Raw genomic sequence first — 140,137 nt, 5'->3', positions numbered from 1 at the left:
GATGGTCCCCGGGGCACTCTCCGCATTCAAAACCTCTAGTGCTCTGTGATTGGCTGGGGAAAGGAAAATCCTGATGACGCTTGAGCTGTCATCAGGGTTTACCTTTCCTCAGCCAATCACAAAGCACTAGAGGTGATGAATAGGGAAACTTATCCCCATTTAACCTCTAGTGCCCAGGGATCCCACACTGACAGGAGGATTCCCACGGCTGTGCAGCTGTGGGAATCGTTCTGTCATTGTGGGATAACCTGTAAAAAAATAAAAGTTAGTTACACAAATCACACACATTCAATAAATTACTTTAACATTAATCTTTTCTTTTTTTAACACATTTTTTACACACAAATTGTGTCCAATCCCGTGTTTTTCGGGTTGGTTCTATCGGAATTCGAACAGCCATATTCGGGTCGAATATAAGGACAACCTGAATTCTAACACCAACACTACCTCTAACATTATATGTAATGTTTTTTTATGAATATATTGGGTGTGCTCAATAATGGTGCCTGAAAAGTCCCACATAGATCTTCTTGCCCACCGTACACTTACACAGTATAGGATTGATTTTGCTTCCGGTTGGCACTAAATCTCATTCACTCATGCTCATAATCAGGGTCATTTGTACCCAATCTTTTGCATGCACACTGCAAGAGCAGATGTTGGATTTTGATTGTGAACCCCAAATTTTTTGATATCCCAAGAAGCTGTACGAGTATTAACAAAATAAATTTCTATGCTTAGTTGATCAGTATCAGTTATCATGTATATATAAACAGAATTTATATATATTTATATTGCATACTACGAAGCACTGTACATTAAATAGGGGTTGCATTTACAAATACCTGTATCTAGATACGACTCTCAACTACGGATAGGGCTCATAGCATTCTTGTCTTGCCGCACTAGGGTACCAGGTTTGAATCCTGAGCAGGACACTAGTTACATGGAGTTTGTATGTTCTTCCTATGTTTGCATGGATTTCCTCCCAATAGCATATTGGTAAGTTAATCGGCTTTCTCCCAAACTAGTCTCAGCCTAAGTTAGGGACAATGACTACAGTGGGAATTTTAGATTTTGAAGGACAATTAGTGTCATTACTATAGACTCTGTAAAGTGCTGGGTAATACGTTGGTGTTTCAAACTTTCTTTCAATGTAGTTGCTATATGGTCAGGGGCAAAAGACCTAGCTAGGACCAGGTGAGTCATTTTCACAAATTTAAAGGTTCTACCACCATTGCTGGACCGATCTAGTGCTCCCTGGGCTACCTAAAGTAGGTAGAAGAATTAGGAGAAGAACTGCTACACACCGGGTCCATGCTATCATCTATCCAACAAAAGGCCAAAAAAAGACACTCTATGTGGTTCTCTGCATGAGATCTCACATTCTCTCTTAGATGAGAAGAGATTTGACAGTTGACTTGATCACATACATAGCACTCCATAGGAAGATGATAATGGAAGACTTGCGGTGCGGTGATTGCACATGACATACTGAAGCTGGGGGGTTCCTGCACTGATAGAAGTCTATTGTGGGGGACACAAATAAAGTATCAGTGCACAAAGGGCCGGCAGAAACTGAAAGGGTCATTCAGACATGGAAGGGTCAGACACTTTTTTGTCTTTCTGTTTGGAATGAGGTTCCCATAAAAATTTTGGTATGAGGTCCTGAGATTTCAAACTATGCCTGTGCACACAGAGCTGTGAGAGTAGGAGTGTTGGCAATGTTAACCATTATACTGAAGTTGACAGAATGTTGAGCAATCTTACACATGTTCTGACAAATGATGAATAATTTATCCTCGCTGGGTGCTTTATACGGGACACAAGTCAAAGGCTGCTTTAAGGACACACATGCCGAACTCTGAAAAATGTAGTGCACATCTCTCCTACAAATGTTACCCTTACATAACCAGCAATCCACCGGCACAGACACACTTTGCATTCCCTGGGCAAATAAATTTTTAAATTTGTGAAGAAGAAAGTGCAGAGTCGTTATGTGTTTACACTGAAAAGAAAACGCTTAATTGGTGAATTAAAAAAAATCAAAAATAGGGCACAGATAATGGAATGTGCACATCTGTTATCTTTCTCTTTTTTTTATGTCTGGTTATCCTTCTGATTTCTTTTCTGGATCTATTGTTAAAGCAGAACTAAACTTTAATAACAAAATATTGCATGCAGGCAGCACTTTTTTGCAGAACAGACATGCCATCTTCCTTCTGGAATTAAATAAACGTAACCGCCTGTTCGCAGTCTGTTGAATGTACATTACAAATTGCACTGTCTATACCATCGTCTAGACCTGATGAAGAAGACCAGTACAAAGAATGTACAAAGATTAGTTTTGTTCTGCTTTCGGCCTACTTTACATGCATTTTCAGATGCAGCATTTTTTTTTTAAGTATTGATAACAAGGCCATTTTGAGTATCAGAGAAGAGGGGCAAGAGACAAAAGACTTTTTTAAAATTGCCAACAATGTTTGATCCTTTCTGGACACAACCCGCCCACTCTCCCATTGCAGGCTTAGACCTACGACGGGAGAGTGGGCAGGTTCTGGCATCATGATGTCACTCTGGGGGAAGTTTTTTCCCCTTTGAGTGACACCCGGCTCCCTGCGCCTGCACGGTCTGGAGTCCGTGCATTTAGTGGTCCGTGAGCTCCAAAAGGTTGGAGACCACTGCACTAGCACATTACATTTGTTAGCACTGCAGGTCTTCCCGGCGCCGCTGCTCCCAATTGCAGGCACAGGCGCTGGGCCCTATCTTTCAGGTAACCCCACTACCTGTGTTCTATGCCTGTGTTTCCTTCATGCTGAGACTTGCTCTGGTGTTTGAGCTGGCATGGGTGTGTCTCTCCTAATCTATGAGGTAACACATACACGCCCCCTTTTTTCTACAGCCTATGGCTGGATCTCTGCAGGTATTTAAAGGCACCTCCTACTACAGGAAGTTGCCTGAGCAATCTCTAGGTTTACCCTGTGTAACTCCCAGTGCTAAGGTGTTTTCTCTGTTTTGCATTACTGTGTACCGGACCTTGTTTCTTACCCTTGGACTTGGCCTGGGGTTGGCTCTGGAGTGGCACATGGCAGCTACCCTGCGGCCCAAGCCTATCCTCACCATCAGAGGCTCTAGTGAAGACCTGGTAGCAGCTTAGTTACGCACCTCTAGAGCATACCCAGTCAGTGGCACAGTGGGTCCACACCCACATATGCATAACAACATTGAATAAACATTCTACAGAAGAGTGTTTTGGGGCATTTAAATGTTGGAAAGCAGTCCGAAATATGCCTTAATCTAATAAGAAGGATCTCACTTCTGTTTCCTGGGACTCGTATTCTGCTCTCTTGGCCCCTATGGCTGCCCATCATTGTCCTAATGACTACTGAAAGAGATGTCCTGTCTACCACTCCTACCTACCCAAGAAAAGGTGTAAGAAGGGAATAAGGGCATCTAAATGTACCTGCTGCCTGCTGCCATTTCTAAAATTAGTGCAATTAGTGCAAGTTTGGGTTTACTTTTCGAAAAGTGTTTCTGAACCAGGGTTCCTCCAGAGGATGGTAGGAGTTCCTTGAGCAATGAGCAGTTTGTGACTCTCAGGTCAGTTTACCTGACACCAATATTCTTTTTGGCTATCTGTAAGAGTGACATGCTTCCCAGGGGCCACCACACTAATGTACTGTGAGCTGTGGAAATAATAATTATAGAAGAGGTTCCCTGAAGACAAGGAAGTTATGTCCCCCTATGTTAATATTGTTGAGAAAGGGTTTCGGAACATTGACTAAAAGTCTCTAAGGTAAAAGAAAGCGGTGTTCTCTAGAATATTGCCATGTATAATGCAGAAAAAGGGGGTGGGTATGTCAGAAACAAATGGCACATATAGATTAGTTATGAGACAGACACTACAGAGTGAAAGGGAAACAGGAGGGGGAAAGGGGTTTATGAGAGGTGATGCTGGTGAAAATCTGTGTGTGTGCTTCATTTTACCGAACTTGAGCTTCTGCTCATGGTACGTCTCCCAGAGGCTTCCATTACCGGGTATTCTTTATGTTCAGCTGTTGATTTCCCCAGACATCTTCCAGCTCCACAGCTTTCTTTTCAATTTTGCTTTATATTTTAGCCTCTGCCCACTATGATGATCACATGATAGAAATGAAAAAGACTGTATGACAGTTTTATTGGGATTTTTTCTGTCTTTTAGTCTGAGGAAGTGGCTCCACCAAACGTGTAATTGGCTGAAACTACAAATATTTAAATATTGGTCTGGAATGCATCTATATATTGAATAATATGAGATTGTTTGATGTATAATGGACATTAGGGTAACTTATTAACATAGAGTAAAGGATGACGTTTTCAAATATAATTGGATACATCCCTTTTTTTTCTTTTTGGTGTGTTATACAGCCCCATTTGACTGTTGTGATGGTTATGGAGATAATTAGGAAATAGCAAGCTTTATTTCGAAAAATGAAGAACTATAGAACTAAAATGTGAAGTTCATAAATAAACCATATATTTCAGATAAATGCTTGAAGAAAGTTACTAACAATATTTTAAATGGTATCCCAAGGGTAGATTTTGGGACTATTAGTTTTTATTTATAAATAACTGAGGATTTTAGCGATATCCAGGCTTGGAAAGATTTAATAAATGACGCCCAAAGACTCGGTTCAGACTGGCGGCAGGAACACGCATTCCCATGCAGTTCTCAGCCACCCCCCATGCTGCTCTACTTCTAACAAGACAAAAAGAACTTCCACAGGTCCAATTTGCAAAAAAAAAAAAACTCAGACGTAATGGGGTTATAAGTACAGTTAAGGAAAAGCGACAACAATCCCTTTTTATATACATATAGACATATATAGACAGATTGATAGATAAGCAGATAGACTTAATGGAGTAAATATGAAATATTAATATTCAATACTTGAGCAATTGAATACTGTTTACTGTGAGCTAGTACTTTGCCTCTAGGAGCCAGTGCTAGCCTGTGGTGCTAAAGACAAGGGTAAAAATGAATGTGTGCATCCATGGTCCCAATATAAAATCTAAGTTACCAATTTCACTCAAACACCTAACCATACTGGAAAAATAACTCTTCATACTTCCACAGCTTACCCATCATTGAATACTCAAGCAAACCTTAGAATTTTCAAATAAGAAATGTAAAATTGTTTCCTTTCAAGAATAATGCTAGTTGATTGGCTATCTTTGGTTTAAATTCTTTTTGAGTGAATGACACAGAACCAGATGTTAGTTTGGAAAGGCAAAGTGAGGTCAGTAAACCTAATCTGTGTAATTGTTCTAAATTAGTGGCTAGGGAGTAATAAAGCAATTGGATTAACATGACAGCCAAATAACTAGGTTTTTTAAAATAGGAGCAATGCCAGCTTCCAAATTTGCATGGATGGGAAAGTATCTGGTTCACTTAACCAATGTTCTTGCCGGTTGCACATACTTATTTTCTTTGTGAATTTTCTGTTGGACCAAAAGTGAAAATAAGATATCTTGTGTAGGATGTCATGAATTGAAGCTTACACAAGCCATATGGAATTGTCACCTATTCTAATTTTTCAATTCTAAATGAGTGATAGGAAACAAACATCAGGTGAAATAGAGAACCTATGAGGAAAGCACTTATTTACTTTAAAGGAGATTTTGCAAAGCACTAAATATTTGAAAAGAAAAATGTAAAAAATAAAAAAGTTCTAAAAAAAGGGGGTGATGTCACTGGGGCCTTTTTTACACTCCTGTGCACTTCTGGAGTGTCTTCTGGGTCCTCACCTTTCTCAAATGTCTCTGTAGTGAGACTCAGTAACATCACCTGTACCTACAGAAAGTAGCTGGAAGGGAAAGTCATTTTCACATTTTTCTTTAAATGAGGTAGACATCAAGGCTGTGCAGTGGGTGTGGGTAGTAAAGTCCCAAAGCAGATCACCTAACTTGCATCCCCACTGTAGTCCACCCAACATGCCAATACTACTTGAAGACTGTGGAGTCCTGGTCCATACATTATAGAGTTTTACGATGCTAAGTAGTGTTGTACAGACATTTTGGTTTCATTACCTTTTCAATAATTCAAAATGAAAAACTTTGTTTCTACTAAGTTGGGGCCCTGTTGGGACCCCCTATGACCATGGTGGACGAAGAGGGATTTGGTGTAGCTGCCCCTTTTACTATGTTGTTAATATGCCCCTGCATTCAACATTGGAATGAAATTTGCCTTGAAATTGCCTGTTATGAATGCTGAATCAAACAATCGTGTTTTTCTAAAATTAATCCCAGGGTAATTAACTGCCTTAATTAGCAAGTGAAAGCTAAATTAATTTTATGCAACAGCATTACATTTCTCAGAGAACAATGGGCACAAAAATGTTAACTATTCTCTAAACACAGTTCACTGGTGCCATAAATGTATGTAAATGCAAACCAAAGAATGTATTGTATATTTGCATAGTTATAAATATTAGGTACCAGTACCCTCACTTACCTTTCCGAATGTCAGGGACTGTCGGGCACTGATCCCCTTGCTGCGTTCTGTGATCCCCCCCCCCCCCACCAACATCTACTTTATTATTGTGGGATATGAAGGGGGCAACCATGGCGTGCAGCGTGGGTCAGGGGCTACAAGCTTCAGCAAATCATGCCAAGTACTGAGTGGGTCACACAGTAGCAAAGTCTCTTTGCTTTTAAAGAGTCTGATAGCTTCCCCCACCACCAGAAGGTTAGAGATAAAGTTACCCTTTTACAGATTGAGTTTTTTTTCTTTTTGGGTAGTGACATGGTCATTTAAATTTAATGATTTGTTCTGTGCTTTTCAGTACAGTTGGCTGGTCCCTTCAAAAACACCTTCAGAAATAATAAGTCAATTAAAAAAAAGTTATATCTCCACTGATATAATTTCGGTTGCATTACAGGTGCTCTTTAAAGGTAACTCAACCTGCCCACGAGAGATTTGTGAGTGGCACGGCATTTATTTTGTTCCAAATTGTAAGTGGATTAGTGAAGAGAGTCAGTGGGATGCTGGATAGCTAGAGAGGCCTATGACAGAAGAAGCATTAGAACAGATGGTGATTGTGAAAAGCTGGAAATAAATGATGTCTTGCATGTGTCATATTATTTGTATGTATTAAGGGAAAAATGAAGTTAATGAAGTATAAACTATCTTTTTGTTAGAACAAGAAAATATGTAATTAATTCAGAAAACTTTATGAGTAAAAAGGTATAAAAAAAAGGTGCAAAGCTTACAGTCAAAGCGGGTTATAAATTTAAGAATTGCTACCTATATGTGCCTGTCAGGATTAGGCTGTTGTCTCTTTCAGGTTGTTCAGTACACAGTAAAGGGAAGGCAGCGTGTTTCTGTTTTTGTAACAAATGTCAAAGTAGATTTCATCCCATCCATTAAAATTTAATACAGGCTTTACCACATTAAAGCTAACTTTCAAGAGGAAGGCTTTCTTTTTACTCAGCCGTCCTATCCTCGACCACAGTCCATTTATAATTTTATTTGTTAAAATCATAAATCTAAGCATTTATTACCATGCAAAAACTCAAAATCTATGTCTTTGGAAGGTTTTAGGGTCAGATGGATGGACCAGTGATAAAGAAAAGACAGATACATGGATGTTGACTAGGGAGTTCTTTTCTCCTCTGTCACCACCCCTATTGCTGTTCTCTTACCACACGCTGTTAAACTTACGTCTTCTGCACTAACGGGGGCATCTCTCCTGCGCATGTGGGCAGTTTTGACTCTGGGTGTGCCTGCGCTCCCAAGCCTAATCAGTTTCACCCAATCAGCCGGCCAATCAGGAAATATCCTCTTAATCATTCCTGGCGTTCATGCAACATGTCTAAACTAGTGCCAACCCCCCTAGCTTTGATCAGTTAATTCCTATACACCTGTTCCCTAAATAAGTGTTTCCCCTGTCCAGCTTCTGTGTTAACCCCTTGTTGCCCAGTCTTTTGTTTCCAGCCTTTTCCTTTGTGCTTTACCAGTGTTCCTCCCTATCTGTGGTTGTTCCTGTGTCACCTGTGTTCCCAGTGTCCTCATTGGCCCCTGTGTCACTGGGGTCTGTTTCCTGGATCTCTGGTATTTGTCTCCTGGCTTGTGACCTGATCTCTATAGTTGCTGCCTGCCTTGACCCTGGCTGTCCTTGACAATTCTTCTGCCTAGTGATTTGGTATTGTGTCACCCTGGTGTGGCCAACTAGGAGACTACCAGCACAACATCCTCACCACTAGAGGCTCTGGGGACGACCTGGTTACTGCTTAGACTCTGCACCTTGGCCCTTCTCAGGGCCCACACCACCTCCGTGCAAGCTGTAGCGTCTCCTAGTGGCCCTGTCTCCCAAAGCATAACACCTGCAAAGATGCAAGCTGTCTGTTCCTTCATTTTGGAAGCAGGATTTGAGTTTGGGTTAGTGCACAGTTAAGTTTATTAATGTCAGTGTTCCCCTATTAAAAAATAAAGTGTCCATTTTTTATTTTGCACATTTGGTATTACTAGAATGTGTTAGACATTTAAATTCTGTTTGTACATGCAGACTCTGTTCTAATATTATGATTATTTCTCCTGTCCATGCTCAAACATCTCTGGACAATGTTGAACTCATGACCATAGGGAAAATGACAATAGCCAATACACCAGAAAGGATCAATGTGCAGAATCCTATCATTTTGGGTATAAGTGGAAGGATTGGGCATTTCTACTAGGTAATATGCACCCATTCATGACTTTAGACTCTTGCTGTTTACTGGATAGCATGGACCCCTTATTTCTGCGGAAACCCCTTCTAAAGCAACCCATAAGGAACATGTAAGTGCCTATCCACTTCTTTTCACCAGGGGGATACCATTCCAAAATCTTGTGGGCAGGCTTGTTTTTTTAAGGGGAGAGGGGGAAACATTTTGGACAGTTTTGTAAAATAAAAAATCATCAAAGCGCTGTGTTAAAAATACATTCTCTGCACACTTCATAGGCCTAAAGACACAGATGAAGGGTAACATTACCTTTATGAAACCAGGGACTCTTAGGTGAAAAAAAAAATTGGAGAACATTGGTGAACAAAGTATATTCCCTTTTATAAAGGACAAGTACAGGAGAGCTTCTGGGACATTTTCTGGTGTAAAACAATGCTGGAAGCTGCTTTTTAAAAATTGAATGTGGATTGGGAGATGGGCAAAAATATGGCTGAATGACAGCCGAATTAGCCAGTTAATGATTTATAAATATAATATATTGGCTGCCAGGCAGTAAAGATCTTGATTAACAGCTTGGTCTAGAGCCCACCCTAGCCTGCAAATGGACAACGAAGGAGCAACAGCTTCCTGATTTCTTGTTACCATGTACTCAGAGCTCTCTTATCGATCTAAGAGTGTTGTTCCTTCCTCTTCCAGTTTGAATAATAGTATTGAGAAAAATAGAAATTAGGGGTAAAATATTAGTAGGGTAGTGGAGAAGAAGAGAGAAAATACAGACAAAAATAGCATAAGATTAAATTTAAATAAATTTAATATATGTATATATATATATATATATATATATGTATATATATATATATATATATATATATATATATATATACTGGTAGTCCCTGAGTAAAGGACATCTGACATATGGACGACTCCTAGATACAAATTGGGCTTCCCAACTCGTTTGTGTGCAGGATGGAGGCTTGATAGGGGGAAGGAGGGCGGTTCGCATGACTTTTGCAACCTCTTGTAACTCTTTATGCTGTAACTCCACGCTGCCTAATAATATGTTTAGGCAAACATCTGTCCTAATTGTATTTATTAAGATAATGTACCTGTTCCAACTTACATACGAATTCAACTCAGGAACAAAACTACAGTCCCTATCCCGTATGTAACGTGGGGACTACCACTATATGTATATATATATATATATATATATATATATATATATATACAGTATAAAAATTACCCTTCTATGCAATCTAATGAGATCTCATATTTATCTAAATTCTAAAGTTTTCTGAACACCTCTTACTTCCTTTTCCCCTCTACCATCTTTAGTTTGGGCAAATCTTTAGCTCCAATTTAATATTAAATAACAATTTAAGTAACATCATATATGGAATGAAGCTCATCTATATCCACAATTGAATGAAGCAGAATAAATACAAAAGTATCTCTCTATTATGTGTACTATCATAATAACCCTGTGCCAAATGCGGGGTTTTTACAGCAGTAGCTTTCATAGCTGCAGTATTTCAATAGCAACTACCTGCTGTCATTTTGACAGCTGAGTATTGCCAGAAAATACAAGGGAATATTTGATAGTAGTTCAGAAGTCCAGGGAATTCTATACACATCCTGGTTACTTCGATGAAGGTTTTTTTTTTAAGTGTGTAGCACAACTGGCCAAAGGTGAAGGTTAAGATATATAGGGAAATTCCTTTAAAATTTCGTTGACACCAAAACTGCAGAGGAACTAAAAATAAACAAACCTAGGAAGTTGGAAAACCCAGGAGACCTGTACTTGTTTAAACTGATTTGTTCATCTCAACTAATTTTGAAGAAAAAGCATGTTGCCGACCTGTAGGGTAGCCTAGGGAAGGGCACACTTGTACCAGAGATCTTTTATAATGTTCTACAGGTTGGGCTTTTTCCAAGACACAAAATCCATCCAAATCCTTCAATATGAAACGTGTTTTATGAATATTCAAGGCCGCCGTCTTCTTACAGAACACACGTAGAGATAGAAAGCTTTCACGGCTTAAATGTTCAATCTCTAAGGATGTTTTTTGCAGTTTTAATGGAGGGAGTTTTCAGAAAGGCTGATTAATAAAATATGACCATTCATAATTTAGTCTCGAGTTTAAAAGCGAGAATACAGAGCCGATTGGATAGAAATTCATAGCTCCTGTCACTTGTGATTTTCCTGGGCCATTTTACAGCTTGAAACTGTACCAGACACGTTGCTGTTCATGTGAATGGATTTCCCTGTCTTCTATTCAAGAGCAATAATGGGCTAGCTGCTATGAGGTCGGAAATGTAAAAACTGAACAGAGGTAAATGAATGAATGAATAGCACCAGTCTGTGAGGATAAAAAATTCCTGATAATAAAAGAGAGACTGTAGTGTATTTTCAGTAAGTCTGGAAAAGGGTAATTTGGATTAGGTATGAACAGTTATATATGCAAAGACTGGGATGGGGAAAAGGGGGGGGGGGGATATATATTTCTTCTCTTGCCAGTACAAATACTATACCTTGGCCTAAAGCACTTGTCCTTCGTGAAGCAACTCAGAAATCACTTTACTAGAGCCAAATTCCATGTGATCAAATGTCGTGAGCTACAAAGGAAATCAATGATGAAAAAAAATCAAAGGAAGCAAAATTAGGAATCATTTGTGATGACACCATAACATTTTATCTATTAATAAATTCAGGTGATGTTTGTTCAACTTTGCATACCAGCAATTTCTTGTTTATATTATATATTTATATTTTAAAGTACTTTTTAGTGTTATTTTGGTTTTGTGTTATTGACAATTAGGAATGAGCGAGAATGCCTCTGACATTTTTGCGAAAATTTCCCCGAACTTCCAATGGGTCCGCAAAAATGCAGGTGCAGGTTCCCACGTTCCCTGGGTTGATAAGTACGGCCCGGGCAGCGTGGGAACCTTCGGTCACAGCTGAACTCCAGATGAACTCTTAATAGAGTTTCTCCATTGAGAGTTCATCTGAGTTCAGTTCCTATGGTCACCGGGCAGATAAGTACAGCTCGGGGAGTGTGGGAACTTGCACTCACAGCTAATTGGAGAAACGGACCTGTTAGTTCAGACGGACTCTCAATGGAGTTTCTCCATTGAGAGTTCATCTGAGTTCGGCGAGAACATGACCTCATGGCGAATCGCAAGGCCGTTCTCGCTTACATGTTCTTTGTACAGTAGAAAAAATTATTTGAAATAGGAGTCAGTGAAAAGACATATACATTGGTAGTTCAGTGAGAAGAATGCCCCATCACACTGGTGGTTCACTTGGAAAATAACCCATGTTCAAAATACTAAAATGTTTACTGGCTGCTTATCTGTGACATGAGAGATAAGGTTTGACTGGTCTCAGGTGTTTCTATGTGACATTGGTGTTGTGCCAGTACACAGCATCAGGTAGGAGATCAATTCACTGCTGGTTAAAGCTAAGGGAACTTTTTAAAGGATGCTAGGTTTCCATAAAAATGTCTGTAAAAGGCTACTTTAGATTTACAGCATCTCCACTCCATCTTCTACCGATATTACCACTAGATGGGTGCAACAGTGCCTTCAGAATCTCACCGGCACTCTTTGATTTACTGCTTTAATTTTTAAATCATGTCTTTCATTTTTAAATCATATCTTCAAGGTTGCTAGTAATTAAAAAAAATACAGCACCCAGCCTACACTCCGGGTTCTTGCTTTGGCAAGTGTGTTGCCTTCTTGCCTTTGTTGAGCCACAATTGGACACCTTTTCGATAAATGGGAGCCTGGACGGTTGCAGTCCGGAGAAGCAGATTTGTATAGATTCTGAAGCTTGTGGTTCTCGGGTTGGTTTAGAATATAGTGCTGCCATGCATGGTGGTGCTAGGTAGGGCAATACATTTTGGAGCCATATCCAAAGTTTTGCACAGGGTCACTTGGTAGGTGACCATTGGTGATCATTGTCGCTGGAGCAGAAAGTGATGGGAAATCTATAGTTTGTCACTGGAACAGGGTGTGGAAGAAATCAATGAATGAGGAGGAATAAGACACTCATTACAGTCACAGATATCTAGGACAGTCAAAGAGAGGATTTTGATGCTAAAGGTTTAGTTGCTTCCCTCTCATCCAATAAAAAGATTTGGCATTAGATATACTTTAATGATCTCTCCGTTTTATTAGTGCTTGGGAGCTTGGCTAGGTACTGTACAGTTGACATAAATACAGTATCATGGGAAACTTATGTCATATATTTATGCCATCAGCAATCTCTTGTAACTATTTCTAGATCCAATATTTCTCACTGACTATTAATCAATATGTAGGACAGGGGTGAAGGTTCTACCTTCAGAAATTCTCCAGCTGCCAGATGAGCTGGGACAAAAAGGCCACATAAAGCCATATATAGGAAACACTGGTTTCAAGGTTACACAGTCCTATAAATCATGTAAGGATTATGTCTACAAAGGACAGGAAACAACATAGGGTCTTGGTGAAATTTTTTTTTTAAGTGCACTTATCCTGTAAGGCGGAGGAGGCTACAGCATAATGCAGGCTGTGAGGAGAAACAAGAAAGCTCTACAACCAGATTATTTTTGTAATCACAAACTTCGTATTTTATGTTCACATAAGGTAATGCTGTTCATGCTGTGTACAAAAACACATCAGATACTGTTTATTCTGCCTTTTCACTTTTTTAATTACTGTGTCACATGGTCAAAATCCGAATTTAGTCAAACTTTTATAACACTTAAAGCGTTCCTAAACTCAAAAATGTTTACATACTACATCACCCGATCTCGTGCCTGGGTTGGGTGTCGTAAGATGAAGAAACAGAAAGAAGAGGGGAAGATGGCCCTGCCCGGTGTGCTGGCTCTGGGACGGATGACGGTATGATGTGGGACCCAATGCAGGACACCCCTGGAGCAATCGGACTGCCCTGCAGGATTGAAGGTGAGTGTATTATTTTTTTTTTGGCAGTTTTCAGTTTTGTTCCTTTTTAAGTTAAACTCTTTTTATGGGGGCAAAAAAAGAATAATCTCCAGGATGATTATATGCATAGGGAGTATTTGCAACATCATTGGACCATTTTCATTTAATTGCTCATTGATGTACATATGAATTTTGTAGTTTGAAATTTGAAATGCAGTTTTATTCTTAAGAGCATACTGCATATTAAAACTACATGCTGGCAAATTAGGCTTTTGTTTTTATTGATTTTAACATGATAGATCATGTTAAATATAGTTACATAGTTACATAGGAAGTCAAGTTGAAAAAAGACATATTTCCATCAAGTTCAACCACTAAGTAAATAAAGATTTACCAGATAAAAACTCTATAAATGTAGTTGATCCAGAGGAAGGCAACAAAAATCCCTGGTTCAATTTGCTCCAACAGGGAAAAAAATTCCCTCCTAATCCCCTGAGACAATCTGATTTTCCCTGGATCAACAATCTCTGTTATCTTTATACCAAGGTTTATTCTCTGTTTCTTAAAAACCATCCAGCTTTTTCTTAAAGCAATCTATAGAACTTACTGAAACTACTTCCTGAGGGAGCCGATTCCACATTTTCACAGACCTTACAGTGAAGAATCCCTTCCTTATCCTTTTTCCTCCAGACGCAAAGAGTGCCCTCTTGTCATTTGTAATAATCCTAAAATGTATAACTGGGAAGAGAGTTCTCTATATGGACCACTCATATATTTAAAATATTTAAATATGTTAAAATAAAGGAATGTTTTTATCTAACTTTTTGGACATGAATTTGACAATTTCACTTAGGTACCATTAAAGTTTAAGTCACTTTTGTATATATTTAGTTTCAGTTGTTGGGGATGTGGTATTAGTGACCCTGTGCATTTTTTAGTATTTTAGCAAACATCAATACAGATTCTTACCCTCTTCTGTTTTGAAGATAGTGAGGCCATTGCAGTAACATACATGCAGTAACATACAAAATTTTAAGTCTGTTAGAGGACAATGAAAAGAAAACACCTGCATGTTGACTTACCTGTAGAGGTATAATGTCTTTGGCCCTGTATATTACCAGGAATGCAGGCATCAATGGTAAAAATCTAAGAACAAGGCTGGGAGAACCTATTATTCTACTACAAGCACCTGTGCAGAAGTCTGGAGAAAATAGTAGGCAAAAAATATGATCACGAAAAATCAAGAAGAATGCCACTAGTGCTGCCATAGAGGCCAAAGATTAAAATAAAAAAGTACTTATAAGGCGCACACAAAAGTACACACATACTTTTTTATCTGTATCTTTATTAAAAGCTTCTTTCCTTCTTTATCTTCATCTTTATTAAAAGCCTAGACAGAACTAAATACACACCCTGGAATTTGTTGGTGGAAATTGTTTAAATTTCTGCAATGTCCTAATAATATTTCATTCCAGAGTCAAATTAATTTTTCACCAAGCTCTTGTAATAATGATGGAAGAGTCAGACCACTGCGTTAAGTCTTTTCCATCACATCCTAAAAATTCCCAGTGGTTTAAAGTTTGGACTTCATGGGCCTGATTTAGTAAAGCTCTCCAAAGCTAGAGAGTATACACTTTCATTAGTGAAGCTGGGTGATCCAGAAAACCTGAAATGGATTTCCTTAAAGTCATTTGCTTTTAGTTAGCAATTGTTCCCAATCCTGGACCAGATCCATTCCAGGTTTGCTGGATCACCGAACTTCACTGATGAAAGTGCATCCTCACCAGCCATGGAGACCTTTATTAAATCAAGCTCCAGGTGTGAAAATGATGTCTCATATTCTTGAAACACTCTTTTACAATCTGAGCCTAATGTATGCTGGTATTTTGTATTGGTCCCACTAAAATCCCCCAAAAATCAGCAGATTCATGTAGATGTTACAAGTGGTTGAATTTATATGTTTTCCATTTCTGAATCTTCCTTTGTGTTTACCTTCAGCTATGCATTATCTCTCAGTATTCTTTGGCATGTATTTACCTTATCTTAAATTTTCTTCATCATATGTTCGGTTTAAATTGAACAGATTTGTTGCTGTGAAAAAAAAAATACATTTTTTTCAGCAAAGCATTCACTTTTCTTAAAATACATCTTCTACGTTTTGCAAAATAATGAATATTACAGGAAAAAAAAAAAACTTTTTCTTAAACTCCCCTTCTCTTTAGATTTATAGATATATATGTAGACTTCTCAAAATATACGGCATCCAAAGAAAGAGGACACACAAAATATGCACAAATAATCTCTAGTGACTTTTTTTAGCATTTGATTATCATGTTTTCTAGGTCATGTTAATAATTTATGAGACATTCCAGTGAAAACAAGAGGTATAGCTTGTCATTTGCAGACATCTGGTCTTTTGAAAGAGAGAAGGCCCAACACAAATTGTACTAGTTGGGGAGAATACTTGAAAAATACAAAGCTAGCTTGGATCATTTTTCCAATGACCCATGGAATAGGGCCTCATCATGTTCTTAAAATGAGATGGCATAATTTTTTAGTGTGGGTAAAAAGTTATTCTGTGAAGCTAAAGAAAAAAAATGGAATGCAATTTGGCTTAATATGAGAGCAGTAGGGGATAATGGAAAAAAGAATACGGTAGATATTGATGTGTGATGTATGCTTGGTATATTTTTCTACATGATCCTGATTTAATACAGCTTTCCAAGGCTGGAGAGTGTACACTTTCATCCGTGAAGCTGGGTTATCCAGCAAACCAAGAATGGATCTGGTCCAGGATTCAAAACATTTGCTAGCAAATAGCAAATGATTTTAAGAATTCCATTCCAGGTTTTCTGGATCACCCAGCTTCACTGATGAAAGTGTATCCTCTCAAACCTTGGAGAGTTTTAATAAATCAGGCCCTATATATGTGCATGCACAGATGGGATACAGGGCACATCCTGGTTTCCACTGTGGTTGCACTAAATGGGCATTCTTAAGCCAATCAAGATGGCTGAAGATTGCAACGAAGAAAAGATAAATGAAGAAGAAAGCGCTTAAGTCGGAACAGGGACAGGTGAATGTAAAAAAAGGGCCTAGTTTTTGATTTAATGCTAGCTAGCTTTAGCAGTAAGTGTTTTTTAAACCTTAGCTAACCCTAGGGGTAAACGCTTACCCCTTAATAGGAGTGCCGAAAAATCCAGGGGGCTTTTAAATTCTTGTTTAAATGTAGTGTGTAAAAAAAAAGACACTTACCTTTATAGGGGAGAAGCCATTGATCCCTCTGAGATCCTAGTCCAGTAGGTCTCGCGATCTGGCCCATCAGCGGACTGGACACTGGGTGCTCCCATCTTCTTCCTTCTTCATCCTTCTTCTTCTATCACCAAATCTCGGGTGGTGTGCCCTTCTGCAAATTTAAAAAAGTGCACATTTCACTGGGCATGCATTAGATCGAGCACTTTTTCTTACATTCCAGGAAAGTCCCTTCTGCGTATGCCCAATATTAGACATGCTTAGAAGGAGCAGCCTACAGCCTCCTGGGATATGTGACGTATGTATGCCAGGAGGTTGCAGATTTCCCATTCATTCTTTACTGTTGACCTCATACTGACACTTCATTTGTTAGGGATAGGTGATACCTAGGGTGAAATGAGGGGCTCTTAGTAAAAAAACATACCGCCCACCAAGAGCAATACATGCTTTGCAAATGACAGCTAGAAGCAATTGGTTACATTAAAGAGGAACTAAACTCAAAATCCCCCAAAACACAAAAAATCCACTCACCTTCAATCCCGCAGGGCAGTCCGATCCATCCGGGAGTCTCTTCTATCAGGTCCCGTGTCGTCCCGACATCCGTCTTCGGCCCGATACTCCGGGCACAACCATCTTCGGCTTCTTCTTCCTACCTCTTCCTCACCCAACCCAGGCGAGAAATTGGGTGAGGTAGGTTGGGAAAAACTTGACGATCTCACTGCGCAGGCTTGAGATCTGCAAGTTCTTTTCCTTTTCAGGAAAAGGCTCCTTCTGCGCCCGAGCATCTCAGGCATGCACAGAAAGAACACCCAAGAGCCTCCCAGGATGCACCCAGCCTCCCAGGAATTCCGGGAAGCTTTGCGTTCCAATTCATTCTCAATCACCTAAGCGATCGAGAATGAAAAAAAAGGGTGTTGCACTTAAAAGAAACAAAAACAGAATTTTTACTTTACATTAAAACGTTGTCTACCCTTTTATGTAAAGTGAAAATTCTGAGTTTAGGTACGGTTTAAACTGGACATGTTCTTGTAATGTTGAAGATGTCTTGTACCCTTCCAGGCCACTTCATCAGCTCAGCTGATAAAGCCGCTCTGAAGGCTGCAACATCTTCAACATTGCAAGAACAAGTTCAGTTAAATGTGAGTCCCTACTACTAAGTATACAATGACCTGGATACGAGAACCTTCAGGGACATATTGACATGAAATATTATTGTCTCAATCCATTGTTTCTCAACCTTTAAATTTCGGGAGAACCCTTGAACTAACTGTCTTCAGGAAACCCCTGCTATGATTACTATAGCCACAGCTCACAGTAAATTAGTGTGGTGGTCAATGAGAAGAATGCCCCTGGTATTGCTGGCCAATGGGAAGAATGTCCCTCTTACAGATAGTTAGTGTCAGTGGTAACTGACCTGAGAGAGGCAAATTGCTCATTGCTCAAAGGAACCCCTAGCAACCTCTGGAGGAACTTTAGGGTTCTTTGGAAACCTGGTTGAGAAACATTGCATTACCTATATACACTCACATAAAGTTCTAGCATTTACAAGCAACTTGAAAAATCTAATATACAATACAGGCCATTGCTCATCCCTTCCATCTTGAATGGATAAGATTGTGTAATGCTTGTTGGCATACAGACAAATACAATCACACAATACATCTAAAGAAATAAACAAAGTCCTATTAAAGCACCTGCAGATACACAAGCCAAGAGGCACAGTTATATGTATAAAACTGGATCGTTGTTTGCAACATGTAAATTACATTGAATTGCCTCTAATTGACAGAGACAAACATTGTGGCAATTAGTTGGATTTATTGAATTCAATAGGAATGTCAAGCTGATCATTACCTTGCAATGTCTAAGCACAGCAATTGGGTTTTCTTTGAATACATCTGTAAACATTCCATCTAAAATGGCTTTCAATTGCAGGTGTGCAGCCGCTAAATACAGACAAGATAGATCTCTAGAAAAAGTGTACAGTTTGCTCATTACAAGAAGAAAAATATATTTTTTTCAGACTTATTTAAGAGGCAAACATCAATGTCTGGCAATCTTAAACTGCAACAACCAATAGGAGTTCACTTTGCACTTATCTGGCTAAGTGAAATTGGATTGGTTGGCATGACATGAAAAGGCTAATATGTTTTATTGGAATTTTAGAATTAGAATAATTGGATGCAAGACTGTAAGATGTTTGGAAGAATGAAACTGTGATTACTAAAGTATGTATTAAAGAGGTACACCTTAACTATTATTATGTCAAATGTCCTAATTCAGTAAAGAGTTCTTCATAATTCATAAACCCAAATTCCAGACAGATATAATACGCTATTAAGGCAGATGTACAGTATTAAATACTATGAAATGTAATTTTCTTTTGAAACTACTGTAATTTTTATTTGCAACCAACATATAGTAACCCTACAGCACCAATTAGATTGAGAGAGGGAACTGGTACACAATGAACCAATTAGCTGTACTGCATGAAAATGTACTAATAGCTAATATTCCTAATAGCTAATATATAACAAATACCCTATAACAACCCCAAGAGTACACTATAAATATATATATATAAATATATATATATATATATATATATATTTAAATATATGCTCAAGTTCAAACCAGATTATTTATTTTAAATGCAAATGCCATTAGAAGAAGAATCTTGGTTTATACTCAGGTGTGACCTAGTGGAAAGTCATGGAGCTGTATTTGTATCTGTTATGATAGATCAGAGCTGTCAAAGACAATCTGTTTGTAACAATTCACATGAGCACACAGCACCATTTTATTACCATTACAAAAAGTGATTTAAAGGCAAATGTCCCAACTTTCACCCGTAAAAAGAGGAAAAGACAAACAGAGCAAGCCTGTGTGGTTTTAATTTTCTTAGCCCTTTTTAAAATAAATATTTTAAAAATAACATAACATTGATGTATACATTTACATTAATTTTTTTGGCATTTTGATTATGCTTTGAAAATAAGCAGTGACAATCACATTTTTTGCTATGGGTTTATACTTGAGTATTAATGTATAGTATTTTTTTTTCATGTCATTTACCTTTAAAAGTTCCTCTTGTATAGACATCTAAAAATGCTGAGACTGTTGCTGGGAGAAAAGATGTTAGAAGGCCCAGCAGACTCAGAGCTCCCATTCCAGGTTCACCAAAAAAATATTCCCCTACTCTTCTTCCCTGACACCTACAAAAAAGTTATTTAGAGAGGAGAGAAGCTTGGCCAAAATAAATCAGGGCAATGGCATGCTAGTAACGAGGGATCCTTGAAGTAAACATTTAAAATATTAGATTTTTCTATAATTTTATCTGAATTTTTTTAAGGTGATAGCATGGTTTTATAAAAGATCCACCTGGGCCTATTACCTAAAAGACTGGGTTCAGACCTGTGGCGGGAACAAGAACGACTTCACTCACTCCGCTGATCTTGCACATTTGCCAACAGATGGCACTGAGCAGTACTGGACTACTCACTGCTGCCCCCACTCATTCTATGGTGGATTGCTGTGGGTGACACGATATACATAGTAGCGGTCCATTGGCACAAGGAAGTGGCAATGGGACCGCAACCTCACCACCAGTCTTAATATAGCCAAGCTATAAATAAGGAAATAACCCAGGACATATAGCATGAAAACTTTTTCTACATATTGCATTTTTTTACTTTGTGGTTTTAATAATCATGTAAAAGGATCAGTATATTCCACTATTCACCCAGACAGAGCTATTAAATCTCCTGCAAAAGGTCCAATTATCGGTATTTCTCTGCATAAGTAGGACTTACTTGCTCATGTTGTGAGCTGTATAATGACAGTAACCTCCAGAAAATATATTCAGATGAATCTATCAGCTTGAAATCTGTTTCAATTTCCTTAGTAGCTGGAAAATAATTGCTGTTTTGGTTAGCTTTTTAAGGTCGGGTTCATTTTTCTTAGTGTCTCTTTTGCTCTTCCTTTTGTGAATCTTGACATTTTATTACTTGAATGATGATCTTGGCCTCTGCTTTACATTTTAATTTATAAGGATTTCCATCTAGTTGCAATATTTTCGTATTTAAAGGTAACCTGCCTGTTGACTTAGGTAAAAGTGGCCTCTAGCTCACTAGTTGTGTAACTTTATGATTGAATGATTTTAGCAAACTTCATTAAAGTCAGTATTCGATGCTGTTTTCAATAAAGCTCATTGAAGCACAACATTACGAAGTTGTGAGGTCAACTTTACTTCCTATTAATCAGTTTATCATTTGAAGCTTGTCAAGCTTGAAGCTTCTTTTTCAAAATAAGCATTTAGCCTAATTACCAAATTTGGCAATGTACATCTGTTTAATATTGCAATTGTCAAACACATTTATCATACAAAAGTGTTGGGCTCTTTACTGAGCTCTTGATGTGCTTATTTTTTATTAAAATTAGGTAGTATTCCATTCCATATTGAAATTAAAAAAAAATGTATAGGTTTTTCAAGATTCTTTAGTTTTAGCTTTTCTGTCCAGACCTATTCAAGTTCTTAAACCATTCACATAAAAATCTTGGAAAGCATTTTTTTCATTTGTCAAACTAGACAAGGTTCACAACTAATGCTGTATTTTTAATTTGAGTATTTAAATGAAAATTGAGAGTTCTCATCGTGTTACCATATAAAACAACTTCCATTGTGTCAGTTTCAATCTCATGCCAGGCTAAATTTACTTGTATCCAATTAGTATCCAATGGTGCCCAGCCAGTCATCTTCACTTCACTATTGCACTTTAGTCATTTTTACATCAAAAGCTGTTCATTTCAAGGGTTCACCAAGTCCACAGTTTTTACATACAATACGTACTGGGGTGCCCATTTCTATTAGAATCAGTATCTTTTAATTTCTTGATTCTTCAAATGAAAATTTTTAGATGATGCATTTATTTCAAGTGCTGCATTCCATGTTTGACCCAAGACTCCCAATTTATTTGAATGAATTTTAACTTTACCTGAAAGCTAAAGCATTTTGGAAAATAAGAAAATAGTATATATTTCACATTGTACACATGCTTATTGATGCTAAGAGGACAGTCATTATTAAATGGGCCCTGTCTTTACATTAAAAAAATTAAATAGACTAATCCTGTATTAACTTTCCCAATCCATTGTAATATTATCCTTATTAATAAAAATACGCGTTATTGATAAAGCACCAACATATAATGAAGCACTTTACAATAAATAGGGGTTGTAAAAGACAGACTGATATAGAATAAAGTCACACAGAAGGAGGAGAGGACCCGGCCCAGCAGAGCTTACAATCTAAGAGGAGGGGAAGTAGTATACAATAGGAGGGAGAATATGGAGTGGTGGGTAAGAAGTGAGGGTTTAATAGACAGAAAAGATGGGTAGGCAAGACAGAAGCAGACGGGTTGGTGAGTTTGAAAAAATGGGTTTTAAATGCTCTTTTAAATGAGCAGAAAGTAGAGGCAAGCCGATAAGGACGAGAAAGACCAATCCAGAGAGTTGGGGCAACTCTAGAAAAGTCTTGGAGCCGTGCATGTAATGAGGTTATGAGTGAGGAAGTCAGTAGTAAGTTATTGGAGGAGCCCAGACAGCAGCTAGGGGGCTATTTTTCTATCAGGGCAGAAAAATAAAATGGGTCAAGAACTGTAGAGGTATTTGAAGACAAAGCACAAGGGGAAATGGAAGACAATGAAGAGAACTACAAAGAGATGCAGCAGAAAAGGAGCAGTGGGAAGGATGTATGAGTCTGGCTGCAGCATTCATAATAGATTGTAGAGGCGAGAGTCGGGATAATGAAATACCAGAGAGAAGGATGTTACAGTCCAGACAGGAGTGTATTAAATGTTCCCTTACAGGGCACCAAGTACAACTGATATCTAGCAATTTTGGATGTGTCCTTTAGTGGGCACTTGGGTATTCCCAGTGGCTGCAATGTAATGTAGCACCCAGCAAGAAAAAACATGGCGCCCAAGTAGGACATGCTAGTTGACACCTGGAAGTGTTGGATATCCTCAGATCCTGATGCCACTGTTTACAAACCAAGGTCAGGTTACACTCCAACGCAGTATTGATCGACAAAACCACCAATAATAGCTGCAAGGAATTTTTAGAAGCTGCAAATTTGTTATTTATTCTGGGAGCCATGAGATAAAAACTACAAGCAACTGGATTTTGACACTGATAACAAATGTATCAAACCTAAAAGTAGTATTTACTCAGTTATTCGTCTGAAATTCTAGAAAAATTAAATATCTATATATTTTAATATGACGTGTTTAATGTATGATAAACCTAACAAAATCTAATATTTTATAAAACAGATATTAGGGGGGATTATCACTCAAGCAAGTACGCAGAATAGTTTATAAAGTGTATTATTCTCTTTATTTGCTCCAAAATCATTTTTTGTCTTACTTTCTTCAGCAAACTCAAACAAAACTTGAAGGTAGCTTACACCAGCTTGTGTCAAAGTGCGAAGTTTTTTGAGTCCAGGAATAATTCGACAGTCTATAGAATAAGCAAGCAGTTTTCAGGATAAAGAAAACCCAGCTCCTCAGCGGAGCTCACATCCAGATTTGTCTGTAGCCTACCTGCTGATATTCCACTATAAAGACTATGGCCCTGATTTATAATATTCTCTAAGGCTGGATACAATACTTTGACCAGTGAAGCTGGGTAATCCAGCAAACCTGTAATAGATCTGGTCCAGGATTTAGAACATTTGCTAGCAAATAGCAAATGATTATAGGAAATCCATTCCAGGTTTTCTAGATCACCCAGCTTCACTGAAGAAAGTGTATTCTCTCCAGCCTTGGAGAGCTTTAGTAAATCAGGGCCCTAGACTCATCTGACACCTGTGCTACGTGTGCCCCATTCCATAGCCCTGAAACAAATTAAACAACAGCAACCCCTTCCTTATGATTCTGAACTCCTTCCTAGAATACACCCTGTTTTTAAAGAGGTCCTAGTCTATATCAAAAGGAATTTTATCTCCCCGCCAGGACCCATCCCTGCTGTCTGGGACACTGGGCACAAAAGCCTGTCTCTCGCCAAAGCTGCAGGAAATAACCCTAATACTTGTTAAGGAAACAGTGGTCTCTCTTTACAGGTCAGAGAAGTCTCCCTGCCAGTTGGAACGCTCAATAGGGGACATACCAGACATCTGCAGATACAGAAGAATTGTTTATCTCTGCTGCAAGGGACAGGCTTTTCTATCAGGTTGTGGTTGCTTTTGAAGAACATAATTGAACAATTTTCACACCTTACTGTATTCATCAATTTAAAGAATGCAGTTATATAAGAGTAACACTATTAACACTAGAGCAATTCAGGCTTCCTGTCTATGTAAACTCCACATCCCATGACTTCTTACATTGTGAGTTATAGATGTGGGTTTTTATCCTTGTAGTCTCAGCTCACCAGCAAAACAATGGGGTGGCTACAAATAATGGCATTCTAAATGGAGCATGAATTGTAGCCACATGCATTTGAGACATATAACTCTGCAAAGGATGATAGGGATGAATGGGGACTAATTCAACACATATTTTAAAAACAACAACAAGGAATGTATTAAAAAAATAGATGCATTTTTTTATCTTTTTTTCACATCAAACTTTAAGACATTTGTGACGTGTGTAGATATTTTTCATTGATATAAGTGGACTCTCTAATTTTTCAATCATTGAACCAGGCCTGCTTTAGCCCCAATAATCTGAAAACTTGAAACATTTTTTTTCATACACTTAACCAAGGGCTGTCTGGTCTGTAAGGTGCTGGGTGCAGTGAAATGATGTAATGGAGGTAATGGGCTTCTAGTATTTGCAAGCAGCTGACAGGTATTCATGTATTGTTGATGTGCACTCTATAAGTTGGAAATAGAATAGAAGATAAAAATCAAACAAGAAACCGAGGACATTGACTTCATATCTGACATTGTACTCGCATACAGAGGAGAGCATTCTGTCATTCACAGCTAACTGGCTAACAATAGATTAGGCATTGACAAAATCATTCAGCATTGTTCCCATAAATTTGTTCTACAGATGCTCAGCCCTGTTTCTTTCCTACTGTAACATTGTCCAAATTAAACAACCTAATTAAAGTCATTTTGAGGAAGCTGTCTGCTGCTAGAGAACTTTTATGAAGGACAAACAATGTGCTCTGGATAAAATAAAACCTTTTACAAAAAATGTGCACTTTGGCTTTTTAATTTCTCCTCTGCAGTCTAGAATGGGAAGATGTCATTTCCAATGTCTGAATGGCAATTGTTGCTAAAGTATATGTGGCTTTAAGTTTGATGTTGCCTGTGAAGGCTCATATGGCCTGATTTATTAAAGTTCTCCAAGGCTGGAAAGGATGCACTTTCTTCAGTGAAGCTGAGTGATCTAGCAAACATGGAATGGATCTGGGTTCAGGATTGAAAACATTTCGTAACAAAAAGCAAGTTACTTTTAAGAAAACCATTCCAAGTTTGGTGGATCACCCAGCTTAACTGAAGGAAGGGTATCCTCTCCAGTCTTGGAGAGCTTTAATAAATCAGGCCCATAATCTGTGAAAACCCATTGCATTCATAGGACAAATTGCAGAAGTCCCCCAGCCCCGGGCAGTTAGCCAACAAAGTACACTTTACCAAAAAGTCCTCCTAATAATTTAATAAGATCTTTGTTTTCAAGTACCTGATAAAGCTGAACTCCAGCTTCCAATACTTTGCTATGTAGAGGGGCATCGACATACACTAGACTATGTAAAGCAATGAATTACCTGAGATTGAATTTACAAAAAGGTTACTCCAGTTTACTCCCATTTTTGAGGAAAGGTGCAGCAACATTCAAGTCTCAATTTTGCTGCTGGAGACTATAGAACCCTGACTCTCTATGCTGCGGAACAGAGGACGAGAGCTGTTTGCAGTCCTGTCCCATGGAAGCAACAATGCTACTCCACTGAACAAATCATATGAGGGAGTATTGTCTCCCATCCAGAAATAAACACTGGCAGTGAAACTTTAAAACATTCAGTCACTACATCACAGAACTGGTAAACTGAAGCATGCTAAAGTTTTGTTCTTGGGTTTGAGAAGCTTAATGAATCTTAACCCAATTAAAGGTTAAAGCTGAACTCTAAGCGTTTAATAAATTCATAGACGAGATATATATAGCAGCCAGCAGATTTGTATTTATCCATTCAGTCCTGAGATGTAGTATTTCAAAATTAGAATACTGGATACATTGGATAATTTTTTTTCCCTTTTACATAAATGTTTAAAACTTAAAGTGCACATTTTAGGCATGAAGAATACTAAACCCTTCCCCGTCAATGAAAATGTTAAAATATAATTATTAAGCTCGGCGTTATGTATTTTAGAAAGTGGTATGAAAATGTTGCTGTGCTGGTGTATTTATAACAGCATATAAAGAAATATATAGATATGTAAAGTGCAGATTCCAGAATACAGAACTGGTTTCTTCTGATTACTGTCCTTTCCATATTGCACTTCACCTTGTAATGAAGACATCTACTACCGAAAACTTTTACTTATTTACACCCTCTTCTGCTCTAGAATGATATATGTAAAGAAGGTGCTGCTTATTTATCAATTTTATCAAAGATTCATCCAACTCTTACCCAATCTTTTTTTGAAAGTTAAATAAATATTATTTTAAAAGTGATAGGATTTATCAAGCAAGTACTAATAACTATTATTTATTTATATAGCACCAACATATTACACAGCACCTTGTAAGTCCATAGTCATATCACTAGCTGTCCCTCAAATGGGCTCACAACCTAATGTCACTACCATAGTCATATGTCAATAACACAGTCTAAGGCAAATCTCTGCTAAACGTCCTGGGCAGTAACCCTGAGCCTAGTTTAGGGTAAAAAACTTGCTGAAAGTGTTTAACCCGAACTAGGCTCGCGGTAGCTAAAAATAGAATCAAGCGTTGCCCACCTGGTGCCGCTGGCATCCTCCAGTGTGCTGTCATTGTATCCCATCCTCCGGCAGAGTTCTCCAGCATCGATGCCTGTCTCCAGCGTCTTGGTCAGATCCCCATCTTCTTCTTCTCTCGGCGTTCGCGTATGCATCCCTCGGCGATTCCTGATGCCGTTGGTACGTTGGTGCGCGCGCTCGTCGACATGACGGGAATTTCAAATGTTTTGTATTGGATTCAACACACACTCCTGTATCCAATCAAATACAAAATAATACAAAATAAAAAAAAAGTAATTGAATTTTTATTTTGTAGACCTGTAACTTACGGAAATATGTCCAAACAAGGGTCTAGTAGATATCCAGAATATAATAAAGTTTGAAACACACAATCATGTAAAAAAAAAAGGGTATACCCGAATTCGAACAGCCATATTCGGGTCGAATATAGGGACAACCCGAATTCGAACATCAACACTAATGCCTACATCAGTTGGTTGGACGTCCAATTCCAAAACCATGGAAGCATGCATCTCCCAAACCATGGGCATTCATGTGGAGTTGACCCATTTGTTTTTCATTACAACAGCCTTAAATCTTTGAGAATGCCAAATGATTTTTGGAACTCCAAAAGAGAGTTTGTGTATCTGGACTCATGATTGGTGTTTCAGTTCATCCAATATAAGGAATGTTCTTCTAATCCTCTCCCTGAAAACTCTGCATCCCTATGTCATTCTCATTAGTTAGGAAGAGCTCTATAAATCTATTCATGAAATTGACAAATTGGTATTTCACAGTCGGTGAATTCCCTGGTACAATGATTAATCGTCACTCGCTGCACTTTTATATGAAGCAGGATTATAATTCATTATTTACTAATTCCAAACCAGTCCTGGAATGCAGAACTGAAGAACTGGCATGGTATGCAGAAGAAGCTGACAGCTGTCCTACAAACCTGAAAAGTAACTTTCTAATATAATGCATAACAGCAGTATTATATATACAAATTTCAGTAAAAAAATCAACAAAAATAAAGCTTCACATTATGTAGATATAAAATATAAATACATGTAGCTTTGTAATCATTTTTTGTTTTTATTATAGTCTACCCACTAGGGTTTTCTGTTTTTGCTCAATTATCTTTGCATTGCTTCATAGAGGTAAGTGAAAATCCATTCCATTGGAATCAGGTTCCTTAGTAGCTCCACCAAGCAAATTTTTGATTGGTCTGTTTAATATTAAACTGGTAAAAATTGGTCCAATTGACAAATTCCGAGTCGTATAGTGTGGGTTCCTCCCTCAGGAAACCTCCAGTGAAATTCATTAGCCATTCTTATATAAAGGAAAATCTAAGGTAACATTGACCATAACATTTTTTAGGTTATAAATTATGAGCACATATTGGAATGATAACAACACTTCATTTTAAGAGAGGAAATTTTCCAATGCTGGGGCCTTCTTGCTATGACTGTTACATGGTGGTAATATTGTCATCAAAGAAAAAAGAATGGAAAAAAAGAAATCTCAAAACAACTGTATGCAAAATATACTCCCATGGGCAGTAAGATTAAAAAGCTGTGGCTTACGTCTAATGTTAAAAAAATCCATAAAGACCAATAAAAAGGCATAAAAATATAAAAATAAAGGATCACTTTCATCATTTTAAAGCTGCCAAGAATAAAACAAGAGCAGTAAAAAGGGAAATTGAAATGAGGAAAATTCTAGAGGAATGACAGGATGCAAATTAAAAACTCCCCAAATATTCTTTAAATATTTAGGGCCATTTCAGATCCACAGTGAGCTGCAGAGTTTTTAACCATGGTCCTATCCACTCTCATTAAAGGTAATAGATGCAGATTGGAATCCTTTTATTTTAGATGAAGGGCACACAGCTGTGGCAGTTTGGGACATAGTTCCCTAAAGCAGAAAAAAAAGTTCCCAAAAAGTCTGCACTGCAGCCATGTGCAAATCTGGTTACCTGTGGTGTTGTTTGAACACATCAAACTAGGCCAACTGTGTAATTTTACACAGGGTTGTCAAATGGCTGAGCACATGCCCCCCCCCCTGAAGCATGTGCAGGAAAAGTATTTTCTACTTTGTTCAGTGTAAGCTTTGTGCTGTCTTTTGGACATACAGTATAGGGCCTGATTTATGAAAGCTCTCAAGGACTGGAAAGCATACACTTTCATCAGTGAAGCTAGGTAATCCAGCAACCCTGGAATGGATTTCATGGAAGTCATTTGCTATTTGCTAGCCTCCCTAGCGGTCTAATTCCATCCAAATTTTCATGCAAAAAGCCTTAAATTTTTTTGCATGGAAATGTATTTTACCGAAATATGTCCAATATTTAATAAATTTAATAATAAACTTTAAATAAAAAAACACAAAAATCTGTTAAAAAAATAGTTAAACATGTAAGTGTACAGTAGCATATAAATGTATATATAATAGAAATATATATATATATATATATATATATATATATATATATTATATGAACATTTCTTTGTATTGGACTCAGTACTGCTATTTTGTATTGAATCAATGCAAAATTTTTTGAATTTCCCATCCGCACCGACGCATGCACCAACGTCACCGGGAAACCCCGGAGAACGTCTCTGCATTGCGTGGCTGGAGGTCGAGGAGGAAGGACGTGTCCCCAGGATGACGGGGGACGACAACGAAGCAAAGTAAGTGGGTTTTTTTAGTTTAAAGTTACCCTGATTGTGACTCGGGATTACCACTATTTGAAGGTAAAATCCACACCGAGTCACAGTCCAGGTTAGCAAATGTTTTGAATCCTGGAACAGATCCATTCCAGGCTTTCTGGATCACCTAGCTTCACTGATGAAAGTGAAGTTATTGGAGAGCTTCAATAAATTAGGCCCATAGTGGGAGACATTAACAAATTAATAATTTCACTTATTGACTGGCAACACTAAGGAACTTTTTTCTTTTCATTCTTTTCACTAAAGTACTTGGTGAAATAATCAGTAAGTGGGCAGTGCAGACATGCCAATTATGGGACAGGTGTCACTTTCGATGCCCAGCTCCATCACCAACTTCCCAGAAGATGGCGATGCTCTTCGGCCATTGGATGGCCACTGATAATGTAACATTTGCACATGCACATGATTGTCTCCGATTGCCTCCGTACACAATGCCAAGCTCTACATTGCATGGTACATACATTGTACAGCATAGAGCTAAAACAAGAAGCCACCAGGAGACTGGGCTTTGAGTTTTGGACAGTTCCAAGTCTCTTTTGGTATTTAGCTCTACCTCCTGGTGACTTTTTGTTTTCTGAGTTTAGGTCTTCTTTAATCAATTATTTTTACCTATGTTTTAATTATTATACTAATTTCTTTAATTCTAACTAAATAAACAGCAGCCTTCACCAGTCTCCAGCAGCCTCCACCAGTTGCTGAGTTTAGAAAACAACAGTAAATGATTAACAATATGCAGCATATTTCATGCAGCAAAAATATTTAATGTACAGCGCTGCATAATATGTTGACGCTTTATAAATCCTGTGTATTATTATTATTATTATTATTAATAATAATAATAATAATAATAATAATAAAAACTGCTTAGTGGAACTGTCTCATCTAAAGAGGTATAGTTGGGTAGTGATTGGTCCTATTAACCTATTAAATTTGTATACAGCATAACTGATCTGTATAAACTGCACAACCAAGCTGCCACTGTCACATAATTCCTCTGGGTCGCTTTCCTTGAAAAATTGCAAGTTTGACATTCCTACTGTGCCTTTATTTGTATATATTGTAGATGTTATTGTTACAGATTTCTTATTGCCTTTTGTACAGTGTGGAGGAGGATTGTGATACTATGTAAATAAATAATAGCAATATAAACAACAAAATAAAATGAATAATAATATTGCAATTTTGCTTTTTCCAGGCTCCATAGATCTGCTTTTCCGCCAAGCTGCAGCCCCGATGGATTAGCAGACGAAGCCATGTAAGGGCCATGTTAGTGTGAATCTTTGCTAAGTGCATATCCTCATGTATTATTCACAGTCACATGACAATTCTGTCTCAATCTTCATACTCTCAGCCTGACTCTGCCTGTGAAAAGGGCTCAAAATCCCACCAACACATAATCATAATATACTGCATTGCAGGGCCATGTTCATACAAGTGTAACATACTGCTTTGCAGTGCAAAAGAACAAAAAGTAAAGTAAAGCTTTATATGGTGGCCATAAGTGTGTGAATACAATCCATGTTTTCACACAAATTTTTGCAGGTTTCAAAGTGTATGTAAATCCTAACAAACAACTCAACCTATTTGCTTCAGTCTTCTCTGTTAAACATGGCCAGGTTAATTATACAGGTTGGATCCATTTTAAGATATTCTCTGTAAAACAACTAAAAGACTTTTGGTATATCTGATTGATAAATGCAATGTTCTTGGTCTTTGGCACTCTTAGGCTTAGTTAAATTTTTGTCGTTGGAAAGGATCTTTCATGGTCCTTTCCAACGACAAAAGAAAGACTGAAAGATGCATGAACAAGTGCGTTACATACAGCGCCGTTCTGCTTTTGAGAGGGGAAGAATGAGTGAACGGCACTCCGCTGTGCTTTATCCCCTTCACTTGCATACGGTCATTCGTTGTTTGTGGACCCTCCAGGATGGATCCATGAACAATATTGTACTGTACACACATTAGATTCTCATTAGATACCAGCCCAACATGATAATAGGATGAGAATCATCTGACGTGTGAATGTAGCCTTAGTCTTGGTCATCTTGCTTATGAAAGGATTTAGGTAATGCCAGCACATTGCCAGTGTAATACCCACTCAGTTGTGATTGACATTTATCATTTTCTAGTGCAATTCCAGCATTTCCAGTGCAAATCACGCTGCACATGAACCAGTTTAAGCTCCCCTTTCATACCTACCCCTAATTGCTCCTGTATGTGTAGATAATATGCATTCATTATCACCTAATACAAAAACAACAGAGCAAGCTATTTCTGGTCATGTAAAAACAATTCTTCATTCACACTAAGAGAACAGCAATACGGTGAACAATGCTGCAGTTTCTGAGCCATGGCATTCGTGTATAAAGGGGCAGCCTCTCCAGTAACTCTTTATTATCCAGAAGAAACTGGCCCCATGGAAGTTTTGTGCAGCACATAGGACACAATGGCACTAAATGACACAGTCTGAAACCCAGGAGGTTTGAGATGGTCTGTGGACCCTGTTGAAGACTGTGCTACTGCGGACAGGAAAGGTGCCTGCTGTAATGCTCATAAAAGTGTGGCACATAGGAAGGGAATGGAAGAAATTAGAAATTAGAGTAACAAAGTTTTCTGCATAGCCAACCAAGGCCAATGCCTGGAGGGACAATTAGAAAATCCCAAATATGACTGCACCACTAAATATACACACATTTTGTGACACCAAGGCAGGATTGGTGGTGAAAGGGAGATATATTTGCCCAAGATCCCTCTCCGATGTGAAGTAGCAGGTGAAAGACTCTCACCTGTGCGGTAATTAATGAAGAAGCACTGATGGTGGGGATATAACATAGAGCCAGGAGCTCAGTCAGTTCAGCTCTGTTTGGAGAAACAGACAGCGGTCTGTGTGAGAGAGCTGTGTTTGGAGACACAGACAGGGTTCTGTGTGAGAGAGCTCTGTTTGGAGACACAGACAGGGGTCTGTGTGAGAAAGCTCTGTTTGGAGACACAGACAGGTGGACTGTGTGAGTGAGCTCTGCTTGGAGACACAGACAGGGGTTCTGAGTGAGGGAGCTCTGTTGGAGACACAGACAGGTGGACTGTGTGAGTGAGCTCTGCTTGGAGAGACACAGACAGGGGAGCTGTGTGAGGAGCTCTGCTTGGAGACTCAGAAAGATGGTCTGGGTGAGTGAGCTGAAGTCAGTCTGTGTGAGTGAGCTCAAAAGTGAGTAGAAGGTTGCTGAGAGCTTGGTTTTGAGCTGACAGGGAGAAGCACTCCAGCTGATAGACAGGGACGTCTTGATGTTTAGTAAGTGCCGGACAGGCAAGGTTTTCTTTTGCTGTTTTTGTTATTTTATCTGCAACCTTCAATAAACCTGGCTGCAAGCCAGCTTAAGGCTGATACCTCGGTGTGTGATCTGAGTTGGATGAACCAGACAAGCGTCCTTTGACCCCAGCAAAGGCGATCCTGAGCGTAACCCCTCACAATATATACAATAAAAATACATTAATACAGTTGTAAAAATAATTCCAAAGTGAAAATGCACAGAACATGCCACATAATAAAATGCCAATGAAAAAACAAACCTCAAACCTACCCATTTACAAGTCTATAATTTGGCAAAGTACTCCAACTCTTGATAATCTCACCATGAGGTTTGGAGTAATCTGATTACTAAACTTTACATTGGACATGTGTAATAATGTTGATAAATTTAAAATTGTGCACTTGAAGAGAGGAGAACTAGAGGAGTCAAAAACTGAGAATGATTTGGTTATTTTGGAAGATTAAAGATTTATTAATAGCATACAATAACAAGCTGCAGTTTCAATAGCTAGCAAATTTCTGGTATTTTCTTGTATTAAAGAGGTATAGACTATGGAGAGAGGGAGAGACATAATCCTGCTCTTTACATGTTGGGGCAAATAAAAGCATTCTTTATAATGTTTTTTTTTTTTTTTTAACTTCCTCTGAATCAGCATTTGGTTTACAGTTTTGTATATAGGTTTTCCAGTATTGTTTTTTTAGGGTTTTTCAGTATAGGATTTTACATATGCAGATTTTTATTTTATCTGTTGGTCAGTTGAACATGATCGACTTGTATCTTCTATTACCCATGTATACATGTAATATTTATAATAGGCCAGCAGAATGGTGCCACCTTGTTTGAAACTGAACTAGCCCAATTGGTGCAATGCAATTGGTTGAGATGTACTCCATGCATATTAAGATTGTTGCCAAGTCATTACAATGTAAACATTGACCTGTCAATAGCATTACAGTGATACTATGGCTAGCCATAGACAGGGTGGGCAGTCATAGGACCACAATGAACTACAGATCTGTAGTAGGACCATTACATGAACATGCAAAACGGTAATCGTATTACACACTATTACTATTACATAGTATTTATATAGCACCTACATATTATGCAGCGCTGTACAGTCCATAGTCATGTCACTAGCTAACCCTCAAAAAGGATCACAATCTAATGTTCCTACCATACCCATATGTCATTAATACAGTATAGGGTCAATTTTTGGGGAAGCTAATTAACCTAAATGAATGTTTTTGTAATGTGGGAGGAAAACCCACACACACACGGGGAGAAACTGAAAACATCATGCAGATAGTGTCCTGGATTCGAACCAGGGCCTATAGTGCCGCAAAGGCCAGAGTGTTAACCACTGAGCCACCATGCCACCCATTATTAACTATCAAAAAATTATTAAACTAACTTTTTTTTTAAGTCAGGGAAATAAATATTGCATATTACTATTTCATATTTGCATTTGCAACTCTCAGATCCTTTCCAAAAACTTGGAATTAGGGCGGGCTTTTTATCTAGATATATAATATGTTGTGTGAGATGCAAGGTGTAAGATGTAAGGTACATAAGAAAGGAGATCAATTGGTTTAATACTAATTCAACTTAATCAGTTTGAATTCTTTCAAGGTGCCTCCAAAGAAAAGGTGTGCAAAGTCATATGATTTGTTGTAGAAAGCAAATAAAGAAACTTTTAAGTTATATTAAGGATGAGTACAAAAAGAGGGATTTTTGTGCAAAAAAATGAATACATTTACTGTCTGGATCAAGAAAAACACACTTCTATACACACACACATATATATATTTAACTGCTACATTTAGAAAAAAAGTTAATTCCAAGAAAAATTTTCCACTAAATGCGCAATGGTCAGTCTATAAAGAATATTTTATAGGAATTAATCATGGCTCCCTACACGTTTCGCCTTTGGGCTTCTTCAGGGGACAGTTAACAATGAAAGTGCAGGTGTTTGGCGAGGCCTGAGATAGGTTGTAGCACTTGTTAAGATAGTTTAAGAATATAGTTTATTGCAGATTGAAAGAAGCTATAGCGTGAGTAGAAAAGCCATCCTGATTCAGAGATACATCTCTCTAATCATCAGTGAGCATGAGCTTTACGGATCGAAAAAGTCCTGTATGACTGCAGGGAGTGTATCAATCCACAACTTTGCACCACCATGATATTGCTGCTCCTAGTTGCATGTTTAGCTCAGGAACAATATTACAACTACTATTAGACTATCCCGAACTAAAATTTAAATTGAACTTATTTTTACACCATTCAGGAGACTCCCCGCCAAAGATGGGTCCTCATCTAGGCCCTTAATATTTACTTATGGTCAGATTAAAAAACTCAGTGAGTAGGTAAGTTTTTTCTTCTGTGCATTTAACTTCCTCATGACAGGGGAAGAACCTATGGGTCTTACCTTGAGTCCTCGTATTTCCAAAAATTTACCCCCGCATCCCTAGAAAACAACACCACATACAGTTTTGGATAAAAATCGGTCAGAATGGCCTCTTTGTTAAGTACAAACAACGTCTTAATAACCACATTAATACAACATTATTAACTTTCAATGTTCATGAACTCTTTTACAACCTCTAACACTCCCCTACATGGTCAAGGTCCATGAAATACCATATAACACCAACTTCCATTCTTATAGAAAATCACTCCTTTCTGTTTGATAAGGCCCCCAGCCCTCATACACCCACTTTTGGTTCAACTCCAAATTTACCTTAGACTTCTCCATAGGTTAACTTAACCTCAATACACCTATACCTCGGAACACCAATCCTTCGATGGGTTCCCTTACCCAATGAATGTATTTTTCCTCCCTGCCTTCCCCGCCCCTATACCCATTTGCACCATCCACTTCATATTTTAAACCATCATTAGCCCGGTTGGATAGATAACCTTTCCTCACACCTTCCAGCTACAGCTGGAACCCTCTTTCCCCACCTGCCACCTTGAACACCACTGACTGATACCCTTACTCCGCCCCCCACCAATCAGACCAAACCAACCACTCCTACCCTATCAACGCTTAACCCTACGCTCTCTGCAACTCACTTTTCCCCCTGTCATGCAGCCCATCCACCTATTGCTTTACTTCTTTTTGCTCGGGGCTTACTTGATGCATTATCAATCATATCCAAGCTTTCATGGTTGGTAGTTTTAAGAAACCTTTTAGTAATGACCTCTGATACATCATCTGTATGTGGGCGCCAATAAGGAGGGTATGGTGGATGTGTTTCTAAATCTTCAACTTACCAACAAAAAGTTGTTGAACTGGTGAACTACAGCTATACTTGTAACACTTACCTGCTCCTCAGTAAAGCACAGGCATCTCTCCCCTGTGCATGGGGGCAGTTCTGATGCTGGGCGTGCCTCTGTTTCCAAGCTTTATCAACTCCGTCCATGCTGATGGCCAATCAGAAAATAGCCTCTTAACCAGCCCTGGCTATTTAGCTAGCTCTCAGACTCCACTTTGTGTTCGTGCAACAAGTCGTGTCTCCTTTGTGTCTCTAATGTGCGAGCCCTTAATTCTGTGAACTCGTTCCTGAACACCTGCTGCTTAATCCGGTGTTTCCTGTGTCCAGCTCTTGTGTTAACCCCTCGTTGTCCAGTTTGTTGGTTCCCAGACATTTTCCCTATGCTGTTCCTGTCTGCCTGTGGATATCTCTGATTCTCCTGTGCCTCCTGCTGTTTCCAGTGTCTCTAGTGTTCCCTGTGCCCACAGTGGCTCCTGTGTCATTGCTGTCTGTCTCCTGGATCCCTGGCTATTGGCCCCTGGCATGTGACCTGACCTCTCTTGCTTGCTGTCTGTCTCGACCCCGGCTTTCCTTTACTATCCTCCTGCCTGGTGATTTGGTACTGTGCTTGCCCACCCGGGTGTGCCCAAGGACTGCCACCTGCCCGTTAACCAGCAGCGCAACATCCTCACTATCAGAGGCTCTGGAGAAAACCTGGTTACGGCTTAGGCTCTGCGCCTTGGCCCTTCTCAGGGCTCACAACATCTCCATACGCCCCCCTAGTGGTCCTGTCTCTCTGTGTGTGACAATACCTGCTTTAACCTCCCTAGCGGTAACCCCGAGTGGGACTCGGGGTAGGTAAACCTATGGGAAGTAATAGTAAATACAGCCATACCTGATCCGCCAGCATCCTGCGTCGTCCATCACCGCAATCACTGTCTTTTTTCTTCTTCCTCTGGCGTCTTTTCCACACGATGAGTCACCGGGGGAGTTCCAGGTGATGTTGGTGCGTGTGTACGTTGCCGGTGGGGCAGGGCGGGAAATTCAAAATCTATTTGTATTGCATTCAATTAAAAAAAAATAACTGTATTGAGTGCAATGCATTGAATTTATATGTGTAAAAGCAGTACCTTGTATTTCATGAACATTTATTTTACAGTATAATAAAATAGTATAATAATTAAAATTTTAAAAACATAATATATATATTTATTTAACTTTATTTTTACATGATTTTGTGTTTCAAACTTTAATATAATAAATTTTCATAAAAAACAATGTACCGGTTTAGAAATGAACCGCTTAAAAAGTAGAGATAAAAGCAGATATAAAGTCCTCCCTGCTTGTATGTGTCTTTTTTAATTTTGACAAGAGGAAAATATTATCACACCAACAGAATGACACACAGATAACATATAGCAAGTCTCAGTAAAATGATTCATATTGATAATGAAAATCATGAATGTTGATGCCAGTTCGTATGGCTCGTGGTATGGAACATATCATCTCTTAACACATCCAGCCAACATACTGATACCGTGCATCTATAAAAAGCTCTTGGTGACATCACAGATAGACTGGCTTCAGTTCTGGATAATTTGCAGCTTTTCCTAGCTGTCATATATATCATTTGGTATACTCATTGGATACTATGTCATGCTTGTTATATTGTGTCACAATATAAATGAGCCTGAGAAGCACAATTCCAAAAAAAACATGATCATTCCATATTTTAAAGGCTACAAAGGAAAAGCTGTCTAAGTTAATTTGCTTTAGTGCAAAAACAAATGTCATCCAAATGTAAAAGTATGTGACAAACCCAACTAATGCAATCTCATATCAGCTATAAAATGGTGGAGCCCTTTAAATAGTGATTTCAATATTTTTGGATCTGTAGCAATCATTAAAATTATACTGGGCAATTCTGCCATGAAAGTTTTTTTTAAGGTACTGCTTCTGGAACGTGAAATGAGGTTGTTATGTGATGTGGCTGGTAACATTGTCACTTATCCATCCCCAGGTGCCAAGTCTTCCCAGATATGGCGGGCTGGAGCAGGACTGCCATCAGACATTTATAAGCCCCATACTAGGTTCACTTCCTGGGCTTTGCTTCCCATGTCTAAAAGTCCTAGTATTGCAAAAGTCAAACTCTTCTTATTAGAGCCCGGTTCTCCCCATCCTGAATGCAGCCACCTTGGACTGGAGGCTCCACTGTCAGTGCCGAAACTTTTTGATTTTTTTTTAACTTCATTTTTTAAAAATTTTTATGTATAAACATTTTAAGTATTTACATCATTTATTTTTCTATCTCTATTCTCCGTGATGATCTAAATTCTTCAATGCCAATATACTTCTCTTATTGCCTGCTAGCAGTAGAGCTGAAAATGCAGTGCCAATTTTTTTTATATCAATTCCCATCTTCTGTCTAACCTATACTACTCTCATTTATTGAGATTATTTATTGAAATTATTATTGGGGAAGGATTAACCAAAAAATGCCAGTGCCAACTAAGATGTTTTTCTTTGCTTTGTAATGATTTCATCTTTTAAAATAGAGAGAGAAGAGGGAGAACTCCCAATGGAAAAAAATTAAGCTTTTTTCATCTTTGCAGCTGTTTCTAAAACCAAAAAAAAAACTTTATACATATATAATTTGAAGAAACTAACTTGTGATAAGTTACGTCTTGGATGAACTGCTTTATTGACACCCAGCCACCCACAGAAAACAAGAAAACTGACAAAATGGGACAAACGTTATATTTTATAAATTAGTTTGTTCTCCTTGAACTACTTGTGAGTTTTTTATATATATTATAGATTGATAGATAGATAGATAGATAGATAGATAGATAGATAGATAGATAGATAGATTTACTATACTGCATATTTGTAATTTTAATATCAAAGACAGTGAAATAAAACTTGTTCAGTCATTGCTTACAATACATTTCCTTTTATTAAGAACAAAATTATGATACATACTAGGTCTATAGAAATGAAACACAGGGCATACAATGTGTGTTTCTCAGACTGACGCTTTATATAAAATTTAGGAAAATCTGTAACGGTACAGAATATCATCTTTCATATGTCTTATGAGGATGAAACATGCATCACTTACAACACGGTAGAATCTGGACAAGCTTTCCATAGTGTGTGACATTACTGAAAGTGTTTTTTCCTGGGTGATATATACCAAAATGCGGCAAGCTTGCACAACGCAGAAACCAAAACAACCAATCAGATCCCTGCTTTAATGTATTTAGCTGGACTTTAAAAATATCTAGGCATCAAAAATATTTGGCCATAAAAATAGCATTCTAATTCTAATAAATTCTATGCTGTCATTTGCTATTTTTTAAAGTGCAAATCAGCAATAATCTATAGGTTCCCAATGAATTCTTATGGAATAAAAAAAAAATATATATTGTAAGTTTATTGTAGGATGTAGGTAGAGCTAAAAAACCTTAAAAGCTTAAAAAAACAAATAGGAAAATAGATAGTAAACTAAAAAATACATTTTACCGGGATGTTTTAAATCTTACTCATTTTATCCATATCTATGGATTTATTGGAGAGATTTTCCATCACTTTCTGTTCTGCCTGACACCCATCAAGTTGGCAAGAAGAGTGGAGAATATTTCAAACTTCCTGTTTTGATATGTAAATTGAAAAATTGAAAACTAAATTAAAAAATGAGCATAGCAAAAAAGAGTTTGGAGGGTCTAAGTCTTCCACAGTTTATAGAAAACTAATAAAAAATGATCTTAGAGGAGAGTTGGGCTTGAAGATGAAGCTAAATATTTAAATGTGAGCTGCCAAAGCATTTGTATTTTTCTACATTTGGTCCTAAAGTTTAGGTGTTAGATATCTCTCAGTACAGGGCCATAGCTGGAGGACCTTCTTTCTTGGCCCTGATTTTTTAAAGGTCTCCAAGGCTGGAGAGAATACATTTTCATCAGTAAAGCTGCGTGATCCAGCAAACCTGGAATGGATTTCCTAAATGTTATTGACTATTTGTTAGCAAATGTTTTAAATTCTGGACCAGATTCTTGGTTTTCCTGGATCACCCAGATTCACTAATGAAAGTATATCAACTCCAACCTTAGGGAGCTTTAATAAATCAGGCCCATTATTGTCATCTAGCCTGTTCTTTCCCAGCCTGACCATCCCTGGCCCGCAGCTTTCGTACATTGGATTTAAGTTCTTTCAACCATAGTGGATAAACTTTAGATGTAAGTAGGCATTTTTACATTTACATTATTGTTCTTAAGAGCCAACCTACTGCTTGCATCAGGACTGAGGGCCCTAGAAGAAAGTACTAAAGAAGCATGTTGGGATATATTCAGGATGTTACTGCACAACACCCTGCCGGCCCATCATGCCAGTCATTTTTTGTAGATGGAAAGAAAGCGGGTAATTTTTGAAAAATGTCTTGATTAATCCATTGATCTAGGAAAGGATACCAGTTAGGAAGATATAACAGCTAGGTAGCTATACATAGCTGGGCAGATATAACAGACACAAATAATGCAGATCTTTTTAATAATATGCCATCAAATGTGTTATTTTTTTAATATAAGTAGTGTTAGAGGTATCAGCCTCATACGGTCCCTGTAGAGCAGGATAGGAGTGTGAGAAAAAAAAGCAATACACCGCACCAATCATGTGATGACAAAATGCAGGCTAAGTGACAGAGAAGTAAGTTTATCACGGTGTTGCTTCTCCTTTCACTCTCCAGTCTCTGGCTGGGACAGATCTAAGATGACCTGGGCTAAGGTTGGGGGTTTAGAAGACCTAGGTTTAAAAGTAGATTAAATAACCCTGACCATCATTCTACTAGCAGAAAGTAGAGAAAATCTCCAGATAGAAGGTGAAGGCTCAAAAAGCTGGGTTTGGTGTTCACTCTTTTGTTTAGAGTTATTAACGTTTGCCTTGTTATTTTTGACTTGAGTTCTACTTTAAAAATAAATGTATCATGCCCTATTTCCCCATTTGTTCTCATCAAAATGGACATATAGACCACAGGTGAGGAAATTACTGTTGGCTGCCCTGTGAAATTCCCTCCTCGATCTTCTCTCCAGCCAATACCAAGCCAACTCTAAAAAGCCTACACAGACCATGGAGCCATTTATTTGGCTTTGGATAAGAAAGTTCAGCTACAGTAAATTATTACAGAAATATTACCCTCAAATGTTTTTGAAAACCTCTTATTTACTGCAAGTTGACTATGTGCAACATTATTTTAAACCCGCGAACCCCTAACTGACCAATCACAGCTCACTGGTAATGAGCAATTATCCTTCTTGCACTGTGCAAATTTACCTCTATTGGCACTTCAAACTACATCAGTCAATGGGATGTACAATCATGAATGACAGCAGGAGGACTTGATATCAAACAGAACAGAAGGTACAGAAAGAAGAATGTGAAGAAGGGACCAGTAATGGAGCATGAACCAATTTTATCAGACCAAACCAACACAGGCCATACAGATGTCATGTGATCAGGGAATAAATGTGGAACTAAGCAGCATGCCTTTGAAAAACATTCCAAATCTAGTGAAGTCATCATCAGACAAAAAAGGAAAAACATTAAAGGTGTAGAAAGAAAGTAATAAATTACATGTCTTGGGATGATAAAGGGACAGTCCACCAGGAAATAATAATGATGATATGGGTGGATAGTGGTGGGCTAAATAGCTCAATGGCTTTTTGTATCTCCTAAGGAGTCGATCTTCATTAACTATTCCCAGGCTTATATCAAATGTATTCATTCTGGTGTGGAAAATTCTACAAACAAGGTGAGGTGCCACACATTGGCCACAGTTGGCCATAGTCAAACTCTTCTGGAGTTCCAGGGAGATATTAAAAGCTTCAAGGCCATTCAACCTGCCAATATCTATCCCCCAATGAAATTTCAGTTTGGAGTGGACAGACCTTTTATTGAAAACTAGTGCACAGGTAGAAAAACTGTTAAGATTCGATAACCCTTTTAAAATATTTTGCCTTGTGCTAGCTTTGGCAGCACTTATACTAAAATGTGTTGACTTTTTTAAATTTGGCTACAAAAATGACACATGAATGGTTCTTATGAGCTACACCTTTGATTTCCTGTGCAGTAGCTTTCATGAACAATCCCAAGTTATATCTTGTAGCATCCAGACGACTCTTCCTCTCTGGAGTGACAAAAACGCAAATAGCGTGAAAAGCCAGTGCTCACGCATTGCTCCATCCCGAAGCTTCTATATTAAACTCTGCCTTCTGATGGCGTCTTTCACGGAGATGGTGGACCCTTCAAGGAATTGCAAGACCCATTGCCGGTCGCTGCATTTTGAGCAGACCACTGAAGAAAGAAAAGAAAGAAGAGGGAAGGGAGAAAGCAAAAGGAGGGAGGGAAGAAGTAGGGAAGGAAACATGCAAAGGAAAGTAAGGAAGGCGGTAAGGAAATAAGGAAGAAGAGAAGTATGGGGGGTGGAAAGGAGAGAAGACAGAATTTGATGGTGGAAAGAAGAAACCATGAAGGGACATAAAAAGAAAGTAATTAATGAGGGAATAGGTTGTAGGGGGGGGGGGGGGGTGGAAGAATGAAGGAAACACAGGGAGGGAAGGTATGAAGTCACGTAAGAAAGCATGGAAGAAAAGATGTGGGGTGGAATGAAGAAGGAAATAAAGGATAGCCAATGAGGGAGAGGAAAATTGTGGAAGCATGTTAGAAAACAAGAAAGGAAAGCATGGAGAGAAAGAAGAAAGGGGAATGGAGGGAGTCATGGGAAAAAAATAATGGGGGAAGAAATTAAAGTGGAAAAGAGGGATGAGGGGAAAAAAGAACCGGAAGAATCAGAAGGGAGGGTGGAAAATAGGAAGGGAAGCAGGGGAGACAAGAAAGTAGGAAGGAAGTGGATAAAATGAAAGGATGGGAAGAGGGAAGACAGAAAAGAAAAATACACATATTAGTAAATTTACAAGTACCAAATTCCTAAATAGCAAATCTTACATCCTACTTTCCCAAAAAACAAAATCAGTAAACTCCTATTGTCATCCAGAAAATACTACAGCTGTGATAAACTATGAATGTGCAGACAATTTACCTAATCTAAATGATAGAGTTTGTACCATGTCAGATAGAAAGAAGGCCCCTGGGCCAACCTCTGGCCAGACTTTCTGTGGTGTGACACCTCCCTCACATCCATATTTCCGGTGATGGAGCAATCATTTCTATTTAAACAATCATGAGTGTACATAAAGCAATACATTAAACAGGCGTCATTGCTGTCTATCAATCTATTCTGAAAAGGCCACATCTGCTCCCATGACATTAAAGCATCTGTCAATAAGATTATTCATCTGCCAGTCAATCCTCCACAATAGCTCCAATGGTAATAGAAAGTGCTTGCTATTTACTTTGGTGTGCTTGCATCTCCAGAGGACATTTGCTTTATTTATTGTGTTGATGTCCTATCTATAATCTTCAGGTGTGAGGATTACCTTAAACTATATCACTAAAGCATCTGTCTTATCCTATGTAAAGGGAATATGTAGTCTACCAATATATATATCATATATATATTGGATAAATACATGGGGCAGATTCATGTAAATAATCTTAACAATGTATGGTACTGTATAATAACTTTGTATAGACTGTAATAATATATGTACTTACTGGAGGCTATATTGCCTTGGTATATACACAAGCTCTGTTTCACTGTGCTTTACTGCTACTTCTCACAATGCGGATCTTGAAGGTCTATTCATATGCACCCAATGCTTACCCAAAATGTACACTTTTTTTTACATTATATTGAGTAAAAGTTGGCTCACACGTTTTATAATAGGATCCAATGTAAAAAATGTGTATGTTAAGATTAGGGTAATCTTAGGTGAAAACATTTATAAATAGACCCCTATGAGTCAGCTGTCTCAGTAAAAGAACTCTCTGTGTATCAGATATCTAAACAGCTGTTAAGCAGTTCATTAAAGTAGCTAATCTTTCCTGTCTCTAGTGGCTAATCTACAAATCTCTACATTTAGTACAATAGCAAAAATAAGGCAAACATTTACAAATATGTGCAAAACACAATTTATCACTTTATTTCACATGTTTTTATTGCATAGCTAGTGGGATTTTTAATAGCTTTCTATAATGAACAGTTCAGTGTGAATTGCAAAAAGTACTAATCTAGAAATTGAGGAGTCCACAGATGAAAATAATCTCTAAAGCAACCTTTCTAGAGATTTTTTCAAACTTCAAAACTGTTTGACCCTTGAAATTTTGGTTAGGTCTCAGGAAATCCTTATTTGGGGGCAGTGTAAAAAAGGCTAGACGAAAGTTTGCCCCTTACAATGGTGTCTAGAATGCCACCCTTATGGAAAACTTTAAAGAGCATTATTGCCATGGAGTTGGTCCTTTTACATGGCTTTGGTTTCAGAACTATGCAGTCATTATCAAATATGAAGACAATCAGTTATAGCTCAAAGAATCCTTAGCAAACTCTGGAGGAACCCTGATTGAGAAAGGCTGCTATAGAGTCTTTAGGAGTAATCTCCAATGCAACCCCGATAATGTGGGCTTTCTTGGTGGGGGTCATAGCTACGTGCCTGCTAGAATAGCCCACATTTGGGGGTCCCACATCAACTCCTACAGTCAAGGGGTCCACAGTGTCATCCAGCCCAATTTTTCAATCAATCAATCAATCAATCAATCATAGCCACTGCAGCTAAAGTCTCTGAGCAGTGCTGCACAGGAAAGGGAAGTCCTATTTCATCGTCATAGTAGAGAAATCAAGAAGACTGAAGGGACTGAAGCTAAACAAAGGATCCTCAACCCCTCTGGAACCCAAGAAAGGTTAAAGTGCAATACAAACTGGACATGCCTCAGTCCTTCCTGCCCATGGCTGGTATTGCTGGGCGTTGGGGCAATTTCTGGCCATTAGAAAAAATCCAAATCATGTAGAAAGTGATGTGAACACCCAAAGAGGACCCATGGAAAGAGACGACTCATGGTTGCAGACTAATTTTCAGGATAGCTGGCTAGAAATTTAGGTAAGTGCATTTGACTATAGCGCCATCATCTATTTAGAATTCGGGAGCGGGTTTGAGTTTTGTTTCACATTAGTTCTTTACATCCTTAAAAAAACTCAAAATACAATTAAATATGTTTCTACTTAAACCAGAACAGTACAGGATGGGTTTCTATGGGTAAACATATGTCACTTGCTCCTAGAACCATTTTACTGAATATTTTTGTAAATGATGTACAAAAATGATAAATAAATATATATTTATTCAGGTAATATGAAACATTACACTTATATTCACTGTCAGAGAACATAAATACATGATAATTGCACATTATGGCTCTTTTGAAAATACAATTAAAAAATATTTGGGAAGAAATCTCTTTGTTAGCAGTGGTTCCCCATGGTGAACACAGGGCCTCTGCCTCTCTCTCTAAACATAGTCTAACAATAAAACAAAACTGTAAGCAGCATCTGCAACAGAATGATAAATACTGTATATGAATATTTGTAAGTGTTACAAGCTAAATCTTTAGAGGAATGGTGCAGTCGACATGACTGCCAAGCTGTGAGTTGAGATATTTACCATACAGTGACAGTCGGCAGTCATCCTCTACTTGTTCTCAATGCTAGAATAGCTCTGAGATCTCTCGAGACCTGGGACAAGCTTTTAGTTATACCTCCACTTCAAGACCTTTCCATTCAACAGTCTTAGAGTGCAGGAATCCAAGATGCCAAGAGCTATGTTATTGTACTTGTCTTTATAAGACAGTAGACTTGGAGATAGCACATTGTATAGTATAACAAGCATGTTCAATTATGGGGGCTGCCCATGTGGAAATAATCAAAACATATAGAAAAGGAAACCAATGTTGAATGCAAAGCAGTCTGGCTAAAAAAGAAAGTTTCAATGTCAATGTTATGTTAGTATGATGTGAATTATAATTACATTGCAAGCACTATCTGTAAAAAGCATTGTTATTTCAACTTAACATGCCATGCATTCATATTATATTTGATATTGCTACTGAATGTTTTACACATTCCTACAATATTTTGTGCAGGAGTGTATTGTGGACATAGTTAGCAAAGGACTCCTGTGCAAGAACAGTTTTCGCCCCACATGCTATGAATGTCCATGTACAAACACTTGTTCTTTGTATGTAAAACATGAAGGTGAAGAGCCATTTCTGATGTCCTGAGCTCACTCATAGCCAAATATATGCAACTGGGTTCAGCCACCAAAACCCCTTTACTTCCTGTTGAAGTTGGGATTAACCAAGCAAAATCTTTCTGTATGTCAAAATACCAATTTGGCAGAAGTAATTAAGATTCTTGATGTATGACACCACTTTCAAATTAAAAGCATGATAAGAACAACATAAAGAATACCTTTTGCTGCCTACTTGCCCTTGAAGTGAGTGGTATCCCAGTCTTAATATCCGTATTAGAATGTAAGCGCTCCTCTCTGAGCCACAGTTTATGGATATAGCCCTCTAAATCCCACAGGGCTTTTGGACAGTCTACACAAATGTACACACCCGTATTCTGGAGTTGACATATTTAAAGGACCCACATTACAGATAGAGAGAAAGAGATGTGTGTTTCTAGCCAGGATAGGGAAAATTTTGTCTAGTCTTTGGATGTCAAGGTTAATCTATGTGAATTATCTGACCTTACATGATATAATTTGCACCGGTCTCCATACTATATAGTTCACCAGGAAATGAACACAAAATTGTTTGATTTTTGTTTAGAAGTGTATTCTGGATCATCTATATTTAAACACTGCTCATTGTATAGTGAGAGATAAATTCCTGATAGTGATCAGTGAAAAATATTTTACCTCCTGGATTAATTCACAAGGCAGAAAATAATTTGCGTGTGACCTCTGTAACATTCACATCACCAAAAAGTTTCCAAAAATTTCAGAAATTAGGTTCATCATCTACTTTTGATTTTGCTAGAACAGAGACCTAGGGGTTTGGGAAAAAGAGCAACTATATATGGATGAACTAAAAGTTAGTGTTTACTGTAAATTTGAGAGCCGCTTCTTCATCATTAATCTGAGAAACACAGAAATCTGATGGGAAGACACTCTTAGAATGGACTGTAGTGTCTTCTCGTGAGATTTTGCCTGCTATGCCAGAAGGGCATTGGTCATCTTTGTCTAGGCACTGCAGGTAGAAGATGGATATAGTTTTTCCCAGAAGGACAGTGAAGTCATACCCAGAATTACAGAAGATAGTGAGGTATTTTCCAAAATGTTTTATTTTCGTGTTTGTTTTTTGTTTTTTTTAGCAGGAATAGACAATTTTGGAAAAGAGAGAAAGGGGTCCAAGAAATTTTTTTTTTTAAGTAATATGGATAAATATAAAGTTATGCCTTTAGGGGTAAAAATACCCAAGCACTATGCAGTCCAGAGGAGATATAAGGTAAATCATAGGCTTAAAATACCAATTTGCAATTCCAATTAGCATCCTATAACACCAACAAAAAGACATATTGAATATGCAGTTCTGCTTGGTGTCCTTTTAGAAATTATATCCCAGAAATAGAGAAGGGCAGTTAAATTAAAAGGGCGATCCAAAATACCCAAGAAAAGGCCAATAAACTAAATACCTTAAGAAGAGGCAACTCTGAGGAGTTATGGTATTGTATACAAATATATATTTAAACAGTCCATTTAGAAAATTCAGTGGTTCAATTTTACATTTAAGATCTCCACCAAACACATGAGGTCCCCTCTTAAGAATAGAAGTATAGGAGGTTTATTCACCAGGAAACAAAATATAAAGGGTTACTTACATTTCTAAAAATACATAGTAGAATGTTGATCCAGGAATTAATCCGATTGCCATTAGGGATCAGGAAGGAATTTTTTCCCTGTTGAAGTAAATTGGACCATGCTTTATAATGGTTTTTTGCCTTTTGCTGGATGAGTTAGGGCTTCTGAGATAGCACGTTTTTTTTTATCCTGAGGTTAATTGCTATGGATACACGACTTTCTTTTTCAAGCAGATAGAAGGGCAAAATACAAACAACCTGAATGCAAATCAATAACTACTTAATGCCACTCCACTCACAGCTACATTCTTTAAAAAGGTTGCAAAACACCTTTATAATACTCATTTATAGACAGTCGCCTGACCACAAACCCTGAGCACTGTGCCTACCTTGGCAGGTGGTGGAAGGGGACTATCACAAAACTGGTATTTAATATCGATGAAAGTTATGAAAAAAAAAACATAGCCAAAGTGCAGCAAGAAGGAACATTTGGGGTGGTAAAGTTGGAACTTCCCCTAGTACAATGCATCAAAGAAACCGTCCAGGTGACGACAATGCTAAAGCACTATCCATTTGCATGGAGTTATTATTTGTTGTCGAAGCATAATAGGAATTTGGCATGATCAACAGGGAACTGGCAAAATGCACAAGTAATTGCTATATAACAGCAAATGCTATAAAACGATAATTTACATTGGAAGATTAAGTGGTTATAAAATAAGCACATTAAGAACAAAAACAAGTTTGGTAATTAACTGTAAACACATTATAAGTAGGGCCAAAAAAGTGACTCTCTCCATAAAATAACAGTATGGTGCTAAACACATAGATGTCAATATGGGTGTTGTTCCTATGTGTGCACAAAATGTGGAGTATGGTTGTGGGAATTCATTTATATCCAGTAAAACTAGCACTTGTTAGGTTTTAAACTGATGTTGGATAAAAAGACATGGATGTCAATCAGCCATCCAATTCATCCACAATGGCATCCAATAAGGTTGACATATGAGTTTTATGAAACTATGTCATTTGGGTGCAACCTGGAATGTAAAATGGCCTTCCCAAAAAATGGCCCATCAGTGCTGTCCCATTGGAAATCTACTGTCCTGATTTCGGTACAACTCAACAACAACATTTGGCTTACACATAAATTACCTTAATTCACAGAAGCCCAATGGAAAATGTAGGAGGGTTTAATGGAACCACTTGTTATGCCTTATGTGAGCAGAGCACAGGTTCACTTTGAAGTTACATGGCATTAATTGCACTGTGGAACTTTCTCTTCTAACTTTGAAACTAATTTACTTTTAATAATAACAACTAATTTTTTAGACGAAAAAAGTTTAAAAAATCTCATGTCCAAAAATAACTAGGGTGTGTATGTTATATTGCTTGGAGACACTTTTCCTAACTAAAATGTACTTCTAATTAGAAGGCAGTGATTCATGCTTAGACACCCTAGGTTTTGCTTTCAACAATACAAAGCTGAAATGTGTGGAGTCTAGTTAAAGTATTGTCAACATACTGTATAATTAATTTTTTGTGAATTTACAGTTCCTTTTTGTGGCTTTACTTTACTTAAATGATTATCTGCCTATGTTACTGTGAGTGAAATGAAAATCAAATCAGTGTTTCCGCCATCTCCAGCCTAATGTTTTTGTACATTTGGGGTGCAATGAGATGGATGAGGGTTCTGTTTTCTGCCAGGTCTATTTGGAGGTTCAAAGTCCATAGTCGAAAGTAATGAATAAAAAAAGTTCCAATCCCTTTTAATCATAAAGGATATTTTAGTGAAGGATTAGCCAAACCCGACACATTTCAGGCTAACCCCTTTCTTCAGGCTAATTCTTGTGTGTAAACAGAAAGTAATATGAAAAGATAACACTTATTGTCATATAGGAACCAAGGCTGATTAGCATTTGTAAAATGTCCACATGGACCTGAAACACAAAGATTGGGGGTGCTAAAAGTTCTACAAATCTATTTGTGGCCACCCAAGCACACAAATGACAAGCTGAGCTGGGCTCACATGCTCTCATGCCATGCTAAGGTGGACTGAAACTGCTAAAAGTGAAGGACTTTGGTAGTGGCAGTGGAAATAGAGATTCCCCCTCAAAAAGTATTAAATTGTATTTGACTTCACCCATCCAAATCTTTGTAAGCACTTCTATAGATCACACAAAAAGTTAAGCTGTGCAGAGATAACATTTTGTGCATAATTTCCAACAACGATGGTTTGGTTCTTCTTCCTCTGTAAAGCTAAAAGGCTGTGAGCTTCTGTAAGCCTAATAATAAGTACTAACAACTACAAAAGGTAACAGAAAAGAAAAGTATGTAAATGGGTGAGGAATGCTTCTTTATTTAATTAAAAATATGTTGTTGCCATCACACTTGGGCTCCATGATGTCCTAATGTCCATGGAGACTGGCCTACCCCACTACATTTCTAGCTCTAGGGCTGATACTAATCAAAACGCCCATTCTTTAAGTTATGTGTTGTCCACTTCTGAAACAGATGTCATACAGTATGTTTCCCCAAGGTAAGGTTAAACTTATTTAATCGAAAGAGAATGACGTTTTCCACAGTCGAAAACCCCATATAAAAATGTTGTCATTCTTACCTCTACAAGTGGGTGCCAGTGAGCGATGGGCTTCCTGGGATACGACAGCATTTCGTTCCAATGCTCTCGGCCTAGGCTCTCTGCATCGTTGCCAACTTGACATACCCCGATGACCTCATTGTGACCTACACTGTGAAAATGTTACATAATGTTTTTTCTGTATGCAGTACAAGGAGACATCTTTAAATAAATATGCCAATGACCATATCCCCAATATATTAAAATAAGGATTTTCATTAACAATGTTACTGTTAGTTATGAATTTATAAACATTGTCTTGTTAATAGCTTGTTTAAAGCTAAACTCCAGGCAGATACCAAAAAACAACATGTTGGTATTTAAAAGTTTTTCTGGAGTGTAGCTTAAAGTATTGGCCCTAAACAAATATATGTCTTGGTGACATATATCTTCTGTTATTGCTTGAAGAGCAGAGTTTTGAGAGAAAAAGAGAGTTTTGGCATGGTAAAAGTAGGCTCGACTAGTACTCATACGTAAAAACTGGTTCAATATTTTTGGGAAATCGGAAACCTTTTCATTTGCCCAATTTTAACAAAACATTGTAGCATAGTGAAAAGTGGGAGGACAAATTAGAGAGTGATTGGCAGCATTAACTCAATTTCACCTGGAATGGGGATTAAAAAACCTGGAGGAGGTCACCAATGACAAGCTGAGCTGGGCTCACATGTCTCAGCTATGCTAAGGTGGACTGAAACTGCTAAAAGTGAAGGACTTTGGCGGTGGCAGTGGGAATAGAGAGTCCCCTTAGTCCAAAGGTAATTTATTTCCTGCATATTTGGATTTCCAGGTCCAGGGTCTATTGGAAGGAATGGGTGGGCCAAACACTCTATCTCTTTCAAAGATCATGATAAAGAAGATGGTGTGTATTGGAGCCCGAGGCCATGTGGCTCAGGCAGAAAGACTGTGTGAGGTTTGTATGTGGGGGGAGCCAAGGTCTTCAAAAAATTCAGGAGGACCATTAGCTCTGGAGAGATTGAGCCAGAGAGTGCCAGGAGGCTACATATACTTTAATTACATGATGACACTGATCTCATGCAAGCGAGGGCCATGGATTTTACTTTTTTATTCCTATGATTGGAATGAATAAAAGTGGACAGAGGGCCCTGAAATATGAATATGACTCTCAAGTATACCTATATACAAGCAGTCTATTTGATGCCAATCCCTTACAACATATAGCAATAGAATGGTAACATTGTTTGTATTTTACATGCCTCTTACATTATCAGGCTGTGTACTGCAACCTTAACATTATCCTTGGCCCAACCAAAGAAACAAACATGAACAAGCTGACTATACATAAAAAACAGCCTTCACATTCTTGACTTCCATTGAGTAGGCACCGGTAATTGCACTGAATTCATTGTAATATCTCACCGGTCATAATCCATCACTGCTATTAACAAGCTGATCTGATCAATATTTTCTGGCGGCACATCAAACACTATGGCTTCATTATACACTGGGTTTAATGTGTTCCTTTTCGTTGATGTTTTCCTTTTCTTCAGTCTCCTTCCATCACACATTATCGACACCTTTACATAAGGATCTGTAAAGGAAAGACATAAATATTCGTATACTGTATGACCGGCCAATGAAGAATACAAATAAGATGTTGATGGAGGGATCAGGAGACAGGACAACTACATGTTTGTGAATCACATCATTTGTTGTAGTCCCAAATAATGGCCAATTAACATAGCACACATTCAGAAGTGACTTGTTAGCAAGGAAAGTGGAATTATGGGCAATGTAGCCATATATGAACACATAGGACTCCATAATGGCTAAATAGAAACAGTTCATCAAAACATGGTAATAAAAACTAGGTATTTTCTAAAGTGAAAGAGTCATCATGTTATTCTTAGCACTTTGGTATTTTAAGTAAGATGAAGTAATAACTTATGGCTAGGTCAGTGGAACGTATCTGCACTAGTTGTCACCATACCTTTCATTTAGGTCTTGGGAAGGCTGACTTCCCTCACAACATGGCTTATCACAAAAATGTGTGGAGGATTTTGGCATCACAAACACAAAGTGAAGACATCACCATGGCTAATTTAATCAAAATCTCCAAGACTGGAGAAGATAGACTAGCAAGTGAGAACCTGGATATCTGACAAACCTGAAATGGATTTGGTCCAGAATTGAAAACCCTTGCCAACTTTAAGCAAATGATTTTAAAGAAGTCCATTCTTCGTTGACAGTTTGGAAGTAGGTGAATGACACCTTTAATGGGCAGTCACCAAAGGTTCCATGTGCAAGAGCAATTTATTGTGCATTATCATTCATGCCACATACAACCCTGTAGAAACCTTATTCAATGTGGATAGAATAGATAGATGAAATAGATAGAAAGTAAATTATTTACAGATTATGTGCAGGAATGAAACAATATGGCTAATTTAATTATTTAAAGCAATGTTTCTCAACCTTAACATGGGGTACCACCTTGAAATAACTTTCAGGCCTTCAGGGAACCTCTCTACAATTGTTATATCCACAGCACAGTACATTAGTGTGGTGGTCAATTGGAAGAATTCCTCTTACACTGCTGGCCAGTGGGAACACTGCCACGCTTACAGATAGCCAAAAAGATCATTGGAATCTGTTAAACTGAACATAGAGTCACAAACTGCTCATTGCTTAAGAAACAATACCCCATGCCTTTCTTCAACAGTGGAGGGTCTCTTCATCCCCAATCTATCCCACAAATGGAGGGGGCTTATACTTGAATCTGTAAACTCACCTACTGATGTAATTTCATGTCGGTCATGATTAGCAATGTCCAACAATGTAAATTTGCCAAATTTAGAGTGCTAAATGACAGAACTTGTCTGCAGCTACATAAATACTGCAAAATATTTCTCATCTTTAGTTACTGCTGTGGATTTTGCAGTGTAGTCTACTTTGTATGTGAGTTATTTGAAGAATTTAAGTCTTATTTATCAATGCATAAAAATGTAATTTTCTAAATGAAAATTGAAGATCCAAAGCAAATTGCCCTTGAAAACACATTTTAATGCTTTATTTAAAAAGTTAATTTTTCATTTGAGATATGACCCTTCAGTGATTTTTAAGACAAAGCTATGATTGGGGCTTTGAAAATTGACTTGAAAAGTTGGCAGCCACAGAATTCAATGTAAATTTGGTTTATTGGATAAACTTGGATTGAATTGAATCTGGGCAAATTCACTCCTTCCCCACCAATAATTCATTGTGGTTGCATTTTTTACTGGTTCTATACTGCAAATGACTCATTAAATGATAATATGTGCAATAAAATAAAGTGTTCCTCTAAGCTTCCTTTGGTTACTTCAAAGCCAAACCAATATTCAAGCTCAAATGGCAGTTAAAATCCTTTTAGTATTTTGAAAAAAAAGTCTGTTTCACTTTTAGAAGTTCAGTCTCAGGGAGCTTATAACCTGAAGTGACAGGTATATTTTATTGTTCATAAATTACTGGTTGTTTCTAAGAAAAAGATCAGCGACTGGCATTTCATCCTTTACTGAAAGTGCAAGTTCACCTTTAGAGCAATTTCTGTCTGTAACAAACATGCTGTCTGTTCTCAGGTTTTCTTAGCAATATTTAATCACTGTTTTCTACTAATGATTCTATACTTCAGAGTTTTGCTGGTTGGCATACATACACAGTGCCTCCATTGTCCCTATATATTGTTGTTAAAATGTGGATGTAAATTCCATATCTGCTGTATAATCTACCTTTTTAACTGAAAAACACTTGGTAAACCTGCCATAAAGGTTATTTTTAAGGAACTTCTTGTTATAGTGTGACCAATAGGGACTTGTGCTACCAACAGAGACTACAAGGCGCTATTTCAACACATTAGACAGTCATGGTTGTCATCGCCCTGTAAAACAACATACAGTTATCCTACTGTAGGGTAGTTGAAGGAGCAGCAGATGAAACAAAGAATGCCCCTAAAAATGTAATTAGTAAAAAAAGCTTGGTTTATACTTAAGTGAAACCTAGCGGCAAGTCCTGGAACTGCATTTGTCTGCATTCACACTTATCTTCAATGCCGCAGATCAGTTTATCCCTCGCGCGTCGTCCCGGTATCAGAGGGTACTCCTCTCTTCTTCCAGGTTCCTCTTGCGTCACCCAAATACGTTCTGCACAGGCGCGAGATCGGGTGACGTAGATTGGAAAAAAACCTGCACAGTGAGATCGGCAGATTTTTTTCCGATTCATGAATGGGCTCCTTCTGCACATGCCCGAGATGCAGAAGGAGCAGCCAAGAGCCTCCCAGGATGCGTAATGTAGGTACCCCGGGAGGCTCTGCACTCCCATTCATTTAAACAAAAGTTTTACTTTAATCTCCCTAGTGGTTCCTTTCTTTCCGGTTTTATATGTCTAAAAGCGTACATTGTTTTTCACGAAAATTTATTTTACAGTATAATATAATTGTATGAGTATAATAAAGTTTTAAACACAAAATCATGTAAAAATAATAAATTAAATAAATAATATATATATATATATATATATATATATATATATATATTTATTTATTTATATCTATATATATTTATTTATTTATTTTTGAATAAATATCATACTCATACTATTTTATTATTCTGTAAAATAAATGTTCATAAAATACAATGTACTGCTTTTACACATACAATACAAATGGATTTTGAATTTCCCGCCCCGCCACGCTAAATCACACGCAGGGTTACTGCTAGGGAGGTTAAATAAAAGGGTTGTCTACCCTTTTATGGAAAGTAAAAATTTTGAGTTTAGGTATGCTTTAACAGATCAGAGCTGTTGAAGACAAGTTATTTGTAAAACTCTACGTGAGTGCAATCTACTGGTGGGACAAAAAGATCATTTAACAGCAAGGTGACCCATCATACCAACTCAAATGTACAAAATTTTTTACCCTGTATAAAGGAGGGAAAAACTGACAACTGAGCGTGATGTTATTCTTTTTCTTTTTAAATAAATATTTTAAAAAACCACACCGTTGATGTAGCTATCATATTTTATTGCCATTTCTATTGATTACTGTTTTAAGTGTTAGTAATAATTGCTTCATTTTGTGCTCTAGGTTCATACTTAAGTCAGTGGGGTTTTCCTGGTAAAAGTAGGCCCATTGGTTTATCTTTGAGTACATACAGTATTTTATTTTTTTTAAAAATACATAGCAATTGTTATAGCAAACAAAATATCATACATTTTTTGACATGTCTCCAATAGAGCTCTTTTTATTGGGCCATTGTGATTACTTACCAGATGCCCCAGTGATATCCATGGCCTTAAGGTTTCTAGCCTTTATGATGGTGATGGTAAGTCTTCCCGCAGTAGGGAGGTAGCACAACGAGAACATTAAATCTCCAAGGTCAACATTATCCTGCCGAACAAAAAATATTTGACATTATTATAAAATAAAAAGCTCAAAGTTATTAAAACCCTTTTTTTATTTCTCATTTATGCCCAGAAGTGGCCTAAAAATGTAGACACAATTGCATAACAATAACATATTGCTATCAAAAGAAGTAACTAAAGAAATGCACTCAGCAGCTCATTTCTAAACATAATCATTCATTGCTGCCCTGAAAGGTTTAATCATCTGTAGACTGTGAGTCATACTATACATAAAAAGTGACTGCTCAGAATCATAAATGGCAATTCACTGTATTATCCCTATATCATTTCTATTGCTCCTATATCATGCAAACAGGCAGGTAGATAGGTCATTTGAATGTAATCATTTGAATCATTTGTGATATTTAATTTGTAGTCAAACACAACCAGTAGGGTAAAAAACATAAGGCTGAACTCTAGATAAATGGCTGAATTGCCATTGGTAATAAATATACCTGCTAAAGAATTTGTATTTCTACCCAGTCTTGAGATTTACCCGGATTTGTCACACAGAAAAGCCTTGTCTGGCAGAGCAGGAGTCTTGATATTTCTTTACTACAGTTAAGTTATATTTACAAATCCTGTTCATTTTGTAGTTTTGTACATGCATTTCAGTGCATGCTTAGCCAGCCTAGTGAAAGGAGAAAACTGATGAGCCCATCTGTCTTTCACTCCATTCTCCTTCTCCTCCAGCATACTCGCACTGCAGGACATCTAATGATCTCCTTTTACTGCTTCTTTCTCTCCTAGTTGTCTTGTACAAGGACTACAAGAGGCTGATAACTGTTGGTATAAATGTCCCATAAATTGGAACTATACTAAAATAAAAAAAAATTACCCTTACATCCGCAGAGCCCACGATTATGCGTCATCCTGGAATCCACTATCGTCCTGGCGTGGAGGAAGCGTCTCTTTCTCTGTCTTCTTTCTTCTTCTGGCTACGTCACCCAATCTCCCACTGTACAGACACGAGATCTGGTGATGTGGCCTGCTCCAAATGGGAGAAGAAAAAGAGCCAATCTCACGGCGCATGCTTGAGATTGGCATTTTTTCCAATTACTTGAAGGAGCCCATTCAGCGTATGCCCGATCTTGAAGAATGAGTAGTCGGGAGCCTCCTGGGATGCGTGACGTAGACATCCCATGAGGCTCTGTGCTCCCATTCTGGGACAAAAGGGTAGGGCTTCACTCTTTTTTAAAAAACAGGTTTAAAAAATTACCCTACAATAAAAGGTTGTCTACCCTTTTATGAAAAGTAAAAATTTTGGCGATAGATCTGCTTTAAATTTCCTTCTACTTTAAAAGCCAACTACTCTAACAACTACCTTAATTTTCAAGTCGCCTATGCTACCCTGTCTAGTGCATTAAAGCTTTTCCAGAGAAAATATCATCACCACATGTATGCAACAGGCCCATTCATTCTCTCTTGGTGGCATCCAATGGTCCAGAAGAATAACTGATAGAATAAATATTGCATGCACATTAAAAGAGCTCATTTTTGCTAGAAAAGCTGTGGGGCATATGGTGGCGATCAAGGAGGATATAAAAGTATTTGAGCTGGTGGATCCACTCGGGAGTTGATAGGGAAATCAATTGAAGAACAAATTGTTCATAGCCTGGCTATAAGTATGTTAAAAATGGAGCATGAACCTTCTAGAATGGCATTTCCCCAGGCATGCGCTACTGGGGACTCACACAGAGAGGGAGCATGTTAAAGATAAGAATCTTTTTTGCTCCCTCCTTCAACATACACTGAACTGAGATTCTGGGCCTGCAATTTTAAAATCATTTTTTAATTCCATTCATCTTTATTGAAAATTGGAAGCATGTTTCCAAGGTGCCATATCCAGCAGAGCCAGACTTCTCCCATGACCGGTTTCATCCACTTTACAGGGAAAGAGTGTGAAAAAGGTCAAGGAGCAGTGGGAAAATCCCATAAAAAAGAACCTTAAATGTACAAAACAATTAATTATAAAACCCATTTGTATTTTTAAAAAAACAAGTATGGCTTACCCATAGAAACAATTGGACCATGATATGCATGCAAAATGAAAACTGTTGAAAAGGCTGAGCAGCCCTAAGACTGCAAGATTGAGGAGCTGGTGGGCTGCACTCAGGGGGAGGGAGAAAATACGGTAGGTAAAATTGCAAACTGTCCGTCATCTGGCTATAAGATCCCTTGGATCTGGTGTGCACTGAAATGCTTTAAAATGAACTGATATAAGGAAACTCATATATTATTCAATTCAATTATATATTGTACATGCTGATTACCCTAAATCCTATAAGTATGGCATACTCTTCATAACAATGAGTGTTGTTTTACTTTCAAATAAACTGAGTTTTGATCCTTTATGCATTTTACCCCATAAACAGATAATGTTAATAATGTTTCCACATCGCTCAAGATTTTCATAGACATGCATGGGGTGCCATCGATAGAACGAACACTAGATCTACTACATCTCTAGAAAGCCTTGCACATACTGCGCTTTGAAGTTAATCCCTGTGTGCTTTTGTGTAAATATTAAAATATAACCTGACAGTGCAGAATGCATTATTTCTGTTTATGCAATGTAGAATTTACATGAAAGATGCCAATCCTGCATGCTTGTCTTGGAGCACCGGGGGAGTCCAACCTAATAACCAAAGCACTGCTGTGACAAGCCACACAGAATTCATGAAGAATTCAAAATTTGTATTTTTTAAATCAGGTGTCTTCTTATCAGTTCGTTCTGTATTCATCTGTAAAGCTACAAGTAAAGGTGGATTAAACATTAGATTTAATAAAAAAAAGCAATAAGTATGAGGCTAATCTATTAAAAATAGAGGATTTACCATCAATAATTGATTAAATATTGATCAAGAACTCAGCTTCGATTGATATGCAGCAGGGAGTGCTTCCTAACAACTGACAATCAATGAGAGCCTTTCCTGCAGTTTATACTATTAACATAGAGATGCCAGTTATCAATATCAATGTTGAAGAGATCTCCAAATGCTGGTGGTTTGTATGGATTGCTATTTGCTGCTTATTGGCCCTGCTGATTGATTTTTGCTACAGAAGGCATTTTGTAATTTAAAGTGGACCTAAAATAAAAGATTTACCTTACATACAAAAAGTGTGGACAGCCCTTTTATTAAAGTTAAAAATTATGTTCTTTTTTGGGGGAGGTGGTTTAAAACCGTTTTTTATTAAAAAAAGTCCTCCTGACTGGCTGCGGTCGATCCGTCCTTACTACTACACCCCAACGGAAACACTTTTTGTAGAATAATGTGTATTTCTAGGGGAATCCAAATGGTCTGGAACATTGAATAGAAACAAGAGCTGTGCTTATTGGTAGAAGAACACATACTGATCCTATGTCAAATATTGAGAATCCTTGAAAACATAATTGATATCTAAAGGAGAGGAAACTAGATCTCAATACAAATAATTAAGTTTATATCAGATATGCCTATGTTTTGGAAATCCACCACTATAAGGGTCGCCCCTGCGCTCTCTTGAACGATTCTCCATTACCCCCAGGATCATAATTTCACTAACAGTCAGATTTGAAAACATTAATATTATCCAGTCAGGTTTCCATAAAGCATTCTAAGAACTTCAACTGCTGTCACTTACTGAGTGTTCTGGGACTAACTTTCAGCAGACACCAATTGTTGGTCTCCTAAATCCCCTGAGGAAGCCCTTATTGGCGAAACGTGTCGGGATTGAGACATTTTCAGCTGACATCCTTGATTTGTAACTATTCATTCTCAGTTTGATACAGAAATCTAGCATAGCAGCACTGTGTTAGTGAAGGACCTAGCGCAGTGGAATTATGTTTAGTTTTTAGTTAATTACAAGATTACCTAATAAATTAATTATTTCTTTTACATAATTGATACATTGCCTGTAAAAGCCTCTGTTTGCTTTATTGACCCTACATACACATTACAGAATTACACTCAGCACAGAGAACAAGGAAAGTGCTACTGTGCTACTTAGTGTAGAAAAAGGAAGAATTAAATCCAGCTTGTATACCAAAAAAGTAGTAATATGCAAATGTTGTCCCTATAGAAAATGTAACTGAAATAGCAAAATTTATAGTTACTGATTTCTTTCCGTAAATATTATTTTTGCAAGAGAGCGAGAAAGCTGGGCCAGGTCTATACTGTAAGAGTGGAATCAGGAAAGTAGGGAGAATGGGTGATAGAAAAAAAGCAGGGTAGCTCCTTAGGTTTTAAGATTGACATGGCTGTATATAAGATCACATGGAACCATTTGAGAATGCTCCTTCCTTTAAAACCCAGGCAGATATAAACAAAACATTTTAGAAACAAAAGAAAAAAAAACATAGGAAAGTATCTCTGTTTTTATTACGAATCATTAAATGAATTTATTTTAAATGCAAGCTTTATAAATATCTGGAATTGATTTGGTCAGCCTGTTCCAATCTATGTGCAGCGGAGCTAAAAATGAAGGCAGAACCAGCACAGTGGTATCAATAAAAATGGTGATATGGGGAAAATGCAGTGATAAGAGATATGAGCTGATCAGCTTTACAATTCAACTCTGAAAAGATTAGAAAAGTGCTGAATAGAGTTGAGGTCAGGATTCTTTACAGACAACTTTGTAATCGGTTTATGTGGCTATGGTCATACTGGAACAGAAAGGCTTTTCTCAACTGGTTGCCACAAGGTTTGAAGCACATAATTGTATAAAATATCTGTGCCAGTTGTAGCATTAACAAACCCTTTCACTGGAAGTAACTGATTTCAATTATTTGAAGGCATCTCCACATCTTCTCATATAGTTCATATATTATGAGGGCAGACCTAAAATATCAATTCGATTTGCAAGCAATCATCCAAGCCCTTGTACACTGTAGTTGTCAGTATATTTCAATGGAAAGGTATGCTCACTTTGTAACATCTATGTCATCTTTACATGTAGGACCAGCTTAAGTACAAAGGATTGGACACCATTCATTGCAATGTAAAGGTCCCTCTGAGTTCTACATTCTCATTTCTGGTGGAACATTCATTGTGCTAGCCTAAAATGACACAAAGTATTGCACAGCATACAGCATGCTGAAAAGAAATGTAAAATTCCCATCCAAATAAATAAGGCAATAACATTGAAATGAAAGGGGAAAAAACAGCAATTTTGTAAAATAATTTCCAAACCCAAATCCCTGCTGTAAACAGAATATTTCTCATCAAAGATTTCATCCAGGGAACTTCAAAGAAAGTGTTTACTTGTATTTCCTCAGTGCTGACCTGCTGGGAAGGGACATCTGCACTTTCAGTCTCCTGTCTGGCATTGCTGATGATTTTAATACATTTCTCCAAGAGAAGTGACTGATGAAATGATGCACGCCATTATTGGCTCACATTATCATCTTCTAAATGCATCACTTCTAGTCCTCTTCATGTCATACGGAATTCATTTAATTTTAAATAGCCTAAATAGGAAGCTGGCATTGGGCCAATGTATTGCATTGAAATGTTCATCTGGAAGAATATTCTCCAGGTTTCACTTTAGTGCAATGGGCTTCTTTCTGTCTGCTGCCACAATGGTATCAGTCTAGTATGGTATGGCCAGTTCTTCTTTTAGCTATCAATGCCGACATTGTCAATGTAGACCTTTAGGTAACTTAACAAGTATGTATGAACACATTCCTGACATATCACAATATACAGGAACAGAATATGTTCTCCAAAATGGCTCTATCTTCTATCTAAAGAAGTCCTTAAACACTTGTCAAAACTTTTGTAATATGTACTTATTTAATGCCATTTAAATAGATAACCCTTATCAGATTTTATTTGTTATTGGCGTACCATTTGAGAGATTTTCCTATACTTCTGCAGCAAAATATGTGAGGATCTTTCCCCCAAAGTGAGGTCAGACCCCTTGCAGAAAGTCATTATTGGAAATTGTGTCCCCATTGGAAGAGTTCTACTGTTCTATTTGAGGTGGCAACTCACTTTTAGTCCTGGTGGTAGCAGCGAATGGGACAAATATAGAAGGTTAATTTACCAAGGAAGGTTAATTTACCAAACAATGGGCCTGATTTATGAAAGCTCTCCAAGGCCGAAAAGGATATACTTTCTTCAATGAAGCTGAGTGATCCAGAAAATCTGGAATGAATCTGGTCCAGGATTAAAAACATTTGGTAACAAGCAAATGATTTTAAGGAAATTACCTTCAGGTTTGCTGGATCACCTAGCTTCACTGATGAACATGTATCCTCACCAGCCTTGGGGAGCTTTAATAAATCAGCCTCAATGAATCTAACCCTCTATCTTCAAAAAAAGGTTCTATCCCTTCACCCTCAATAAAAGAGTTCTAACCCTTCATGCTAAAAAAAAAAACGAAATGCCTTTAGACATACCTTAGAAATAGAAAAAAATTGAAAAAAAACTATGTGAGATGCAGCAAGAAGTCTAAAATATAAACTTCAAACAACAAGGCTGCATACAATGTCATCCATTATTCCTCAAATCTCCACCTCATGGTTCCTCCATCTCATTTGGCCCTTCTTATCAGAGCTGGGTCATAGAGTCAAAGAACCCTATAGTGGGTGTGTGGTATCTGTTAGATCACTCCTGTATCATGAACACCTCAAGATAAATAGTTTGCAAATCACAGACACAAGTGGATAGTGCACAACAGTGATAGGAGAACTGAAGCTATCTGTATGCCGTTACAGGCTTTTTTGCACCTTTAAGGATCTGAACCTCTGAATCTGTATAAGGTAATATTAGTTAAACCTCCACCTGTTCTATCAATGTAATTATTGATTTAATTGCGGTCAATATATTCATGGGAGAGTGTAGCTAATGGCACCAATATTCTGTATCTCTGTTTCCATATCATTCATCAGGCATCTAGTACATCTTTCTCATTCTGAGAAGGAGAGGATCTGTCTCGTTCTGAAGAGAAGAGGAGCCTGAGAAGTACAATCACATCATTAGGAACATAGCCTGCAAAGGTTACATATAATGATGAAGTATGTGTGATATAGGGATGAGACTGCTTATTTTAAATTGAAGACATTTCTACACTCAAGCTGGTGTCTGTGTATCATTCTTTCAGTTATCTATGTCATTAGCCGCTGTAGTTGAGACTTTTATGAGTTGTTTTAAATGAAACAATAAAATAAAGTATTTATAAAACTCACATGTCTAAAGGAACTACTTCTAATAAAAGAATTGGATAGAGTCAGCAGTGAATTGAACTGTACAGATTGCATATTACCCCAACTTTATCTGGTGATCATCACTGATTATGCTATTGGTCTAAAGTTTGAAAACTGGATTACAGAAACCACTTGTCACAGAACTCTGGCGTCATAGTGGACCCTGGATTTCCTAAAAGTCATTTGCTATTTGTTAGCAAATTATTTCAATCCTGGACCAGATCTAATCCAGGTTTGCTGGATCACCCAGCTTCACTGATAAAAGTGTCTTCTCTCCGGCCTTGGAGAGCTTTAATAAATCAGGGCGTAAGACACCAACTCTCAGCTTTAGCAGTTCGCCCAACAAGCGGTGACGGACTTTGGGAGTTAGCGCCCAGGTTGCAGCCCTCACACAAGACAGAATTGGCTATAGCTGACTCTGGCTGAGCTGAAGCATAATACAGAATCACAGGGTAGTCAAACAGGTGGAAGTCAAGACAGGCAGTAATCAGGGGTGGTCAGAACAGAGCCTGGGTCAGACAGAGAACATGCAGTACCAGTACATGAAGCCACGTCATAGTCAAGGATAAACAGGGTAGCTAGGATCAGGAACTGGAGACACACTGGAGCCTAGAGAGTGGAGAATGGAATCTCCTTACTCAGGCCACTTCCCATAGCCTATAATTTTCTCATATAGAGGAGAATATGTCACTATGCAGATCCTGTGACAAGTTGCTACTGATACCTATCACCAGAGGGAGTGCTACTGCCGAGGCATCTCAGATGATGTTTCCACCTCCACCAATAGACTGAGTGTGTCATCATCAAGTAGACTGTTTGCTAGAAGTCACATGGTACGGGGCCAGAGGAAGGCACAAACAGAAAACTAGAGGATTATTGGACAAGGTCAAGCTGCAGTGGGATTCAAGGTATAAGGAGTTAATGGGAGCACAGATCCCCTAGACTTTTGGGGACCTGTGACACCACTTATCTTTTCCATATTTTCCCTAGCACATGCTGCATACCTTTCCCAGATTACATCTCTTACGCGTTTCACGCTTTCAAAGAGTTTTTGCAAAAATCTTTGTAATAGTGAAACATGAAGGGTTGTAAACTATGCTGTTTAATAAACTAAGAAAAACCAGCAAGATGAACCAGACCAACACCTGCTCAGAGCGGATGAGCTTTATGGTTCGGTATTTCACAAGAATATATAGGAAAACAGGTATGAACATCACAGCCAAAAGTAGGCTTGTGTTAAAATCTTTTTTCAGTAGTTTGGTCTGTAGTTCTCATTTATACTTACTTTGTAATGGAATCTAAGAAAGCAAAATTATGTATAAGCTGTACAGCAGATTCTTGTTAAAATTCTGTTTATCCCCATATTACACTCCTGGGGGAACCACAAGGGTCCTACTCTAGGCATGCCTTCCTCATTTGACAATGGATAGGCTAGGGGACTCTAGCAGTGTACTGGAGTGGCAGATAGTGATAGGAAGTTAAGTTGTAGCACTGTATGGTCCCTATTGTTTCAAATCATCATTACTTTGCTGTATTAGAAGTCAGTGCAGTTTTACTTTAATCACAAGATGAAGATCATTAATTGTAAACAATTCAGGCAATTGCAAACCTTCGAGCATGCACAATCCTCCCCTCTATACAACATGCTGAGAGTATAATTATGATGAAAACATCTCTTGATTTACAAGCAAACCAAAACATTCTAATTTTTCCTGTAAACATGAAAACAATCGCTGAAGGTGATGCCACTCAAAGAGTGTTTTTTTAATCTAAATTAAAGCTTCTAATTGTTAAAAATTGTAAGAGATCACCTGATTTGTCTGTAAGTACAAAGTAATGTATTTGGGAGGTCAGTACCTAGTAGGCCTTCGTAACCAGACGAGGGTATTATAGTTAAATTGCAAAGGATGCAGAAAGGCAGACAATTGATAAAATTTCAAAAGCTTTAGTATGGGTAACAGGAATGATTGAGGACTGGTCTAAGCATGCAGGGATGCTGTATGTATTGTTACTGAACATCTTAGTATATTGGATTTTTTTCTAATCCAATGTTTCTTAACCAGGGCTCTCTGGAATCCTAAGGTTCGTCCAGAGGTTGCTAAGGGTTCCTTGACTTACAAGCAGTTTGCGCCCGTCAGGTTAGATTTAGTGGCACCAATAATCTTTTTGTCTATCTGTAATGGTGGTATTCTAACCATTGGCCAGCAATGTAAGAAGCTTTAATCCCAAAGACCATTGTGCTAATATATTGTGAGCTGTGGATATTGTAATTATAGGAGGGGTTCCCCGAAGTCCTGAAAGTTGTTTCAAAGGTTATTCCATGTTAAAAAGGCGACAAAGGTTGTTTTAGTCTTTGTGGAAGAAGATTTCAAAGAATACCTATTGAAGTTTTACTCAAAGGTCATGTATTTGGACATGCAATTTGTTCTGCTTCCATGTCCAACCACCCACACATGTTAATGATGACATTGACGTATTAGCTTCCTTTTTCCTGAATCATTGCATCCAATGTGTATTCTTCTCTTTTTCTATAAATTTAGGTAGTACCAATCATGCTATGGGATAGATTTGTATGCAACGGAGATCCCTTCCTGGACAGAACCCCCAAACACCCATGCAAATAATTCACAAAAATACCATAAGAATGGAGTTGATAACTAGGTCACAATGAGAACTGACATACCGCATGTTTGAAATGGATATTTTCTAAATTTTAATAGAAAACAAATAGATACATAGACTGATGTATCTGGCACAGATACTTGCAAAGCTCTTATTTCAGCACATGTTCAAATAAATCTCTATATTTCCTTGCAACCTCATCTTGGTTTCTAACCCGAATTTAAACCATATACTCCAAAACCAAACCATAAACCCAGGTTGGTGCTTTATTTATAAAACAGGGAATCATACATTCCTTTAAATATTTACTTGTGGAAATCTTTTTTTTTTAAATAGAGCCCTTAGAGTTGATCCCCAAACCGAACCAATAACTAAAACCTAAACTATAGTAATGTGCAGCATTGAGAGATATTATGTTAGCATTTAAATCTATTTATTAGTGTTAGTGATTGGATTTGCAACCATTCTTCACTACTACCAGTTAAAAGGAACTCTGCCCTACTTACCTTTACAATGGAATCATAGCCCGATGCTTACATTAGAAACCATTGGCTAAAAACCCATTATTATAGTATGTAGTGTGCAACAATTGCCTGCTGTGTATAGGTATTAGGCTCACAGTTGTAGTTTAGCTTGCCGACTAAGCTGTTGGACTGAAATATTCATCTATCTATCTATCTATCTATCTATCTATCTATCTATCTATCTATCTATCTTCTTCCTTGAATAACTGTAGACTAATATACCCGTGGAGTCTCAGATTACCTGCTACATTTCCAGTGTCTGGCTGCTATCCAGCTGCTCTGATACAAGGGGGATGTTAGCTCCAGGGACCTGATATTGTTCATAATTAATTTTCAGCTGCCAGGAAACTGTAAGGATTTTCTCTTTTGCACATGCATTAACAAGTTATTGGGAGATCTGTGTCAGCTTCAATGTTTGAGGACTAAAACAAATATGAAGAAAAAATTAAATATCTTGTAATAAATTAAAAATTTGGCCACATTTCTTTTTACTTCTAGGTTACACATTTGTGTCTTATATCAGAGTTCCCCCAGTTCTTTTCTTAGTAAGGGTAGGGTTATGTGGCATGCCATTTATTTAGATATTAGTATTACTATTTTAGATATTGGTGTTCAAGTCTTTGCCTTCGACGCTTGTTTGTAAAAATGATTGGAAGCATTGGAAAACCAGTGAATTATATCTTATTGAGAAGTTACCAGTTTTGTCTAATGCTGCACTTGCCTTGCTGGGCTTGCTAATTTGCTAAGTACAGTATGTCTCATTCTGTAAAAATATTTTTTATTAGATCATGTCTAGTAGTAGTTATTCACATTCAACTGGACTTATTCTTGTAATTTTAAATAACCAAAAATTCACGAGGCAGTCTGGAGGGCTTTCATTACAGGAGCAAGTCCAGTTGAATGTGATTAGGTACTATTAGCTATAGCAAAATTTCTCCACAGGGTTCCTCCAGAGATTGCTAGGAGTTTCTTGATCAATTTGTGACCCTCTGGTCAGTTTAACTAACACCAATGATCTTTTTGGCTATTTGTAAGGATGGCAGCCATCCCAATGGCCAGCAACGTAAAAGGAATTCTTCCAATTGACCACCACACAAATGTACTGTGAGCTGTGGATATAGTGATTATAGCAAGGGTTCCCTGAAGACCTGAAAGTTATTTTAAGGGGTCCTCTCATGTAAAAAAGGTCAAGAAACACTAAGCAATACAATGACTTGGATAAATGAGAACCTTCACGAACATTCAACAGGTCCAGAGGTGGCAGAGATGGGATTCTTCTCCTCCTAAATCTTTCTATAAATCAGACAAACAGCTGACTGTTTCAGAAGACAAAACAAAAACAAAAAGAGGTGGGTAAATTGTACATTTAATGCACTTTATTCATATTACTTACCTACAGAAGCCTCAACTGTGTAGACATCCAAATGCCCTAAAGCTGCTGCTGTGCTTTAATATCTTCCAGCCACCCCAGCAGATTTGTCTTTTCATAGTCTTTTCCTTCACTCTATTCCTTAGCAGTTATATCAATTGTTATGCATGAAGCTAAGGGGCAAAGCAGCTAGGCCAATACAGAGACTAGTTGGACACTCCTAGAAGAGAAGAAGGCTTGGACATGCAAGAAACTAGACAGGACGGAGAAACAGGAACACTAGGGAGTACAACGGCTTGCATGGAGGCGCAGAGTCTAAGCAGTAACCAGGTTTTCTCCAAAGCCTCTGATGGTGAGGATGTTGCGCCGCTGGTTAATGCCAAGTTGCGGTCCTTGGGCACACCAAGGTGGGCAAAACACAGTACTAAATCACAAAGCAGAAAGATAGTCGAGGAAAGCTGGGGTCAAGGCAGGTAGCAAGCAAGAGAGGTCAGGTCACACACCAGGGGTCACTTGCCAGGGATCCAGGAGACAGACACTAATGCCATTGCAGGCACAGGGAACACAGGAGACACTGGAAGCAATAGGAGACACAGGTGACTCAGGGATATCCACAGGGAACCAACAGACTAGACAACGAGGAGTTAACGCAGGAGCTGGACAGAGGAAACACTGAATTAAGCACCAGATGAACAGGAACTAGCTCACAGATCTAGGGGCTCGGCACAATGGAGATATGTTGCACGAACATAGAGTGTATTGTGTGAGCTTTGTTAAATAGCAAGGGCTGGTCAAGAGGCTATTTTCTGATTAAGCAGCTGATTGGACGGAATTGATAAAGATTGGAAACAGAGGCACGCAAGGCGTCAGAACTGCCCGCATGCGCAGGAGAGAGATGCCTGTGCTTTAGTGAGAAAGAGGTCAGTGTGACAACCTGTAACTAGGGAAAAGAGTCCTCTGAAGTAGTCAAAATTACTTGTAAGTTTCAAAGCACATTACAAGTCAACAACACAAGGTTCATGTTGCAAGCAACGAATAAAACATTTTATCTGTGGTTTTACCTAAAAAATTTTGAGCTGATGATGTGTTCTCTCCAAGTGCTGTTTCGATTTTGGAACATCCATCATTTGGTTTACTTTTTTTTTTTTTACCAAAGGTAACTTTACCCAGTGGTGGAACTGCTCCTGACAACCACTAGCCAATGGTTATTCTGTCCTATGTATACCCTTAAAGGTTTACATTGGCAACTATAGACAGTGAGCCTGGTAATAAATGTGGTAGTTTCCAAAGTAAACATTAATTTAGATTCCTTGTTCTGATTTGGAATTTTTGTCTCAGTTAGGTTGAAGGAATCAGACGCCGAATTAAGGTATATTCAACCAACACTTCTCTGGCATAAAAAAAATTGTCTTTAAACTCCTAATTGCACAGATCTTGGATTTGCCCTATAATTTGTGTAAAAGAAAATAGTGCTAGAAGAAGCCATATTACATGAATAGGCATGACTTGGTTTTGTTGATTTCATTCCACTTTTCAATGCAATCTTCCTAGTTTCCTTACAAAGCATTTATAAGCTCATCTTATCCTCTCTATACATCAAAAGATCTATGGTCAGCACAATTCTGGCTAATCAGCTTAGGATAAATTGGAAAGCTAAGTGAATTTCCCCTTTCATTTACTTTTAATAAGATTCTATGTCTAGAAATAACAATAGTGTGCCAATCTGCAGGGAAAGGAAATATTGACTATAATTCCATTTTAACATTTTTTATCATATGTTAAATTGGAGGTATTGGGATTTTGGACAAGTTTACTTTAAATCAACACTTATCTTTTGTACGGGCCATTGCATGAAAAACAATTCGGTGGAAAATATTACACTGATCACGTTTTCTGTGGCCTCTTGCTGGATACAGACTGGGTGTGTAATTAACATGTACAGTTATTATGCAGACCTGTCATCAGGTAAATTATAGGTGTGGAAACAGAACATTAGATGTAATAGGAATGGAAAACTGAAAAGCAGATCTGAAACTATTATAAATTCTTGATCAGACTGGGGATAGAAAAAAACAAAACTTGTTTATGCAGCTCTACATCAGACCCCAACCCTTCTGAGATCTGAACAGCTGCGTTTTATGGAGATAGACTTCAGCAGGAGACAATGGTTACCTCTAATTTTCTCACGTACACAGAGGTGGATGGTGCCTATTGTAAGCACTAATAAATATCGAAAGGCACGTCTTTCAGACTATGATCCCCCAATTGTACGTTGATTATTAAGATATAATGGTTTGAAAATCAACGGTATTGTAATGCTAACTATAATTGATTGAAATTTGGTCAACCGATGACTTCATTGTACGTAATATTTGTTATGCTGCAATTCTACTGTATTTAATATGTTTTGTTGTGTATTTTTTCCCTTTGTAAAATTAAAAAATATATTTTTAAATATTGAAAGGCAAAAAAATAAAAATAAAGGAGATATAAACTCAATCACTAAATAGCCATATACTGTAAGCTTTAACATGGTAATGTCATTCCAGAAGAAATTTTCAATAATTCTGCATTAATTCAGTATTAAATCTGCATCTTATTTACCTCCTGGTATAGGGTGTCAACATTCTCTCCTTGTCTCTAAATTGTTCTCTTGCTTTGTTAACCGCTGTCAAAGGCTTCTGATGGGGATTACAATTGGCCATTATGATACACACTTCAAAGGTGTTGCACCATTAGATATTCCACAAGGGAAAACTTCATGCAGGCATTCGTAGAGTGCGTGGATATGGAACACGGTTGCAAAAAGACTGCTGGAAATCAGCAGAACTGATATGTGTTAAAAAAAAATTAAAACAAATAAAATAAAATTAAAAAAAAATGTTTAATTAAGGTCTAGTTCAGGCATGGGCAAACTATGGCCCGTTGGGCTCTTCAATCCGGCCCTTCAAATATTGGTACAAAAATTGTCCACTGGCTAAAAAGGGTGACCAACAACATAAAAATGGTGACCAATAACACTGTTCCCATTGAAATGGAATGTAATTTAAATGTATGTTTTTTTCTTTAGTTAACAGCTTTTACATGTAGTTTATATAAGTTCATACAAACACTCTCCATTCATCTGATACTGGCCCGGCCCAACTCTCAAATTTTAAAACCTATTGTGGCCCCTGAGCCAACAAGTTTGTCCACCCCTGGTCTAGTTGGAAATTTCATATTAAAGAAGCTCAAGTTTAAGTTTACCATCACAGACTTATAAGGTCACTTTAATTAAAACGCATTTATTAAATTTTAGTTAATGATGAAGATTTCAGCAATCAGACAGATCCTTTGTTTTTTTTTACATTTTTTCAAGCCCACATTGTAGCAAAATAAAAGTTAGAAATGTTAGTAGAGGAGAGGAACCTGTACAAGTGTGTAAGACTTAAGGTAAGGCTGGGCATCGTCTTTACGCCAATTACCTACCATAATGGGTTATGGTAGAAAACCAGATCAATTGGAGGAATGCCATACAAACATAAAGACTTGAACATGATCAGCTTCACGATACAGTGACACAGTAACACAGTGGCAATCGAAGTGATGAGCTCAGGGGTACACTAATCATTAACCAAAGCTACTAACCAATTAGTCATTGTGGTATGGTAAACGATGGGATTACTATGACTGAATGAATTCCCACGTGCATGCATGGGAGTAACGTCATTCCAAGAAGATCCAAGAAATAATGATATGTATCGATAAAGCAATGGTCCTCCAGAATTCAGGATCTTTAAATGATGGAGGATTTAACAATTGTATTGGATTGCTTTTTTTCCCTCTGTGGAATATTAATCCTCCCCTTCCATGTACCTTAATTAATTTGTTTTATTAAAACCATAGTTTATTAATTAAAACGGCCCTTCTAGGTTATTCTATTCTCCACAAATACTATCAGGGGTTTCCATTCCACTCCGTAAAAGATCCCTGCTCTCCTTCCCTTTCATTCTCTCCTTATTAGTTTCTTTTTTCTTTACTTCCTGTTTTCTTCAATCCACAACCCAAAATTGAACACACAAATCTATATTTTCAGCTATTTTTTCCAAGATTTTTTTCAACAACTGGACTCCCACTACCCCTTTGATTTTATAATTGATAATGCAGTTTGTTCGTTCAATAATCTCCTATGCTCCTAGATATTGTTCAATAATTGTTTTATTTAATTGTTTAGTCCTGAGTATATTGCCTATTGTTATCTTTTGTTTTGTGAGCTCTTAAATTTAAAATAAAATTCAATCAAGTAGGTACATTTGTTTTATTCCAGAAGGGACATTGTCTGCAATAAAATACCTGCCTGATCACATTTTTTTACAATCTGTTCCATGTATTGGATCCTTCATGTCCTGTGACAAGTAAAATAAAACTTACTCAGTAATATGCAAATACAACAATTGCAAATTATTCTAGTTAGAGATCCACAGGAACCCTGTTGTATTTACAAGCACCACAAAAAAAATTGAGTTCATTTTTCAGTTCATGGCAGCACGGCCACTCCTAACTGCTGTCATTAGCTCTTTGGATCAATGGAATAATTCCCCAATTTATAGGACCTGCCAGCAATTACCTGGCTTCCAGCTTCCGTCCCTACTCCTAAGGGGCACTCCGTAGCTAAACAATGTGCTGTATATCATTACCACAAGATCATTAGGCATTCCGGACTGGGTAGCTCATATTGTGAAGCCACAATGTTATAAGTAAACAATCATTCTGTACTTGGATAGGAAACTGGGACTCTATGTTCTTTGATGTTTCTTACACTTTATTTCTGCCATGTTTTGAAAAAGTAGGTCAAGAATATGTTCAAAACAATTAGCATTTTACAGTTATTTTCATTTTAAGGTAAAGTCCAGTCTTTACTAACAACCAATGCTAAGTTCAGATGGCATTTGACAACCATGTGGTTAACTGTTCCTGAGACGCTCAACATTAAAGTGGAAGTAAACCAAAAAAAAAACCCCACTCACCTTTACTTCAGCTGATCTGTTGATCGCTCCAGAGGTTTCCTGGATCGGGTCCCATGTCGTCCTTTATTCCACCTTTGCCCCGTTGCTGGGGAAATGGGCGCTTCCATCTTCTTTTCTCTTCTTCCACCTTTTGCCAGGTGACATAGCCTGCGGCAGAGTGTGCCAATATCTCCCCATTGAAGAAAAAGCTCCTTCTGTGATGTAGGTATCTTAGGAAGTTTTGCGCTCCGTTTCTGCCTTTATTGCTGCAGCGATAAAGACAGAAGGGGAGGGGCCACACCCTCTTTTTTTTTTTACCTTACATAGGGTCGTCCACCTTCTTATGTAAAGTAAAAATTCAGGTTTTAGGTCTGCTTTAACTGTGTCTGGTCACAGTAAAGAAGTATTGACATGCACTCAATACCATTTGTTGAGACTCTGGTAAGCAGTTGTGGTTTGGTTGTGGTTCTCTTGCCAAATTTTACAAAGGTTCATGGTTGATCTGCTTACCTTTAGAACACTTTTAATCAACTAATGTGGTTGGAAAGCATCCCTGTTCAAGTACACAAATGGGATTCTTCAGCAAAAAAAACTCAACTCCATTGTCATCATATTATTAGCAAAATGGTTTTCGGCCATTCTTATTAATTTCAGCAATATTCAAGACTTTGGGAGGTTCAGTCCTGGTTGAGAGGTGAACCACAGTGGAACCAACTTGAGCACACATTTAAAGGTTTATCCTAAGCCTTCTAGGTTGTTTTACATTTATGTATATTGGTTGTGTTCTTGGCTCCTTTTTTTTATTATCTTCTTATTGGGACAGCCTACACCCCTGACATTCTGCTTACAAACACTCAAACACCAAGATAGGTAGAACAACCACATGATACTTTCACTGGAATATGTACCCATTTATTGCCAAAATGGTCTCAGAACTACAGGGTTAGTGGGATTGGTCTCTGTAACCTTACAGCTCCTACTGAAGCACAAGGATGAATACACTTTAGAAAAACCTATTTCAACATATGAAAATCCAAGAGAGCCTGTATCGTACCTACAAAAATGGTTTTCTTGAAGATCAATGGAGGTATGGGTTTCCCCAAAATTTGAGCCTACAATAATACCACAATTAATCCATCAACATTTTAAAGGCATTGGAAGGTTTTATCATTAATTCTGCACTTTGACACCTTCCAGAATTCAACTCACTAAACATAAATGGAAGCACTTGGCACTCTTTATGAAAATATTCTTATTTTTATGGTGTCTTTACTTTTTAGGTATCCATCCACATAAGAGGAATCAATTCTGTATTTTTTATGTGGTTGCCCCTCTTTTATATGTTTCTGCTGAGCAGATGTGATCCAATGAGATCCCTTGTTGTTACTGGTGGAGAGGGTTGGCACACACAAATCTAATTTGTAGGACCATGCATAATAGTTGGTGGCTAGTCACTTGATTAATGCAGTGGCAGAGGTCACAAGGTATTTACCAAATCAAGGAGGCTTAGGGAACCAACATTCAAGAAGAGATTTCCAATCACTCACCTGACCCCCACTTTAGCCCATATATTATGGATACCTCTGCGATAATCACGTTGAAAAAAGTAAACCCCCATACATTCCATATAAAAAATTCTTGCAGCATGTGTGTTTCTTCTTTTTTCTGTTTCAGCGGTTACTTTGATTCCTACTAAAATGCTTGTAAAGTCTAATCTGCTAATGAAGTGTTTGAGACATTCTGAGCAGAAAGGAAGACAGAGACACCTCTTGACAGGAGTGACGAGTGAATGGCAGACATTTATAAAGGCGGCATGTGCTTGGGGGCCCAAGTGTGAGTGGATGGAAACTCTCTTGTCAATTACAGAGACTTACGGGCTCCCAACATGTCACTTCACTACAGCTGCATTCTTTATTTAATAGATGCACATCCATGACTGAATTTAAAGACTTTTAGCCAGTCAGACTGCATTTATCCATTAACAGAAAATGAGTGACACTTTGTTACAACCTTGAAGTCGGGCTCTTCTATCGCCTGAAATAATAGACTAAAATAGTATTTCCCAAACATAAAACTGGACTCCAGGCTAATGTAAAAATACAATGCATTCAGTTATCTGTTCAATGGTATAGATATCTAAATCTGACTTGGTTGTAAGGTTGGCATCATTGCACTAAAAATGGCATCCTTTCAATAGCGGCCAGTGTCTTCCAAACTACCAATACAAATGAATACACTTATGTATGGCACATGTGTGTTTGTGGCACATAATGGGCCTGATTTATTAAATCTCTCCAGGACTGGAGAAGATAGACTATCATAGGAGAACCTGGGTGATCCAGCAAACCTTAAACGGATCTGGTCCAGGATTGGAAACATTTGCCAACTAATAGCAATAGAAATCCAGGTTCTCCTGTGATAGTCTATTTAATGTACAGCGCTGCGTAATATGTTGGTGCTATATAAATCCTGTTTATTATTATTATTAATAATAATAATAATAATAATATTAGTCTACCTTCTCCAGTCTTTGGAGCTTTAATAAATCATGCAATGTATAAGAGGAAACAAAAAGAAGGGAGTCTTTGTCAGATTGCCCCCTATTTGCAAAGTGTAAACATGGCACAGAATCTGCTGCCCTCGTCTTCTAGGGGGCATTTTAAAGGCAGTTCAAACTGTACTTAAAACATACAATGGAACATTTTTGTTTTTACTAATTTACACATTTATGTTATGAATATTTAATGCTATTGGATCTCTTTGTACAAGTTCTTAGGTCTTTGAAGAATCTCTTTTTCAGCTTTTGTATTACAAGCAGACACCTATCCCCTACCCCACACATTCATCTTCCACACATTTTTCGTAGAAATGGAAGCACTGTCATGGCCCATTTTTGTTACTGCACCATTGTAATGCATGTAGTACATTGTTGAAATGCAGTGTGATAACGCAATACACTTTATCAATGCACTTGTGTTGCAGTACAGCAAAATGTGTGACCATGCACTACTAAACATCCCGTATGTGGTTTTTTTGGTTTGGTCTGGTGAATTCGGCAGCCAGTTTAAACTCAAATTATTGAGCTGCCTTAGCAAAATGCAGAAAAATGCAGTCAAGGGGTAATTTAATCTGTCAATGGAGCAAAACAGTGTCCACGGGCCCTAAAACAGTGGTTTTCAAACTGTAGACTCATGGGTTGGATGCTGCCTATATTTTTAACTGGCTCTTGGGGCACCATTACTGTGACTGACACTAACCATGGGGCACTTTTTCTTCCGCCATCATCAAGGATAGGTCACTATTCTTTCTACTAATACCAACAATAGGGTAATTTTTCGTTTTACTTTCACCAAAGATTGGGACATTATTCACTTTCCACTAACCACAGTAGGAATGAGAGGCCCATTTCCATGGAATCACTGAATCACTTTTACAGTAGAATGTATACTTCCACACTAATGTGGACTTTCTATACATATGCATTTTTCATTCCCTGTGGCCTTTAATTCACCAGACTCAGCAAACGTCTACATTTAGTTTCTATCAGTTCCATCTAACAAATGAGTATTCTCAGGTGTCATTTTAAACGCCGATTTATTTAGTCAAGGACGTCACTCATGATTTCCTGTGCAATTACCACAAAGATGAGGATTTGTCTAAGACAGGTAAAAATCTCTGGGCTTCAGGTCAACATGGATTTTCATTACAGGATACCATAAATAATGCTGGATCTACTTTTGTGGACAATAATACATTTTATTGGTCAGAAACTATGTGTTGTGTTTTTTTAATAACTTCAAGAACTTTTTTTTTTTTTTACAGTGAGTGAGTACTATAGTTATTTCTTTTTAAATGGGTAGTAGGAGATTCTAATGTACTCCTTTACTCATTCTTGAAGTGAATAGATAACTGTTTACCCCCTTAATCCTATTTGAAGCACTTGATGTAGGGAAAAAGCCCTGCTTAGCGAAAATGATGCATCTGTTGTTATGTATTTAAAAGAGCATCTTTTTATTTCTTAAAAGAGCATCTCTTGGAAAAAGGAAGAACAGAACCCTGGCTTTCTCTTTCACAGAAAACACGAGCTCTGTGAATACATGGTAGGACACAGAATTAACTTCATCACCCAGGGACTGGTGCCCTTTTGCCTGATAGGATGATACATTTCTTCCAATCATAGAAGCAGTTGTTTTCTGCTTTCTTAAGGTTGGAAGAATGCAGGAAAATGACACCAGGACATAAAGAGGGTGACAGTTCAGAGATGGGGAGGTAGCAAATATATCCTTTTAAATAGAAGACAGTGAGTGACAGGTGAATAAAAAGTGAATGGGTTTGATTGTTTTAGTAAAAAGTAACAATAGATGATATTTAGAGGGCTTACTAAGGGAAAATGGTGATAAAAATGGGTGTGAAGATTACGATACATTCATTAGCAGCAAAGCAATAAGCCTCACGTTGTATGTGTGAATGACGGAGTATAGGATAATTTTAGATGTCAGGTGCTAACAACCTTCCCAAGTCGTGACAAAGAAGAGTGAATTTTTCTCTGTGCAGCAGATTCTAAGTTATCACCTTCTTTCTGTATCTCAATCTTGAAGAACCTATTCTGCTACTTCTTTCACTAAAATTTGCAGTCTGTTCAATGAATTTGTGTGGAGAGAAACCCCTAATGTGATCAATGCATAAAGATCATTTTTAATTTTACTGCAAAATACTAGTGGGAAGTTCCTTCTGACTGATAGTGACTGGTTACTGGAGTATGTGCATTACTTTTTGTCATACATACCCAAGGTGGTGATGTCAGACACGTAACAGCTAACAGTTGTCCAGACCAATGAAATGTTCCCTTGTTGCTCCCTCTCCGATGGATATATATCAACATTCTGGGCCAGCAAGAGGGGATCCCCAAAGTGCTTCCCAACTATTATTGCCATTGTGTCTAAGTCTTTGGAACCTACTTTTGGCATTAACATTATTTCAGGGTCATGGAGTTGGTGCTGGAGTCGATACCTTTTTATAGACTCAAGGTACACAATAATTGCATAATAATCTGACTTCCAAGCTGTAAGGAGCAATTACAATATAAACAATAGCCAAGGATCAGATTTCAGTCTACTTCAATAACGCTTGTAAAAAATTGAAAACAATTAAAATGACTCCTTTCCTCTGATGGCCTTAACATCTTCTTTCCAAGTAGATTTCTGTGGAGAGTCGGGAGAGTCTAAGAGAGTGTTCTTGTAAGATTTAGGCTGCTCTGCATTAGGCAGGGATCCTATTGAAAGGGCAGTGGCATTATCATTACCATCCCCTGAGAGTATCAGAAAAAGATGGTGGTAAGGTAAGTATAACGCAGCACAAAAAAAGTTATATTGCAATGCAAGGAGAATGCTAATAGGAAGAAAGAGCAGGGCCACAGCCCCCAGGCTCTCCAAATCATAGGTGAGTGAAACAGAGGGCTTTGGTGTAGAGACAGCCTGGAGAATGGGTACAGGGTAGGCTGGAATCTCTGTAAGGAGCATCAGTGGCAAGTCGGGGTCGAGACAGGCTGCTGGTGAGAAACAAAGTCCATACAGTCCGATGTCAGGGCAAGCGGTAAGCATTAATCAAAGTGGAGATGGTTTGAGGTTAGGACAAGCAAAAGGCAAGAAGCAAGGTCAAGGTCAGGTATCAGGCAGAGCATAGCTGAGTAAAGTCGCAAGTAGTACTCTGAGGATCTAGCAATCAGAGCCTAGAGCTACAGAGACATAAAATGGACTACCAGCTGATACTTGGACAGGATCATGACCAGAAACTTATGTCCTCAATGGATGCAGGAGATGCTCTAAAATCACCTTCAGCTGTGCTGGGGATGCTGAAATGGACAGAGTGCAGCTGGCTAAAGGGAGGCTAGGGATGCCACAAGCTGCTAAACAGAGAAGCTGGAGCCAGGGTGGTAACAAATAGATAAAAATCCTTTAAAACCTAAACAAGTTCTCAAACAGTATATGCGCACTATTCAGTGGTTTGCCCAACGTTCAGCGGTACAACCCACATTTTAAAGCCTGCTGAAATAATATTGTTTATGTACTTTCATCATGGACAACTTGCTACCTCCACTAATGCCCCTGTGCTTTTTATTTACATTATTATATAATAAACAAAATTGGTGCTATAAAAATCTGGAGGTCTGCTTTAAAGATCCACAGAACTAAAACACACACTAAAAATAGGAATCTTTAGCAGGCATCTGCAGTGAAGTGTCTTCAGGTATTATGGTGATATATTTGCTAAATTATTCTGGCCAGCCTATAGTGCTGGGGCCATGATCACTTTTTCTTAGTTACTGTCAAATGCTCATCCCATATAAGCGGGTTAATTTTTCACATGCCTGAGAGGATGCAGCCCTGCAATCGATTACACGATAGAAAGAACTCAGCTTCATATTTGCCATCGGGCCTTGTAGAGCTTTGGAGGCTCCTCCAGCAGTAAAACAGCAGGGATCTTATCATTCTTATTCAGAATTCATATTTGAAAAACCCTGAAAGTCAGTTGCTAGGGTAACCATGTAAATAAGTAACATTATCGGTCACCGTGCACTCCCTAGGAGGCAGAATGGCACTGTCAATATAAAATGATATGCTAGGAGGGCCAAGTCAACAACAGGTGCAACATTTAAGTCCAAGGTTTTATAAGAGTGTTAGATAATTAAACATCCTTCCAATGTTCTTTAAATGAGGACTTCAGAGAAAAAAAGCTAAATTTAGCAAAAAAAAAACCTTGTGAAAAGCTATTTGCCTACATTTGCTTTTTGATTTCTCTATATAATGTTCATTATAATGCAGTCCAAAAAGGTTAGTCGATTTAAAAGGTATGTAATGCACAAACATGAGAATGGAAAGAACCTTCAGATCATCTTTTTGCTCTCATGTTCCTTTCCAAGAAAGTCAACTGTATATTAGCATGTAATCTTTTCCAAAATTAGAGGTCAGATGTCCCTATTGGATGACGGAGCTTTAAACGCACCTTATTCTTTTGTTTATGTAAATTCATTACAGAGTATTGTACTACCCTATAGCATATCTTCCAACTCTCACGAGATGAGCAACAGGGACACTTTTTGAAGGTAAAAAACTTCCCCGTGTTATGAAGGTCATGACAATAATACTCAATTACGGACTTTTTTCAACCTTTTACCCTTGAGGAAGCCTTGAAAAAATGTGGAGGTCTAGAGCTCTGGAGCCGCATGCAGCTCTTAAGTCTCTGTGTTGTAGCTCCCCTCCCTATTTACCGCGGCCGGCGGTAACACTTCAGCCGCGGGGGTAAATAGGGAATATTCCCTCTCCTCCGTATGCATTGCAGAGGAGAGGGATTTCCCTTCAGGGGCGTACATGGTTGGGGGCAAAGCCATTAGGACAGGACTCGAGAGAGAGTTCCGTCTAGTGTGCTCCTGTCTACCCCTGAAATGGCCTAGTGGCCAAAAATTTTTGCTGACCTCTGGTCTAGAGGAACATCTGCTAAAGCCAATCTATTAAAAGTCATTGGGGAAAAAGCCTGTTTACCTGATAGCCAGTGGAAAGAACAACCCTTCTCCTTCACTGGATGCCAAAATATGATCATTCTAGACAGCTAAAAACATCATTAGTTTCATGCAGCTGGCTGTACCAAGGGAGTTACCCCCAGAACTATGCAAGCATAACCAAACAGAAGGTTAATCAGCAACGTTTTGAGGAACCCCTTGCAACCTCTGGAGGAACCCTGGATGAGAATGGTAGCCCAATTAATGCTCAAGAATTGGATAAACAGATAAGGGTGGGATTTGTTCCAGTTAGTGCCAGAACAACTTTGATATACTGATCTGGGACATTAGAAATTACCAGAGTTTAGTAAATGTTGAAGGGATAAACTACCAGACTCTTTCATAAGGGACTTTCACTTGATTTTCTGGGTGTGTACCCTGTGTACCCTTTAGCCACTGGAGGAAAGAGTGTGAATACAAAAAAGATGCACAGGAACATGTAAAGCTCCCAAGTGGGAATGAGTTCAATCTCTCAATGGGTTTGACTCCACTAATGGGTTGATTTCAAGTTTGCCATTTCCATTGAAATTGTGGCTGCTGTGTAATTCGACATCAGTATGCCATGTGTGCATCTGTTTGTGTTAGACTCAAACCTGGTTCACTAAACCCAGAATGTTTGTCAAAACCCAAAATTAAATGAAAATGAGAATTTACCACCATTGATCTCAGTTGGACAAAGTCAATATGGCAGACTGATCCCACTTTTAGGGTGTCCAAGTCCATCAAGTTCAACCATATCAAGCAATTTCCATAATAGCAATGCACTTCTTACAGCAAACAGACCTTATAATAGAGAAAGGGTGCTTGAAATGACAACCATGGTGAATATGTTGATGATCACTATGTTACCTTGAGAAAGGAACCCTGCTGGGTCCAGAAATGTTGTCTTTTCAACAGCGCATTTATAATAAAGCAAAAAACCAAAAACTCTGCCTAAAATGTAGGCATTATATAAACACTAAAATGTGTTTTGGAGTGCTGGTGACTTTGTGTTATTATTCCAAAACATGTATCAGTCCTACCTAGGACTACAATAACACATAAAGGATAAGATTAAATACAGCAAAGCAACATAATTTAATGCCACATACCATACAAGTGGCATATTTTTTTTTCCTAGAAAGAACATAAAATCCATGCATACCACATGCCATCCACTAGAACAGTTCTTAATAACAAATACCCAAAACTGCATGGAAAGAGAGCCTAAATCCATATGGAATAGTCACTTTGATTTGCAAAAATCACACTTTCACACTCGTTTTGTAACAAATTCCCAGCATTTGTCACCATGCAGGTTATACAAGTGATGTCCTTAACACATAATGACAATTCATCTATGTGCAAAAAAAAAAAAAAAAATTCCTTGTCCAGTATTTTATCTTACAAATCGGCTTCTAAATTTAAAATTACTGCATGTCTCTTTGTAGGGTAACATGACTGATGTATTAAATATAGCATACCAATCACAGGGAACTATTTATAAGTTATATCAGTGCATCTTTTATTTTTCAGTGACACGGAGACGATCTTAACCTTTGGTCGTCATAGAAACACCCACTGGTGATGCTCAGATGTGACATTCCTGCGGGGATCCCTATGGTGGATTTGTCAATATCAAATATTGAAGCTATAAATTCTACTTCACTAGCTGTCATCTTGTTCCTGAATCACTTTCAGTTTTTTTTTCCTTTAAGAAAGGTTAAGCCAACCACATAAAAATATCCTAAAAGGAATAGAGTACCTTAATAAATGCTTTATCCAATGCACATGGAAGACAATGGGTTTTGTTTACATATCTGCACCCTACTAAAAAACTGATGCTAATAAATTCTGGACTCCATCAATTTGTAATCTTAATGACAAATGCAGAAGCAGAACACTCACTAAGCATATTTCACCATTCCTACATCCTAGAAATGATAATATGCCTTAAATTAAGTTGTCATGTGACCTTTGCACCTATGTGAGCTTGTTGGACGTTCCATTGGCCCTATGTGGCTATATCCATATTTACTTCCTAGGGGTGAGTTCTACAAGTTCATGAGATTTTGTGCCTGATTAGCCAAAAGACATCAGGTACCAATGTTGGAGGAGAAGCAATGGCCCATCAAAAAGGGTTGGGGTCTGAGATTTTGCAGGGCTCTCAAGTTCCCCAACACAAAACATGAGTCTGGCTTTTAGGGCAGAGGCAAAGTCATTTCGGACACAGACCTTCACTGAGCCCGATATATATAGTTCTGTATTGTAATAACACATGTAACATTCAATGCTGCTTTGCCGTGCCATGGGGTGGTATTGAAAAGCAACCCAACACACCTCAAATGCAAAACGTATTTTCTAACATGTCTTCACACATGACAACTCTTGCTATTGCACTGTCCTGTGCATAACAAGAGTTATGTGTGCTTTTGGTTACATTAGAGTGCATTAGAAGCCCATTACACTTAACTGGATTGCCTTAACACAATGGAAACTAATGCACAATGTAAAAAATTTAAAATGTTTTGGTATTTTGTACAATTAACAACACCCTTCAGTGTAAACACAAGAATGCAAACAATTGGCCATGTACTGTAAAATGAACATAAATATATATATATATTCTTTCAGGTATTCAACCTTTTGCACTTGCCATTATTGGTTTTTGTGTTTGCCTAGCCATACAGTGGTCTCCAGGACAAATGGGGAAAAAATCAAGCTGGCTTTAAACACACTTTAAAATTCCAAAGCAAATTTCAATACAATTTAAACCTAGAACCAATATCTTACTTTGCCATCAGGAATTTTTCTTTGACTCTTAAGTTCAAGGGTGTATATTGAGGAAAAAGTAACTCTGGAGCTGTATAATAGGCTCCCCCACAGAGTCATATCTTACTTTATCAGTGCCAGCCTACTTCCCCAGTGCAGCCTAAAGACTCCCCGCAACAAAATAATTCTAGGTCCAGGGTAAAGGGCAGTGCCTACTTCCTTCTACAGTGTAGTTTGGGGGCCTTGGTGGCCTATTGCCAGGCTTGAGCACTTGCACATAAGGGTGGTGTTTGCAAGGTCATTATTTTGGGCAATTGAGGATCACATGGGGAGGCAGACTGGCACTGTAAAAGTAGTATGTGTCATTGTGGGAGGCATGCAAAACAATGGTGTTACTGTTACTATATTTTTAAGACGTTCTAGAGCAAAATCAACATAGTTCTTTCTATAAATAGTTGTACGGAATGTGGCCAAGGATAAGTTTTCTGTTTTTAAACTTTAGGAATGCAAACAGAATGAAAACATCACCTATAAACAAGATCAAAGACCCGCAGGACTAAAATTTTAAAGCTTTTATATGAAAGGAAAATTGCCTGAAGGTCACTTCCTTCTGAGAGTTTTCAAAAGCCTCGGCAAATTCCCAGGCTACAAACAGAACAACATTAAAAACCACAGGAATAGAGAATGAGAGTGGTGGAGGAGAGAGTGAAATTGTGAGAGAGTTGAGGAATAAAACAGAGGCAGGATATGGAAGTGAGAGATAAGGATAGAGTGAAAATGAGATAGAGAGAAAAAGAGAGAGAGAGAGAGAGAGAGAAAGAAAGAGGGAGAGAGAGGAAGGAAGAGAAATAAAAAGACAGAAAGAGAGAGAGAGAGAGAGAGAGAGAGAGAGAGAGAGAGAGAAAGAAAGAAAGAAAGAAAGAAAGAAAGAAAGAAAGAAAGAAAGAAAGAAAGAAAGAAAGAAAGAAAGAAAGAAAGAAAGAAAGAGAAAAAAAGAAAGATTACCAGCTTGGAAGAAGTAAGAGAGAGAAGTAAGAGAGATGGGAGAGAGAACAAGGGAAAGAAAGAATATTCAAAAGAGGGAGAGGTAAAAGGTATCTACTAAATATTCTACCCGTACCCCACACATAATATTACCTGTACCTGACTACTGGGAGGGTTTTATATCTCATAAAAATTTCTTTGCCTGTTTGTAAGCCAGCTGTGTCCTGTGTTTCTATGGCCATCTGTTTTCCATATGCTTTTCACCTGGGCACAGATGTTTTTTTTTGCATGAAACTGAACATCAAACATCCAACAGTTTGAGTATTTGCCTTTTTTGGCCCATCCCAGGAGATTTCTTCTTCCTATCATGGCACAAAGCATAAAATGTGGGCAGATCAATTAAAGAGAAGAGTAATCCTCTTAGACAGGTTTCAACAGATGAAATGCCCCTATTTTTGGAATATTTTTGGCTTATATACAGTTTAAAGAGTTAAGTGGGCATTTATATATTTCCTAGTATCTACCTTTAAGTGTTAAGGCTTCATTTTTTTGTCTTCCTTTAGCACAGGGTGTGGGGGCTAGGTGGCCTTAGGGCCCTCTGTCCGAGCTTGACCAAGGCTCTGCAAAAAGGATTGCTGGAGAGGACAAGAGTGGTCCTCAATAGTTTAAAGCAAACTGGACAATAGGAAGAAGCCACTGTAGATGGGACCTGCTGATGGAGTCTGATAGAAATTATATTTCAGGTGCCCTTGTGAGTTTAATTCTGAACTGGATCTGTGAGGGTAGCCTACAGAGGAAAGAGTTTCTTCTAGATCAGTGGTCCTCAACCTTTTGGTGCTCGCGAACCACTAAGTCTACCGACTTTGGACTCGGGAGCCATGTGTCACCTAAAGGGGAAGAAACCTCCCCCAGAGTGATGTCATGATGCCAAAACCCTCCATCTCCAGAGACACAACCTGCCCACCGCCCTTAGCCTGCGAGCTGTACGGGAGATATGGTCTGAAGCTCTGGCCAGTGCGCCCCCCAAGCGGGTTCTTTCTCCTGACCCCACTGGGGGGTGTACCGGGGATAGCAGTGGATCACTGCTGTTCCCTGTGCTCTCGCGGCCCAGTGGTCAGACAGCCGTGGACTGGGGGTTGGGGACCCCTTTTTTTAGATCAATGCTTATCAACCAGGGTTCTGTGAAACCCTATGGTTCCTTTAGAGGTTTTAAGTGGTTCCCTAAGCAATAAGCAATTTGTGACTCTCTGTTCAGTTTAACTGACACCAATGTGTCATGGTGCCACAGGGCAGGGGTGGTGGACCCTCTGTGTCCACAGCCCAATTGTCTGAGGCATGCATGGGGTGAGGAGTCTAACCAACAGCCCAGTCTTCCCTATAGCCTCTAGAGGTGAGGCTGTTATGCTGCGGGTTGTTGCCAGGTTGTGGCCTCTGAGCACGCAGAGGCTGGTGACTGCTGACAGACAGAAATAAAGTGTGGTGCCGGAACAAGAGACAGGAGTGTGGTCAGACAAGCCAGAGGTCGGGGTATGTGGCAAACAGAAGTAGCTGTGATTCGGGAAAAAGTCAGGGGAGGCGACGATCAAGGGTGGTCAAGAGTAAAGCCGGGGTCGGTACACAGAAGAATCAGAAACATGAGGACACAGGGAACTGATCATTTATTTCTACCTATGAATACCAATGTTAACCAGACTGGGAACCCAAGAAAATTCTTGCTTTGCTCTGTTCTACTTTAAATACAAAATCCACCAGGTTCCCCTTCATTCATACCTGCACTAACACACACAGTATAATGACCTTCCTTTTGGTGACGTTTCTCAGCAGCACTACAGATACTTGATCTAAAAAAATCTATTTCATGCAGGAAGTCACCCAAAGACACATGACAAGACAAAGACTAAATGCCGAGCAAGAAAGCTAAACTCCCTGTATAGTCAAGCTTTTTATTTTAATCAACAGAAAACAAAAATATTTTCAAACTTGTGATCCATGTCTCTGCAAGTACCTTGGTGCCCAGCACTTTTTACATTTTTCACCCTGTGGTGAAGCAAGTGGTTGAAAAAATATATTGTTCCAGCGGTTAGAAAAATGAATGCAATCAGGAGCCATGGGAAGCCTGGCTCATCTCCAGTTACCAAGCATTTCTCATCTCAAAGATGTGCATCATTTGTTCGCCGGTGCAGATGACAGTGGGAGCCCAGACCTGTATCAGCACCTTGTCCAAGCACGATTCATCAGCATGGAAGACACACCTCTACTTCTTGCTGCCTACCCCCACTCCAAAATAAAGCTGTTAGCATCAAATCTCTGGTTCAAAGGGATTTGTCCAATTGTTTACACTCCTAAAAGCCGGAGTGAGTGATCGGAAAACGGAGTTCAAGGAAGCTACAGGAAATGAATTTCATTCTATGAAGATCCCCTGGTGATGTTTGGAACAGCTTGAGTATCAGCTGACAAAACATTTAAGGAAAACATCAATTCTGTTTTCTAATAGCAGTGCACCTTGTGTCAATACCATGAAATGGACTTTATATAGTAATAAAGGTACCAAAATAAAAAAGACAGCATTTACACACATACAAGGAATGTTATGCCTTATTTCTGTCCAAATTTGTTAACTCTGACCTAGGGACACCCAGATATTTAAATTTGTGATGTTTAGTTATAATGTATATATTGCGCGAACATGCCAATAGTTCAGTTTCTAAATCATTTGTGGTTTTCTTAATTGGCAGCAGTAGAAGAATGTCTATGACCATTGTATCCAGAAACCCCTATGAGTGTAAACAGAGCAAACACTGGCACGTTCCCATCCCTTGTCTGCAGCAACATTACTTTAATATTACTGTGGTAGACAGGGCATGTTTTCCTAAAATCCTCCTATACACTGGTGCCTGTTTTGCCACTTTGCAGACAGACAGCTTGGCAGCAACAACTTTTTGCTCAGGAACCGAACACAGTAAAATGTTAGCAGAATAGACCATTTGGATTTCATGGCTTTTTAGATGGCTACAGTTTAGCTTTCAGGAAATGAAGTAATGTTATTAATGCTTAAATTGATTAGGTTTAGTGCTTAGGATTTTTGCCACCCTGGTTTCTAATCCCACATGACACATTAGCTGTATGGAGATAGAATAGGTTTTCTGCCAAAAGCATACTGGTGGTAAATTGGTCTCCATCAGAATTGCCCCTAGTGTGTATCTTTAATGTAGAGCTTTGAGTGTATGCTCCTTTTGTGGACAGGATTTATGCGAAATAAGTTTTCATCAAAAATCATAAAATTACTTACTAGTTTATATAATATAATTATGCAAATGTGAGGAAATTGTATGAATTAATTTCCATATTACACTTGACAAAGGCTGGATAATATGGTAAACCATTTTTGGTGTGTCGGTAGAACTCAATCATGCTGTTTTTCCATACTGATATTAACCCATATGTGTTACAATATTATATCGATACTTTTATATGAAAAACTCTCAAAATATAATCCACAAAACAGGAGTCTTCCACATGTCTCACCCTAGAAAATCAGCTCTGTCTCTATCAAACGGTACTATAACAAGACATTTCAGAAAAGGGCTTCCAATATACCCAGCTCTTGTTTTTTTTATGCAAGATAGGCAAAAAGATATTGTAATACCTAAGAAGTCCTTTTGGCATTACCCAAAATACTCTAAGCATATCTAAGTACAAAATCAACAATTTAATGTATTGCATGTTGGAAATCCTAAATCAGGAGTAGCTATAATAGTTTTCTTTTTCAGGATATGAACATTTTCAACACATTAGGAAAATTTCCACTGAATTTGTCAGGAATGCAGTTTTCTTAACACTTCTTGTGGGATGGAAAGACAGCACAAACATTTTCGTTTGTGTTGTGTAAACTACTAGTCCCATCAATTCACCAACAGAGATTACTAAGGGCAGATGTGTCACAACCATGGTTCCTTCCACAGGCTGGAAGAGTGGAATGGAGAAATTAGTGTAGCAACCCAGGGCCTGGAAGTGTTATCTGCAGTAATACCAAATGAAAATAAGGTAAGCAAAGTCTGAAAAAGAGGAGTTTGTTAATACCCTAAAAAAATCTTCCTGGGTAGTAAACAGCTGCCACACCATGCATCCACTTCCTCAAAAATATCTCACTTTAACAAACAGTAATGTGTTAAACTGTATTTAAAGCCAACATCTTTTTTTTTACTATTTTAGATTGATTAGGGAAAGATTGGTACCTGTCACCATTTTATTCATGGGTGTGTTCTGCTAGGAAGATTCACCCTATTTGTCTTGTTGACCCTTTTCACTAGAAGAAGAAAAGATTGGACCTCTGGACACTTGTTAAGGTGACATATGTCACTGTATGAGTTATGTGCACTCATATAATACTTTGGGCCTGATTTATTGAAGCTCGCCAAGACTGGAGATGATACAATTTCATCAGTGAAGCTAGGTGATCCGGCAATCCTGGAATGGATCTGGTCTAGGACTGAAAACATTTGTTATCAAAAAAAAAAAAACAATAAGAAATCCATTCCGAGATTGCTGGATCACACAGCTTCACCGAGGAAAGTGTATCCTCCCCAGTCTTAGAGAGCTTTATTAAATCCGGCCCTTTGTCCACAGGACAGGAATTAATTGAAACCCACTCAAAACTGCATCCAGTTTATGTTTGATGCTAGGAACTGAGAAAGTCAAATGTGTGCAGTTTGCAATGTGAGTGGACTATTGTGGAAATTTAGTACATGAACTTCAAAGCTGTTTGCAGGGTAAATATTGGATGGGTGCAATGAGCACCATTGCCATTGGTTGGTGGTAACACTACCTGCTGTTTATTGAATATTGCACCCATCCAAAGTTTTTCCTGCCTTCTGAGCAAGGTATTTGACTCTTAAGTGATATTCAAAGGACTTCTGTACAAAGCACCAGCAAATTCCCCCGTATTTTCCTTCAGCTGACCATGGAAACAAAAAAAAGAACACAATTGGCATTCCATCCATTTACCCAGTGCTAAAGTACCAAGTATTTTAGCTATACATTTAGGATAACTTTATCTGCCTCTTTTCAACCTTGACCACCTTACTACTGGTTTATGACTGCTGGGAGGCCTTCTGAGTCAAAAGTGAGAAACAAGAGACAAGAGCCAGAGCCAGCAAGCATAAAAAGCTTGTCTTTGTTTTATCAATAGAGCTACATGGACTCACAATTTACTTTACAATATTTTCCTTATTACTAAATTAAAGTGATATTTGCTTACTACAAGTATAACCCCAGTAACATGCCCTTATATAAGCACCTACAATACCCTGCAGAGCAGTACTCTAGAAAAGTTAGATTGTAATATAGGTCAATCAGATATCTAGTTCTTTGCAATGCCTATGTCAGTCTAACACATAACATGTCTACAGTGGTGGAAAAAGCAGAACTTTATCAGTTAATTTCTTTTATGGTCTGCCAGGTTTTATCTGTTAATCTTCAAAAATGTTATACTACAAAGGAATCAGTTGATTAGATGGTCCATACAATACCTACACCTTGGTTATGGGTGCATATTTGTGTCCTGGACTGGCCACTGACTTCTTCATGAAGGCTCTATTGGAGACATCTTTCTGATGAATGCCATATTAGTGGCAGAAACAAATTGAAAAACACAAAGACAACGCTCATGATTACAGATCCATTTAAGGACTGTTCAAGTCTTTGTGTTGCACAGAGATGTACCCACTTTCATTCCCTGGTAATAATGCCAACCAAGATCCTGGCAGTGATTGAAAAGCCTACCATGATCTCACTTCATGTTAATTTTTAACCCTCACATGTTAACATGTTATTAACGTACTTCAGCCAAAAAAAAAAAACACTTTTTGATAGAACACAAGTACAGAGCCTCTGCTAGGTTTTATTGTTGTCTATGTCCCTACTTGGATTACTTTCATTTGTTCAAGAGAAAAAGTGGAAGAACAGCAGCTCTTTATGGCAGAAAAAGAATCTAGCATAGCTTAAAACCTTTTATTTCATTCACTAAAACTTATAATTATTAGAAACAATATTTGTAAAAAAGCCCATGGTAATGTTACCCTTGACTTTATAAAATACTCTCACATCCATAGAATCCAAATCTAGGTCAATGCTGTAAGTAATTTCTCTCCTGACACGTTTCGCCCTAAATGGGCTTCCTCAGGGGTTTTTTGAGACCTTGGTTTATTGACTTCACGAGAAGAGAATGGAAGAGTACATTATATTATTATTTGTTCAAGGCAATATAGAGTAGAATGTGCTGAAATGAGCTATTGCAAAATGTAGTGCAGCTTTAGGGACATGTCACACTGGAAGACAACAACCCCTGGAGCTATTGTTTCACTAACTTCCCCTCTTTCCTCTGTCTCAGTTACTGCTTTATTACCTTATCTGTTAAGACCCCTCTTGGTCCAATCCTGTAAAGACCCCGTTGGTCATACCCCTTTACTTTATATCCCTTTACTCTTCTCCTCTCCAAACGATTAGACTGTGCATTTATCTATGAGGCTTATGGCTCTCCTTCTCACTTTACTCCCAAAAACCTTTCCATTTTATATTAATAATAGAGGATTTAAAATTCTGTTCAAACAAACTTGGCAATCCCATAACCAAGGTTTGATTTTGGCTAAATTGGAAATTATAAGGAATTTAATGTTGCTCATATCCCTACTAGATAAATCAAAACCACTTTTTTTGCCCTACATTGTGCCATAAGTCATATATACAACTTACACAATATATTATCATACATAATCAGGTTTCCAGCAGCATTGTAAATATAAAGCTTTCTAAATGAAAGCACACACACATCTTTGGCTCAGTGTGTGAAGACCAGCTAAGCAGCACAGGAAAATCCATCAATGCTTTTCATTTGTATACTCCTCTGTGATAGCACAAACACTATTAAGAGCTTACTGGATTTTTCGACAAGAGGTGGAGTGACCCAGATTTATCTTAGAAGCTTGTACAATCCCAGAGATGTCTATCACTGCTCATATATCCAGCATAGAATATTGGTAATAAATACTGCATGCTCAATAATGTAAAGCTACATCAATCTGAAAATGAAATCTATTTAATCAGCCAAACACAGTCGCCTTTTGAGTTCTCAATGCCAGGGTGTGTATAGAGGATTTCACTTCTTTTAACACAGTAAGGCTTCCATATTTATTTATTTTCCCCAGCAGCGAAGAATCCAATAAATAACTGAGAAATGAAATGATATCCATAACTAAATCAAGGTTTCACATTGCAATGTGGCTCAATATGCAGCTCTGCTGAGACATCACCCTTGCATGTTTAGGAAAGTAGCCTAAGGCAAAGTTCTTCACTCTTCCAATGGCTTGGTACAGTTTTAACCTTCACAAATGGTAATGTGCTCCGAGCATGAGATCTCTCCGAATATTTTACATTGCAGCAGTTTAATTTTTTTATACAGTCATCAGAGCTATATGATAGTTTGAAAAAAATGGCCATTTTTGATTTATCAGTCTAAAGCAGTGTTTCTCAACCTTTTTAACATGGAGAAACACTTGAAATAACTTTCAGGTCTTTAGAGAACCACTGCTATAATTATTATATACAAAAATCATGGTACATTAGTATGGGCATCAGTAGTAAAAATGCCTCCTACATTGCTGGCCACTGGGAATAATGTCCCTCTTACAAATAGCCAAGCAGATCATTGGTGGCAGTGGTAATTGACCTGAGAAGTAACAAATGCTCATTGCGCAATGGACTCCAAGCAAACCCTGGAAAAACCCTGGTTGGGAAATACTCAATGTACAGCTGTACCCCAATGTTGTATGATGATTCACTGGGCAAAACAATAAATGACAGAATGGGGACAATCAATGCCATTTCCTATGGGAAAGAACACAGCTTGGTGCTTTCCAATGTGTCCTCTCCCCCCCCCCCCATAGAACTGAACAGTGTGATTTGAATATTTGTGGTGGTGTTGGTGGAGTTTAGGATGGGAGTAGCATTAGCAAGGGACACAACTTCCACAGTTCAGGTTTTTAAATAAAACCTACACACCAAGTCAACCACTTTTATAAAATGGAAAAAAACACTTTTTCACAACTTTAAAACTCTTGATTAATACAACATTTTATAAAAGACAAAATCTCCCAGAAGCCATGCATATATTTATGTATATAAATGATTAAGAGTATAAGGCTGGGTTGAGAACAATATCTTTTCAGTACCATCACTTCATCAGTACATAAGGTCAGGTGTTTAGAACAAAAAAACATCTAATTTTAGAGGTGGCCCTTGTGAACATGCAAGCAGTGCCAGCTAAATAATTGCCTAGTTACAGTATAGATAGGAGCAAAACAATTTGTCAGTACTTTTCAATATACAGACATGAATCACCCATTACATTCTGGTCACGAGCAAGATGATCCATGACACTAGTGAAGATGGAAAGTTTCAGTCTCTAAGAAACCAACTCAAGGAAGAAATACTTATTACGAAAAAAAATGTTGTTTTCACATTTCATACCAAGAAAGCAGAATATATAGATTTAAAATGGTCAGAGGGACTGCGGTTTGGAAAAAAACTTTTATGTTAGAGTTCTCTTGCAAAAAAGACAGTTGATACCTCTCCCATTGCCCACGCCAATGATTTTTGCTGTATGTAAAAAAAGAGTGCAGGTTATCCCTCTTATTTGATAATTACATTAACGTATAGAGTGGCCACCTCCGGAGGCAAAAAATAGCATGAAAATGTAAAAAAAGAAACAGAGGGGGCTTTCAGGCTGTGTTCATGTAAATTACATATTTTATGTATTTGTGCTAAGATTCATACATAATTACATATACATCCATTAGTCACCAACCAATTAACACCATGGGGTGGAATTGGACACACTATACATACAGTCAGCTAGCGTATTTCGTTCAACAGTTTGAGTCTTTTTACCCGACACATTTCACCACTAAGGGCTTCGTTAGGGGTGTGTAGAACCAACTGTTACGTTCTTTATTAAATAAATTATTTAATTAATGTTACCATCATTGTATATTTCTGTTCTTTCTAAGTGAGCTCTTAGTGGTGAAACGCGTCGGGTAAAAAGACTCAAACGGATGAACAAAATACACTAGCTAACTGTATGTATAATGTGTCCAATTTCACTCCATGATGTTAATGGGTTGGTGACTATAGATGTATATGTAATTATGTATGAATCCTAGAACAAATACATAATTATTGATTTACATGATTACGGCCTCAAAGCCCTGTCTCTTTCTTTCTCTACATTTTCAATGTACATAAAAGAAGCTTAAAATTGGGAAGTTTTTGAGTGTCATATTCTTCCCCTGTTATGTGCAGTGGTTCTTCCCACTGGTCTCTATATCACTAAAGGACAAAATAAGAACATAGGGTCCGGTGGACTGAACAACTGACTGCAAAACCGGACCAGGAATTCAAAACTCCCAACAGTGTCAGATATCTCTACAAAAGAACTGGGAGTTAATTGCAGGGGTAACTTTTATCAAAAATGTTTTTCTACCTTCAGTCAATTTAAACAAAAGTCCATGTTTTTGACCCAAAGCACATGATGGAAATTACATGAATGGAAATAGGAGACAATATTTAGGAACATTTCCTGAAAAATTAGTACAGAAGTAAATCTGACTTACACTACACCACTGCTCAATACCAAGAATCTTGAGTCAAAACTCTTTCAATAATACTTAACTATATACAGTATTATTAATGCATTCTCTATATTGAGTCATCAATTGATCCAGAGCTAAATTAGAACCACTGAGGTTAGATGGCAACTACACAACATGATCTTTAAGATTGATCTTTGTTACAAGATTTGTAATCCATACCAACCAATCACATTGATTTTTTATAAACAATAAACTGAACTTTTATTAGCTGAGGCTATACCTAACCTAATCTCAAAGTCCTAAAGTATACTAAATCAAACAACAATGCAGTATAAAGGTCATCTTAGTAAACTATAATAAATATAAAATAAAAAACTTTGAGGCCCCATGGTACTTACATTAGTGACATGTTCAATGTCCCTCCAGATGTTACTTTCCCTAGGAAAATCTGCCAAGTCTAAAAAATTATCCACTATGACTTGGCCAATCACGTCATGTCTTGAAAAGCGGTCAAAATCATAGACGGAGAAGTGGAGTTTCCTACTGGGCAACTCATTATAGGGAACAGGAAATAAAAAAACTTCATCAAACACCGGATTCAGAGTCTTTCGGTGGACCTTAGTCTGGTGTTTAGTCTTCCGATCTGGAAGTAAATAAATCTTGACGTAAGGGTCTGATGTCCCAGAGAAGTCCTTGGCTGGTAGGCCAACTGCCTTGTGAATCTTTACTATAAGTTTTTCCAAGTCACAATCATATTTAATGATGAAGTTAAGCTTCCCACAAGATTTGGTATTGTTCCTTCGACCATCATCTGTCTCTACAGACCTCTGTTTATACAGTTCAGGCTTAATTCGCCCAATTCCAGTCAACTGCTCCTGCTTCTGAAATTGTTGGATGTTGAAGTCAGGGTTGGAAAGGTTCAACTGTCTTCTGATCGAATTATGTCTTAAAAAGGATAGAAACTGATTTAGTCCCATGCATGCAAGGAGCAAAATTAATCTTAAATACTTAATGATAAACCCAAGCTATGTACCTTGACACTTCGTAATGATTAATCCCTCACTTAAGCAAATTTTGCAATACAACATAAATAATTTATTATTTGTAAAAGGGTTAGTCAAGTCAATAATAAAAGTTCTGTATTTTGGTGATTTTCACCCCTTTCATTGAGGTTCAAACGTAATATTAAAGGCTTTACCTTTAAGATTTCACCTGAAAACCCCCATCCTTGATGTTTTTCTGCAACTGAGAGTTAACCAGGTTCAATGTACTCTCCACTATAAACTCTACTTTGTCTGTAAGACCTAATTGGCCAATTGATGCAGTACCTTCCAGAGACATAATGGAGACAGACACAAATAGTTTGAATCGGGATGGAAGTTCCATAGTGTTTAATTTCCAAAGCACATTTCTTGCAGAAGATACCATAATTCTAAGTTCCTTTTAGATCCAAACCAAGTGATTGAGGTTTTGTCCATTACCAGACATCATCATGGACCTGATTTATGAAAGCTTTCTAGGACTGGACAAGATACAATATAAAATGGGAACCTTGGTGATCCAGCAATCTTGGAATAGAAAGCAATGGAATAGAAATCTTTTTAATGACAAAGGTGTTAAACCCTAGACCAAAGCCATTCAAGGTTTGCTGAATCACTCAGGTTTTTATATAATAGTTTGTCTTCTCCAGTTGTGGAGAGCTTTAATAAATCTAAAATAATTTAGCAATGTAAATGAAGTATTCTTTACTATTTAATGGCTTTGAAAATGAGAATACTTGCTTATTATTCATTATAGCCCTACAGATCAAACACGTTGCTAAAGAATGATATCTAATCAATAAAACCCCTACTGTTTTCTATCATATTAATTAATTTATTAATGTCTGATGTAAAGATAATGACCCAGTTTGACTGCATGAACATCTCCAAAAATAGATTGTGCATTGTTTTATGTGGCAAAGAAGAAGCGGTGCTAAGATTACAGGTTGTTCATCTACATAATGCAACCACAAAGCTCTTTTTGCACTTGGAGCTAGATATGTGCTTTTCTTCAACACAACAATGATCTGATAGAAATACATTATGGAATTATTTTTAAACCAGGCATGAAGGTATATAATAAGTTTGGGACTGCTGGTTCTTGGGCCTGCTATCTTTCTAACCCCAGGTTCCCTTGCACAGCTGTAATACTAAGCTGTCAGCTAGTGAGTAGTGTTGATCGAATATCTCATTATTTGATTTGACAGCTATTCGATCGAATAGGAGAATATTGTTTGGGTGATCGAACGTCGAATTTGGGTTTTCTTGGGACTGTGTAGAACTGCAAGAGCAATCAGAGGACCTAGCATAACTATAGTATGTGTTCTTGGACTATAGTATGTGTTCATGTCAAGGGCCGTGGAGTCACATAGAGTCCTGCTAGGGCTGCAAGAGCAATCAGAAGATCGGAGCTGACAGCTCCGCTCCCCTGATTGCTCTTGCAGCCCTAGCGTAACTATAGTATGTGTTCTTGGATCGAGATTCTCCCACGGAATCCCCGTGCTCTAGAGGCTAAATGGGGACAAGTCTCCCCATTCATTCACCTCTAGTGCTCTGTGATTGGCGGGGGAAAGGAAAATCCTGATGACGCTTGAGCTGTCATCAAGGTTTACCTTTTCTCAGCCAGTCTTGCTTGCTTTAATAAGCTTGGGCTTATTTTTTTGTCTTGATGAAATAATAGGATGGCCATGATTTATTAAAGCTCTCCAAAACAGAAGCAGATAGACCATCAAGGCAGAACCTTGGTGATTAAGCAAACCTGGAATGGTTCAGGAATGAAAGCATTTGTCAACTTCTCTAGCCATGGAGAGCTTTATTAAATCAGGCCCAATGTAAGAATATGTCTCGACAAAGGGGAAACTTTTCAATCTCATTGTAAAGGTTAGGTAAACTTTCCTAACACGTTTTCTTATCCCTGGGAGGAGTGGAGACACAGACAGCAATATTCACTAAGGACTTGTGGTTGAAAATCATGTAGTTAGCCACTCCAGGTTGCATTGCAAACCTGATGTGCCCAGGAGCAGCAAACCTTGCCGTAGGTCAATGTCGTTGCATGCGTTGCCCTTGCATTTAGGAGGAAAGCCAGATGCAAAGACAGAAGCATTTGGATATAAGATACAATAAATTTAGAAATTAGTATTATAGACACTGACCTAGCAGAGGAAGTTGGCTCTGTGATCTGCCGATGCATCCGAACATTGTGAACACAATTTTCCTTGGTGCTGCTCTTGGCTTCCAGTGGCATGTCGGGGGAGGTATGGCTAATCTTCATTGATGATTCAGGGAAAAGTGGGGGTTGCCCCAAATAGTTATCACTGTAGTCATGCTCATTTGTGTCACTGTCTGTATAATTCAGATGTTCATGTTCTTTGCTCCCTTTCAGGCCACGTTCTCGCCAGGGAATCCAGCAAAGCTTCCATGAGACAAATAAGGAAACTCCAAAGAGGGCAAGTCCACAGGCCGTGACCAAGAGGGACAATAAACTCACCGAAACATCTGAAATAAAAAAAGACAAAATATAAAAGTTAATGTACAGTAATTCCATCTCAAATAACCCAATTGTGGATATCAACTGAATATCACCTTTAATGCACTTCAACAACCTGTCAAATGTATTTTTTTCCATTCAAACACATGCAGCTGCATTTCACCTGCACTTCCATAGGACAGTCTACATACAAAGAAACACGCTGCATAGTAAAGCAATTGGAACAAAGTTTCTACACTGCTGCATGTCTTCCTTTTTAAAAGTCAATAGGTGTGTAATGACCTGCATCCCCTTATGCAGGTCAAATGCAGGAAAACAACACCCGTACACAGAAGGCTAAAGCGTGGAACTAAGCTTAGATGGCAAAACATCCCGAAACTGTGAAAACAGTAGGTGTGTCATATTGAATAAAAGCTTGAAGAGAGTAAAGTATCATTTTCTTTGAACATCAGGTTTCCTAAGGCTCCAGAGGTTTGCTATATGCTCAACCATGCTCCCATCAACACCCACTGAGCTGAATGGGAATGGTTGGAACCATTGTGTACACATTTGCACGCGGTTGTGTTTGCTGTGAGGTTTTTACCACAGTTCCTCGTAGCAACATGGTCTTTTCAAATACTTTTTTAGATGTACATGTAAAAGATATCAGTTTATTGTAGTTTCGACTCCTTCATATACCCTAAGCCTATGAGCCAAGTCATGAAAAACAGTACACTTTTTGTGTAGCTGATATCTCAACTATTTTATTAATTATTAAAGCTCACCAAGGCTGGAGAGGATACACTTTATTCAGTGAAGCTGGGTGATCCATTAAACCTGGAATAGATTTCCTAAAAGTCATTAGCTATTTGTTAGCAAATTTTTTTAATTCTGGACCAGATCAATTCCAGGTTTGCTAGATCACCCAGCTTCACTGATGAAAGTATATTCTCTCCTGCCTTAAAGAGCTTTTTTAAATTAGGGCCATTGTATCAGTTAATGTACACTTCCAATAGAGCAGCCTTTCTCAATCTTTTACCGTGGGAGACCTTTGAAAAAACCTTCAGTTCTTCAGAGGACCTCTGCTATAATTTCTATATCCACAGCTCACAGTACATTTGGTGCACTAGGCATCCCCTTTGAACCTGGAACAGGTAAACTTTGGCTGGTATACCATGCCTTACCTGTGCTTCTTCATGTGTGGATGGAGAAAGTAGGCAGTAGTAGATTTATTATTTGAGGGGTAGGCAGGCTGGTGGGCATGTAAGAACTGAAATGGCGGTGGTGTCTAGGAGTGGCCCAGACATTACTAAAGTGTACCCTTTAGAGCAGGGGTCGGAAAACTTTTATGGCCACTAGGCCATTTCAGGGGTGGGTGGGAGCACACTAGGCCGGACTCTGAATCCCACTCTAATGGCTCCACCCACCCCCAGGGAATGCCCCTGAGGTGAAATCCCTCTTCTCCGTATGCATTGTGGAGGGGGGGGGGGTTTCCCTTCAGGGAGCTTTCCCTAATTATTTTTATTTAAATAGGGGACAGCATTAGGCCTGATCGGCCAGAGGATGTTAGGTTGGAACGAACTAGCGGCTAGGCCGTATCTGGCCTAAAGACCAGGTTTGCCGACCCCTGCTTTAGAGCATGTATTGTCATTATTTTCCCTCTTCTTGCCTTGTTCATGTAGCAAGAAATAAGACAGCATTACTAGTCCTTTCCGGTGCAGCTGGGAGGTAAGTTTCTATAGACAAAAACAAGCTCAGAACTACATCTCCTAAAACCTCCTGTCCTACACACAACATATACGTGGACTCTTGGGAGTCAAAGCAGAAGTGTAAGGTTGGTGGAAAAAGAAATCAATGTACATAGGTGGATACACAGTGGAAGTCTGTAGTCCATCAGGGCTGACAATGCTAGTTGGGATTTGAGTACAGTAAAAAGTGCTATGTTGTCAGTCCAAAAAAGAGTGAGGCACATGCTGACTTCCTTGCAGATAAGCGACTGTGTTCACAAACTTTAGAATATTTAAAACCCATATTGCCTTGATATACACATAAATTGATTAATCCTTGCATTGTCAAAGCTGTATAAAATAGGCAGATCAACAACATAAGTGTTCTAAAATACCTGTGAAGGAACTAGAACAAACATGAGTTGTGATGGAATGGAAAAAAACTCAAGACTCGGAAGTCTCCGAAGTGGGACGCAAACCCTACAAAATCTAATTAATAATGTATCCTGCATTATACACACATTATTGCTCTTTTGAATCAGCGAAAGATGTTTCAGTTACAGTTAATTCACAGCGCTTTCAAGCAGCCATTATTTCTGACTATGTACTTAACTGGCAGGGTTTAAATGAATCTTGCATATTGGTATTTTGTCATTATCCGTCTTTTACTCACCCACTCAGATAGAAATGATGATAGAAAATTACAGTTAATTGGATTTCTTCTGACTCTCGTTTATTTTATTAATGTGACATTTTTAACCATTTTTTCCATTTATTATTAATGGTTTATGTCTAAAATCATGGCTACCCTGGTCTACATCTTCCAAATGATCTCTGCCTTCCATTTTTTGACTTGGTAAAAATTGTGAGAGCACAACATTGAATTTTATAAATACTGGGTGACCAAAAGTCAAATTTTGCCCTCTTTAGCAATAAAAGGAGGTGATGGAGGCAAGATGGCTTTATATATGACACCAGTAAGTATGGTTCTAGTCTGCTTCTACAAGGTCATGAAAGTTGCTTAAAGTGAACCTTTTGGCAAAAGAAGAAAAGTGTCAAAAACTACTAAAAATGTTATAAGTATATGTTATGTCTATGTTGTCCAAAACATTTTTTTTTTTTAATCTTTGTATAAAAATTACCATTTTTCAAATGAATATTTAATTCGGAGAGCACCTATGATGTTGGTGTCAGAGTATCATGAGTTTTCCACTGAAAGTGTACATCAAAAGCTGTTTGAGTTCAGACTCTCTTTCCCTAACATCACATCACAATTCAGTATGTTGCATGTATGCAATTCAGTTAAATACACTTACTAGTAATAATTGCACATTAGAGATAAAAGGACCATCCTAGGACCTCCAATTATTTCAAGGGTTCCCCTATGGTAAAAAGGTCTTAGAGTGAAGGTTCTGTTTAGCTTGGTCTTCTTCTCCTCTCCTGGTGTCATTGTACTTGTCAAATATGCAGGTTTGTGACCTGCAACCCTTTTTTATTAAAATAAAGGTTAATATTTTTTATTAATGTTTAATACTGAAATGCAAGTGTACTTCAATGGTTAACATACCAGGACGCGAGGAGCTAGAACCTCACAATTTCATTTTGTTTCCATTTAATGATGATTAAAATGTCTTTAATAGGAACAAACAAGATGGCAGGTCAGCATCAAGACACTGTCAACTGATGATAGATTCATGGATCTGTTTCCATGGAAATGGAAGACGTGTAAATCAAGCCTGTCACCAATTACCTGGACTGTATATGTCTGTGCTGAAATATCTGTGGTGGGATAAGCTAATGTAGAATCATAGTGAAGGAGACTGATATAAGAATACTTCAAAATGAAAAAAGACTTTTGTCTCAGTGTTCCAATAAATTGTTTGAAACAAAAGGGATGTGAGGCAAAATGACCTGCAGTTACTGTAGTTTTATGTGGTGAACCAGGTTAGAGATTGATTTGTCCTACATTACATTGATTAATACTGGCCAGTGAAGGAGATTCAATCCATATTACACCAATTCTTTTGATGGATTTTCACGTTTCAGGATCAGAGACACTTGAAAGCTATAATCTGGACAAACAGCTAAATTCAATATTGTAATACATAAAAAGAGAGCTATTTTACCTGCCAACGGGCGTATGTTTCTTTCTATACAGACCAGAGATTTACACAGCCCTGCCAGCAGGATAGACAGTGTTGACCCGATTGTCTCTTCTGTATTCAAGCAATTAAAGCAGACCTATCACCACATTTTATACTTTCCATAAAAGGGTGAATAACGCTTCAATATAATATCAAAAGTGTGTTTTTTTATAAAGAAGAGGAAGCTTCTATTTTTACTGACTTGGTAGTAAACACTAAATGGGAAGCCAAAAGCCTCATGGGATACCTTTGTCATGTAGGCTTTGGGCTGCTCCTTCTGCACATGCTTTATTTTTGGCAAGCACATAAGGGGCTTTTTGCACAATATAAAAAAAGTGCCAATGTCATGCATACGCAGTGAGGTCTGCACTTTTTTTTTTTTACATTTACAGGAAAAAACATAACCCGATCTTGTGCCTGCACGATGCAAAATAGGTGACGTGTGTTAATTCCCCACCTACTAGATTGTAAGCTCTTTGGGTGGGATCCTCTCCTTCTGTGTCACTGTCTTTATTAGTTTGTCATTTGCAACGCCTATTTAATGTACAGCGCTGCGTAATATGCTGGTGCCATATAAATCCTGTTTAATATTAATACTAATAATAATAATAGGAAGCCGTAAGAAGAAGGAAGAAGGAAGAAGGTTCCTCTGTGCTGGCCCATGGAAAGAAACCAGGACACCAAGTGACTGAATGGAAGCCAGTTGTTGAGGGAATCGAGAGCTTTGTGAAAGTTGTGTAATTTTTTTTTTAATAAATGTTCCGCTTTAACCGAGTGTGGCTCGGGGTACATTTTTATGTACCAAAAGCGGTAACCCTGAGCCACACACGGGGTAGCATAAAAAAAAACTCACCTGCTCCCCACGATCCAGCGGTGTCCTCCAGCTATCCCTGGCCAGCTTCTGCATCACATCCTTCAGCTTGATTGTTGTGATTGATGAGTGTCGGTATGTTGTAATCCGCATTGTAATCCGCTTTTTGCATATTGATCACACTGATAAAGTTATAAAAAAAAAATCCAAATAATAAATAATAAATCCAAAAGTGTATCTATTATTATACCCTTGTTTGGACAAACTTAATTTTTTTAAAATTTTTTTTAAAAAATCAATAGGTTACATTTATTGTGTTTTTTATTATTTCTTTATTTTTTATAATTAATATTTATTATAATATCATTCATGATTTGTGTTTCAAACTTTATCATACCCAGGAGTACACAGAACAATGTACCGCTTTTGACATAAAAATATGGACATAATTAGATGGCCAGGAAGGTTAAGCAACAGTTAAGCCATCTCCCCTAAGCCTCTGAATGATGGAGCAGCAACAGAATTATATGGCCAGCTCTCAGCTCTTACTTAAATTCAGCATGTTCCATGTCACCATATCTGCATGCAACACACTTATTGGCCCTAAGGGCCACCCAGTCTTATCTCAATCTTAGAGCTGATGTTTAGGGTATTACAAGAACCTGAAATCAATTCTTATTCATTAGTAGCTACAATAAAATAAATTTCAGGACTGAGCAGCTATATTTGATAGGCATTTAGGGATAAGAACAATGTTACAGTTGTCCCCCAAACAGGAGGTATAGATAAATCATATGATGACAAAACCTGTTTCAGTAACAAAAGGTATGCAAAGAAAAAAGGTTTTCTCTTTCTTTTAAGGATACTTGCAATCTCTTTGGGACAAGAAGTAAAAGGAATCAGCAAGAAAAGAGCTATAAAAGAAGACATTTATGGCTGGAACAGTAACAGGTATGAACTATGGCAAGAAATGGGTAGCCCAAATCTGACACCAAGACACCAAAGTCCTAAAGAGCAACTAATCCACCTGCACACAGAGCTACCTGTGTGCAGGTGCCATGCAAAAAAAGCAGGTCCTGGACCTGTCATCACTGCTTTAAAGGAAACAGCCATCTTCACCACCTACTCCACTGTAGTGTTCTGAGAAGATGGCGATACTCTTCAACCATTGAAAGGCCACTGATGGTGTAACTCCTGCACATGCACAAAAGTTACAATAAACCTGATTTATTGAAGCTCTGCAAGACATGGGAAGATAGCCTATTATGGGTGAAACTGGGTGAAACTGAAAACCTGGAATGGATGTCTTAAAAATCATTTGCTATTGTTTGGAAAATGTTTTTAATCCTGGTCCAGTTCCATTCCGAGTTTGCTGGGTCAACCAGGTTATCCTCATAATTGTATATGTTCTTTAATCTTGGAGAGCTCTGATAAACTATGCCTATTGTCTGGCTGTGCATGTGTCACTGCACAGTTCTACACTACACCGTGCATGGGCTGTACAGTGTAGAGCTAAAACAAAAATCAGGAACCAGAGCTATGTTTTTTTGCCAAAACAGACATTGCATCTCTTTTTTGCCTATTAGTGCTAATTTCTGGGGAATTGTGTTTTTTGAGTTTAGATCTGCTTTAAGCTACTTTAATGGGCAAACCCACGTAATTATGGCTCAGTTAGTGAACTTTTCCTGAAAGTAAAGACCATGTGCAGTGGTGACCTTGCTGTCTGCCCTAGGTGCTACTTATCTAAGCCCCTGCATGACCACCATTAGAGGCACCTAGCCCATACCTAAATTTCTAAAACAAAACTGACCTTCTCAGTACACTGTCAACCCATGTCATATGGTAAGCGGAAATCTATTTCAAATTAAACTAATCTGACAGCTGTGAAAAGGTGAAAAGGTTCATTCCCTTTTAACACCCAAAACATTTCTTTTGTGCCGCAGTAACTTCATTTTTTTTCATGTACCACAACGTATGAATAGTTTCAAAGCAAACATAGCGTGATGATACATCAGTGTCTAGACTTTCTTTTATTAAAAAATACAGAAAAAAAAGCTTTCAAAGTGTTTTTTTTGTATACAGTAGTACAGAAAAAGAAAAAAAAGTAAAACTAGATGATAAAAGCTTATGCCTAAACAGTGACAAAGGAGAACTCGCTCGGTATGTCCACACAGATACAATTTAAGAATGGCAAGGTCTCGAGGCTTGAAGAACTTCTAAAGAGTAGGATTTTTTTCCTCTGATAAGATTATATCCAATATGATAAGAAAAGACTAAAGGCAATTAAGTAATTTAAACAGATTAAAGACTAGAACATTGCAGTGCTAGATGTCCTGATTCTATTCAAGGTATGAAAGATGACTAAAATAATTTTGAATTCCATTAATGGAACTGTCCTCAGTTCAGATTAGTGAGACTAAATCTAAATCTTTTTAGCTGTGGGGTTCTACATTCAAGTAGCAAAAACTGGATACATATATGGATTTGTGCGTTTTCCTTGTGCTTTGGATAATATGTTCCTTTTTTCAACGGATTTATAACGACTATCCTCGTTCGTCGGCGTCGTTGGTTACTTTTTTTACAAACAATTTTTGGCCAATCGGTCGTTCGTCATTCGTTCGTCGTTCATTTCCAACGATAAAAATTGGACGTGTGTACGCAGCTTTAAGGTAATGGTTTTTGACCAAATTATGTGGTATGTATGGTAGCAGGCTATTTTTATTCTCTACATGAAATATCTCTGTTATTTATAAACATAACAAATACCTATCTCCTAAAACAAATATTTTATTATGTATTTGCCCTCCAACACACACCAAAAATGGGATATGGATAAAAAGTTCAGTTACAGGTGACAGAGAGAAAAGTGTTTATGAAGGTGCAAAATTTTATGATCACTGCTTGCATGTTTTTTGGATGCCGTTACCTAACAAAGAATAACAAAGGTCTTTGCCAGAATCCAACTGCTCAGTCTTTACTTGGTCAACACTACTACCTTGTTTTTATCCATGTTATACAAAGGTGAGTTAATTTGTTAAATTTGTTATATTGGGCCAAAGCACTTTGTTTAATTTCTATGGTTTAGCATAGCCGGTCCTCCTTCCTGAGCGGGTGGTATGGCTTTAACTGTGCAAAGTTGACAATATGCACTTCACTTCATCTTAATCCTCCATGAATTATCATAGGGCAGACATATCTCTATGTAAGAATCTATGCCCTGGCTCATTGCCTAGAATTAAACCTCAACAATTGGGCACATAATGCATCATTCAATTAACAGAGGTTTAAGGATGTTACCATAACAACTACAGCCAGGATGAGCCCTATCCAAGGTAATAACAAAGACAATAAAACAAATACACATCAAGTGAGGTGAATCAGTTCTGCTTGTACAAAATATTAGATTTTCAAGTTGATTGCATCTTTTGATGTTATTGAATGGTGGTTATGAAAGGTGAATGGTGCTCACTCAAACTGTTATTCAATTGCCATTTACACCTTCCATAATTCCTTCAAAGGCTTTCACTGAAACATGAACAGCAGAGTTTGTAGTGCCCATCATTTGAGGATACCTGTAGTATCAAAAAAAGTAGAATGATACAAGAAATAATAGAAGAGAAGGCAAACAAAGCTAGCAACTCAAGGTTGGCAGCCATGTGAGCCAAGCCGATTGTCAATGTTGGCTATACCGTAATCAAGGCTCTAGCTGCATATAAGCAATGAGTTCACCAAGGAATCCTGCAGAAACAAGGTACACCTGCAGAAAATAATTCACACATCATGCTGAACTGATTTGCAAATGTAAAATGTAAAAAATGTAATCTCAAATCTTTCCCTTCCATTGTGCAATTTATAAGCATGAGCTCTGGAGAGGTAAGTCAGTAAATTCTGATCTATAAATGTTAAGAGCATATATACATATTTAGTGCCCTTCCACATCCCATGGTGGAAAACTGTATGGTTGGCAACTTCCAAGCACGCAACAAACTTCTGCGGCAAACTGCACCACTGCACAACAGTGCAAATCTTCCAGAAGCTATCGTGCAGAAAAAGAGATGTGTTACTACTGGGAGCTATGATTCAATCTTCTGCAGCCATATGCAGCTGCGTGCAAAAAATGCTCCCCCACTCTCTCCAGTTAATTGCTGGGTAGTGATGAGAAAAACTGCAAATCAACTATGAGTGAATAAAGAAAGAGCTTTACTTCCAAACTTTTGGAGAACAATTTTAGCTCAACATATGTAAGAAAATGAAACACCCCTTCCAACACTGCATTTATATAGGTGTATATTTGCACCCAAATATGAAAAGGCATGACTAAGAAGGATGCCGAAATTGAGCACAGTTTGGAGGTATGTTTTAGGTGATTTGTAGGGATCTAGTTGGCTTAAAATTGCCATTTAGAGGTAAAGCTGAATTCTTTGTGTTTTTAAAAGTTTTCCTAAACTTTTTGCTCCTTGATGTGTCCCTTGATACAATTTTTATTACCTTGACCCTGTACAGTGTAATCCCTCCTTATGGCCCATGTGTTATCATTTTTTTTTCTGTTCCAGTAATTACTCCATAGCATGCCTTGGTCCTTTTTTAAAAGAAGTACCATCTGAATAGCAAGCTCTATCTGCCTTTTTTTCTGTGGCTTCTGACAGTTTGTGCTGCCCACTTAACAATCAGCAGCCATTCCAAAGGGTAGAAAGATGTCCTTGATTTGTCTGATATATCTGCTTGTTTTAATAACGGTGTGGCCCTTTTTACCGAGTCTCTCACTAAATTGGATATTTATAACAGAGCTTTAAAAATGTTTTTGCCAAGTTTTAGTGGCATCTGAATTGGTAATAAAAGGTGCAAGGTTGGTAATAATGGTAGAGGAACGCCCCGAAAGAAGTTACCGAAATGCTAAGTAAACCACAGGACCATGGCTTATCCTTCATTCTGGCAATATGCCCAGCTGAATCCAGCTCTCACTGATGTGTAATGGATATCTGTCACCTTGGCAGATGTCCAAAGTATCCATTTCTCCACACGTGCACAAATGGATGACAAGTGCTTAAATTTTTTCATGCACTTTAATCACCCATCAATGGCACTGCATGCTTCCTATGGGTAAACACATCGGAACTAAACACAACTTCTAACAGTGACATTGAAAGGCTAAGTCAGACAGAAATATTTTACATTTTATGATGGACAATTGTTAGCTTAATAACTCATTGTGTTCCTTTGTTTTTGGGAGACTCCTCTGACAAGATGTTTCCATAAAGCCCAGCGTCCATAAAGCCAAACCTTTTTTTTGTAACTGATGAAAAATTGGAAGGTTTAGATATTGCACCTAAATTCCTATCTATTTATTGGGTGTCAAACTAAACTCAAATGCCTGTTAAGTTTTCAGTGCTGTCTGTGACCTCACTGGGGAAATATTTCCTTACTTCTGGCTCATAGGATACTTATGGGAAAAACAGGATGTGAATACATCTTCTTGGACCCAAACATAGGGGACTCAAAAAAAAAAAAAATCTGAGGTTACAATTATCCTCAGCTTAACCAAATCTTTAAAATGAAGGGGCCTGCAGTATTATTTGAAATCAGAAGAGGCTTCTTAAGCCATACAATAAAAACATTTAAAGCTCTTCAAGGTCTGGAGAGGATACACTTTCATCAGTGAAGCTGGGTGATCTAGAAATCACCTGAAATGGATTTCCTAAAAGTAATTTTCTATTTGTTAGCAAATATTTGCAATCCTGGGCTAGATTTGTTAAAGGTTTGCTGGATCACCCAGCTTCACTCATGAAAGTGTATTCTCTCCAGCCTTGGAGGGCTTTAATAAATTAGGCCTATTATGAAAGACTGCTAGAAGCCACCAACATATTCCAAAAATCTTCTGGAGCCCACCATCATGTTATGACCAAGTATCATTTACAGGTGACAAACGACTGATACAGAACAAATAATGTTATCATATGGTGCATACTCACAACAGGCATAGATGCCTATTTATATCTACATCAGCCTTTCCCAAAGTTTTTAACACAGAGGAAGACCAGGTTTTCAGGGTCATCAAACGTGTCATTTGATTTGATTTAGATGAAGTATCCTGCAAAATCCAACTCTTCCCATTGAGTATTATGGTTCTCCTTGCTAGCTCAGTAAACAGAAATGTCCAGGAAGGTGTTAGTTCCTGGAAGTGCGGGATTCTGCAGGATTCTAAGTGATGGATACATAACAATTTATTAACAATGAATAAACCTTCAGACAAAATTAAGTTTGAGGTCCTTAAAGGCAAAAGGACCAACAAATAATACAGATGTCTGTTCTTCTGCTAGGCCCCCTGCTGCATCACCAATGACTTGGGGACAAATTACAGAACTGTCTGCAGATCACACCAAACAACATACTGTAGGTCCCTACCAGATGATTGTACTAAAAAAAAGACTCAATACCCAAGATGGGATTCTACCCAATAATTCTCATGATCACAATGACTGCCTTCAAACACCTCAACCTTAAGACACAACTACACAACTACAAATACACAACTACAACAAAATTTTCCTTCCGTACACATCTTTAAAGAGAAAGTAAACCCAAAAACGACCTAAAACAAAAAAACTTCACTTACCTTTAATCCCTCAGAGCAGTCGATCCGTCGAGAGGTCAATTCCATCGGGTCCCGTGTTGTCCCGCCATCAGTCTTCGGGCAGGCGTACGTAGGCGCGAGATCGGGTGACGTAAATGGGAAAAAATGCATGTGTGAGATCAGTAATTTATTTCCCTTTGACGAAAGGGCTCCTTCTACGCATGCACGAGATGCTGGAGCATGCACAGGAGGAGCAGCCAAGAGCCTCCCGGGATGCGTGACGTAGGTATCCCGGGAGGCTCTGCGCTACTATTCATTCTCGATTGGGGGGCGGTGCTGCACCCCCTTTTTTAAAAAGAAACCAAAAAGGCTGTTGCACTTAAAAAAAAACACTAACAAACAGAATTTTTACCTTGTATAAAAGGGTTGTCTACCCTTCTATGTAAAGTGAAATTTCTGAGTTTAGGTACGCTTCGAGTCCAAGGTGGGTGGGTGAGAATTTCATCAGATGTCCACATATATTTCACAGAAATCCCATCAAATCACCCTCATGGCACCTCAGCGAGCGCTGAAGAAGCTTAGATTGTTGACAGGTCAAAGGCTTGCCATTGGGAAAGGTAAGTGATTTTTTTTTAGGTAGGTTCCACTTTAATTCTTACTAACATAATTACCTCTTGCTAACCTGCCCCCTATTCCCTCCATCATGTGTCATTCATTGCTATGGGATTCTCCTGTAACTTAACCGCTGAAAAACGAGGGCACAACATTTCCCAGGGACAGATATTCCACATCAAGGATTCTCACCACAAACTTAGTTACGGTACAGACTCGAACTGCAGAAATAAAAAGTGTTGTGATGTTTGTATAGAAAACATCTGGTAAATAACAAAGGAAGAATCAGCCACGATTTGCCAACCAGTCCTCATAAGCCCAAGCATATTAGCAAACTACTCAGTCCTCATGGGCCCAAATGTGGTACAAACCGAATAGTCATACCACGTGTAGACTAATTGCAGCCAGACACGTACAACCAAACCCTCCAGTCTTACTTGCTTTGCTGTGGAACTCAGCGTCATGTTTTATTACATCTTTCAAAAGCAATGGCCTCGTCTACTCACTATACTCTGATTCCTAATGGTAAGCAGGTCATAAAAACTTTACCACAGTGTCACTTTGTGTAAGCAGTTGAAATGGTGTGTCACACTGGATCAAAGGAACATCCTGTTATTGTGTTGGAGTGTACGTGTGATGTGACTGCCGAGGCTGAAATAAATGAGTAAATTAAACTCAACTTTAGCAAGTCTTTCACTTGGCCACATTCATTTTCATCTGCAGTCTTCTGATATATTATGAACCAAACAATTATGACAGGTTTATGACTTGAAAAATCTAGATAAAGGAGAACCATGAGATGTTAAAAGAATAACACCTTTATTTATTTAAAAGAACAATACAGTCATGATGATGTTTAATCTTCCAAGACATTTCTTACACCCACTAACTAGATTCCAAACTAACTGGAAAGTTTCATTGTGACTGGTGATAGTTGCTTGTGCTTACTTTGCAGGAGATTATACATTACAATGCTTATTATTATGCTATCCTGGGGGTACTAAATAAATTAGACAGCTATACTGTTTGTTGAGAGTCCAAATAAATTATTTCCTGATATAATGCTAACCCACATGTTTCAGGGGCTTTTTATTGCCTCTTTCATTAGTGCTTCTTTTACAGGAAATTTGTATCAAAGTAAGTTGAAAAACTTTTTTTGCACATGTTTTATCAATATCATTACATGTTCAATGTTTGGCTTTGTGCCTGGAAAAGCTCGTAATTATTCTGTTTTAATATTACCCAGTAATAACACAGAAAAATGATTTTGGCAATTCAGTTCATCATACATTTAAATTACATCTTTAAGTGCTTAATATCCCGGTACCTAATTACTATGAACAGTCTCTGGCCACTTTATTAGGTACACCTACCAAGTACCAGGTTAGACCTCTGTTTACTTTCAGAACTGCCGTAAATCTTCATGCTATAAATTTAACAATGTGCTGGAAATTTTGCTTAGGGATGCAGCTGAACATCCATTTCCCATTTTTACCACATCCCAATGGTGCTCTATTGGATTGAGGTCCACTATCTATTATCAATATATTGGATCGAATAACTCAAATCAAACAATAAAGGGTACAAACACAAAGTTTACAAACTTGAAAAATATAACAAGTATACAGAGATCGGCTTTTGATATAACATCACGTAAGCACAGATTAAAAGAGTAAACCAGTCTCCGTAGCAGTACTTGACCCTTTGGCATATAAATATTTCTGCAAAAAGGGGTAAGAACATCAGGATGGAAAAGGGGGGGGGGTAAGGAGGTGTCCACGTCAGGACGGAAGTTGAGTCGAGGAACAGTGAGCGATCCATGGATCCCAGGTAAGCTAAGTGTGTGGAGTATCTTTAACTATACATGTGAGTTTACAATTTAACTTTATCCAATTTAGTTTAATCGATAAGGTACAGAGGCTATGGCATTTAAATTATTTAAAAAAGTAGCCTGAACTGTTGTTGACACAAGGCAGGATTGACCTATTACTTCAGGTTGTTAAGGCCAAATTCCAACTCGTTGGATGTTGCAGCAGATATTGAGACTCATCAGGACCAGGCCATGTTTTTTCAATCTTCCGTCTATTTTTGCTGAACCCAATCAAATTGCACCCTCAGGTGTCTGCTCTTAGCTGATAGAAGTGGCACCTGATGTGGCATTACCAAGCCACTGAACAGATCTAATGTCAGGGTTTCTTCAGGCAAGTAGAACGGGATCAGCTAAAGTACAAGGTGACAGCTAGTCTTCACCCAGGAATCCTGCAAAGGGTTTTAGGCCGGTAGCCTTAGAGACCATTGGGCTCTTTGCTGCAAGGTGGCCCTTGGGGTCACTTGGAAAGGCTTAAGTGTGGGGAGTATGTGTTACCCAGTAGAAAAGAGGGAAACTATGGTGAAAAGAGGTCAGAGCTGCTGCAGGTAGGTGTACCATGATTCAGGTGCTTTGTCAGGGCAAGCAAAAGTCAAAGCATAATGCAGGTCAAGGCAATGTTCAGGGCAAGGTGGCAGGCAAGTGTAATCCAGGTCAAGGCAAGGATCAGAGCAGAGTAGCAAAAGTGTACAAGTGCTGAATAGCAAGTTAGCTGGTACAAAGTCACAGCACTGGTCGCCATTACTGCTGAGGGTAAAGTAGCCTCTTCCCCTTAAAGTAGCTCCATCTCCCTGGGATGTGTCAGTGTGTGCGTGACAGCCCAAAGACATGGGAGCCGTTGAATTGTGGATGCCAGCTCCCTCAAACCGTGTCAGATAGCGGGCTCTGAGTGAGAAAGACAGGGATGTCACGGGATGGTGCAGGGAGCTCAACGTGAAACAACAGGTAATGTGACATGTACCTTAAAAAGTGGCCAGTGGGTTTATCTTTTCTGAATGAGGCAATTCTTCTTTCTTTTCTTCCTATCCCAGACACCCCCAGTTGGGGGTTTTAATCAAAAAGGGGCGATGTTGTCAAACCAGTGGGCTGTACCAGTTGTAGCCAGGTGCTGACTTACATTCGGCTCTATGTTGGAATGACGATGCTCATAGTCATTTCCTACTGCAGTGCAAATGGGCACAGTCTACATAAGAGTGGCAACTCTGCTCAAAATTTAGGAGCAGTGCAGCATTTTGCCACAACATTACAGGAAGCTATGTTAGGCGGACTTCACTGGAAGGCTCATCAGGTATTTTGTAGAAAAATGTAGGTGCAAATGCATTTATAATTTTAGATGCACATAACATTTTAATGGGAAGTCCTATTTCTACTTTACCATTTTTAAACTTGTACTTTTAATCTAGGAAAAAAATAATTGAATCCGTGGTTCTCTCATAATGGCAACTGAATGCTATGACAATGATCAGCCAACATACCTAGGTCTGCACGTTACTTGCATCAGCACTGATGACTATGCCCTTTTGTTGAGCCCTCTATCACTCACCAGGACAGGAGAAATAATTGGTCATTTTGATATGCCCTGGACTCCGACTGCCTCTTCTCTGAAGGTGACTCAGGGTCTTTTATTATTATTACACAGTTTTTAATTAAGCCGCCCCACATAAAATAACTGTCTGCGTATTGATTTGTGTCAGTTGCCGGTCTGTTCAACAGCAGATTGTCAAATCTTCAATTACAGTATTTAGTTCATCTGTTTTTCACAAGCAGCTGATATTTCTTATCATTTACTAGACCTGTTTAGAAGTAAAATTTAGAAAAAAACAATCTGAAATGATCTGTTGTATTTTAAATTAATTATTTTCTGTCTGCTTTAGACTTTTATCCTATATATTACATTTCAATTGCATATAATAACCCCCAATAAGAGCAGAAATAGTACTCTAAACATATTCATTGCATGTGCCAACTATATATATATATACTGTATATATTGTGAATATGTACTATAAACGTATGACAATATACAGCACATAAATACTTTCTCTTCTATTATCTTATCTAGGATAGGTATTGGTATCTGAACAAGATAACCTATCTCTTAAAAGTATTGAATGGACAGGCAAAATCCAGATGCTTTTTAAACTACCAATGTATGGATTATGCATGATATAATCACCTAAGTGTACATGTTAATAGAATGAGTGCAGAGGTAACAGACCCTCTTGACCTTTTTAACATGGAGGACCTCTTGAAAAAACTTTCAGTACTTCAAGGACTTCCTTTTAAAAATTCTACATTAATAGTATATTAGGGTGGTGGACACCGGGTTAGAATGTCACTCCTACATATAGCCAAAAATATTATTGTTGTCACTTAAACTGACCTGAGAGGCACAGTGCTCTAAAAGTCCCTAGCAATCTCTGGAGGAACTATATTTCTGGTTAAGAAACACCGACTTGTTCCAAATAGTAAGTAGGGAGGTATACAGTGGATCTAAAGTAAAGGTTGGCTTAATAGGGAAGATTTAGGTTTGTTAATTTTGCCAAATCAATGAATTAGCCTGGGCTCTTTTGTGTCTAAATCCTCATACCCTTATTTATATCCAGTGTGAAATCATCTACGAAACTTCTGCCCCTGACAATTCCAGGAGATTTGGATCTTTTCCTTACAAGAAGCAATAGAAGCTGCAGTAGGTATCTAAAGCCAAACTGAATGTCTGTATGGACAATATCAAACCCTCTCCATGTGGTGTGCATGGCCCTGTCTATCATTCATCTAGTCTCCATGTCATGCATAGGCATTACCTAGGACCGACGGCATGATGGAACACCTACTCCTCCAGCCTGAACTTACATTGCTGGAATCTTTGGTGTCTAATCCATGTGTAAAAATTATGTCGCATGATCCTTGAACCACTCTTTTACAAGATAAGCCCAATAAATCCCAGCATTGTCAAAAAAATAGATAATTAATGGAAAAACCTTCTTATTCAATATAATGAGGGAGTCAGCTGTCTTCATTTTTTCAGCGAATACCATTGCTGAACATAAACGTGTCTAAATGAAGCAACCCAAATCATGGCACTGTCCCCATAGGCCTAAGAACTTTTTTTTGGCCATGCAGTGTAACGCTCAAATTATAGAGACCTTTTAATGTTAATAGACAGCCTCAAACCCCTAACCAGGAGTTTGCTAGATACAAATATGAACTAGCTGTTTCATGTATCAAAGCAATCTAGATGTTTTTTTTCTTTGTCAGCAATACCATAAATATACAAAAAGACATGAACGTTTATCACTGTAAAATATATCAAAGAAAACTTGTATATGTTTATCTCCCATGACCCCCTCCAAATATTGCATCCTCTCTTATTCAGGAAAAAGAAAGGATGGTAAAAAAGCAGAAGCTGCTATCCAGAAACAGAAGCGGAGACAGAGGAGAACAGAACTCCCCTGTCACCACCCATGGATCTGCCTCCTCTTCAGACAAACTCCTCACTTACCCCTATACTTTGGGGGGTGAATGATGAGTTTTGACTTTACAGATAATAAATGCATCTATCTCCAGTTGATCTCCAGCCTTACCTTTTGTTTTGCAGAGTTGTGCAGGCTTCTCTCCTGTACTGCACTGTTTTATTCTATTTTTTTATTGCATGCTGTGGGCTTTGCATGAGAAGCCAACCAAGTAAGATGGGGTCTGCTCATTTCCTGGCTAATGGACATTTAATCATCTACACCTTTTCTCCCCAGCCTAAAGCTACGTACACACTTCCAATTATTATCGTTGGAAAACGAACGACGAACGATCCTGCACGATATCTACGAACGATCGTATAGCACCGATCCTGCACATACAGATAACGACACGATCGTTCATAGATATTGTACACACAATAGATACGATCGTTTGAGCGATAGAGGAACTATGTGCACGACAGGAAAGTGAACGAACGTTCGTTCATTACGCATGCTCAGACCATGGACGATCAACGAACGATCGTACACACGAACGATGGTCAACGATCGTCGTCCAATCCGATCCGCCGGTCCGGTCGTTCGTTTCCAACGACTTGCGTCGTTGGTTACTTTTTGTACGAACGATTTTTGCCCAATCGATCGTTCGCCGTTCGTTCGTCGTTCATTTTGAACGATAAAAATTGGAAGTGTGTACGCACCTTTACTGTCCCCGGATCATCCATGTCATTCATTGGATTTTAATTAGCTTAGCACCATAGGTGGGTGTTATCATGTTTGTAGGAAGTTATCTACACTCCCTCCCATCATCAATGATCCATTTGCTTTGCAAAGAAAGGTGATGATGAAATGGGGCCCTAAACAAAGGTATGTATTAAAAACTAAAAAGCTTTTATGAATACATTTTATTGCCATGTTGGTGAGGGAGGAGAAAAGCAAAGTATTAGCTGATTAAACCACAATTTTAAGTAGAATTAGAGTTTTTACTGGTTAAAGAAAATATAAAAAGCATATAAAAAGTATCTAAAATATACAACCACTGTAATTACAGGAAGTCCCTGAGTTAAGGACATCCGACATATGGACGACTCCTAGATATACACTATTTGTGTGCAGGACGGAGGCCTGATGGGGGGGGGGGGGGGGGGGGGGGGGGGGGGGGGGGTTGGCATGACTTGCAGATAAAGTCTTTACAGTTCTGCAACCTTTTGTAACTCTTTAAAGATAAACTCTGCAGTTATTTCTTTTTGCATATCTAAGCACAGCTTGCTCCCGAAAAATTAACGTCTAAAAATTAACGTCTAATTAACGTCAGGCTTCATGAACTTTTTTGTTTGTTTTTTTTTATTTGTTTGTGATTAACTAACAGTGAGTATTTTATACAGTAACTGACACCATGCCCCCTAATAATATGTTGAGATAACATCTGTATTAATTTGATTTATTAAAATTTTTAACCTGTACAATTTTTACTGAAGAACAAACCTACAGTCCCTATCTCGTAAGTAACCCAGGGACTACCTGTAATTGATAAATTAGGTAGTGGCAATTCAAATATACAAACTTTGAATTTCCACCACCTAATTGTATTGAAAGATCCTTCAACCAAAAAAGCAGCTTCCATTATCACCACAAAATAATGCCCTCGCCAAATAATGCCCTCGGTAGCCACTGCCTAAAATGCTTCTCTGCAAACACTCCTGCAGTGAACATAATCCAGTTTGTTTTACTGATCCTGTAAATGGCACCCAAGTGTCCTTGGAATGTAAAAATATTTATGGTATTCCTTTTTAAGTGGCCTCTTGGATAAAAGAAAGCATGCATACAATACATTTCTTCTGTATGTGGGTGTGTGGGTTTGTTTGTACCATTGTTTGCTCTTATTGTGGTGTGAATTAAATTCAGCTCTTCACAGATGAGCTCTATTTTAAGCATGGGAAGAAGGTGTTAAAACAATTGCCAACCTTGTTCCCCATCTGTCAAGATTTATCACTTTTCAGACTTTCCCCGCAAACACATTGCTACCTTATAAAACACATGTCAGGATGGCATCAATGAGGCTGCTCGGTAAGATTAGGACCCAAGCAGGCAGTATGTCTCGTCTATACTAGTGTGGCTCATTGGTGTAATGACACTGCAGGGTGCTATCTATTACTTTTTCCAAGCTCTGTAATTTATTTCCAGTTAATTTCACACCACAATTTCTATAATATGGTACTGGATAGCCAATAAGGGTCAAGGGAAAAGTTGAACCTGTATTATGCGAGGAAACGAGCATAGGGGAAGGCCGACATGACTGGGCAGACAGGGAGCAGACAGCATAGGGTTAAAAACTTTCATTTTCAGAAGAGACAGCGTACAGGGAATGTTTTTCACCCCCTCTCTCCCTCTTGAGTGGTTGGGTATGGTTAGCTATTTGGGTTATGCAGCTGTTTGGTTAGAATTGTGGTGTGCGGTTGAGGTCCTCGAGGGGGATGTGCTGATTGGTTTAAAATGGCTTTGGAATTGGGGACCCATCCATGGAATGGAGTTTCTGTTTGTTGGATAATGGTGTTTAGTGGATGATGTTGGGGGGTCTGCACAAAATGGAAGGTATCTTTCGTTCCCGAGCTGAGAGAATTGGCGGCTGGGAGCAATTGTGATTAAGGTGCAGATGCAAAAAATGTGGTGGCCTTTGGGGGCCAGCCATTAATAAAAGTTGGGAACAGTGTTGTTTCTGTTTATATGTTATTTAATGGGTATTTAAGTATTATTTATGATTAATGTATTGATTATTATGTGTTTAATATTTGTTGACATTTGATTGTCCTAATGTTTATATTTACTTGGGTTATTGAATTTTGTTTTTTATATTACTAAAGTTAATGATTAATATTTGTTATAATAAATAGCCTATGGGCCATTCAATTCAGTGGGTAACAAAAGGAGGGGAAAAGGGGTTTTAGTGGTGGGGAATGCAAGTCTGCGTAACTATTTTTTGCCACAGTCATGTTTGCCAATATCAGCTGCAATAGGGGAAGCTTTAGGAATACTGGGCTTTCTTTTTAGACACTATGTTACATTAAAAACTTAATTTAATGGCAAATAAAAAAACACACAGTTGGATTTAATTTAAACATTCTGCATTATCTATGAATTTTCAAATATTTTCCAAGCACTTTGCAAACCTAATGATTCAAAGTCACCCAACCCATTTATAATGAGTGGCACCAAAACACATGTCTGTTGCGGGGACTGTGATTCTAATTGGTCTTTATTAAAGCTAAAAAAGATTATTGTGGCCCAACACAAATGAATATAATAGTCTCTATGATTGGTATACTTGTCCCTCGAGTGACCAATGTACTTTCCTATCTTGGAGAACGCAATGGGTTGCCGCTTGCTAGTACCCCTTCCCTTCTCTATAGAACAGAACAGCACTGTGTGTACAGTACCATTCATTCTCCTGTTATGGAAATGACTACAAGAGATTATTTTCAGATGTCTTTACTGGGTCCAAGGGTCCAACAATGATTCGTGTTATCACTCAGAGCTACCAGCCCAACATATATTATTAGCCCAAGACAAAAATGCCCCGAGGTTAGTTCTTCTCTGCACATATTTACTTATAAAGGCTCTTTGAAAATATTTAGAACAATTCAACAACATTCAAACAATGTTTGCAATACTCCCAACCTTTTCCACTCTTGAATGGGCACATCTTTGTTGTTTTCTAATAAAAAATTGGGGTTAATTTACTAAAGTTATAAAGCAAAGTAAACCAACCCCTTGCAAGGGCTTCAACTCAATAACAATGTGATGACGAGCATGTTATGAGGTGTTCTTTGCAACGTGAACTATTACTGTATTCCATAAATGAAGTAAGTTGATAATTCACCATGGTAAGTAAACAGCCTAAATATTTTACTAAGTTATCTCCATTATTTCTATTTAGGCGTATTGTGTATTTGGCTAAAAGTAAAAAACGAAGACATTTCAGGGACAAAGCTTTAACTTTGTGGTGTCCTCACCTAAAGCCAGGGGCAGGTGGTGAATGTGAACAATCCTTTGAAAAGCTTCTCATGCATTGCCTGAGTTAACGTAATTGTCTCATATTTATAAATAACTTTATCGATCTATAAGAGGTAAATAGAAAAACCTCAATGAAACAATGGACAATTATATCACAAATGGAGAAAAACTCTTCCTGTAAGTAGTTTCATTCCCAGTCTTCAGAGGTTTTAAGATCAATAAATGATAGACTATGATATAGTTTCTTAAAAGCTGGAGGCAAAAACAAAAAAAGACCTTCTGTATTATGAACACCATAAGAACAGACAAAGAAAGGATGATAAAAATTTCCTTGTGAGAAGTCTTTAATTGAGGCACCAACTGCAAGGCTACATATGTGTTTGGGGGGGGGGGGGGGAATTCTCTTTGAATCAAATATACATTTCCATGAAAAGGTGTGGATAGCTAGATTTCTAAAGACAGAAAGGGATTTCAATCGGGGTTTAAATACTGCTGAATTAATGATTCAATGAATTTTGGGAATTCAGAGGGTCTCCCTTCATCAAGGCTTGGTATTGTTAAATGAAGCATATTCTAGGCGAGAGGTCCCCAACCCCCTGTCCATGGCCCACTAGTGACTGACAGGTGGGCCGCGAGAGCACAAAGACCAGTGCTGGTCTGTGGCTCTTGCCGGTGCACCCCCCAGAGAGGTCCTTCTCCAGACCCACTGGCCAGAGCCGCGGACCACGTCTCCGGCACGCATCACAGGCTCAGGGCGGTGGCCGGGTCGTGTCCCTGGACACACTCTACCATCGCAGGCTCAGACCTGGCATTATGACGTCACTCAGGGGGAAGTTCCTTCCCCTTTGAGTTACATAGGACTCCGGACCACGCATGCGTCAGTAGACGCAGGCAAGCATGAGTCTGTAGATTCAGTGGTCCACGAGCTGCAAAAGGTTGGGGACCACTGTTCTAGGCTGAAAAAATTAAACTGATTCTAATAGGTACATAGAATATTTGGTTTAAGTGCCATTTAGGCTTTACCAAGCCTATGGAGTGGTCATAAAAATAACCTGTAGATAATATTAGTCCAGTACGTGCTGTGATCCATAGTACTTCCTGTCCTGATTAAGGGGAACCCTTTAAAGCCCTAAAACATGTTGTTGAGTTTTTATGATACAAGAGTCTAAATAGAATCTGGAATTTATAAATTTTGCTTTTGCATTTATGTCCTTGTGCACCCAATCCCCACTCTAGAATGGCTTTCATTGTTGAAACCTGAAGGCACACAATCTTTGGTGTCCCAAGCATTAGCCTTGTGCTAGGAAAGTCCTTTACACAGAATGTTTGTTATGTTCCAGACCTGTCCTAGAAATTCATGTTTCCAGTTTTGGAGAGCTTAAATAAGCCAGACCCAGTGTGAACCCTCACATTTACTAGTTTACTGCCTATGATGTATTATCTATAGATAGAGTAGCACATTTTTAAAAAATCAATTCCATGATGCTACCTCAACTCCCTCAATGCACGGCCCTACATCCTCTTTTAGGGCAGCACAGTGGCTCAGAGGTAGGTGCTCTGGCCTTTGCAGTGCTAGGTCCCAGGTTTGAGACTCGGCTAGGACACTATTTGCATGGAGTTTGCAGGTACTCCCTGTTTTTGCTTGGGTTTCCTCCCACATTCCAAAAACATGCCGTTAGGGTAATTGGTTACCCCCCAAAATTGTATTATAAAGACATATGAACGTAGGGAAAATAGATTGTGAGCTCTTTTGAGGGTCAGCTAGTGAAATGACTATGGACTTTGTACAGCGCTGTGTACTGTGATGGCGCTAAATACTGTGTAATAATAGAGGGGAAGATTTAGGGAAGTGACCATGTCCCTGAACACTTATTGTTGCTAGAAGAAATGGGGCCGTGTGCAAGAAACAGGGAACTTGTTTGCTTTCCCCCTTTTTTCCAGCCAAGCATGCTGTGTGCCTAGATAAGAGTCTGGTTAGAGTAAGAAGAGGGTTTACAACTTTTTTCCTTATTTGAAAGGGAGAGTAAATATTTATTACAGAAAAAAAGAGTCTACATGGATAAATGTTTGTATTATTATATCAGTAAATGTATTTTTAAATGCACTTAGTGTAGTTGCTTGAATTTGATCAGATAGCAGCCTCTAACAACCCCCTGGACAAAAGATTTTGGATTAGAAGAAGGAGAAGCTTGTGTGCAAACAAAGGGTTTGCTAAGATTTGTTCATCAATCTTTCACTGTCTAGTCAAGGGCTAGGGCAGAGCTAAGTCTTGCAGGAGAAAAACGTTTGTGTTGCAGAACTGTGAACTCAGTAACTCACATACATCTTCTCTCTTACATGTATTTACTTTATTTGGGTATTTTGCTGGTTACTTACCATTAAGTGTTTTGGATTTCTAAGTGAAATGTTTTGTATTTTGAAATTAAACATTAAGAGACAAGTCATCTCATTTGATAAGAAAAGTTGAATGGATGGTTTCCAAGTTGGGACAGCAAAACTTTTTGAAAAAACTGTCTGTGGGTAATTCAAAATTATTTTATTTAACATCAGTACCATTAGATTGGTATCTGTAGTTAGTTTAATTCACAAGTCTAGCGGGAGAGAAAAGTAGGCACTGTATTCTGATGTTTCCATACTACAATTATCACTGCAAAGTTAAAGCTGAGTTTTCGCTTTACATGAATTCAGTGTTTAATAAGTTATCACTATTACACAAGTCAGTAAGTGAGCTCCCGCAAAGAACAGCTTCTGTGGAGTCTCCTAGTTCAGTAAAAAAGAACCATGACTTGCTACTAAAAATAACCAAATGTTCCTGCTTCTCCCAGCTCCATGTCCTTTCATATTTCTCATTGGCCCTGTAACCTATTACAGTGAGCTGACTATTTCTCAAGTAAGTTAAAGTATTTTAGGAGTAAAAGTAATTTTGAAAATGTATTTCTCACATCTGTAGGTATTTTGTCTCACCAAGAACTTCAAGTCAAGGAAAAACATATTTTCAAGCTCTTAAAAAACTTTAACTATATCTCTCTTTAGCTATACAGGAATCTACACTTAAGAATTCCATTGTGGTGCTTTGTTGCATGTGTTTGTAAACGTTATGGCATGCGTTGTGTGTTCTGGAACACATTGGCATATATTGCATTGGGGCAGCCCATTCATGATGAACAGGCTGCAAACACACCCTAGTAAAGAAAAAAAAAACAATCATGACCATATTTTGTGTTGTGTGGTGACTCCACTACACACTTGGATGATATTCACATGAATGGCAACACAATGCATCCTACTCTGCCATATATTGTAGCAAAGCTTACTCAAATTTTGGGTTAGGTCTGTATCCCCTAAAAAAAGACTAAATTTATGCGCCGCCTAAATGTTACCCACTAATTGTAGTTGTGATTGCAGGCATTTCCACTGCCAAGGCAATATATAAACTGTCAAGATGATTTCTGGCCAGGTAATAGTAAACAGTAGCAACCAAGTGATGGGGCAGTACTGGATGCAAAACAGGTGTGCTGCATTGGCAAGAAAGAATTTGGAGCACAGTGATAACCTCATCAGCCTGCTGCTGTTCTTTTACTGCCCAGTCACAGACTAGGGAGCGGTCAACAACATAGCTTTTGTTCTCCAGAACTATGCAAATCTCATAAGGGAATACACAGAAATCCTTTGTTAGGTGCGACGGCAACAATGTATGTATTCTAAAGTGTTTGGGCATTTTATGGAGTTTAAACACCTTAAGCTTAAGCAACCTTTGGTGTGTGGTCTTACCTGGACAACACTTCCCACTAACCCAATGGCCTCTATACTTCCTGTAAATTACCCAAACTTTCAGGTATGGGTCACAACTTCACCATCAGCTCAGCCTCATTCATCTAAAAGTATGAGGACCAGATCTGCTTCTTGGAATAACTGCATGGTGCACACATGTACAGATGTTTTCCAACCAAACTTTAACTGGCAGAATCTGGTGATGATCATCTTACGGCTATTGTCATCTTTGTTTAGGATAAAAGCTCAAGCCAAAATTGAGTCCAATTACCCTACTACAACATCCAGTCATTATACCATTGATGATTTTGTTTTTATTACACAGACACTCGTTAAAAGCCAGCTCTTGATATGAATTATGATGAAAATTTTCCTCCAATCATTTCATCAACATATTTCTTGCTAGAACAGAGCCCATGAGCAGAGAACTCCGCTCACTTTTCACCATCTGGAGACCAATCATTTTGCTAATCTTTACTAACAGTTCTTGTCTTTAAGACTCAATAAATATAACCGTGACCTGAATTGCTACAACAGCTGTAATACTCTCCAATATGTGATTAAAAACCTTAAAGAAATAAATCCTTCCTCTGTTTTGTAGTGAAGTATAGTGTAGGGAGAGAGAGGGTGTACATGAATAGCATCAACTCAACAATCTTCAACGTAGCTAAAGGGAAATAACAGTAATTTGGGTTCATTATCTAAAATTTGTCAAAATTATTTGTAAGAAATGTTTAAAGTTTGAAGGGTAAGTGAATTATTAAATAGAGTTTTCTCCCCATGCATCCCCACCAACCTTAGCTACCCACCCTAGAGCCGCGTACTTATACTGCATACTAATATTTACCTCCGGTTGGCCTAGATCTTCTTCTATTGTCTGCACAAAAATATTGAGACCCCATACTTCAATGGGTCTCCCTCCTGAGGCACACAATACTTAAGTTGTGTTCAAACATGCAATTCTTGTCATTGGAAAGGATCTTTCACGATTCTTTCCAACGATAAGAAACGCACGATGCATGAACGAGTGCTGTACATACAATACAGCACCGTTCTGCTCTATGGAAAGGTGAGGGGGAGAGCCATGGAGCGGCACCCTTGTGCACGCTCTCCCCCTTACCTGGCATTAGGATCGTCCATCGTCCCTCGTCTGTGGATCCGCCAGGACATATCCACGGACGATGAACAACTTGGGCTGTACACGCGCCAGATTCTCGCCTGATATCCGCCCAAAGTCAATTATCAGGCGAGAGAAATGTGACATGTGTAAGTAGCTTTATGGTCTTTATAGCAAGCAAAGACCATTTTTTTTCAGTAAACAAAGAAAATATAAACTTGGAAGAGGAAAACCTGGTCTGGTTACCAGTAGATGTGATTGACCAAACTTTTCTTATAGTCATGGAGAGTTCTCTATAGCAATATGCAGGGAACTTACCATGGGGCACAAAGAGGTGGAGAGGTGCAAAGTGATTTGGTTTTAAAAGAGGCACAGTGCCTCCAAACACAGAACAGTTGTGAGAAATAGATTTACATACTTGTTCCAGGTCTGTGACATTGAACAGGTAAGCCTAATGCTATGTACGTATGTGCAATAATTATCGTTAGAAAGGATCTTTCACAATCCTTTCCAACGACTAACTACTGCATGATGCACGAGTGGTGTATATAGAGCACTATTCTGCTCTATGGAGAGGGGAGGGGGAGAAGCACCCTTCTGGACGCTCTCTCCCTTAACTTTCATTACGATCGTTCGTTGTTCATCATCCGTGGATCGCCAGGACGGTGGTTCAGACGATAGACGCCGAGCATTGTACACACACCTGATCCTTGTCTGATTACGTCCCTGAGCTGATTAAAGAGAATTGCACGTGTGTACCTAGCCTAAGAGTCGGCATAACAACAATCTAGTATTTTCAGAAAGAGGTCAGCAATGATTTCTTCCACATTGTTTGGTACTTTAATTTATGGGGGTATTACTGTGTCCCAACTCTGTTCTTGTATTTCCATACTATGACGTGTCCGTAGTGGGAAGTATAAGCCTCCATGCTGATACACATTGGGACGGATTTATTAAAGCTCTCCAAGACCGGAGAAGACTATCAGGGGAGAAGCTGGGTAATAATATTTGGCAAATGTTTTCAGTCTTTGACCAGGTTTGCTAGATCACCCAGGTTTTCCCATAATAGCTTTTCTTCTCTACTCTGGAGAGCTTTAATAAATCAGGCCCATCGCGAGCTTTAATAAACCAGGCCCATCGTGAGCTTTATTAAATCAGGCCCATTGTGTAAGAAGGGTCCTTTGCAAAATTTCACTCAGGAATCCTACGCAGAGGAATGATGTGCTGCTCTCAGTGGAGTGTAAGCGTAGACATTAGAGTGCTGAAAAGGGTTTGTAGATAAATCAACAACACTAAAATACAAATTCAGTGAAAAAGCTAAAACACTATAAAGAAAACATAACAAATTTCTACCATATACATTAGTTTCAAAAAACTATTGGGTTCATTAAAATACAGATTCATAAAGCATACTGAGATGCCGTTTACTGCACCAGCTTCACAATTCAAGAATTGGATGACATGACCAGCTTTCCTCCAGACTTGGAGCTCTAGCTGCTTTATGGACTTAGAAGGCTTTGTGAATGGAAAACACTTTTAGAAATAGTAGTGCTTGCGGTGTAAGAGAAGGATAGTGTTACCTGCTCTCCATTACAAATATTCTCCAAATATAATGCAGTTTGGGCTGAGACTTTAAATTAGAGATGAATGCTGTTGGCACTCAATAAGTTTATAGACTACTCCCTGCCAGAGGTCTGTGTGAATACAACATAACTAATATTCTTTTGTGCTAACTTACTAGACTTCAAGCCAAGGTCATTTATTGCAGTGCAAGCTACTATGCCATTACCAGCCTCTGCTATGTTGCAAGAACAGTAGGCACACAATGTCTTTTTTTCCCCCAGCATCAGTTCAAAGACATACAGAGAAACATGTCCCAGATTAAAAGTGAAAGGAGAAAAGAATGTTTGACTTGACAGTTTTTTAATAATGAGCTGCAGAATGTACACTGTGCATATTCCTTGTGCCAATTTTAGCTCCACATCTCAAATGATTAAATATTGTCTGCTGATAGCACATGGTGAAACAGCGGTGAGGAGACTGTCTGGTACAGAGAACTGCCAAAGATTTGCTCTATCTTCCTTCTTGTGTCATGTTAGCATCAAGCTTTGTACTTTACCTCTGAAGATAGAGCAAGCATGCTGATGCCACAAAGCCTGAGTTCTTGCATAATTGTGATTTTTCTTACCATAGAAATAAATGTTTGCGCTTGAACATTCACCCTAATGCAATGATATATTTAATTGTCTAATGCACTATGTGTCATAAAGAAATTCTGTTTCCAAAAAAATATAACACAGTTTTCATCTTTTTAATTTTCTGGCTGCATGTAATAATGACCTCTTTGCAGCTGTGATTCAACAACGTCTGTAAATCATTTGTCATGGAAGGCTTTGTGATGGTGACAACAGACACTTGTGGTCTTTAAAGGGGGAATCTAAGGGAGGCAATCCACAAAAGCAATTGAGAGTAAGGGACAGAGTATTGTCATCCTATACCAGGAACTGCCCAAACAAGGACCTTCATTGCTTAATTAGTAGCCAATAATTTTAGGTAAACTGCAGATTTTTACAATACTGACAATTGCTTTTGATAATACAATAACATATCGACATATACAGTGCTTTAAATCCATATAAAATGTGGAAAGTTGCTCAAATTTTCTTCACTCATTGAATTACATGGACTTGGCAATCTTATGGGAAACTATAGATATTTTTGTACTTTTTACAAACCTTACTGTGCTATAACTCTGATGTGCAGGTCCTTTAAGCATCTACAAGGTCTATAATAATCCATTCATTACCTTGTATACTTAAATCAAGTTACCTACTTTAACCTAAAAAACATAAAAACTTTATTGACCCAAGTAAAAGCCTACTTTAAATCAGAGATGAAATCACACTGTCTCGAGTATAAGCCTATGGCACAAAAGGAAATTTGCGAACATTGAAAACAGTAATCAACATAAATGCCAATAAAATTCATGTGAATAAATTTGGTGGGTAACCTAACAATCACTTATAATATCTTACAACATAAGGAAACTAGGTAAATAGATTTATGATTAATGCTAGTTATAAATTTTTGATAAATTTTTTATTGACTGATTATTATTCTGGCAACCCTGGTATAAATCTGGTATTTAGAGACTGAAGTTCCCTAATGATAAAGTCTGTATTACCAAAATGTATTGACATGTATTCATAATATAAGCAGCAAGACAATCCTGTTTAAATCTAAGGTTTGCTCAGATTTAATGATAGTTTTCCTTTAAATCTTAACTGTGTTTCCATGATAAATTTAGTCACAAATAATGCTATTGTACAGTCTCAGGGGAGGGTATAATGCAGTGTAAGTGCGCTCAGCAACTGGGGAACTGTCAAACGTTGTAATATATGCTACTGATTTAAAGTACTGTTTCTGCTCATCGTCACCAACAGCAAATGCTCTGAAAATAAATAAAATGAGGAATTAAGTGTAACACACGTTTGGCTAACTTCCACGGCTCCAGCTAGTTGAAATATGCTGAGAGGATGGGACTATTTTACTAAGGGGTAATTTTCCTCTTGTCTGTGTAACCATATATGTGGTCAGATTTATTGAGGCCCATATTTAAATTTTGCCCCAGGATCCCAGAGCTATTGTCTGTGCCCCTGAATTTAGATTTAGGGTATGAATATAGAAAGTTTATAGACTGGACCTGCCCTGGTCCCATGAGGTTAGGGTGTCCAACCTTGACTGCAATTTAATTACTATCTGCAGGTAATACACAAGGTACAAAATATCTCAGCAATTCTGTTTCCTTAAGGGTACTGTCAATCAAAATGTTTTTTAGTTATAGTTGAATTCTGGTGGCCTACATATTCCTATGGCTCATTATATGTTTTCCAGTAGTGAGTTCTATCTGCTACAGTTTACATATCTGTTCTGACCCAATACTTTCAATCCTATTCTATAGAATCTAAAACAAATCTAAAATCCAACAACTCCAATCACTTTATAGTGGTTGCAAATATCTACCAATTCTCTATGATCTATCAAGTCTCCATGATCTACCAAGTCTCCATGACCTTAAAACTCTCCATGATCCATCAAGTCTCCATGATCTACAAACTCTCCGTGATCCACCAAGTCTCCATGACCTTCAAACTCTCCATGACCTACAAAGTCTCCAAGATCCACCAAGTCTCCATGACCTACAAACTCTCCATGACCTACAATGTCTCTATGATCCACCAAGTCTAAAAGATCTACCAAATCCTTTATACACCTGGTGCCAAGGGTTATTCTGCTATACTGTATACTTACATTCTGGTGACCAGTTTCTTCTAAAACTGCTTCTTCACATCTGTCCAACCGCTGCAAATATTGCCTAACTTTGATTCCTCATCCCATTTCATATATCAATACAAGATGTACGAGTTAGTGGACGGAACCAAAAGGCATGGCAGAAGAATAACTGATTCTGGCTTTCTAATAAAGCACAGTCCACCCCTGAAAAAAAACTTTCCCAAATCGCTTCCAAGAAAAAATACAAAACACTTATCCCTCTTGTTGTAAAGAATAAACACGTACATAGTCAAGAGATGTTTGTGTGAGAAGTATTTACTTATTGGGAATCGGGTGGGGTTGACAATCCTATTTAAGCATACGCCTGGATCTTATGGTCATGTGCAGAATTGTTGCAGAGTAAACAGACTTTAATTAGCTGTTGACATAAAGAATATTGATCCTATGGTAAATGCCTCAATCAACACTAACCAGTTTTGAAATGGGTGATGAGTATTGAATGATACAGGTTCTATTTTTGACTTGTGACCATGTGAAAAGCTGCCAATATAAATAAAAAGTTTACCAAAGGAAGAGGGAGACCAGTGATTGAAATGATTGACTAGGTAAATGTTTATATATATATATATATATATATATATATATAAATATATTCTTGACAGTTACGCATTCAGCAGCTTCAGCAGCTGTGTTTGGTTAAAATCAGATTTACTATTTTCTAAATAAAGCCCAATAATTTTATCTTTAGACAAAAACGTTTAAAACCAGAAGCCAGACTATGATTCCTGGTCTAATTCTGATGTTCATTGTCTCAATGTAGGTGCTTTCAGTAGTCCGGGGTCAGGGGTCCCCAATGGCACTATCACTGGTTTCCAGCTACCCATCCCTATTTGCAGCAGGCCACTAAGCGCTATGTGTTTTGATATCTTTATCTCATAACCTGGATTTTTTCAGCAATTTGCGCTTTGGTAGCTCTTCCATGGAACTGGACCAGGCAGACAAGCCTCCCCCTTTCCCAATTATTATTATTATTATTATTATTAAACAGGATTTATATAGCGCCAACATATTACGCAGCGCTGTACATTAAATAGGGATTGCAAATGACAGACTAATACAGACAGTGATACAGGAGGAGAGGACCCTGCCCCGAAGAGCTTACAATTCCCAATGAGTATTAGTGTATTTTGGGCTCCCATGATACCGGTTTACCAGTTGTCTTTCCACGGACCTCTTTTGGTAAGAACCAACCACTGCATATTAAAAAACATTGCAGAAGATGCTCTGGCCTATCATCTTGACTCACTCAATTTGACTAGTCAAAGTCACTCTGATTCCTTCACTTTACTCCTCATTTCCTTACAGGCCAGCCTTCAGGATTCAGGGATTGTGCTATTACAGTAAAACAGAATTTTGCCACACAAAGGTGGCTTTATTTAAAAAAAATAATACTCAAAGCAAAGGCATGATTCCCTATTACCATTTCTTTTAGAGCTCTAAGGATAAAAGGAATTTAATTAAAAAAATTAATTAAATATGAAGAATGACTGCATATACACTGTTTAAACATAGCATAGTTGAAGCATAATTTAGCAGTTTTCAGTTTTCAATGAGCGTTCTATATGAACTATACAAAGATTTTACTTTTGCTTGAAAATTCTTTAATAAGCAATAGTCGTTACTGAGAGAGCTTGGGAACAATTACATGTTTATATTGTCTTCTTTTCATTACTAATATGGGACTTTGGTGATGAGTAATTTTCCCGTGTGCAGCTCCTTGAAGCAATATTTAGTTATGTGCATCTGCTACAAACTTTCACCAAGTTTTATTAAAAAAACAGTAAGGACTTAGACTCAGAAATGATTGCTCTCGAATGAATCTTAAGACATAATTTTAGGACATGGAAAAATAATTAGTGTATATATGTAAAGGCTTATTTATAAAGGATAAAAGTAATTAGTGATGAACTAATCCCTCAGCATTCAATCTGCTGGCAGGCAGTCCAGTCCCGTGATCCATTTCGCAGTGAGGACAATTAGCCGCGGATAACTGACTAGAAGTGAACTGTATAAGGAATCATTTGCACTCCCCAACCTGTCACCTTCATAATTATTATTATCTTAATGGTTTATTATCTTACCAACACCATATTATGCAGTGCTGTACAATATATTGGGGCTGCAGATGACAAACTGGCACACTTGACAAGTACATCCACACAGAGTTTTTAAAGTTCTCCAAGACTGGAGAAGAAAGATTATTACTATAAAACCAGGGTGATCAAGCAAACCTGGAAGGGATCTGGCCCAGGGTTGAAAACATTTGCCAAAAAACAGAAAATGAACTTTACGAAAATCCATTTCAAGTTTGTTGGATCACCCAGTTTCTCCCAATATTATCTACCTTCTCCAGCCTGGGAGAGCTTTATTAAATCAGAACCAGGAGGAGAGGAAGACCCTTCCCAATAGAAGGTATGATCTAGGAAATAGGGGAGCTCAATATACAATGGGTGGGCGTAATGAAATGGCGATTAGTAAATGATAGCTTAGGAGAGGAAGAAAGATATGAAAAAGTGGGTTTAGTGGCTTGTATAAATGTGCTGAGGGTAGGAGGAAGCCGAATGTGAACTAAGGAGGGATTCCATGGAATAAAAGTAACTCTATAAAAGTCTTGGAGTTGTATTAGGGAAGAGGTTATAAGTGTGGAAGACTCTTTTAGATCATTCATCATGTATGCTACCTGACTTTCTTGAATAAATACACTAATATGCATTTACCTATTCAATAATTATAATTAGGGCAATCATTTATTGATATGATTAATTGATATTGATATAAGTTGCACACCTATAGGTTTTAAATCTAACATCACACTTATTTATCACAAATTACTGTGTTTTAAGGGCCTATTTAATCCATTCATTCAATTTCTATTCAGTCAGGCACACCCCTATACTACAAAATCGTTGGTAAGACCATATTGTGCAAACAGGCTGTAACAAATACCAACCAGCCGAAACATTATACCCAAAGAATAGTGAAGTTTATAGTATTGATTATTTGGTTACTTTGGCACCTCTAAAGGGGTAGGATATGTTAGCCAGTGAGTGAACAGCCAGTTCTGCTGATTCATTGTAAGCAGGAAAAATTAGCAAGCCCAAGATCTGAGCACCTTTGACGAGGACCAAATTGTGATGGTTAGATGACTAGGTCCGAACGTCAGGTCCTGTGGGCTATTTTTGGTATGTAGTGGTTAGTACCTACCAAAAATGGGATCCAAGATCCAAGGAATGACATCCAGTGAACCGGCAACAGAAATATGGTAGAAATTTGCTACTCATTATTATTGAGAAAAAGTAATTCCATTCTGGAAAATCTACAGTATATACATTGCAAGGATATTAAAAAAAACCGTGCTGTAGTTCACTAACTATTTTCTGCTCTGACAAAAAAGTTGTCCTTTGCAAAATGAATCCTGAATGGGAGTATCTGATTCATTATAAGCATCTGGTATGCTTTCCTTGTTCTAACGAAGAAAGCTGTAGTGTCTGCATTCCCTTTCTTTACATCAACAGTGTACAGAACGTCTCCAGGCCACCATATTGGATTTTTTTTTTGACAATTTTTTTTAAAGATAGCAGTGGCTGCAGATTGTAATGGAAAGGTAATGTTTTCTGTAAAAAATGTTGTATTATTATTTTTTTACAAAAGTGGAGAAGCACAAGCTAGCTGGCCTAGGGGAGCAAAAAGTATACATGCGGTCCTGTTTAAGGATTAATTGTTACTTTTGTCTTCTCTGATCCTTTTAGGTATTTAAAAAAAAACCTAAAAGCAAAATATTGCCAAATCCTGACTATTCCAGCTAGTATGAGTCCCCTGATCTTCTATTACATCTCTAAACAGACCTCTTAATATGAAGTAATTTAGGTGCATACACAATGTAGCTTAGACCTGCAGATTTGCAAAAGGATTTTTTTTCTCATTTCAAATATGCACGGATTATCCAGCAACACAAACAAACAATTAGGTAATGTGCAAAACGTGGGGCTTGAGATAGCAAAGCATTGTGCAAACTAACTTTTGTCGAGCTTAGAGGTCAAGCAAAACTAAAATATAGGGTGCTGTACATAAAGATGGGTCTAATGGCTCATATTGGGCATCATAATAACTTCAGAGCCTCTGAACAATAAAATCCCTGTCTTATCATTGAATTCGACCCTGAAACTTTCAATCATTCAAGGCAAAGAAGAGAAAATGTAGCAGTGTTAAAGCAAAGCTACACAGTGCCAGCTCAGGGCAATGCAATGGATTCACTTCCATAATGACGCTGTCAGACACACATATTCACCTTCCCTTGTTAACTTACAGCTTTGCTCAGCCACTGTTTGTGAAGGCAAAAAAGCAGGACTTTTGGATATGAGAAACAGGTATAGGCTATTAATTTGATTTTAGTTAAAGCACATCCAAAACAAAATGCACCATATTGCAGTCTACAAGTCGGTTAATGTGGTGATTACTTTAGTTTTCCTCTTTCATGTTAAGTAATTTTTCCGCAAGCATAGAAAATACATGTTGAGCCAATTTGAAATCAATGATACTTCTGGTGCTATGATCTGAAATTTCTACCAATGTATTATGTTCCTGACTCCTCTCTGTGTGCCACAAAACACCTTGCCTTTCTGTTAGGCAAACACCTTCTCCCATTTTAAGGAACACCCTTAAAGTGGAACTAAACTTCCCAATTAAAACAAATGTGAGCACACAGGTTCTTTATTGCAGAAGACAAAGATGATTTTTAACTGAACTCACCTCCCCTTGCTCCTTGGACAAGGCTGGCATCTTCACCCTGTTTTCTGTCTGGTTTGGTATCCTCAGCTACCTAGATTACCCAGACAGGAAAGTAGAGCCTTTAGCTGAGGGACGGAAGATTTAAACAAAAGGTGGGCATGACTGTGGGCTTAGGGGACGAAGGCAGTAAAAGGGTTGAGTGAAGAGGAAGGAGTAAGTTGGTGAATGTGGGCATGGGCAGGTTAGGATTGGTGGATTTGGAAGCAGGAGTTGGGCTCAAGGAATGTGCTGGAATCAGAAGAGGAAAGCTGGGGGAGTTGGACAGCGGTAGAGCAAGTTTTCCCACAATCCCTTACTTAAATTTGGTGAAAAAATAGCAGGGGGCCAGTTTTGGGAGTATTAGTATTTTGATGTTTGTGGGAGAATGTCAGGGGCCGTTAAAGCCCTCTGGGGCAGTCATTATAGTAATTCCATCATGTTAGCGCAAAACCTAATTGGGAGTGTTAATTAATGGGGGTTGTTATTGGGGGTGTTATTAATGTGTAAAAGGTGGGTGAGTGTGAGATTAAATAGCAGCAGAATGGTGCCAGAATGTTATTGTTCCCGAGCTGGTGTTTGCCCTGCGAGCAATGGCGTTAATGATGCAGCAGACCCCAGGGGGAATAGTGGGTAGAGTAAATGCCCTAGAGGACTTGCAACTTCGTTGGTGATGTGGTTAGGTTTTGGTTAATATAAAGATTTGTTTTGCTATGCAAAATGTTTTGAACAAAATATATTTGGTTACATATGTGTTTAATAAACCTTCGTCTGACCATTGGATTCACTCCACAGGTGTGTTATTTGATTGGGGATTATAAAGAAGGGTGGAGGTGGATTAAGAGGCCAAACAGCATTCAGAGAAAGGATTCCGAGGGACATCTTAGCTACAACAGTCATGACGTAATTGCTGCACATGTGCACATGAGTTCATTAATTCCCAGCAACCAGCTATGTCGGGACTGTGCAGTGAGCTCAGTTCAGTGTACAATGAAGAAAGTGAACAAGTCAATATTACCTCTGATACTGCAGTTAGAACAGTAAGAACTCATAAGCACAGCAGCCAAGAGGGTATGTAGAGCTAATATTGACTTGGAAATTCTGCTTCCCCTACCGACCATATCTTGCTTCAGCATGTTCAACCAAGGGCTGTCTAAGTCACCATGTTATATGGATTTAGGTAAAGGAGGTATACCAATAGGAGGGAAAATAAAAGTTATTGTTTTTACCTGCATAAATTAAGTGCCCTAAAAGCCTCCTTTTTCCAGAACTCCCCCTCCCCATTCGCTCTTTCAAATTTATGGATTTTAGTTTTGACACATATTCCTGATGAAGCAGACCAGATCTATGAAACGTGTTGAAGATTGACAAATTGTTTGGCTCCCCATATACTTCAAATTGTTTCATCAATATAGAAATTTTTGTATATATATATATATTTATATATTGTACATATTTAAAGCACAATCGGCTCCAATATATTACCATTTTGTTCTTGGATTCATATGTATTTTAAGGTCCTTCATATTCACCAATTTGTAAAATATAATTTCCTGACATAAAACAGAGTAGGTTTATCACATCTACAGCTATACATCATTTTCTTTCATATCACTGCTAAAGACATGCCTGAATATTATACACACTGATTCTATCTAGCTATTACTTCCCAGGTTCTGCCGCTGTCCAGATAATGACACTGCCAGACATTTTTTGGCTTCTGGTCCTTCTATGGAAAGATCCCATAACTGCACAGACCAGACTGGGAGATGTTATATATTGCCTTTAGATCTGCAAATCTGTTCCAGCTTCAGATGAATACATGGAAAATGCTAAAGGATTTGTATTCCTAACTATCCAGTCCTGAAGTTTTTTTCTGCTGGGGTTCAGTTACAATTGTAGGGGTCTATTCAAAAAGCAGTGAATCTGACGGTTTAAATAAACATTAACTGGTGAAAAATCTTCCAGGTCCATGTGTTTCAATGACAGTAATTGAATCTCCACTAGTGAATGTGTCAGTGAATGTCAGATTTGTTGTTTTAAAATAGAACCCCAGGACTTCCCCAACCTGTGACTAATAATGATATAAGGGCATGGGGTAAGAAGGGGATTGTTTTTTTCAAGAGTTTTTAAAGAGTTTTAAGAGTTTTATTTTACCAAATTAATGAAGCATATAGCTTTTCTGTACATACATGCAGAATGGATTCTACAGATGGTGACAGGGCCTCTTTAGGGAGTGGCCCTTAAAAATAATCGATTTGTAGCATATATTAGAGACATATAATCCATCCCCATCCAATAATAATTTCTGCTGGCTTCTAGTATCTCCCATAAACATCACTGAATGCTATTTCCCAAAAAAGTACTTTTAAGTCTGCCCACACAAGGCAAAACTATGCTCTCACTCTCTTATAGCTGGGCACACCAATCATTCATTTTAATCCTCCATACAGAATTCACCTGGAGCAGCTTTTTACTCTAGAGGAACCCTTGCAATAATGTTCAAGTGTCTGAGAACCTCTGCTATAGGTATTCAATAGGAAAAATGCTGTTTGCATTGGTTTTCAATGGGAAATGCCACCTATTCATCATTGGTCACAATGCCATCTTTACAGACAGCTAAAAGGTTTTTGGTGTCATAGAGTTGGTTCTGCCAAGTGGTGTTGGCCCCCAGAACTATGTAGACTCATCTTATAAGAAGGTCAATCAGCCACAGCTCATGGAACCCCTAGAAATTTCTGGAGGAACCATAGGTTTCCATTGAACCCTACAATCCTTCCCATTGGCCACCAATGCATTAGGAATGTCCTCATTAATCAGTGGTCAGAATGCCACATTTACAGACAGGTTACAAGATTCTACGTTTCATGAAGATTACTCTGCCAAGTAGTGTTGGCCCCAGAACTATTCAGGTCGTCAATGGATGGGAGGTCAATCAGCCGCAGCTCAAGGAAACCCTCGGCACTGGAGGAATCATGGATGAGAATGGCCGGTATAGAGAATGGGAAAATATTGTTTGGCTCTGTAATACTGTCCCACTAATATAATAGTAATGATGATTCTGGCAGATATATTTCTTGGGTTGTTAATGATTTTTTTATTTATTTTATTATAACAGACAGAATGGAGTGGGGAGCCCCTTTTGTTTCAGGGGGATGGGGACTCCAAGATAGGCAGCAGTCCAATTGGAAAATGTGGCAGCAATCTATTGTCAATGAGATACAAAACGCCTGCGTTTTTTTGTCACCCTTTCAGTGGAGCAACCCTTTAATTTTTATTTTCTGATCAGCTATGACTCCAAAAACATACATTAGACAATAAACCTTTACAAATATCATACAAATATTAAACTGCATGGGAATGTATCAATATCACATTAGAACAGTTTAAATACGGAATATTTATATGGCTTTAGACACATCAGAGGATTTATGATTGCTTTACTGCAGCCAAAACTACAGGTCAACAAAAGCTACAAATAGCAGCAAGACAGAACGGGATGTTGGATCTGGTAGCTGCACTTTATGGAAGCACAGAGATTTAAATGTGCAGGTTTTTCAACTTAATAATAAAGTAAAAAGAGGCTGAAATGCAACAAGCAAAAATTCACAGCATCCAATAGGCTGTAGTTTAATCTGATCAGTGAAAAGGCATTCTGATTGGCTGCTGACAGACATTTCACTTTGAATCTTGCTTTACAGAACAAGCTAGTTTCTGTTCAATACATACAATAGGAGTGAAACTAATAGTGGAACTACAAGTACTAGGCAAGTCCAGTCAGAAAATGGGAGTCTATGCTGGGATTTGTAAGCCAGCAGAATAAAGTCAGAAAAAAAAATTGTTTCCATAAAGCACTAGTTTGTCATTTTTAGCCATTGTGTCTCTTTAATAATCACATGACTACAACTCGGTGGGCTAACTTCAAACATCTCAAAGGATTGTATGTGATAGTAGATAAAGCCTAATATACACGAGTAGATTGTTGCCAATTTTTAGCTCAACCACCCTGTCCCATCTGTTTTGCAATTTCTCAATCACAAAATATGACTAGAGGGTACAATATTTTACCAATAGTGAGGTGGGAATGGGATGGACTGGAGAACAGATGGAATCTAATGGCCAGATGGTTTTGCTCAGTCATTCATACAGAAGACCACTTTTTGTACTTTTGGATCAATATTTCCAAAAACATCCATTGATCTGTCCTCATCCAATCAAGGATGCCCAATTCTGTTGATCATTGACCTCCATTCAAAGCTGAATATTATATCAGATCATTGATTGAATAGCAAATGTATACTTATTTCCATTTTTTAATTTTAAAATAACAATTTCAAGAGCAATGCGCAAACCCCAATAACAGCCAATTCCTTGCCCGCAGCCAAATGAGTGATTTTGAGTTACTATGCCTTTAACATCATCACTGCTTTATCAGCCTGACCACGTTATATTCTGATTGTACAATCGGAATTTAGAGCAAGAATTGGCTTATTGGACATGGTTAGAGTATTGGGGCAGATGTGTCTACTAGATACTTGGTATATGGTAAAGATCAGAGCTTGACTGTCCATTGTTGGTGGAACTACAAGTATTATCAGTACAGAGAAGTCAGATCCTGAAAGATATGCAAGGACTAAGTCCATACCAGCAACAGGCTGCAAATTTAGGGGTTATAGCATAGCTACTGTTTTTTTAGCTAAGGAATGAAAAAGGTAGCCAGTTCATTTTAAGGCAGTGATATGAATGCATGCTAAGAGAGATACTTTTCTGACCTGTTTCAGTGTAGCGAGGTCGACTCCGTTCTCTCTGGAAGTAGATGAAATCCAGGCAATTCTCGTTCTCCACGATGCCACTATAGCACAGGTCCGCCACCAGTGTGAGCGCTTTCATACAGATCTCCTGCTCCCTGTCTCCAGGCATTTCCTACCACCATCCTTGTGAAGCCGGGAGCTTGGGTTGCTCTGCTGGACCTCTCTCCACCCCTCCCCACCCAGGGCGGCAGAGAGGGCAAGTTGCAGCTTTTGATGTGGCTGCGTAGCGAAGGGCTGAGCACAGTTAACTGTCACCGAACACAGCTCACACCCACCGTATTCCCAAGAGCTCACACCTAGCTCAACTCTCAGCAGCTTGCTCCGTGCAGATGGCAGCTGGCTGAACTCTACAATAACACTTCTAACTCCCAACTGAACTAGTTGACTCAACTGAGTTGAGTTGACTAAAAAAGTGACAAGTACAACCGACTGAGCAAACTCTTCCACTAAACTCCAGATGTCTTTCTCCAAAACACCTTGACTGGTAATATCCTCTTTTTTAAAATCTCTTGAAATATTGTTAAATGAGCTCCTCACTCAAAAGTAGAGAAAAATGGCACCCAAGTCTTTAAAGCTGATAGTTGGGCTCACTTTGCATTTGGCTGAAGCACTAAACTGACCACCAGCCCTAGCTAAACTCTTTAGAGGTCATGTCCAACTTCTACTTTTGGCCTACCTAGATCTACACACCCAAGCCGAACCAAGCATGGCTCACACCCAGAAGAACCAGCCTGCCTTTCTATCAATATGAGCTGCTATCTCGAAGCTCACCTTCCTCACTTTGCAGAAAGGACCAGCTCCACCTCTCAGGCTGCCAAGATGAAGACTAAGAAAGTGCTGCTTTCTGTGCTCATCCCCTCCCTCTCTCTTTCTCTCTCTTTGTAGCAGATTTGCTGAAAATCCTTTAATGTGAGTTCATAAGCTACATACAACAAACAAGGGAGAAGAGTCAAGAAGCTGATACTCTCCTACATGCAAAATCAAATATAGGCAAGTCTCCCTAGACTTCTGAGATGCTCTTTGTGGTCTCCTCTCCAAGTTTTGCATTGCCTGTAGCTGGAGGTTTGGTGTGGATGCAATTAACAGCCTTCAGCACTGCCATTCTCCGACTCCCTGCGCTCTCTGTGTGATAGAAGCTAGTTTTCAGGATGTGTTTCTGATGCTGAGCTCTTACAAAGACTGATGTGGATGGGAGGAGGGGTGTGGAGCAAGCTATATTGCTGCCTGCCTCTACAATGCTCCTGCTATTCACTCCCAGTTCGCTCTTAGGGAAGAACTCTGCCCACCTGGGAGCAAAAAAATGAAATAATATAATACATAATATTAAAAACAATGTAAAAATAATAATAATCTTGAAATATTATAATACATAATAATAAAAACAATGCAATAATATTAATCCTAAAATAATATAATACAAAATATTAAAAACAATGCAATACTATAATACATAATAATAATCCTGAAATAATATAATACATAATAAAAAAACAATGCAATAATATAATACATAATAATAATCCTGAAATAATATAATACATAATATTAAAAACAATGCAATAATATTAATCCTGAAATAATATAATACATAATAGTAAAAACAATGCAATAATGTAATACATAATAATAATCCTGAAATAATATAATACTTAATAATATAATATACCCAATTCACTGAGCTTGCACACAATAATAAGAATCTTTATTTTCAGCAATGGGACTGTGATTAGAAATCCCATAGGGGAAAATTACTCAAGGATCCTTATTGAGGTGTGCCAGCTTGGTGAACTGAGCCATTGTCATTTAAAAGGAAAACCATTTATAACAAGTATCCATGTCTAAAGATAATTAGAATTTTTTTTAGCATTTTATTGGTATAGGGAGGTGGCTCAGCTGAGTTTCTATTATAATAAAACACACAATCATATGAAGTGTTTGGTTTAAAGGGCAGTCAGAAGAATCAGTGTGAAGAGAAACAATACTGGCTCATGGTATAATGAGCTATTAGCTATATATATTTTTGTACATTAATTTACAATAGTGACTCCCTTGCCAGTGCTAAGTATGCTGACGGTTGTCCTTAGATGGTCAAAGTGCTCCCTGTGCTGCAGCATTTAAGGCATGGGAATTAGGACAGACAAAGATTGGGGATCTTCAGGTATTCCACATTAGTCTAGGCTTTTGGGGTGTTGCTGTACCTGTTCCAAGGTAAACATTTTCCTAATTTATTTAGATTGTTGAGAGTATACTCATACATATGGTCTGAGAGCATGTTTCTGGTGTTTACAGGTGGTCAGAAACCAAAGCACCATATTTTATTTTTCTGAATGTAATATACTTTAAATATTTCTTGATCCTGCCTTTTAAACCACTGAATTTCTACCTCCTCCAATATACAGGGGATGCTAGAATTTCATCTGAGCTGATTCTGAACAACTGTAAGAAGGTTTTTTTTGCAGAGCTACAGGTTTGCCTCCATTAGTAAGTTTGTTGAGAAGGTAAACTGCAGGCAACTTTCCCATTGGAGCATAGGGTAATAAACGTTTCCAAAGGGTAATAATTTATTTTAGAAGGTCTGAATCCAACAATTTATCACTGCCTGTGATGCTTACAACTGTCAGGTATGTTCATATAGCTTGTGTCTTGCTTAAAGACCTGCAAAAACCTACATGATTATGTTTATGACTACCCTATTCCACTGGGTGATAACACTGCTGTCAGGGGTGTAGTCGTAAAAAAGAAGAGAGGGCGCAGTACTGTCCATGGCAAGCGTGCATGCGCATCATTGGTATGTAAATGTGCCCGCCCCTATACACCTCTGCCTATGTGTCACTCAAAGGGAAAAAAACTTCCCCCAGAGTGACGTCATGATACCGGAACCTGCCCACTTTCCCATCGGAGGTCTGAGCCTGTGATGGGAGAGTGGGCGGGTTGTGTTCAGAGACAACCCACCCACCGCCCTGAGCCTGCAATTCCATACGGGAGACATGGTCCACTGCTCTGGCCAGTGCCCCCCCCC

The 140,137-nt window shown here is 38.2% G+C and overlaps 1 protein-coding gene across 3 annotated transcripts; it reads right to left on the bottom strand.

Annotated features, from left to right (window-relative positions):
• Window positions 1-39,058: 39,058 nt before the first annotated feature.
• On the bottom strand, window positions 39,059-138,279 carry SYT9 (synaptotagmin 9). Of its 3 annotated transcripts, XM_072421897.1 has the most exons (8): window positions 137,080-138,279; window positions 96,773-97,115; window positions 93,978-94,524; window positions 55,822-55,942; window positions 51,943-52,114; window positions 50,548-50,677; window positions 47,949-48,026; window positions 39,059-42,466 (listed from the first exon to the last, which is right to left on the bottom strand). In XM_072421897.1, the coding sequence occupies exons 1-8, from the start codon at window positions 137,225-137,227 to the stop codon at window positions 42,398-42,400; spliced, it is 1,608 nt and encodes a 535-aa protein (XP_072277998.1). In that variant the 5' UTR covers window positions 137,228-138,279; the 3' UTR covers window positions 39,059-42,397. The 3 variants fall into 3 exon arrangements, 2 of the variants coding, with proteins under 2 accessions (XP_072277998.1, XP_072277999.1); XM_072421898.1 differs by lacking the exon at window positions 47,949-48,026; XR_011922163.1 differs by lacking the exon at window positions 47,949-48,026 and having other exon boundaries at window positions 42,443-42,466; window positions 50,548-50,672.
• Between the last annotated feature and the right edge of the window lie 1,858 nt (window positions 138,280-140,137).

The sequence above is a fragment of the Pyxicephalus adspersus genome, chromosome 9, assembly GCF_032062135.1.
Source record: "Pyxicephalus adspersus chromosome 9, UCB_Pads_2.0, whole genome shotgun sequence".
NCBI lineage: Eukaryota > Metazoa > Chordata > Amphibia > Anura > Pyxicephalidae > Pyxicephalus > Pyxicephalus adspersus.
The sequence above is the reverse complement of the archived record's forward strand: the minus strand, read 5'-3'. Positions and strand labels throughout refer to the sequence as shown.

Coding starts and splice junctions, on each gene's coding strand:
- SYT9 (XM_072421897.1), bottom strand. CDS start 137,227: ATGCCTGGAGACAGGGAGCAGGAGATCTGTATGAAAGCGCTCACACTG. Junction 94,525..96,772: donor GAGCCAACTTCCTCTGCTAG/GTCAGTGTCTAT, acceptor ATCCTTTTTAAG/ACATAATTCGATCAGAAGAC. Junction 42,467..47,948: donor TACTATGTATTTTTAGAAAT/GTAAGTAACCCT, acceptor TTCTTTCTTCAG/TGGTCTGCTCAAAATGCAGC.